The 114,368-nt window shown below is 47.1% G+C and overlaps 5 protein-coding genes and 1 long non-coding RNA gene across 12 annotated transcripts; 2 read left to right on the forward strand and 4 right to left on the reverse strand.

The window, feature by feature from the left end:
• Positions 1-4,735: 4,735 nt before the first annotated feature.
• Positions 4,736-48,743, reverse strand: SGSM2 (small G protein signaling modulator 2). Of its 6 annotated transcripts, none has more exons than XM_061469892.1 (24): positions 48,608-48,743; positions 40,898-40,973; positions 28,289-28,451; positions 27,102-27,263; positions 25,342-25,409; positions 24,713-24,858; positions 24,157-24,291; positions 23,769-23,893; positions 22,718-22,785; positions 21,387-21,547; positions 20,927-21,056; positions 19,413-19,547; positions 16,076-16,226; positions 15,493-15,557; positions 14,897-15,042; positions 14,319-14,447; positions 11,655-11,837; positions 10,484-10,870; positions 9,736-9,860; positions 8,821-8,903; positions 8,280-8,389; positions 7,553-7,649; positions 6,281-6,448; positions 4,736-5,377 (listed from the first exon to the last, which is right to left on the reverse strand). In XM_061469892.1, the coding sequence occupies exons 1-24, from the start codon at positions 48,662-48,664 to the stop codon at positions 5,289-5,291; spliced, it is 3,159 nt and encodes a 1,052-aa protein (XP_061325876.1). In that variant the 5' UTR covers positions 48,665-48,743; the 3' UTR covers positions 4,736-5,288. The 6 variants fall into 6 exon arrangements, with proteins under 6 accessions (XP_061325876.1, XP_061325877.1, XP_061325878.1 ...); XM_061469893.1 differs by having other exon boundaries at positions 19,413-19,523; positions 21,387-21,550; XM_061469894.1 differs by having other exon boundaries at positions 6,281-6,355; positions 21,387-21,550.
• Positions 48,744-49,096: 353 nt separating this feature from the next.
• Positions 49,097-63,348, forward strand: LOC133277796 (uncharacterized). Its single transcript, XR_009746334.1, has 3 exons — positions 49,097-49,237; positions 50,182-50,294; positions 63,168-63,348. It is a non-coding gene; the product is annotated as an uncharacterized LOC133277796 (long non-coding RNA).
• On the reverse strand, positions 53,456-63,872 carry TNFAIP1 (TNF alpha induced protein 1). The gene is made up of 7 exons (XM_061469923.1): positions 63,744-63,872; positions 61,140-61,480; positions 59,466-59,635; positions 58,268-58,357; positions 58,111-58,163; positions 55,993-56,188; positions 53,456-55,772 (listed from the first exon to the last, which is right to left on the reverse strand). Exons 2-7 carry the CDS (start codon positions 61,354-61,356, stop codon positions 55,554-55,556), a joined length of 945 nt encoding a protein of 314 aa, XP_061325907.1. The 5' UTR covers positions 61,357-61,480; positions 63,744-63,872; the 3' UTR covers positions 53,456-55,553.
• Positions 63,873-63,941: 69 nt separating this feature from the next.
• IFT20 (intraflagellar transport 20) lies at positions 63,942-65,504 on the forward strand. The gene is made up of 4 exons (XM_061469898.1): positions 63,942-64,088; positions 64,299-64,384; positions 64,656-64,759; positions 65,170-65,504. The coding sequence occupies exons 1-4, from the start codon at positions 63,962-63,964 to the stop codon at positions 65,249-65,251; spliced, it is 399 nt and encodes a 132-aa protein (XP_061325882.1). The 5' UTR covers positions 63,942-63,961; the 3' UTR covers positions 65,252-65,504.
• A 633-nt stretch (positions 65,505-66,137) lies between these two features.
• TMEM97 (transmembrane protein 97) lies at positions 66,138-68,610 on the reverse strand. The gene is made up of 3 exons (XM_061469899.1): positions 68,455-68,610; positions 67,565-67,709; positions 66,138-67,046 (listed from the first exon to the last, which is right to left on the reverse strand). The coding sequence occupies exons 1-3, from the start codon at positions 68,575-68,577 to the stop codon at positions 66,796-66,798; spliced, it is 519 nt and encodes a 172-aa protein (XP_061325883.1). The 5' UTR covers positions 68,578-68,610; the 3' UTR covers positions 66,138-66,795.
• Positions 68,611-69,236: 626 nt separating this feature from the next.
• Positions 69,237-113,182, reverse strand: NLK (nemo like kinase). Of its 2 annotated transcripts, XM_061469920.1 has the most exons (13): positions 113,043-113,182; positions 112,142-112,527; positions 111,573-112,008; positions 87,438-87,567; positions 85,971-86,026; positions 79,042-79,148; positions 78,672-78,757; positions 77,813-78,022; positions 76,937-77,038; positions 73,999-74,085; positions 72,249-72,447; positions 71,398-71,491; positions 69,237-70,939 (listed from the first exon to the last, which is right to left on the reverse strand). In XM_061469920.1, exons 3-13 carry the CDS (start codon positions 111,995-111,997, stop codon positions 70,885-70,887), a joined length of 1,551 nt encoding a protein of 516 aa, XP_061325904.1. In that variant the 5' UTR covers positions 111,998-112,008; positions 112,142-112,527; positions 113,043-113,182; the 3' UTR covers positions 69,237-70,884. The 2 variants fall into 2 exon arrangements, with proteins under 2 accessions (XP_061325904.1, XP_061325902.1); XM_061469918.1 differs by having other exon boundaries at positions 111,573-112,527.
• Between the last annotated feature and the right edge of the window lie 1,186 nt (positions 113,183-114,368).

Below are 114,368 nucleotides of genomic sequence, written 5' to 3' on the forward strand. Positions count from 1 at the left end.
CCTTTGACATGTTTTCCCTATGGAGAAAGCTATATATAAAAATACATATATATGTACACTTTGGGATTCACAAGATCTAATTTGTCCCAAAAAATCAATAAATACAAAGTTTACAAGAAATCTTTCCTGTTGAACAGTGTCAGCTGTCGGTAACCACGCCACAGAGCTGGTAGATGGGTTTCTATGGAGCAGGTTCAGGAAGATGCTCCTGTCCCATCAGGGCTGTCTCCGTGGCTGCAGTTAGTGGAGATGCTCCCCCTGGGTCCTTCTCTCCGTGCTTCCTGACCTCGCAGCCTCCGTGCTCCTGAGCTTTGTGTTGCGCTGCCGACAGCTCCATCAGCTCCATCAGCTTGAACCTTCCTCCAGCAGCACCGTGTGCGCGTGGAACGGACCCGGCACATCCCTGGGAGTGGTCCCCGCGCAGCGACGGGTGCAGGGGACGATGCCCTCATGCTTCCAGAGCCAGGTTTTGACCAAACCCCCTTCTCGTGTGGTGGTGTTTGATGGAGAGGCCCCCGTGGGAAGGACTCGTGGCTTTGTCTGAAGGGCGTTCAGCAGTGAGGGGAGGGGATGAGAGCGCGGGGAGGAGCGGGGCTGCGCTTGGCTGGACCAGGTGGAGGAAGGAGCCCCATTGCTCAGCCTGGGCTTCCGGGTCACTGTGGGCTCAGACAGGAGAAGGTCGGTGGCCAAGGGGAGGTTCTGATGCCCGTGGTGCTGCCGGGGTTCCCACTGTCCCCAGTGGGTCCCAGGGTCCCTGCACAGCCCCGTGGTGAGTGGGTCCCTGCTCTGCCCACCCGGGGGCTGTGTGCGGGGTGGGGGACACCGGGAGAGTGGGGCTGGAGCCAAACCGGTGCCATGGGGGCTCTGCACGTGTGTGCGTGGTGGTGCTGGGGTTAGATGGTGGGTATCAGGCAAGGAGGGCTCAGGTCTGAGCTGGGTTTGTGCTGGGGCACAGAGCTGGATGGGGCGATGCCCTCCTGCTCTTCTAGAGCTGTGCAGAGTCAGTTCATGCGGGTGGGGATTCCCTGCATCCCACTGGAGCTGTGTGGGTCCAGGCTGCTGCTGGGGGTAAGTTTGTCTCTTTTTTTTTTTCTTTGTTTTAATTAAAAGTGGCCTTCTCTGACAAAAGAACAAACAAAATCTTGTACAATGCCTTTGGTGGTTTAGGTGCAGCTCAGGCTCTTGCTGCTCATGGTGGTCCCTGTGCATGCCTCTTGATGCGCGTGTAGAAGTTCGCTGCAAGGCTGTCTCGTCTCTGGTGTCCGTGCGTTGCCTGTGTCCGCTCTGGACGCGTTTCACCCTGAGCGCTGATTGCATGAACCAGAAATCCCAGTGTGGCCGTGGTGCGAGGGGCGCGGGTCGGATTCCTCACCCGCCCCGCAGGGGTCACGGCCTGCTTCTGCTGCAGGTGAGGATGAGACCCATCAGTTGGCACCCTCCTTGCGCGGTGGCAGGGACTTGAGTGTGCTGGGGCCCTCCCTGGCTGCTGGCGCCTCCTCTGCGCTCGTGTTCTCATGGTGGGCACCGGCTGCGGTGCTGCTCCGGGCTGGGCACTGGGACCCTATGGGCAGTGCCCGCGATGCCAACGGCAGCACAGCCCGGTGGTGCCCAGAGCCCAGTGCCCGGCCCTTGCCCACGCACCGGAACCGTGCGGTCCCGGGGGGGTGTCTGGGCTGTGCTCAGAGCGCTCTTTGCATCCACCCAGTGATTTGCCTGCATCTGGTCAAGCACCAGCCGAGGCATCGCTGGGTGAGGAGTGTGGTGGGAGCGGGTCCCCCCATGCCTCTCGCTGCCGGGAGCCCCCCATCCTGGCTAAAAGCGTTTGCAGTAGGGATGTTTGAAGATGCTGGTTGTAAGGTCACGGATTGCCTCAGTGGTGAGGATGTGGCACTGACTGAAACACTGAAACACCTCAGCCTACGCTGTAAAGATTTTGATGTGTTTGGGTACATCTGCTCTGTGAAAAAAAAAACCCACTAATTTTGTACATACTGTGTTTTTACTATTCAGCTGTACTGTACTGGCTCTTCATGCTCCAGAGTTTAGGTATCCAACATGAATAATACCCATGTAATAAGCACTTGCCTGAAGTAAACACAAAACTGAAATAAACATGCACTGAAAGCTGAACCAGGAGTCTGCATCTTCCTCCCTGTGCTCTGCATGCAGCTCCTTCGCTCTCACTGTGACTTCCTCCACTCTCCCTCCAGCCCTGTTACCGACCACCAGGTCGGGAGGACCCTAAGGACTGATGGGAACTCGGGTGTTGGATGCGGTGCTTGTGCCCTGCTCATGGTGCTCAGGTGAGGCTCCCCCCGCCCCAGGATGGCGCTGGTGTCACCCCTGCGGCACCAGCCCCTCTTGGGTCCTTCCTCCATGGTGGACGCGCTGGGCGGGGGGTCACAGGGCCCTCCCCTGTACGATGAGGAGCTGGACACGGAGCCTGGCCCAGCCTTCACCTAACTCGGTCTAAATGCTCTCTTCTGCAGGTGCTGGAGCTGAATCCCAGCGTCTCCCGGTGTCCGTGCCTCTGGAACGTGGCCGCAGAGCCCGGTAAGAGTTTGGGCAGCTCCAACCTCTGTGGTGGCAGCAGGGCTCCTGTGCAGGGTGGGGGGGCTGAGTACTGTGAGCATCCTCTGGGCACTGGTGAGGGCTTCAGAGCCACCACGGCTGCACCCGGGAAGGGTTTTGGGGTGTTGGGCTCCCCCCGTGTCCAGGTTAGTGCTGGAGCAGGGCGGTGGCTGCAGTTTTTACCAGTTCATCCTCAGCTTCCTCCCACAGGACCCCCCCCGGTCCCCCAGATCTCAGTTAAACCCATTTGAGTTGAAGCTCTGTGCCTGCTCCTTCCCCGGGGCTGAGGCAGCCACAGGCCAGGCCTCTGAGGATGCACAGCTTCAGCCTGCCCTTGAGTCCCCCAGGGGCCACGTGCAGGGCGCTGGTGATGACCCGCTTGGTAGAGCAGCCCCTGCCCTGGCTGCGTGTTGCAATCTCTTCCCAGCCAGCCCCAGCCTTGGGACTCCCTGTTCCGTCCCTGTTCCTGCCTTGGAGGGAGAGGAACCACTTCCACCGAGCACCATGGAATGCTGCGACCATAAAGGATTTATTCATCTGTTACATTAAACATAACTAAGGGAGCAGCGAAGAGCAGAGCCTGCCCCCAACAGAAATAAATAATACACACCAGTGAGAGGTACAGCTGGACAGAAAGTTGTAACAAATACAGTGCAGTTCACAGGGATCCCTTTGCTGTGGGGTAACCAGAGCTGGCTCGCACATTCCCACCGCAGGGAAGCAGGGCAGGGCTCTCTGTCACATCCCCTCCTGGGGCTCTGGCGGTTGGAGGGTGCCTCACTTGTGTCATTTAACAAACCCCATCTCACTTTCCAGACAGACACAACTCGAAGCGCGTTGGAGCCCTCGCAGCAGCCAGGATCCGGCCCCCTGCACAGGCTGACCCTGTCAGAGCCAGGATGATCCCAGCCAGAGCATCCCTCGTTCTCAACACAGGCACTGGAGCTTATCCTGACTCTTTACCTCCTGCAGCTCCCACTGTTGGGATTTCAGCACTGCTGGGAAGGGGATTCCCTTCCCAAAGCCACCTGCGCAGCACCACAGGGGCTCATCCTTCCCGCTCCTGTTCCCTGATCCCGGAGAACTCCAGGCTCAGCCTGGAGGCTGCTCCAGCCACGGGGAGCATCAGGTTTGATGTTTGGTTTTCTCCCTCAGGGCTTTGAGCCTGGGCTCAGGGGGTTTGGCATGGGTTGGCCGTTCTGGCCCTTTCAAGATGCCTTCAAGCCAAACCATTGTGTGAGCAGGACAAGCCCAGCGCTGCGTTCTCTGTGGGGCTCAGTGGCAGGCACCTGTGTCCCGTCTGCTCCCCAGGAGAAAAGAAAACACATGAAAAACCCCAGAAGAGCAGAAACACAAAGAGTCAAATTCCCCCCCCCCTAAATCACTGAGGTTCCAAGGGCAGGGCTGGGGACTTTGGGATACTTGAAGTGCTTCCCCTGGTTTCCTGGGAGCACAGGGTGCGAGCCCCGTGAGCTCCGCAGCTGACCTGGAAACTCCACGCACCCGGGGACAGCAAACAGCAGATTTGTGATGACTGATGCGGGGTGAGGGGGTGCTGGGACAGCACCAGGCCTGCAGGTACCTGACGGGCACCTCTGCTCTCTCTGCAGGACACGGCCGCTGCTGCGGGCTGCGTGTGGCCAGGCAGGGGATGGAGCAGCACAGAAGGTCCATGGGGCGTGGGGATGCTCTGCAGACCAGCACCTGCTGCAGCAGCAGGGCCGGATCCTGTGCAACGCTTCCACGCTTCATCAGCAGGAGCAGGGAGCGCCCGGGTGGTGGTGGCAGAGCCCAAGGGAAGTTCCTCCAGGAAAGCTCTGCAGAGCAGGGGGAGGTGGAGAGCAGCACACAAGTTGTCCCCTGGAGGGGGCCAGCTCTGCTCTGGTCTAAGGTAGGGTCTGAGCTTCGTGTGCTCTGCACAGACACCAGGGGTGTGGGAGCTGCTGCCACGAGCAGGGATGCAGCCGTTCTGGGTGCTGAGCTGGGCAGGTACCGTCCTCTGGGGACAGGCACAGAGGGAGTTTGCAAAGCAAAATGAAGGCGAGTGTAGGCCATGGAGAGTCAACAGCGTGACTGAGGCAGCAGAGGCTGGGTGATGATTTTAGCTTATGGTGCCACATCTGCACTGCTTGTGTTAACCATGTTATGTAGTTAAGGCCATTCTCCAGCTGGTACCCTTACTTTAATCGCTGCTAAATACTCTGCTAAATACAAAGCCAACTGTTTTAGCAGCAGGAGCTCATACACATTCTCTTCCCTGTTCAAGACACAGACAACGAGTCCACCAAGCACTCCTCCAAGGACCCAAGTGCAACACTTGAGTGATGCTGGATCCAGCCATACCCCCCAGAAGGTTCTGGCACAGCACCCAACGTGCATCCAGGCTTTAAAGGTGCAGTAAGTCAAAATACAAATGTTGTAGTATGTCAGATCCCCCCTTTTCGTATCCCAAATGTGGACAGGCGGTCTTACAGAGGGGAGCAAGAGAATGCAAAAAGATCTTGTCTAGAAATACAAAGTGAGTGTAACGGGGAGCTATCAAACACGAACCTTGTCTGGTGGAGGAAAGTTCTGGCTTTACAAGTCCGTTACAAAGCTCTTTGATATCTGTTACATTACATGGAAGATGCAGTTAAAACCCCATTTTGCAGTTGCAGTGCAAGAAGTGCTCTGTCCCACAGCTCCCAGTGAGGCCCACGGTGACAGCCTGCTCCTTGTCACTTGTTTTCTATCAGTGTCTGCACTTTGTAGACCAGGTCTCTGGCTATCCTCAGGATTTCCTCAGCATTGTGGTGCTCTGCCATTTCTGAAAGACACAGACAAACACTCTTAAATGCCAGCAGCACTGATACATGCCCTGGCATTGATGCTAAGGTACCATTAGCATGAATTCCTTACTTTGTGTGATGTTAGCAGCAGCCCAAAAGCAGTGCAGGGGGTTAGGTTTGGAGCATTAAAATATAGAGTAACGAATGAGTCTCCTGGTGCTGTAGGCCCTGACATCAAGATCTAACACTTCTGGTGTCAATTCTTGTGTTGCAGAGATTCCTGTGACCCTGGCATGTTGGGACTGCACCTCGTGTGCCTGTGAGCAGCCCTCTGGGGGTCTCAACCTGTGAAGCTGAACCCATCCGGATCCTGGTAGCTCTCCCAGCAGGAACTGCTGCTGGAGTGTCGGGGATGCAGGTGGTAAGTACTGTTGGAAGGGCTTTCTGTACATGGAGGGATGTGCCCACGTGGTTCCACATCTGCACTCTGCAGCTTGGTCAGATCAGAGAGCAGCTCTGGGCTGCCTCAGACCCTCAGTTCATTCAGTTTAGGCAGGGACTGGGTTTGTTGGTTGGGTTTTTTGAGGGAACGTTCATGTACAGCTTTGCAATAAGGGGCTGAGGCAAAACCAGAACCAAATCTGGGGCTTCTGCAGCACATGGCTGCAGCTGAAGGCCACAGCATTGGTCATGGGGGGAGTTACTGTCCTTACACACAATTGTTTCCAAACCTTTTAAATACCCAGTCGGATGTTTGGGAACCATGTGAAAGGCTGGGCCCTTCATGTACATGAAGGGGTGAGAGATTCAGAGCTTAAAATGACCAGGGGCTTGTCATGAGAGCAAGAACATGGCCCAAGTGCAGACAGTCCGAGTGAGGGAGAAGGAACAAACTCTCATCACTTGCTTTTTATCAAAATAGCTCTCTTAAAGCCTCTTACCATTAAAGAACTTGATGATATCGGTGAAGTCCATGTTGTTATCACGGATAATCTCTCGATAAACTTCCACAAGTGCTAAGGCAATGAAAAGGACAAAATGTTCTGAAGAGATGTGCTTTGCTGCCCAAATAACTTCCCACACTGTAAATACATCCTCGTACAACAATTCTGAATGGGAATAAACATTACAAGAGCAGCTGATTATTCACATTGACCATTTCCCCTTCTCTAACTAACGTCTTACAGGCCTTACAGACAGGCATGAATAGTACTTGATGATTCCTTTTCCTCTCCCCCAGCCAACTCCTGTCACTACTTGTGCAAGTCTGGCAACAGAATTGGGTTTCAAGGAAAACTGAGAAAGGATCCAGGTGTGATGGTGCAAACTCAACCCCAGGAAGATGCCTGAAGTGCAGTAAGACGTGAGAGCAGCACAGGTAGGCCCACTGGTTCTAGGGATAGCAGATGTGTGTAACTGGGCCTACACATGCCACAATTCAGATATGGCACATGGAAGCTTCATTTTCTTGAACAATACAGGCTCATCTTCTGCCCAGTCTGTGACAATGAGGCTTGGAGGTTGGGATGTAGGGAACAGGCCATGCCCCGTAAAGGAGAAGGGGGAGGGTTTACTATTCACTTAAGAGTGACAGTCACTCCCCTCCATCAGATAGTTGCTTATAATAAATATCTGATGGCTGTGTATCATCTCCCTCTCTCACCTTGTGCTTTAGGGTACTTGAGAGGGCTGTTGGGTTTGATTCTTGCAGGTGAGTCCCTAATTCCAAGGAGCTGCTGACTTTGCCTGGCAGCAAGATGGGTCCTCGATTACAAGGAACAGCTTCTGTTGGAGTGGGTGCAGGTGAGTGTGCTTGTGCAAGGCTCCTGAAATCCTGGAGTGCTCCCACAGTCCATAAAACACCTCACTCAGCAAAGTACAACAGGTCTTGAGCTACTGCTCCTTGTTATGAAATGGTGGCAAAGCTTACAAGGGAGCATGATCAACTTGGGATCACCTACTTGAGCAAACAGGCATTTGCACTGAGCAGAAACCTGGCTCCAACCCCGTTATTAGGAATTTACAACACCCTTTTCTAAGCTTTGACTTCATTCCAGTGCCAGTTTGTCTCTGAAAGTTCCCTTAACGTTCCTGTCTACAGTCTCTCCTCTGTCCCTAGCTGCTACTCACCAGCCAGACATTTAGACCAACCAACACACAGAACTGTTCACAGTTTTGCACAACCCTAAGCTACAGGCAGAGAACATTATTACCTCTTTTAAAGTCAAGCAGGAACCAGCGATAGCAGAAGTAAAAGTGAGTGTAATCTCCATTCTGGTGCATCAGCTCAAAAAGCTCCGAGTCTAGAATCTAAAATGCAAAACCATCACTGTCAGTACCTGGTCTGAGGTGGCAGCCAGGGTCAGAGGTGGTGGAGGCTGCTCTTTATCCCCATTCCTGTTAGTGCAGCTCTTGGCACAGATACATCCTTTTACATTGTGTTTGCAAAATGCCTGTGATGGGGGTGCCCTGACACAGGCTGATGGGTGAAGAGTTATGCTGTGCAGTTATGAGGTGACAACAGTCACTCCTGATGTGATTTTAAAGGTCCAAACAGTGAGTTACAAATCCTACTGACTTCTAACAAGTGGCAAATAGTTGAATTTGCTGGAAGAGAGACAGGAGCTGGACTGAGCCACACGCAGCAGTCACTGCACTGTGTAGCTGCTGTACTGGAGGCAGATGTTTGGGGTTGGTTTTGGTTGTCAGAGTAAGATGCACTGAGCTGCTGTAATACATGCTCTTCACTGTGACAGCAAATGCTGTTCCCTGAGTGACAGGAATCAGTTGGGGGTTGCATGAAACAATTCTTGTCCTGTCCAGCTCTCAGGCAGCAGATGACAAGGAGCCATTGGAGTTCCTGCCCTTCATGGTGGCATCAGGCTCATGCTGAGCCTCTGCCACAGCCCCATCTTCCACAGAAGATTTAAAAGGACTTGCCTGGATCAGGGACCGCATGTTGGCGAAGTGCGTGTCCATAGCACCTCCATTGGGGAAGTTCTGGCTCATCCTCTTCATCAGGTGGCTGAAACAGCTGTAAGCCAGCTGATCTGCAGGCACAACACAAAACACTCAGTGCTGCCAATTGTGAGACTTCCCTGAGCCAAACATCAACCTGCAGGGCCGGGAAAACCAGGGTTTTCCCCTTTGCTCTTCCCTAATCCCATCACCATGGATTCAGATGTAACAGAAGATGGTACCTGACTCGGGGCCATTTTTACTAGTGGTGTTTCAGAAGAACCCACCTTGCAGTTATTTTTCAGTGTCAGCAACTGCTGCTTTGAAAAATCTAATGGAATTTCATCTGGAGCCTGTGAGTGAGCAGGGAATGCCCAAGACACTGGTGTTAGCCCTTTCAGCAGGTTTGATTCTGCTGGGGAGCTGGCCCTGGTTAACTCCTATAGCTGCTTGTGACCCAGCATTTCTAAGGACAGACCTCCCTTAAGAGACAAATAATGTAACACAATAAACCCCTTCCTACCATTGTCAAGGATAACCATCAAAGGAGCCAGGAGGTCACACATGCCTTGGACATAACCGACTTCTAGGTGCTCCCAAACGTAACTGCACAAAGAAAACACAGGAGATAACAGGATTAAAAATCCTCTTGCTGCATGGTGGCCCCAAAAATGTGTCTTGCACCTAAAATACGACTCCTGTTGGAAGCTTTTAAGTGTCTTGTTCTGGATGCTAGAAAAGATAAAGCTAGAAGCCCACAGAGAGCTGCAACAATTCAAATCTTCCAACGTACCAGCATAAAATGACAAGTATTCCTGTTGCTTTATGCTTGTTTGGTTGGTTTGTTCCCCAGGAAGATTCCTAAAGGCTTTGTAACCAACCCATGATGAAGACAGAGCAGCATGTGAGACAGGAAGAGCTCCTGGAATATGACTCCTGCTGAAGGCTCTGCATGTGTTGTGAAGGAACAAAAGGCTGTGATCAGTTCTCTACTCCCAGGATGCATTCATCTGGACTTTTTCTCCCTCTGTTCCTCCACAGCTGAATAACAAAGTCTGATTTGATTGTGTGCGATCACATCTCAAGCAGCTGTTGAATGTGTGGCTCTGAGAACTTTCTGGCCCTTCCCATTCCAGGGTATTCCACAGCCTGCATTGGTTTCTGCTCGGATGCAGAGAACCAGGCCCTGCACGCAGGGCTCACTTAGCAGTAGTCTGGGAAAACCCAGCTGCAACAGCAGCCTATGGGGAAAAGCCCCGAGTTTTAGAGGGGTGGGGTTGGGGTTTCGTGGCTTTTGTTCCCCCCCCAGGCTCCTCCTTCCTGCAGAGTTCTTTAGTTCATTGCTGAGAACTCTTACACAGACTCTTCTTGCCTGTCGTTATAGTTTATGGACTGTGACAGGGCTGTGGAGAGCAGTTCCCTTCCCAAGCTGCCCTACCTGCACATGACATTTCGGAGTTTCTCCAGGTTATCAGCAGTAAAATACCAGTAATTCCGGTCACACCTCTGGACATCTTTGTCAATTCGGTGCAAATTTAAGGCAACAGTGTCCAATAGCTCTATCTGGAAGAGAAGGGTTTTAGTTAGATCTGCTGCCATTAGAGCATGCCAGGATTTGTGCAGATTCCTCTCAGAATCAACACAGAAATGGTACAATTAAACCCTGGGCACACAAGAACACTGAAATAGTTGATTACTGTCAAGAATCCCAAGTACAATGCACACTCCCTGGTAAATGCTCCAAGCCTGTCCTGTTTCCAAAGGGTTCTTTCCAGTTGAACGACTTCAGCAGAGAGAGGCCAAAACCTCAACTACAAATCTGTTGACAGCAACACTAATGGGTGGTGGAGCTCTGAACCTAGATTTAGATTGTGGCTCCATTTGATTCAATGTGGGGTTTAGCTTGAATTAAATGACACCGAAATCCTACATATGCTGTGTCACCCCCAGCCCATGCACAGCTTTAGCTGCTAGAACTGTACCTCCCACCAAGAAAAGACCCAAGTTTTTCTTGCTGTCCTACTTCCAATCTAGCTCTGAATCCAGATGAAGAAATTTGGATGCAAAACTCCTCAGCTCTGGTCCCACCACCTGCAGTTCTAGTTTGGGATTGTCTCATTCCATCCTATCTGAAAACGTACGAGTCCGTGCTGGAAAAGCAGTGCTTTACTGAGGTAGCGACCTACTGTGTAGGATGCAGCGCAGACAGAAGCCACGTCCATTAAATAGTCCCCGTGGGAACACAGCTGCTCTTCTGCTGCAGAGCCCTGTGGCTGCAGCACAACTGCCTTGGCCTTGTGCAGCCGCGGTGCCTCTGGGTCAGTCCTTTCCCCGTCAGAGCCCGCTTCTTCCTCAGCCCCCTCTTCAAAGGAGCCGCTCTGCCCGTCCTCGATGCTGGACAGGATGCCCGAGGCCACCGAGTAGTTCCTGGAGGACGGGAGCCCCGAGTCGGGGGAGTCGAACTCCACAGCCTGGGGCTCTGCAGCGGCTGCTGCTGCCGGGGTGAAGCGGGCGTCCTCCTGCCCCTTGCAGTCCCGCTCCATGGAGTCCGGTTCATCCACAGAGATAAAGACCTGGGGGTGGGCAGGGGAGAGGAGAGGAGAGGAGTGGGGATGGGGGAGAATGCATTCGTGTAGCAAACACCCCTCCAGCCATGGGAATCGGCAGTGAAGCAGATCACTGATGAGTAGAGCTTCCCTGCATGCAAACAGTTGAGAGCTCCTCACTCTGTCTTTACACTGGGGCTATCAGTCTAAAACTATTAAATACCAATTCATGATCTCATATCTGTTTCCTGTGATGATGTCTCCCCTTTCATAATCTTCAATTAGAAATGCCTTGGAATGCTGTGAAGCTTCCCTGCAAGCGACAGCAACACTAAAAGCACCTGGTCATTGCAATGACAATTCAGTCTGCCCTTCTGCTTAGCATCTTACCTTAGATTGACAAAGGTCCCCTCTCCCAAAAGAAAATCCCCCCCCCCCCCAAGCTGACAATCAGGAACATGACAGAATCAAAAGCATGCTTTAATAGTAGTGAGCTTTTGCTCTATGCTGGATTTGAATAAAGGACCTATAATAAGGAGATCTAGAAAACTATTTCTCTACTGACAGAGGGATCTTCTATAGTAAGTGATTCTTAAAGCCTCTTAGGAAGGTCCTGCTTAAAACCAGCTATAGACTACCCAAAATACAGAGCTCTGAGCTCTAGCGTAGGCACTACAGCTTCCCGTTCTGTACAGGACTCGAGTAGCTCCAGACTGATGGAGCTGTGCTAATGTCAGTGTCTGTGTCCCTGTGCAGATGCCAACCCTCCCGCCCTGCCCGCACCGTACGGGTGAGAGGAAGGAGTACCTACATCATTGCTGATGGTGGAGTCCCTGTGAATGAGCCTCTGGACGTGGCTGTCGATGCTGCTGCCTGAGGAAAACTTTGCCAGCGTGGCAGAATGGGATTCCTTCTCTCGCTGCTTCACAACGACCTCACAGGCTTTCCACTCTGCCATGACCTTCTGGTAGCGGAGAGCGATGTCTTCATCCACCTGCACACAGACAGCCACTGAAATGGGGGTCTCCTTGAAAACCAGCACGAACAACGAGTGGAAGGCAGGAGGGAGAGGAGTGAAGGAGGTGTAATGTTCAAAACTGAAAGCCTGAGGGATCCTGATGCCCTCTTGTGCAGCACTGACTGGAAGGCGCAGTGCCTGGAGCAGTAAGATGTTGTGTATTTAGTGCAGGGAATAAACTATCACTGCAGTTGCCAGTAAAGATTCATGTGTGCATGTGTAGATGGCATCAACAGCACTTTGCACAGGAAAGAACAGGAGGTGTCCCTGCCTTTCATGTGAAACCCCCTGTAAGAAGTCAGATGCAGTCTAATGGAGCCATTGCTGCTCTGACCACATTATTCCTAATTCCATTACACCTCTTTCCCTAATCCTTCTCTGTTCCAACCATACCATAGCCCTTGCAATGAACTGCAGGTCACAGCTTTACAGACATCAGCCTGTACAGAGTTAGCTGCTGGAAGAACCTCCTGAACAGTGGAATTCCCAGCTCACACAGCCCATGCCCATGCCCTGCGCATGCCAGATCCAACCACTCTGGTTCCCATAGTAATAGAACAGACTTTTGCCACTCCTGGCTTCCTTTGTTGAAAGACAGACACAGAACCCCCCCCTCCTTCAGCTATTAAGCAACATATAATAATGTTCCTACTCTGTTACTTGTCAAGAGTTGAAGAGAAACTGCAACTGTGAGCTGGCTTCAGGCTCTGGGCTTGCTGGCTGGAGCTGCTACCAGAGCATTCATGCTAGGAGCTGCAGGCTATTTGTCACTTGAGGTAGCTGTCGAGTCATAAATCATGAAATACAACAGTTAGTGGAAGGCTGGAGGACGGCCACGTTTGGGAATGATACTGATGGATGACTGCGAAAATACCATCAGAAGGCAAGGCTGATAAATCACCCGCGATGGCTGGAACTGAGGACACGGGAAGTCTCCTGTACGTGCAAGTGTTATGACTGGTTTCATGTCATTCATTTAATGGACTCTCACCTTCAGCAGAAAGCTTTAGACTCCAACAGCGCTTTTCTTTGAGCAGTCGGTTATTCCAGTTATTTACTACTGGTGTGCAGAAGGGGGTGAACAGGTATGGGGGCTCCTCTCCAGCTGTGTTCAGAACTGGCTAATAAAGATGAGTGTGAGGAAAACCAAGTCCAATTGCTGCAGCAGTGCTTAGTAACAAGAATGCTGCTTGTCAAGTGCTCCCTGTTGGCAAGGTAGCTCATTTTGCCATTGCAAGGCCCCAGCTCAGGCTGCCCTTCTGATCTGCAGGTGCTCACAGGGATATGAATTATCCCTTGGAATACAGAATAATTGGGAGCTAGCAAACACCAAGTGTTTTGATATCCTCATCCATTTAATCCCGAACAGGATCAGCTTCTGCATGAGCACTACCTCGCTGGTAATAACACTAACAGAGCAGCAGATTAATGTGTTAATTATATTTCAAGGCAAACCTCATTACTGCTGTAGACAGTTCAGCAAACATTTGGGTGATTCTTAATGTCATCGTGGAAAGCATCTAGGAGTAAGTTCTGCTGTATCCTCAGCACTCTGCTTAGGAGCACATCCAGTTTCTGCTGGTGAGCACAGCTCAGTGAAGGGATGGCTGGCTGCCACTTTCTGTTTGTTACCAGGCTGCTGTGTTATGGAGGCACTTGCCTGGTAATTATAACAGATGAAAGCACTCAGCAAAGTAAAAAGTTGATGCTGCTCTAAACAGATTAGCAAAGGGAGATGGTGTAACAAAGAGATGGGCAAATTGTGGTTTCATTAATGGGAACTATATCCGTAATGCTGGGTTTCTGACTGTGAAAGAAGGCTGTGACATAACCTAGGCAATTATTCACTGATCAATGTTAGCAGCAACATGGGAAATATTAAGAGCAGTAATGTCTCATCTGAAATTGCACCTTGTGTTTCACAGAGGCACATCTGATTGAAGTCTAGCAAAAGCATAATGAACTTACAAAGCAAAGCCCCCTCTGGGTACTTTTAGCCTCCAGACAGTAACTCCAAGGGCACTTCAGAAGGTACATCTGGGCTGTTCACAGCTCCAGCAGAAGTCTGCACTCACACACGCAGCATCTTACAGGCACATTAGTTATTTCAAAGAGCATTCCGAGGTACAGCTCAGCTGACACCATGTAACAGAGGGATGCCTCCAATTGCTATCCAAATGCCAGCACTTCCTGGTTTACGGGACAGATTTGTGGAAACAGGATCTGTTCAGGGCAAATGCATGGCACAGGCAGAGCCTGAATGCAGGTTCCTTGTCTTCAGTAAAGAACTCTCTTTCAGTGATTCCCAGCCATGATAACATGATATAATCCCTCTACTAACACGTCACTCGTGGTTTCAGTAGCATTTTTTCCCTTAGGAATATTAAACAGTAAGAGAGACTAACACTTGCTATTCAGAAAACAAACACGATTCAGCCCCCGGAGCGCTGTGCTTACCTGCTCCATTTCCTTTTTGGCCATGCCAAATTTATAGTGACCCAACAGGAATGGCCACACTTCCTTCCGAATCTCGTGCTGCACCCCGCCGTAGTAAACTCTCCTCAGTAATTCCAGTTCCTTGTAATTCTAGAGCATCACGAGAAAGAGGTATTGAAGGGAACACATCTTTGTCTTCCTCAGGCATGCTCATATGCACTTAATACCAGGTATAAAGACTGTGAAATGTATGCATGGCACTACATACATTTTGCCACTTGATTCAAGCCTTTAGGGCCCTCGCTCAAATCCAGTCTGATGTGAGTTGTCGTGCCATGAGAATAATCTAACTTTTAATACACCAGAGCCATCATGAGATTGGTTGCTTTGATGTTAATTGATATCTTTGCTATCATCAGAGAAGCAACAGATAAAAGAGCCTCTAAGAATCAGCTCTCACTAGAAAGAGAAGTGATCCTGTGAGGACAAGAAAACACCTCTAAAACTTCCTGAGGTCCCTTCTGAGGAACACAACGCTCACCACAGCAGTGGACAGGAACTAGCGCAAGGGTCATAAAGCTGTTCTGCTTCTTACTTACCTTCTTGTCCTTCTGATACTTGCTCCAGACCTCTTTCGTGAGGCCGCCGGCTGCACTGGAGGGTTTGTCAGGTGGGACAATGGTGTGGTTCACGAGGGCAGAGAGGTGCGTGCGCACCGTTGACAAGTGGCGGCAGTAGGCAAGCCCTGTGGTGGGCAGGAGGTCAGCTTTGATAAATGAGCAGTCTGGTATCAGCAGCTCCTTTCTGGAGATGAAGCTGTGACATTTTCAGCCTGCCACTAATGATCCTGTATGACTAAACTTGCTTTGTACCGCGTAAGAATGAAGAATTGAAACGGAGCCAAAGATGAAATGAATCTCACACACACTAGCAAAATGCAAGCAGAGTATTACACTGCAATGTAAAACTACCTGTGTCCTCACTAAGCATCAGTTCACCCATTGCTATGTGCAAAGCCCACAGATAATGGAACTCTGAAGCTCTGAAAATCGAGTCACATCCATCCCGCTGCCCCGAGGTGAGCTGACTCACAGCAATCCATCTGGGGCTGGACTGCTTTCTAAAGCAACCATCACATGGGTTTTAGGTAAGCATATGGATATCACAAGGATGGGACAGAAGAAGCTTCACTTACATCCATAAAAGGCTCTGGAAACTATTTGCCTCTTCATGCTGTCACACAGCATCTTTAATGGAGTTCTGTGGAGAGACGTTAACAGGAACACAATGGGTCACGAGGACAGAGACTGTGAATTTGATGTTGACCCCTGTGACCCACACATAGAAGTTCTTTCTCTGCCATGAGATTTAGTTAGCTGAAGGACAATAATAATGATAAATTACACTTCTTAAAGCATTCCCATCAGCATTCTGGTCCAAAAGAGATTCACCTGGCACATGTAGCTACAGTGCAGGTGCATGGTAAAGGTCCTTGTCAAATGAGATGAATTGTTGCCCTTCACTGTAATTATCAATGACTTGTTAACGAAAACACTTCCAGAGCTGAATTATATTAAAATGTACAAAAGAACTAGATGCAATTTTTCCACCAAAATGTGACTTAAAAGTGGTTTAATAGGTTTGTTTTAATAAACAAAATTTCTTGCTAACTTCACCTTTTTATGTTAGAAACTACTTGGAAATTGTTACTTTCTGGTGCTGCAACCAATGCAACCTTTTGTGGCATGCACAAGTAAGGCCTCTGCACAACTGCTTACCTGTCATGGATGCAGCTGCAGCAGCTGGGTATGTCATAGGGAGAGCTGCCCGTTGAGCAGGACACACAGGAGGAGCCCTGGCTGCAGTGCTCCAGCTGCCAGGAGAGCAGGTTTGCCCCGAAGCCTTGCATCTCCAGCATTTCACTGTTGTCTGGGGAAAACCAAACAGAACAGCAGCCCATCAACCTGCTTTCCTCTTTCCCCCTCTTCCTGCTGTGCATCCTGCTGGCTTCATGCTTTCCTTCCCAGCAGGCTCTGAACCTTGACTCCATAAAAGGGAGAGCATCCTAAGGAACACAGCCCTTGGCACATCTAAACCAGCTGCATGCTGTGCACAGTCCCACAAAGTCAAACCCTTCACCATTTCCCCCCTTCTTTCTTGCACATCCCAGTTGGTGCTTCAAGAGAACAGGAAAGGTGCTGCAGTAACTGGTTCCTGTGTAGTGCTATGGCAATGTTATTTATGGCCAGAAGAGATCATCTAACCCGACCTTGTATTTAATTCAGGTCTCAGAGTTCCTGGAATCAGCCACGTCACTGCTAGTCCAGCTGCAGTGAAACTTTGAGCACAGAAGAAATTAAGTCAGACTGGTTCAGTTCTTTTCAGAAGATGCTTCCTTCCCCCTCAGAACCAGATCCTAAAAGATTTAGCACACGAGGATAGTTCAAGTCCTACTAATGTCAAGGCTATGTTTATAGAAGTAGGATTCTCTGCAGGAAAACGTGATCCAACAGTACAGCACACCTTCTTGGTTATCCCTGCTCCACCAAACCTACTTCCCTTTTCAACCAGCTTCAGAAAGGCAACCCCAAAAAATCAGCTTGGCTTCAGCTCTCCAACGTCCCCAGCTGGCACTTGAGCTCTTGGGTTTTTGTTTCACAATAAATAACTGGCCTTTCAGCTCACCCATGATTAAAATTAAGGCAAATGCCATAATACTGCATGTCACTAACTTCACATTTGTAAGTAAAATCCAGTCCCCTGGGCCGTGCTTTGAAAACATACATTTGTTGGGCGGTGGTAGGGGCAATTCCAAACCATCTCATGCATTTTTAATCAAGGTAGCACAAAGCATCTTAGTAGTGCCTATTAGAGAGTGGGCATAGGTGAGGAAGGAGTGGGATAAAATCATCTGGTAACAGAAAAAGCACAGGCTCATGCGGAAGCAGTCATGTGTGTTTCATTCCACAAAACAAAGTGTGATGCAAAAATGCTCTTCACCTTAATTCTTCAGGAAGGAGCTGAATGACCCAGTATTTATTGCAGCTTCTTATTGGGTTCAAATAAAAACCACTGGACAAGCATTTTTAGATCATTATTTTTGGCCTCCTCTCTACAGACAAGAAAAGTGGGTTTTTCAGTTTTAATTTTGTATTGGTTTTTAGAGCACCAAGGTATGAACCCCACAGAACCTAAGGATTCAGATGAAAGGTACCTGAATTAGTGAAGAATTAGAGTGAACAGCATCTTTTATTCAACTGTAGTGGTGTTATCTGGAACTTCAGCGACATGCAGAAGTCGAGCATGTTGCAAGATGTGAAAGCAAATGGCTGGCAAACCTGCCACAACAGTGTTGTCATTATGCAGAAGGGATGCTGCTGGAGAGACAACCGCCAGTCCAGTCTGCTCAGCAGGAATCACTACTCAAACAGCAGGCATACTCTAGCTCTTTAAGGTTAAACAGGCAAAAGCAGGTATCTGACAACCGTTCTAATGGCATAACTCCAAATTTCCATCATCTGACTAAAGACTAAATTGGGTTTCTTATGCTTCAGATCACAGCGTTAGCCCTTTAACACGTGTACGTGGCAGTGTCAGACCTTCCTCCTTTCCATTATCACCCATATCCAGACATCCATTGTCACTTAAGACACACGAACTTCCTGGTACAGGATCTTTTTATAAGGGAAGTACTGTGGTTTGGGATTTTCTTTCCATCCATACCTTCCAAGAGCTCTTTAACTTGGGCTGGGCTTCATCAGTTCCTAGGGACTACTGCCTTGGAATCAGCATGTGGGCAGCCTACAAGAAGTGAGGAGTACCTCCTTGAACACATGGTCTACAGAGAACTTAAGCACTACACAGAAATGCATGGCAATGACTGTCTCCTAGAGTCAGTTCCACCAGACCAAACTAACATCCATTTAGAACCAGAATCACTGCTCTGCTATTTAGAGGTATGAGTTTCTCATCTGGAGTCCAGATATGTTGTGTTTTCCTTAGGAAACAGAAATACCAGAGAAAGCATGCTCATGCTAACATAATTAATGAAAAAAACAAGACGAGCCAAACTTGGAAGCAGCTTCTCTCCTTCCTACTTCTGCAGATACCAAACTTTTGACAGCTACTTTACAGCCATCTGAACACAGGGAAGATGCTGTTCTTGGTGATACCCTCCTGTTATTAGGAGGAGGCGGAGGCTGCTCTTTGCATTGTAACAGGAGCATGCCAGGTTTGGCACATGTGCTTGAGAGCTATCAAGGCCAGAAGTCTGGTGATACTGTGCAGTAACTGGTAAGTGTAGAGGGGGAGGGACTTCACAGCAGCTAACGGAGGGGCTTCGACCTGTCTTCTGCACACCTGCAGTCCAGGCTATGCAGGAGGGGTTTGGCCTGGGGAACAGACTGTTCTGTACACCATTCAGCTTCCTCCTGGAGAGCACAAGGATTTCTCAGTCTCCAGAACTACATGACTAGATCCTGACTACCTGCTAATACACACGCTTCCTGGGAATACCAACTTAATACATCTGTTGTCAATTGCTTTAGGAAAAGAATTAGATGATGGATTTTTGGAGGGTGGAGAGTCTGATCACCCGAAACCCATCTAGCCTAGGGATGCAAGCAGAGTGAAACCACCTGACCACAGAAAGGTATTGCATCTCCATACAACCCCTCCACACTTCTGCCCTATTTTGTCCTCAGACACACTCCATTTGTGACTTTGCCCAGCACATCACAACTGCTGCTGCAATGGTTCACCTCTGATCCTTCCTATACAAGGCAGCTCTCCCCAGCCACTTAAACTGAACACAAAGACCTGTTATACTCCCTCCTCCTCCTCTTGTGAAAACATGCTCTAGTAGCCAGCTTTTGTGAAAGACAGGTGGTTTGTCTGTTCAGCAGCACACATGCTTAGAGGAGAGGGGAGATGCTGTTGTTTCCACTTCCCATAGGCTGGGAGTGCACTCCCAGCCTCTAGGTACTGCCAGCTTCACCTCCAGATCTCACCGTGTGAGTGAAATGTTCTTCCTTGTAATAATGCCAACACTGTTGTGTGCATCAGTGGAACGAGCTGCAATAGAGCTCTGGGACACAGAGGGAGGAGGATAAAAACCTTTCATCCTATTAGGAGCTGTGAGGTTCCGAGAGCAGATCATTGATAGCATTGCGTGTAGCTTATCTTCCTCCTCCTCATCATCGTCAACAGAGGTAGAGCGGCTGGCAGCTAAGTGGTGGTAGTTAATAGTTACTGCTCAAAGAAAATAGTGAAAGAGGAGCATAAGAAGAGAGAACTCGATGCTGTGGGAAAGCTCAAAGGAACATGTTCAGCAAAGACAAATCCTGCCCTTTTCCTGAGGCTCCTGTAAACGGGTATGAAAAACGAGCTTCGTAACAAAGAAAAGCATGCTCCACCAAACACAGGCCAGCTTGTGACTGTGCACAGGCTGCGTCACACATGCCACCTCATGGCAGCAGACAAAGGTCCCGGTGCCAGCCTGCAGTAGGTGAGGACGCTTTTTAGCGACACTCCATGGGAATTCTGGGCTCACCTAGCTTCTCTCCTTCACCATGCCCTATAATGCTGCGGCCTCTTTGCCACTCTGCAGCCTGTGCCAGACGCATCTGGGCAGCAAACGTTCTGTTCCCCCAGCTCTGTCTGCCACTGCAAACATGCAAGGTGCAGGCCTCCTCCTCTGCAAGGCCGAGGCAGGAGCAGCTCGCGCTCTCTGCACTGCACAGGCAGGTCTGGGCTGAATGTGCCCATGGAATCTGCAGTCCCCTTGATTCAGGCAAAGGCAGAACATGCTTTTCCTGGTGTGTGCATGAGCTCACCTGTGCAAACCCAGAAGCCCTAATAAAGCGTGGCCACCACTGCGGATCAGTCCCCTGGGTAAGGAGGGTTCGGTTGAGATTTCTGCTTTTTCAGTAAGTCCCAATAGGAGCAGCACATCCAATTGCCCTGTAAACTTTAGGATCTGATCTCCTGGGTAATTCTTGCTTCTTTGCCAGGGGACTAAAACTCAAAGAGGCTCAAATGCCTCTTGCATGTAAGGAATTTGTATTCACTGATGACATGAGGTGGTTTGGTGCTTGGGAATCCATTTAGTTTCCTTGGAAGGCCTTTATTTATTCATTGTTAAGTTTTTGCTTCCAAAGCCAGGAAAACTTAGCCCAGGGAATTCTTGGGGTACTTTAAGAGATGAGTTTATGTTTTTTTTTTTAATAACAACATTATGAGCAAGCAGTGTGGCCAATAAAAATATCCTCCTTGGGAGCAAAGCTGCTCTTGGCTAGCCAAGCAATCCTTTTGCTTTTAGTCTCAGTTTGCAAGCCCAGGGGAGTATTTTGAAACCTTCCTCTACAAAACACAGAGTAAATATCCTCTAAGATAACGAGTTTCACTGCATTAAGGAAACCTACAATAAGCTGTACCTGCTCATCACAATTATCACCCAGTGAAATTTTGCAATAGGGTTTTGTTTTCCCCATAACCTGACTTGTCTGTTCCCTTCTGTTACTTCCGAGAAGTAACAAGGTGGTCTTGGTGGTCTTAGGGCTTTGATTTGGTTTGGGGTTTTTGTTTGGTGGGTTGGTTGGTTTTTAACAAAGCAGAACAAAGGCACTTACTGTTATCATGCTTGTGCCCTGGATAGATAATTCTGAACACGTAGTCTGTACAAGTGTCTTCAGCTGGGGTCTCCTCCAGGTCCACTGATTTGCTGCTGTTCCGTTTTCGAAGCTTTGGAAATACCTTACCCTAGAGAGAATAACAGTTCCATACATTCAGCTCTGAATGACTACAGAGCACAACAAACTAAGTACTTCAGACCTTTGGCATTCTAAGACTGAACTTCCAATGTTGGGAGGAGATGAGGGAGAAAACAACAGTAGAATCATATATAGCAGGTGGCTTAGGGGTACCTATCACTAAATAAAATTGACTAAATAGGGTTATTTTGCCTCCCACTTTACTATAAAGCAGCTGGAAATGAATGCCCAGACTCTGTGGAGCAGGATGGTGCTGTTTGAACAGAGACATTGAGATCAGCCCTACACACTACAAGCAGCTCATCAGAGAAGACGGTACCTTGCCCTGTTGGGACCACAGGGGTGGCTCCAGCTGGCCACGAGGCAGGAGACCATTCTCCAGACAGGAAAGGAATGCGAGGAGGTGACCTCCTTGGGGGAAGTGCAGCGGAGGTCTCTGGGTTCCATCCTGGCTCACCAAGACTAACGTCCATCTGCTTTCTGCTGCAAAGGAGGACAAGGGGAGTCCACACTGTTACATCGGAACCTTGATTTTTTGCTCTGACCTTCTAAGTAAATTTCATCTGTGATCATCTCTAAGCAGACAAATAAACCCCTGTGAGCCCCAGAAAGCTAGGGAAGTCTCAGTCCTTGAGTCCTAAAGAAGCTCCAGATACAAGCAAACTATGACCCAGGACACAGGCCTCATGCAGAAACATTTAGAGTGATTCTGAACACTGATACAATAAATAATAAAGGAACAACTAAACTAAGCCTCTGGTGCATGACATAACTTGACAAAGGACACACAATTCAGAATGAAAACCAACCTAATGGATGTAACCAGAGGCTGCCAGCTTTACTCTTATGAGAACTGGTAAGTCACAGTCCCTGCTGTCACTAGAAACTGAGAAGAAACAAGGAAAACCACCCTGTGCTCTGGATACTCCTTTAAGCACAATGATCTGCATCTCGTACAACTGGCAAAAGAATGCAAGTGAGTTAGGTTCTTCATTTCCTTTTCCAAAACTGAATGAATGAGGCATCTGGAGCCACCTGGGTAAAGGGGGAATCTCCAAGAGCAGGATGTACTCTGCTGTGCAAGTTCCAGCCTGGTAGCTAGGTGCTGGGCAGGACCGCCAAGTGTCTGTCATCTTGTGCAAGCAGCAAGATTCATGTTGTGCATATGCCTGGCACCCCATACTGAAACAGCTTTCTCAGTGAAGAACAGCACATGCTGTCATGTTTCATGTCGGTTGTTTAATCCCCTTCCCTAAGGAACTGCCACAGAGCAGAGTGGTGATGCCTCTGACCGTCAGTGGAACACGGGACAAGCACAGTGTCCTGGGGGAGCTGAACAAAGTGAGGCAAATGGACCTGAATTAACATTGCCATTGTCATCCAGTGCCAGGTAGGAGTCCAGATATTAACCCTCATCCCATACATCCATAATGAGTTAGAAGTGTTAATGACAATGAGGGAGGAAAAGCAGTCACTCAAGTGGCAATTCTCTGCTTATGTATTTTAAAACAACACACAAACTGTCTTCTAAAACAGCCTCCTTTTGCAGTAAAACCCTAAAAGGCACCACATAAAAAGGCAGCAGCATTAACATTCACCTGGCAGAAAGGGGCTTTGGGAGCGCCCCATGAGAAGAAGGTTTATGCTTACGTTGCTGATGGCAGTGAATGCAGACAATCTGGCTGAGTGGCACTATTAGTGCGTAGTCCCAGTAAACACTAGGAGGGAAGGAAAAAGTGCAGGACACATTATTTTCCATATTCAAAAGTGTTTGTGGTTCCAAGCACCCAATAAAACACTCTGCTAAGTTAATAACTCCTCATTAAAGTTGGCAAATTAGCAGTCAAATAAAAGGCCAAGGAACGAGTTCCCCACAGTGGAAGGAAGGCACCAGCCTTCCCATAACCTCCCTTTCCCCTTTCACTTCCCTGTCCCCGCCACTGCCCCACACCAGATACTGCAGTGCTCTGGCTAAGGTTAAAGTGCCTGGGGCACAGGCTGGGCAATGGTCTTGTGGCTGGGTCTCAGGACAGACGGGTTCAATTCTGTCTTGCACACATGATTTATGGGCAGCAGCTTGTAAACGCACTGGGCCTCAAGCTTTCAGATTAAACAGTGGGAGCAGCTCCGAACCCTTCCGAGAACAACCCGATCAGAGTTTAGCACAGGGTAAGGGTAGAGGGCTTTTAGACAAAGAATGGTGTGGAAGAAGCATTTGAAAGCAGTGCTCTGGGGGTGAAGCAGCATTCCCTGAGGAGACATACCTGCCTGGTTCAAGACTACCTGTCTTTCTACTGAAGCAGAATACCAAATTCGATGAATAACTGGTCTAATGAAAGACAAGGACACTGCAGGTTTCTCTTTTGAGGCTGAAATCAGCCATGCTTGCCAAGTGATTTGTGACCCTTTGAAGGGAGGTACTAGGGTTGTAATGATGGGAGGTAGTGTTGAGCCTCTTCTCTTGAACACCTGGAAAAGCGGACTTTTGTTTTCCTTTTGAAAAGCCCTTATATCCAAGTGCATTACAGGACCTTTGGAAAGCGGCAAAACAGGAACAGAACCCAAGCTGTGTGGCACCTTAACTTACGCACTATTCAGAAGTGCTTCAGTCCAATCAGCCTCGTTACACTTACGTCATATTGCCAAGTATACAAGAAATAAACACCACGAATGCTTCCAATCCTCTGAATGCAGTGACTACCTTTTCTCCAGCTCTGAATCGCCAAGGGTTCCATTCATCAGCTGATTTGGGGTCCATTTTAACGTCAAACTATCTGCTGACTGATGAAGGGAGAGATAGCCAGGAATTGCCTCCAAGTCATCTTTCTGTTCACAGAAGCAACAAACAGGCAATTCAGGTGACTGAAGTGCACAACTGTAATTGTCATGTTCCAGTCTTCCTATGAACCACCAGTTCCACAGCAGTGAATTATCTAGGAACTGCTGAGGGAAACCTTAACATCAAATGTACTGGTATTTAATACTGGGGGAAAAAACACAAGCCTCTTACACCCTTATCCACACTGCTGACCTCTTGAGTCACAGCCAGGCAGCAGCTGTGTCTGTTGGCCCAAACTCAGTGTACTCACCGGCTGGACTAAGACGTTGTTCTTCCCATACAAAAGGTGAGTTCGGGAATTCTGGTGCAAGGACTCCACATACTCCCGTGCCGAAGCAGCGAAGCGATCCTCTGACATGCTCCCACTTGAGTGTCGTTTCCGGATCTAGCACACACAGACACAGGCAAGGCAGATCAGGTAGGGCAGGAATGATCACACCAGCAGGCCAACGAAACAGGAACAGTTCCATTTAGACCAGTCTCTGTAGAGGGGAACATAGTCTGGAGCCTGGCAGAGAAATGACCTGGAGTCTTACACAGTCCTGAGCAAGGACACCCATAATCCTTTGTGAAGGACCTGGTCAGATCACAAGTGTCACAAGCCACAGAATTCAGTCCTGGATCTCAACCTTTTCTATATGCAGATAAAGAGGACATTTGGGCCCAAATGGACTTCTAACCTGCGATATAGGCTCCATGACAGAAGAGACAAGAAAGCTTGCTCTAGGTTCAGAGCTTTCCCCTGGGGCTGTTTTTATTATCAACCTGTGCCTTAACTCAGAAATAGCTGCACAGTAAATACCTACTCCCAGGGCTGGGCGCTTGGAAGGAGAGTCCTGGCGGCCATGTACTCCATGGATGCGGTGTCGCTGAACGAGCTCATCTGCTGACGGGTCTGTCCAGTAGTGATCTGCTGTCTTCAGCTTGGTGTACTCCAGAGCACATGGTCCAACTAAGGAAACAGCCCCAGAGAGAAACCTCCTGGGTCTCTTCAGAAACACACTTAAGTCTTATCCTGCTAGCCAAGTACGGAACGTGAGATTTCCTTCTCAAGCCAAGTGACTATTATCGATCACTTAACGACCCTACAGGATCAGCCCATAATACAGACAATACATATAACAACATACCAGGTCCTATTCTCTGGGGCTGTATAAAACCATTCCTGTAGTGCCCTGCAATAGCAGCATTAGTAGTAATGATCTGCCAGCAAGCGTTCAGTCAAAAGCCATTCCCGTTGTGTTCTCTGATACTTATTACTAAAACCAGACAATTGGTCTCCACTGGTCTCATAAGCAACAAAACATCACCTTCTATGTTGTTCTGAATAGTTAACTACATGCTCGGGATAAAAACCACTATTTGTCATAATACAGAATGTTCTGAGAAACAATTCATTTTCTTTAGCATAAGAAGTAACTTTGCAAGAACTCACCTAGAAGAGAAGCCAGTATTGGGCCACAGACAGGATCTGCCAGTAAAGCTTCTTTTTCATAGTATTTACTAGGAACAGAATATCAGAACTGAGTTAAAAACACTGGTGGTTATTTTTAAAAGCTCTTATGCCTCCTAGCAGCATGAGTCCATTGACTTTAAAAATACCATGTGCTACTGGGAGGGTGCCAAAGGAAGCACTGAGATAAGGGCAGGAAGCCAGCCACGCTGCTGTCAACCTGACAAGTGCTTCAGCATTGGCTGTGGCCCCCAGCAGTCAGTGCTGTGTGCAGGGGAAGCATGGCTACTAAACTCACATCCCAGGTCACACGTAACAAAAACTGAGACCAAACACCCATCTCGAGCAAACTCAAATAATAAATTACCTGTATGAAAGGGAAGATTTCAGAGTTCTAAGAGTGAAAATGGGATCTGGGCTGTACAACTAATAGGTCTGAATAGTCAGACACAGTATTTCCTGAACTGGATGGGTAGAGAAAAAGCAGTTGCTAGGATTACCTATTAGTTACTGATGCAATGCACCTCCTCTGAAAGCTCTAATGGCTTAACTGGCCCATACAGTAACTTCATAAAGAAGAAACACTGTGTTGGGTTTGCAGATAAAGAAGGTTCTTACAACACGGTGCATTCTGAACTATTCTGCAAGTTCATTAAATGCATCATAAAATGCTGTGGAGAAATTTAGCCCATTTTAGACATCTGCTTTAGAACATTTCCTAAATTATATCAGTAACACAGACTAGATATCCGTGGAGCACAAAAGGAGCCTAGAACAGTCAGTTCAGTAAACCTACACTCCAGGCTTCTATATTTAACAAGATGACCACCACCCTACTCTGGATCCATGCTCTGCCCTTCATCAGTTGTGTAACCTCAGGCAAGCCACTTCCTCTCACAGTGCTCATCCTACCTCATCTATTTTGGCACAGAGCTCTTGAGAGGCAGGAGCTTGCCTTTTGCTAAATGTGTTTACCCACTATATTTGATTTGGGGCTTTGGGCACTAATGCAATATGAAGACAAACAATAACTCTCTGCAAGCAATTTTGTCAGTTTTCCACAGAGACCAAGAGATGCACACATTCTTAAGCATCTATCTGTGAGGAATAATCTTGAAACACTGTCAAGAACAATGCACTACTCAAATAGTAGCTCTTGCAATGACCCCTGACTTCCCATCACAGCAGGCAATGCTGACTTATAAAACCACAGAGCCAAAACATCAAACCACCCAGATTTCTTGAACTGTCCTTATCCTCTGGTGTCTCTTCCACTAGATGGGGCTCAAACTCTAAACCACCTTCTCTTCCTCAAGTGCAGAACTTGAACATGGAGCACTTGAGCAGGAATGTCACCAAACAGCATGAGAACAAACCTAAGGTTTCATTCAGTAACTCCTCCTGCTCTAAATTCATTTTCCCTTCTTTCATCTACTACTGTATTAACCACTCCTGACCTATTAGAAGACATTTCTATCCCACTAAGGTTAGGTCCCATTAGAATTTGGGCACCTAATATACTTCAAGTTAGTTTTTTAGCTGATTTCTGGGAAGCCGTGTGGCTGTTTAAGTTTCTGTAAGTCAGAAACACTATCAATGTCTCAAACCATTTTTTCTAAAGGCCTCTGCAGTTAATTTTTTCTCTCCAAGAATTCTGCAGAAGACCTTCAATGCAACCCCTTGTTGCAGATACCTGAACGCATCAGCCAGACAAAGCCCTGTGCTTCTGATCCGGTCCTTACCTGCAGTTATCAACAATATACTGCACAATCTTGTCTAGCACTTTCTCAATCAGTGCTGTCCGAACCCATATGTGTTTGATGGCCTGAGGTGTCAGGACAGGAGTTTTGCTTGTGGTTGAGCCCTGCCTCTTGAGGGGCTCCTGCCCATTTGGCTGATTTTTCCTGCGAAAGGAGACAAAGTGAAGTTGTCACAATTCAGACTCTTCTGCTCACAGGAAGCTCCCCAGTGAAGGGCTGCATGGAGAGGTGTTGGAATACACAGGCTGAAATTAATAGGCTGTAAATGCACTGCAGACCATACACCCCAAAAGAATGAAAAACCAGCAAAATGCAAAGTGTAGCAGAACAGTGGCATGTGATGAACAGAAGCTCGCTTCTTATCAGAAAAAGCTTCACACTCAGTTGGGAAAGCCACAGGGAGAATGGTAAAAAGAAGATTCTTGTCTCCCAGCTTTGTCTGGTAAACTCAGGCTGAAGCTAGCCACAACCCCAAGAAGGCACACAGCTGTTTTAGCATGAGATAATCCACTGAGGTGAGAAGCATGGAGCAGGATTTGAGCTAACAGAGGCAGAGTTTTTCCAGGGACCTCCTGCCATACCATCTCCAGGCACTCCTTGGGCACAGACCCATCTTTTTTCTCCCTCTGTTAAGCACCATATATAGCTGTAGCACAGTCTGTGCTAGTGTCTTGGCAGTGAGAGCCTATCTCCTACCACCTACAGAACAACAACAAGACAACTAAAAGATAAGCAACATCAAACTGAGAAACTAGAAGTATAGCAAATGAGCATCCAAAGCCAGCTGGGAGCTTGCTTACAGCCAAGACCCCCTGCTTGTTCCTACAGCATAAGCCAGCACAGCAACAGGTCCACCTCAGAAATGAAGAGCTTAACGCTGCCTTTCAGAGGCAGGGTGGCAAGCTGGCTGTACAGAGCAGAATCACTCTGTAAGCAGGAACAAGGGGGCTGCTCAGCACGGGGCTCTCTGAACCACAGGGGAATGGTCCTTCCTCACTGTGCAATTATCCACTGCCCAGAAAATCTGCTTTTAGTGAGTCCCTAAAGAGACAAACCTTCAACAAAGTGGCCAAGAAAGGTCCCTTTGCACCTACCAGGCAGTGTCTGCACCCTCGCCATGCTGCTCGCACACTGTGTCAATTTTGGTGACAGCCAGAGCTCAGCCTCACCTGCTCTCCACTTGCTGCTGCAGGTCCTGCACCTTCTTGCAGATGTCCCCAGCTATCGCATAGGTCTTGCCAACCTTGGTGAAGAGAGCAGCTACCTTGTCAGTGCGCAGGAAGCCGGCAGCCCTGCGCTTCAGCATGTGCAGGAGACACGCTTCCACCACACCTACGAGAAAGGGAAGGAGATGAAGTGATGGGCACTGCTGTCCTTTGGTCTTCCCTTCGGTGACTGTCATCTGCTGACACCCACTGGTCAGATGTGAAGAGAACAGAGCTGCAGCAGGGGCAGACAGAAAGACCAGATCTCAAAACTGGATGAAGCAAGCGTGTGTCTAACCTCAACACCAAACACCTTGTAAGTTACAGATAATGTCAGTGCACAAATGAACCACAGGACTGAACATCTCCCTCTGTTTTCATCCCATTTTACACATCTCTGTGAAAGAGTTCCCAATTCTACTGAAAATGAACTAAAAGCAAACTCTCTACTCAACTTCTTGTGGCAGAACCAGCTCCCCCACCTCAAGACAGAATGAGGTAGAAATCTGCTTTTACTGATGATCTGTTTTGAACACAGGCTCCTAGTTATCCTTGTGAGTTGCTGCATCCATTTCCTCCACTTGTGGTCTGATGTTTGCAACGAAAACTGAGGAACTGAGAAGGAAATGTAGTACTCCTACAGCCTAGGAGGGAACAGAGAAGCAGCCAGACCTATAACTACAAGAGATATGCCTGTGAGGTTCATTTTGCAAACCTTACTGTAACACGCTCTGATGGTCACCAGGAAAAGACTGCATTGCACTACTTCAGCCTGGCAGGACTGTGCATCAGAGATCTGAACAGCTCTCATCTAAACTGCTGCAGGGAAAAGAGAAATACAAATAACAGAACAAAACAAAACCCAAGCTTTCCTTGTCTACCAGCTTTTAAATGGAGACTGCAGATGACTCATCCAGTCAGCACTGTCCACGAGAAGGTATGAAGGAAACAGAGCAATTCATTCACAGGGAGGGGAGCAGAACAACTGCATTGGCAAGGTATGCTCACAAAACCCACGCAGGCACAGCAGCCCTCGCAGAGGGCTTGAGCTCAGCAGCAGCGATGCTCTCCTGCTTTCAATGGCAGCAGGCAGTCCTGCACCCAACTGCAGTTACAATTGCCACCTTAAGTGTCACAAATGGCCCTCCATCTGCTCTGACACACACTGCACCTCTCCCAAGCTTCGGCACTGAGCTTTAATAGAAGGCAGTGTTTTGTTGTCCTTTAAGCCCAACGCTGTCAGGTGCTGAGCAATCCCTGAAGACTCCCCCTCCTCGCTGTACTTAATGGCCTCCAAACCCCATAATACCTGAAAGCCCGGCCTGAGAAAGACCCACCCTCACTGCTCAGTCCCTGAGGATTAACCTGAGTCACAGGGAATGGCACTGCTTGTGTTCATCCAGCTGGGAAGCTACGGAGTCAGAGGATCACAGGATGCGTCTGCACTGAACAGCGTCAGTATAAACATCCCCTTCATCTCCACTGCTACCCTTGCTTTGTGAGACTGAATTAACGCAAACATTAGGAGAAGCATTTATGAGGTATTAATAACTTCACGTTTTGTGTCTTATCGCACTGGAAAAGAGAAAGCTGTAATTGGCTTCCTGCTATCACTCACTACACAAATTACCCTAATGCGTGTTCAGAAAGCACAACCGCTTGCTCCTGGAGTGCAGAAAACAGCACTAGAAAAGCAAATTGGAAATGTGCTGTGGGATAACAGTGCCGCTGTCTTGCTTTCAACTGTGAAGGCAGATATGTTTTTAAGCTAAGTAATACTGGATAAAATCTGACAGAACATAAAATTTCCACGGGCAGCCCTAATTTCCTTATGAGACCATCACTGGAATGCAATACTGACAGCTTGGGGATTTGGGATTGTTAATTTTTAACCATTTTTTCTGCAATACAACTAACCCAAGTTAGCAAAGCCAAGTCTTCTAATCGTATACCCTGACTTCATTCTCTGTAAAACAGAGAAGTCAACGTTCTCTCCTCTTCTCCTTCCTAGTACTAAGTTTGCTCAGACAGCAAATTCTTCACAATAAATGCTATATATTCCCTTATCGTACAACCTAGATGAGAACTCTGCAACTCCCAACTTCATCTTACAATGAAACAGGAAACATGTATTAGCTTCACAGTCTCTCCTCAAGCTGCTGAATGGGAAATGTCACATAAAGCTGCTGGCAAGCCAGAAGCCAGGATCGTGATGCACCATGCTGTGACCAGCTTCTTCCAACACTCCAACAACAGCTACAACTCAAAGCAAGCCAGGGAAACCGTGTTCTTCCTGCCCACCATGTCTCCAAGAGGAGAGCCCCGATAACCCCTTGGTGACCAGGGCTGTGTGCAGCTGGCCTAGGGCTATAACGGAATGACTGTCCTGGCATTTCTTACTGCTGTTTGCAAAGAGGGTTCAAGCCCACGAGAAGCAAAAATCAGACCGAGATGTTGTATGGCAACAATGGAGCAATGGCCTCAGCTTTTGCAGGCTCCTGATCTCAGGACATGAGCTTGGCTGCACCAAGGCTACCGAGCAGTCTGACGCCGCTTCCCACGCTGCTGTGCTTCCCAACCAGCACTACTGACTCAGAAGACAGCCACCCCCTGCTTTTTCATCCCTATTATGCACAGAAGCCCGAGCATGGCACTGTTCCCTGAAAGGAGGACCAGGACACACAGGCACATCCCTGCTTGACCCCCCTCAGCAATCAGCTTATTCCAGGAAACATCCGCCGCAATCAGAGGACATCTGTAGGTGGCAAAGGCAGTGCCTGTGCTCTCACACGAGCGGGAGCCCGGTGCTGATGACATCTCTGTGAGCGAGGCTGGTTCTGCTCAGAGGAAGAGGGAGCATCTGCGTATCTAACACAGAAGCAGCAGCGGGGGTGAGCGCTGCTCGGCTGCCCACAGGGTTTTGCAAGGCCAGGTAGAGCAGCACGGGAAGAACAAAGAGTGAAGACAGCCCAGGGATGTTCTTCACATCGCAGCCACAGATCCTGTCTAGCAACCATCACAACAACTCCCAACCCAGCTGCTGTTCTGCTCTGTCTTTCAATTAGAAATAAAGAAAATGAAGCAAGCAAGGCAGCTTCCCGGATGCCTGCAGCCATGCAGCAATAATTGCTTCCAAATCTTAAATGAAGCAACCTGCCTTCAAAAATAACTGCAAAGAAGTGCACTGCGGTTGCTCAGGAAACAGGCTCTTTTCCCACCTTCCCTGGTGTGGGGTTTTTTCTTTCTTTGAAACAATAAAATATTAATGAAACAAATGTAGTGGAAAGCACAGCAGGCACAGCTCCATCAGTAACACACGCTGCAGCTGCTATGGAGGGCCATCTCCACAGCGACCGGCCCCAAGATTTAATTATTCCATCGTGACATTTCTCATCACAAGGACTTGGCATAATATCAGTCCCCAGATGACTGCTATGTATGTCTGCAAGGGGAGAGACACTGGAATTAGCTGCTGGATTGCCTCAAAATGTATGTTCCACAGGATGAGAGATGAATGCGCCATGTCCAGGTCTATGTGTCCAGCACCCTCAGGTCTGGGTCCAGGTTACAGTCCCACTTCATTCCCCTCTACATCACCCACAAAGTGAGGCTAACACTACTGTCTGACTCCAACTTTTCTCCTCGGGCTCCTTTACACAAGGGAATTACCCCAAAACAGCTCACTGACTTTACATTCACATCCAACCTAATCCATGTCAGCTTTCAAATACACAGTGCTTTGTATCCAGTTGAAGTGGGAAACACTGGAGGAGAACAGTGCATCTGGCACACAGATGCCCTGCTATTCCATCCCAGAGGGACAGTACAGATATCACCTCCGAGCATGCAACAGCAGGGAGGCAGCCTCCAGCACAGCAAGGGGCACAAGAGCTTCACAGCACATTAGCTAAAGAGGTCACCTGGCTGGAAGAGCCAACAGGAGGTTTGCTGTGTGTCCAAAGGCAGACACCAAGCTCCCAGCACAGCCACATTCTCCTGCACACACAGAGCCAAGCTCAGTCAACAAGGAAACTTGAACTTGGACATCCTGAGCAACCTGCAGAAGTATCACCCTCAAGCTGCAGAATCCTTCCAAAGACATGAGAGGAGCTGGCGAGTGGTGCTCAAATGGCTTTACAGGGAGGAAGTAACAGTATTTGAGGACATCTCCTTACCTCCACTTACCTTTTCCCTCTGTCTCTTCCACAACACTCCGATGCCTACTTTCTAAGCACTGGATTGAAACAGCAAAAGCAATCATTTTGCAGTGAAAATAAACCAGCACTTACAAACTCTTCTTCCTGAAAACCTCCCCATCTTTGCAGTTAGGCTGCTCATGCTTCTTGCATTTGGTAATCTGCAAGGGAATAAGTGTTGTTTCTTGGCCAGCCCTTGGATTTAAATCAGTTCCCCATGGCAGGCTCTTGGCATTCATCTGGTAGGCTTGGGGGGTGTTATAGATAGAGGAACCTTTGGGACAGGAAAATGAAGTTATTTACCTACTTTAAAGAAAATTAACAATTTTCCCTTTTCTGGAACCTGACACTAAAAAGTGATGAAGATTTAGCTGTTTCTGGAGGATGTGAACATCAGGAAGACATCAAGAGGTACTTTGGTGTACAACCAGGTAATTTATACACACGTACACATGCTTTTATTTATTTACATGGGTAAAAAAACTACTATAAGCTCTCTGGGCACAGCACAATGTGAGTGTGACCCGAGCCTGCTTCCTGTCACTATACTTAACAACAGTAAGTACATACAAACACTGAGTACAGAAAACTGCCCACATGCAGTACGTATACGTGGGCAGAGCAGCACTGCAACGTGGAACAGATCAGCAGAGCCCAGGTAATTCCCTTGTATGGTTCATCTGAGAGCAGCCATCCAAAATTCATTAACTGCAGCCAGTTTTGAGGAACATCCCCTGCAGTATCCACTGTGAATTTAATTAAGTGCAGGTATGTTATTGATTTACAGCTCAAATAACCACAGTCCCCAACACGCTTTGGCAGTGTCACTGGTTCATGCCTCCAACAAGGCTACTTCCTGCAGGCTCAGGTGAACAAGTTCAGTTTTCATCTTTTTTGCCTTTATGAAAATCTTGACGTGACTTAATGGAATGTGAAACAAGAGAGCTCTAGGGATGGGGCTAGAAGGGTGGGAAGCAGCAAAAAGCAGGATTATTTATGGGGTTTATTTAGCAGATGAGGTTTTCCTTAGACAGGAAGAAATACCGCAGCTAAATACCTTGTTTTCATGGAAACTGCACGGGGAATTGAATTCATGAGGCTGAAGGGAATAAGAACAAGTGAAAAGAGGAGGATGGTAGAGAAGCAGTTAGCTGCTCAGCATCTCCAGCTGCTGTTGCTTTACCTCCCTGCCGCAGAGCTGCCCAGTTTGAAACCAACTTTATTACCAAGTTATAGCATTCTATGGCATTGAGAAATGTGCACTGAGTAGATGAGATACCCAGCTGTACCTGCACACCAGCTAAGAAGCAAATGACTGTAGAGGAGATACCCAAATCTGCTCCTTTGTCCAAAGGGTTCTGCTTTGGGTATTTTATGTAAGACAGAAAAAAGATGAACATCAAGCATGTTTTTAAGTCTCAATCCACATTTGACATTCTGCCTTCAAATGCCAAGGACTGTAAACTCTCCAGATATAACTGCACTGCAAATAAGGGGCTTCATGTCACAAATCCAAGTACCCTCATGGGACACCAGGCAAGGATAACGAGAGAGCTGTGCTACAGCCAAGCTCACTCCCACCCACCTCACCTGATCTTCAGTACACCATTCATCAAACCAAGCATGCAACAACCAGTGCAACTGAGACGGGAGGATTCCCTCACCTATCAGCACTAAAAGCACTAGAGAATGCTTCATTTTGAACTAATGTTCCTCCCACCTCTGGTGCTGTGATTTAAACACCACAGTACAAGAAGTAAAGTCCAATTAAGTATTTTCTTTATAATCACAACCTCAAGCTAATGCCTCAGTGGTTAAGTACAACTCATGCTTTATAACAGGGCATCCCTTAATAGCCATATGCATCAAAGTTATCTATGCTGATGTGTTTCTTCCCTTGATGATGTACAACTTCTGTACTTTCTTTTAGCATATACCCATTTTTCATCTCCCCACAAGGCTGTGGAAATCTGAAGCTTGCAGCCTCACTGCAAGGCTGGTATATTTATTACAGGGTTATTTACAACAGCCCTACCGTGGTTGTATTGGACAACGGCAGCACTGCTAAGAGATGGTATCTTAGGGAGGTAAAAGGCACCATATTTCTGCTGCAGCTCTTATTCTGACTGGTGAGCTGAGAAGTCAAGATGCCCGATGTTAGATCAATTGGGAGGGCAAACTGTTTTCATCCCAAGCTGCAAAATGAAGGCCGTTAAAGTATCTATCACTTTTATTAGTGTTTGTTAAAGCACTAATGTAGCAAATCACTTGGAATCCACACAAAGGAAAATAGCAAGGTGATAGGTGCTAGGAGAACACCGAGTATTTCTATTTTACAACAGCACAAAGAGACATTATGTGTGCTTAGGCCTGCACAGAACCAGGTCCTGTGTAACTCTGCAGGGAGAGGCAGTCTTTGCCTTTAAAGAGTCCATCAGTAAAATTGCACTTGATGACTACCAGAAAAAAACCCTTTTGGAGATTACATGTGAGAGCAGATTCACTGTTACAGAAATGTTGAAAACACACTGTAAAAGAATGGTTTAATTTGAAAACTCTACTTGTAAACTGGATGGTTTGAGTCCCTATCAGCAGAAAGCACCTTTCCCATGGATGCAAGGTAAAACCAGCAGTTACTGGAACCTCAACCAACACTGTGTGGTTTAATGGTTAAGTTCACCCGGACCTCAAGCTACCTGTGCTTTGCTCTGCTGCACAGACTCCTATCTTCAATAAACCCCTGGGGGGTAAATATCTAAATGGGCAATCCCAGCTTTGAAGACAGCTCTGGCTGGGAAACATCAGGGCTGGGAGGTAGTGATTGCTCCTCTTTAAATCTTCACCATTAAGCTCCAAGGATCTCAATAACCCTCAGAAAATAGAAGTGTTTCCATTAAACACTATTAAGGGTAAATCACAGTTCCTGATGTTTCTAAATAACTGAATATGATCCAATTCAACAGCCCAGGACTAAAGTGAAATGTTCAGCTGAGCCCTCTAAAAGGGAAGAGAGAGAATATTTCACTTCTCAAACAGAAACACGTGCGATTCAAAACCTGTCTCATTTCACATCAGAGCTAATAGTCACCCTCTGCTTTTCCCTCTCCGCTACAGCACACCACTCATTACTTTAAAGCTCCTCTTTGGAGCACAATCAAAAACCTTTTCAATTTCTGTGAAGAAATATTTGCCTCCCCCCAGTGATGCTCATCTCTGGTGCTCTCTTCGGGCTAATGTGTTTATGAAGTGAGGCAGAATCTCTGCAAACTATTTTATCAGCATTATTCATCGCTGAAACTGTTCCATTTGTTTTCCAAACAGATGCAGTAAGAGGGAGGCTCGCTCCTATTCTGAGACCTGCATTTCCACAGCAGATTAAGTGCATTTCTTAATGTATCAGTGCCAGGGGTAGAAAGCCAAAGAAGTTCAAATAATAAATTGTCTGCTTGGGCAGGGGTTATTTACATCCATTTCGACATAAGTTACGTTTTTGTGAACTAAGGAGAAAACAAAGAGAGCAAAGTGAATTCTTATTTTCCTGTCAAACCCAGGAGAACTGTGCTATTCAGAAGCCTCAAGAGAATCACCTAAAAACCCCACAGCAAATGCCATCTCTTCCTAATGGGGCTGATTTGCAGAGGACTGGAAGGCTGTAACTCAACTGAAAGTGGTGAGAACAGTTTGTTGTGTGGACACTCCAAAACTGAGGCCCAAAATAGCTCCAAATCGATCTCCTGTTCCTTTCCTCTCTAAACACTTTGTTGCCACACTTGAAATAGGAGGCAGAGTAAGGGCTTCTATCAGGAGCTTATTTCTCCTTAAAAACAAAGGTTCCCAAATTGCTGCCTTCCATGATTTTAGTGCAAGTCTGTGAGTATCAGATATTCTTCTGAAAGCTTCACCACCTTGAAGCATGCCAATGGGCATGAACCTCTGGATAGGAAACGTGCTTAAGGAATACATTTCTATTCCTCTGTTTTCTTCATGAACTTTAATCCAGTCTTGTCATTTAGGGCCACAAAGGAAAAGATTTCTGACTCATGGTTTTTCATTGCTTATGGCTGGCAATCGTGACGTTTGGTGACTCTGATAATTGCTTGGATTTCAAGTCCTGAACGAGAGAAAACAGAGCCCAAGCTCCAGCATCATGCAGTCACTGGTTCCTAATTAGATCTGCTCTTTCAAACGCAATTAGCTTGGTGCAAAATGGGATAACAAGTCATCATAAAACCAACGAAGAAACACTCACAACTAACCACATCTTTGTGGTTAACCCTTGGGTATGTTAGCAGCTTGGATTCCTAACCAGCACCACCGGGCACTCCTGCACACATTGTCAAGATTTCCTGGTTTTCCACTGCCAGCTTTGACAGAGACATCCATGATTTCAGCTGAAGCTATCTGACTGGATTCCTGATTTACAGACTCTGACACAGGATCTTTTCTGATCTCAGAATAAGCGTGTGGCTCCAGAAAATCCAGTCACATCATTGCTTTCCCGTTGTCTATGACCTCCAAAATGAATGGAGCCCTCATCTGCTTCCAGATGGTGGGATGACACCAAATTAGAGGTGGGAAGTAACTGTTAAATTGTTTGGTCCATTCTTGGTGGTTTTGCACATTAACTGCAGTCAGGTTATACAAGGTTCTAAAATGTTAACAGGACCCAGAATCATTCTGTTTCACAGAATTTGCCAGTCCTTCTCTGTGAACAGATACTGACCTATACAGAGCTATTCCAGCTAACATACCCTTCTCATTATCCTCCAAGAAAGGAACACCTCCTGTTATCCAAGCCCAGGTGCCCAAGGGCTACATGAAAGGAAACTGCAATGGATGGATATGAGGTCTCCACATTAGGAGTGCTTCCAGAGAAGACTGGACTCATTGTCAGGCAAGTCAGCACCAAACTCGTGTTCAGACAAGTCTGCTCACTTTGGAATGGCAGATGTCAGCTGAAAGGCCTTAGGCCATCTCTCTCCTGTGTATAATTCACACAAAGGACACTGCTCTAAGGACTGCTTCCTATGTGGATCCCTTACTTCACAAGCTGCAGTGGTCACATCCTTCTCCTGTTTCAAGGGCTGCATACACGACTAAACAGTCACAGAGAAGGCATAAACACTCCTTTAATACTGAGATCCAGCCCTGCAGCCAAACCATATTACCTTTCCCAGTGCATTACTGGACAGATCATGACATTGATTTTGTTTTTCTGTTAGATCTGTGATATTTAAACACAGCATTACTCAGAAAAAACCAGTAACTTTCATCAGCTAATAAGAGAAGAAAAGCAATATGCACAATGGAAATGGAAACCACAAAACCTGAGGTTAATGCAGCTCAGTGAAGGGGACTGGCTTGTCTTCCAGGGCTAAGCAAGCCAAGCTCTCAAGCCTTCTCTCACCGGAGAGGGTCTCTTCCTCTTCTCTGCACATCCCATCTGTACTGGACCAGCACATGGATCTGCAGGTCCTGCAGTGAGTATTCCCAACAAATCTACCAAGATAGAGCAGGAACTTCACATTCAAAAATAGCAAATTTTCTGCTTTGGTTTCGAAGGGGAAAACGTTTCTGTACTGCAAGTCTGGTCCAGATAAAACACTGCTTTGGAACTGATGTAGAGTGCAAAGATAATGAAACAACACTGAGGTAGGGAGAGATGTGGGAGTGACAGCGGTCTCCCTGCCCCGCAGAGACAGCACGGAGCAGAACAGCACAGTGCGGGCCATGCGTCACGGATGTCAGCTACTGTTACTAAGGGAACGGCACCACATAACCCGGCTGAAGCATCCACATCCAGAAAAGCCTGTCCACAAAGATGCCCCAGCAGCCACAGAGCTGCGTCATTTCATTGTGCTGTGACTGACAGCACAGAACTGGTGAAATCCACTCACCAGCAACCTGGAGCCCAAAGGAATTCGGACTTTCTGTCCCAACGTGACACACATGAGCCACACTACGCAGTCCAAACTGAACTGCTACAGCTCTGAATCACAGAGCGAGAGCTTGCACAAATCAGACAGGATGAAAGAGCAACTGGGATGTAACTGGGTTATTAACTGGGTTGAGAACAAATACAAAAACATCATTGCTTCCCCACAAGGATGAAAATGTCAGCACTGTTTTCCTTCTCTCAGATCAAGCAGGTAAAGACCACAGGCTGTAAGCAGAGTCATTGTGGTTACAACAGATCTCTCTCACTGGGTGAGTAGAACTCACCTGCAGAGAGCCATTATTCCTCCAGGAGCCAACAACAGTGGCACAGAGCTGCCCTGGGTCTGGAGAATGGCATTTCCTTCAGGAGCTTGCAAAGGTGAGCTCACTGCTTCAATGCCCAGTGCTCAGGGTGAGACACAGGTAGTGCTGATACCATGTCCCCCACCTTAATACACATTTTCTGTGGTCTCAGAGGGGCAGGAAAGGGGCCCTTAACCTCTGGATGCCAACTTATCTCCATAGAGTCAAATCTCATATAAGCTCCTCTAGATTCACAAATGAATTCTACACAACATGAGCTGCTCTTCTGTCCAACTGCATCGTATGGATGGAATCCAGGACCATGAAGACACATTTCAAGGGACAGAGAGACTCTGAGGACGCCCATTCAGGCCCAATGCCCTGCAGTGATCTTACAGGAAAAACTTCCTTCTGCTTAACAGATGATGCACCTAAGCTCTGCTCAGAGATGCCCTAGGATGCACATCTCAGCTTTGGAGCTTCTCATGCTTACCCCGTGTACCATAACAAAGCAACACTGAGAAAGGGTGTGGGAAAAGTGGCACCTGCTATTTCATTGGCACCTTCAGCCATTCAGGACCTGGGAGAGCCAGGGAATTTTCAGTTACTGCTGCAGACAGGCCCCGAAAATCAATTACCATGTATTGAAGAGTCTCTTGCTAAACTCAGCCTTGCAGGAGAGTAAAATGATTCACAAGAATTCTATATTTATAACTAAGATTCACTGAAAATGACTCATGCACTGAGCCAATCTAATTTTAAAGGGAAGGGAAAAACCTCTTGAAGAGGCACATGAAACCGGAGTGGGGGAAGGAAGAGAACTGCACAGGGAGGAGAGCCCCAGCCAGGAGCCATTAGACACATCTGATGGCAATGGTTTCTCCATTCACTCAGCTGAAGCAATAGCAGAACATTCAGCTTCTGGTCCAGAGTTAATGAAGTCTTACATTCAAAGCAGCTGCAGGCTGGAAACCTTCCTTAGGACAGGTAGGATTGCTGAGCAGTAATGAGGCCACTCATGGAGAGTTATTAGCTCTTTAGACCCTACCCAATTCAGAACACAAACCCAACTGGAATCACAGTGAAAGGCAGGGAGAAACATGAAGATTTTAGAGTATTCCTAATTTTGGCCGAGCAGACTCTAACAGAAATAGCTGTCTCCCCACCAGCCTTACATCAACACTGCAGCACATCCTGCAGAATGCAACTTCAACAGGAGAACACACACACACCCCACCAGGAGCTCTCCAGAGCAATCAGGCAGCCTGCAACAGGGCACGGGCTCAGGCTTCCCTCCCCTGCTCTCAGCTCGGACCATTTGCCTCAGTTACTTTTTCCCCCTCTGTATAGCACAGATATACTGTAGCTAAAACAGGAATGTTTAATATAACCACAAGCTAAACGGAGGAAACGGCTACAGTCTGTATTAATAGCAATAAAATGTTAACCAGAAAACGTGGCCAAATCTTACACTCCTGAATATGTAGGGATGAACAAATTCTCCTAAGCTGTAAGCAAAGGATGACTTGGAAACAGCAAGCAAGCTAGTGAAAGATTAGCCTTACATGGATAACAACCACACAGCAGGGCAAGTTGGAATTTCAGCACTGTAACAGGAAAAGGCAACTATGCTCAGTAACACGTGTCAATGCTGCTCTGCCTAAACAGCCCACTTATCTCCAAAGCCAATCTAACTTCCACTCTTCTTAACCTCTTTACTGTCATCAACACAAAACTGGGTATGTTTGGCTGCAAATCTCTGCTCTGTGAAATCCAGACGTGTTTAATGATGGCTGTTCTCCAGCCACTCTCAGCATCACTCCCAGTTAAGGCTTCAATGTGAAGCATGAAGTGAAAGCAGCCAAGGACTCGCAGGCCAACACACATATTGACTATAGTACATAGCTTGAATTCTCAGCACTGTCTTACTGTGTCAAATATTTTGGATACTGACATTTCGGTAAGAGTTTCTTGTTTGCAACGTGCACACAAAAGTGGCAAAGGAAAACAAAAGGTGACATGGGCCTGAACTCCAGGATTTCTAGTATTTAAATCCCTGCATTTACCTCTGACAGCAAATACATTTCTATAAGAGAAGTAAGATTATGGAGTGTTAGCTCTTGTGTGTGTCATTTACCACATAAGGCGATGATGTGACTGCTGTCTTCATGTACAAATTTCCGGGTGACAGCTTCTTCCATGATCTGCTTCACCTAAAGCAAACAGAAAAAAGTGGTTTTAAGACCCAACACAAACCAGCAGAGTTATTACAGATGACGCTCTCAAAGCTCTGATGCACCAGAGGCTATACAGAAATAATACAGTACATATAGAGAAGAGAGGAGCTTCAGGTTTTGCTTTGAGACACAGTTTAACAATTACAGCAAATAAAATCATTCTATTTATCACACTTCTTACTGCTTTAAACAAAGTTCCTCCCCAGTTTCAAGGCTGATGAGTCAAGCTCTAGTGGGAATTCATTGCAGATTAATGACTCTCAAAAATTAAGGGGGAAAACAGACAAACTCCATTCATCTGCAAGCTTACTCTTTCTCCATGGCTTCCTCAGCCTAACACCAGAGGAAACCTATTTGCCCCAGCCAGCTCATTTATCAGACACTCATTCCTTCCTGGCCACGGAGCACGCACTTTTCCACATGCAAATCCACAGTCATTTTTGGCTTCTCTCATTTGTGAGCTATAATTACAGGGACAGGGACACTCTGCCTAAATAAATGCCCCATCGCTTTCAGTATATGAAAGTAAGTGCTGCTGTGGCAGGACATGTCACAAGATACTCTTCTTGTTAAGTTGGAAATACACTGTTTGCAGCAGTCCTGGAATCCAATACACTATCTGGCACTAATCACTGTGTGCTGCTCTTTACCATCAAGCTCAGCAGCATGGGCTAGTACCAGCCTGATCTGGACTGAGTATCAGTGCAAGCTGTACAGCAATGGTCACCCTCCTGCTGTAGGGGCTCTGTGTACTGAGGAGACCTCAGCCTACGCTCCTAAGTAGGGTGGCAAGTGAGCACCCAGCTCTCATTACGCTGCATCTGGTACCCAAGATAACCAGTTTAAAGCTAGCTGGGTTACCATTTGCAGTGCTGACAGGTCCAAAGGTTTCAAGCCTTCCCACTCCGCACTGGAACCAGGAGAAGCCGCAGGTGCAGTGCTTGATGAACTCATGCTGCTGTGACGATGGGGTGGCAGCTGCTCTGAAGGTGCCTTCTCCAGTTTGGAGGGCTTCCTCCTCCCGCAGGACCAAGTGTGAGGCCAATTCTGGATGCTGTCACCAAGCAAGCCTTCCCCTGGCACTCATCCCGAGGCCTCCACTCCTGCACCCCCAGGCTGGCTGGCAGCAGTCTGCAGCTCCAGCTCTTGCGCACAAGCCTTTCAATACATGGAGTTCTCCTCACCTCAAATTCTGGATCAAGTGGATCCTACAGAATTTGGGCTTCTTACCAAACACGAGCCCTCTGGGCTGCAAAGAAAACATTGGCGAGGAGGGAGGAAGCAAAAACGTAAGAGGCTTTGAAAGCAGAACGTGTTTTATATCTGAGGACTTCCAAGCAAGTCTTCTGCACTTTATAAAACCTGGCTCACTGTTCACATACTCAAGCTGAACAACATGAACTACCAAGGCAATTTGTTTCTTTCCTATGCCATTCCTGACATGGCTATTAGAACTTTGGACCTTACAATAAAGCAGTGAGAGGTGGAGGCGCAAAAGGTTATCAGGAAAGAAGCAAAGGTGTGAGAAGGTCTCATGGATGGGAGCTCACCCAGGAAGCATCCGATTACCCTGTCTATCCAGCCATCCCCTCCTCACGTTTTTATTCACATCGTTGTTGATCTACAAGCTTGATGCCTGTTTGCCTTGTCAGGAACTCAACAAAACTAGTTCCAGACCTCACCTAGAGGTTTGCAATCATCTAGGTAACAGCACATAGGCAGCAAAGGGCAGGGGACAGGACAGCTGCACAGCTCCAGCTCAGATCCTGACCCACGTTTCCACAAGTGGGAGGCAGCGTGTTCCAGGAAACCAGCTTGTGGGGAAGCACAGGGACAGTGCAGGGCCATCCCCTGCCTCCAAGCCAGCTCATCCTGCCTCAGCCAGCCCATCTGTGAGAGGAGAACAGCGACCCAACCTTTGCAAGCTGTCCTCATCCACCGGATGAGGACTGTATTTAACATACCAAGTGAAGGGCCTGATGTACTGAAGGAATGAAGTACTTCTGGGTGGCCCCAGCACTGAGGCGGACAGAAGAGGAAGCACAAGATTGCTGCACCGGGGTAAGTCATGCACTTGTGACTCAAGATCTCAGGGCATTAATTCAGGCACCATTCATACTGGAGGCTGATCTCAGTCTCAGGTCCCCAGGGAGAAGTAACTGGAATTCAATTCAGGGAGGAAGAAATCATTTACTAGGAACAAGAGCTCTGGAGCTCAGAGGCCAATTCCCTGCTATCACACATTCCCAAGCATAGCCCAATCATTACTCTTTATTAGCTCAGTGTGTTAATTAAAGTGTATCAAAAATAATAAGTAAAAGGTTACACATGCAGCGAGGACCCCCACTTCCATACAGCAGCACAGACCACTGACCGCACGGTCAGACCATAAGCAGACTCTGAATCCAGGACCTCTGGAAGCAGGCACCCAGCATCTTCCTGACTGCCACCAAGTACAGGCAACCTCTGCCTGTTTTCAGAAGTTAGGGAACGTTATCAGAACACATTTTCAGGGCACAGACAGTAGATGTGAAGATTCAAAAGACAGAATGCGGCGTTCTTCAAGCCCACATCATTCCTCACTGCCACGAAACTCAGGGGTGCTCCAAGCAAGGAGCTAAATCAAATGTTTCAAAGTTAAAAAGGGGTAGGAGGACAAACAGGGGGGAATACAAGGAGACTGGAGCACCTCCCATCTGAAGACAGGCTGAGAACCTTGGGGCTGTTCAGCCTAGAGAAGAGAAGCTGTGTGGAGACCTCAGAGCAGGTTCCAGTGTCTCAAGTGGGCTACAAGGATGCTGGAGAGGGACTCTTCATCAGGGACTGGAACTATAGGAAAAGGGGTGATGGGTTCAAGCTGAGAAGTTCAGGTTGGATGTAAGGCAGAAGCTCTTCCCTATGAGGGTGCTGAGGCACTGGCACAGGGTGCCCAGAGAAGCTGTGGCTGCCCCATCCCTGGCAGTGCTCAAGGCCAGGCTGGACACAGGGGCTTGGAGCAAGCTGCTCCAGTGGAAGGTGTCCCTGCCCGTGGCAAGGTGGGAGCTGGCTGATCCTTTCCAACCCAAAGCAGTCTGGGATTTTATGATCCTATGAAATGGCACACAAGCTTGTTACTTATTTTCCTTGTAATTCTGTGCAGCTCTTCGTGGGGAATGCTACTGTTGTGTCGCTGTGCTCTGCAGAGGCGCTTGTCAATGAAGCTTTCCGAGCACAAGCCCACACACACCCACTTGCAGATACCAGCAGACCTGACCAAACTGCAAATTGATCTCATTAAAAGAGACAGCAACAGCCCATGCTCCGTGTTCCCCTCCACCTGCACAGGTAAGGAAATCCCTCCAGCCTCCCACCTCCTGCCTCTGCAAGGGATGGAGCTGCCCACAGGACCGAGGTGCCTCAAGAGAAACCTGCTCAGGTGGAAGGAGACGGGATGGGAAAGCTCTGCCACCCAAGTGAAGATCCTGGCATTTGAGGAGTGATGAATTCCCTGCAGTAGCATTACTCAGGTAGAGCAGAGCAACCTCCTGCAACAGAAGCTGAGCTTGTGCACAGTGCCATAATGGATCACTGCTCTGACTTCCTCCCACATCAGCCAAACTTTCAGCAGCAGGCAGACACAGGGCAGAACATATGAATTATTTAATCAGTTTCATCAAAGAAAACCCCAAGATAAATGCCTTTATTTTTTTTTTAATTGTTGTTATAAAGAAGCTTCCAAAATGGAAAAAATATCCCAATTCCGTAGCAGCCTTCAATTCAAGGAAATGAAGACAACCAAGACGCAACACGCACTGACCATATACTAATGTATTCACAAGCGCAGCACTGGAACAGACCTTGCCTTTTCCATCCCCTGCAACCATCAGGCTTAGGAAAGACCTTTTGAGCCAGCACCCCTTGTTCAGACACAGGCTGCAGCACCTTCCCCAGCCATGCAGCAGGATGGACACTGAGGAAGCACCATGGGGATAATGCAGCAAAGAGCGGTGCTCATAAAATACTGCCATAACCAGAACCACAGCTAAACCCCACAGCATTTCCTCCTCAAAGGAGGAAACACTATGTCTGTGCCTTCTTTAGCTTGTGCAGTTACTGTTCATCTCATCTATTGATAGCTCCTGCTGCACTCTTTGTTACTCCTGATGAAAGCTTGGGTGCTGTGCATACAAGGTGTTAAATAAGTACCCTATTTCTCCTCAGAAGTGGTTGCATTTCAGTTTTAAGTTGAGCAGGTGTGTTTCTGAAGTGCTCTGAAAGTTTTCAGGGTGAACCTGCTCTCGTTATTGTTATCCTGCTTGTTTCACAGCTAGAAAGGGTGCTGTGTTTAAACCCAGAAATGGCAAACCCCCTCCATTTCAGCTGGTAGAAGGGCCAGAGCAAAGCCTGGTTTATGAGTCTGTTTGTCACAACAGCTTTTCCTGCAGAGAGACATAAATGTTTGAAATGTGAACTTACAACAGCCTCAGCACGAACGCTACTAGAGTGAAATTTTCAAGACACATTACATGTCCTCCTTTCTATTACAGCCAGCAAAATACGGTCTCTACCGGTGGGAATGGAAAGTCCATCTGAGAAAAAGCAAACAACATTAAATTTTCCCAAAGGAAAAAAGCAAAAGCTTTTGCTGAGAGGGAAAACCAAAATGAAATAAAATAGAAAACCACTTAGCACCAAGTGACTTTGGAGACAAGCATTTTGCAAAGACAACTAGATTTTAATCGGCTTGGTGTAAACAACACACACAATATGCTTACTCTGAGCTCCATTAGATACTGAGGTTACATGGAAATAATCCAATGGGCAGAAGAGCCTGGGTTTAAAGGACAAGGGAAGGGAATGATCACTTCCAGAAGGGACATGAGACTGGCCCAGCTTTCAAAACAAGCCCAGGTGTAAATGGCTGTGTGAAAATCACACAGAATAAAGCCATGAGGTTGAAAATTCTATGGGAACAAATCAATTACTGCCATTAAGGGCAGCACAATCTGAGGTAGGTCTATGAGTGGTTTACATCCATTCCCTGGCTCCACTGATGGATCATCATCGAAAGGTAAAATCTCCCTCCCAGTGTCTCTGCCTCCTGATGCTATTTGTCCCCATGCGAGCAGGGCAGGCAAGGACTCCCACACATCTGTGCAGTGCTCAGGGAAGAGGTGCTGCCTTACGGGGCACACAGTCAGAGAGCTCCCGTAAGTATTTTAGGATGGAAACCTCAGGGCAATTCCCCAGAAGCCAAGAAATATAAGCCCTGCAAAAGAGCATTTCTGAGGGTTTGTAGAAGAGAAAAAACCAAATCAAAACAGAACTGCAGATGACACAGGAGGTACAAATAACACTTTCAAGCATTATCCAAGTAATGTAAAAGCTCGAGTCCAATTAAAAACATTTTAGAGACTACAAACAAATTAGCTTCATATTTTTTAATTACATGCCACTTGTTCTCCTTGGCTCGAGCTGGCTCAGATCACAAAAATCCATTTCACTTTCAATCTTGTACATTAGCACAAGACTGCAGCGCTGGAAAACATCTCTCCCATTTATTTATATATTTAAACATTAACCCAGGAGAGCAAGTGCTCACGCTCCTGAATCAAACCTTATAACAGCTTGGCTCAAAGGTCCTCCCCTTTAAGCTAAGACTTCTAAATGAAGAAGCAGGCTCGTGGCTGCATTAAGCTGCAGCATTTAGCGTGAGAGCAGACAACAGGTAACACACGATGGGTGCCCTGCAGCCCGCTGCTGCTGGGTCACTCTGGGATCAGGCCCTGCTGCTCTGCAGATGGTTCTTCACATGTTGACCCCATTCTACCTCTTCCAGTCAACCTACACTGACCAAAATCGCTGGTATTTTGTGGTTTCAACACTAAGAAGCACCAGATCCCTTGGCTGTAGCAAGTACTTTTCACATGAGCTTTAATGAGTCCTGCTCTCTGGCTACTTCTCATTTGCCCAGCTGTGACTTGGGGGAGCAGAAGGAGCAGGAGGATAGTTAGCTTTTTAAAATACATCTCATTGCAGTGATGGATAAACATTACATCTTCACTGAGCTCCTGTGTAAGAACAGGCAGCTACATTCCCAATGCCACAGAACCACAAAATGTGGGACTCGAGTGCAGGGGTCACTCACTCAGCCAGCAGCTCCACCTGGAACACGTTCACAGACCAAGGTGTGCTCACAGCACCCACACCTCTCCCCATAGCACCCCGAACAGCATCCTGACAGTGTTCCCTGCACAAACCTTGCTCCGCAGCAAGAGCCACTCCATCCAAACACAAAATGCAGCAAGAGCTCTGTCCTGCGGAGTGCATCCTCCCAGGGAAGGGACGTTGTTCTTTGCAGACTGAAGAGCTACTACAGACTACTAGAGAGTAATGGAATGGGCTGGCTTGGAAGGGACCTTACAATCACCCAGTTCCAATGTGGGCAGGGACACCTTCCACTAGAGCAGCTTGCTCCAAGCCCCTGTGTCCAACCTGGCCTTGAGCACTGCCAGGGATGGGGCAGCCACAGCTTCCCTGGGCACCCTGTGCCAGCGCCTCAGCACCCTCACAGGGAAGAGCTCCTGCCTAAGAGCTCATCTCAGTCTCCCCTCTGGCAGGTTCAAGCCATTCCCCTTGGCCTGTCCCTACATCCCTTGTCCAAAGCCCCTCTCCAGGTTTCCTGCAGCCCCTTTAGGCACTAGAGCTGCTCTAAGGTCTCCCCTTCAGGAGCCTTCTCCAGGCTGACCCAGCCCAGCTCTCCCAGCCTGGCTCCAGAGCAGAGCTGCTCTGGCCCTTACAGCACCTTCATGGCCTCGCCCAAGTAAGACCATGTCCTTGTGTACGAGCCCAAACACAAGTGTGGCAGATTTGCCATCATCCCCCTTCACCCACCAGGTGTTTGGCAGCTGATCTGAAATCGATCTCAGATTGCCCCAATGTCACACAGCTGTGAAAGAACCACCCGAACCCACGCAGCCTCCTCCGCTCAGCACAGCCCTAGCACCGCAGGGGCACACGCTGCTGCCAGGGCTCACCCAAGGGTCCCTCGGGACGATGCCTTACCACCCACCTGCCCCTCTCTCCTCTGAGCTCGCAGCTACGAGGAAGTTTGTAAGACACGAGCGGTACGGGACACAGGCCCGCGGGGGGAGCCGGGCCTTCGCCCGCTGCAGACCCGCCTCAGCAAACGGGTGCTGAGGGAGCCGGGGGCCGCAGGGAGCACCCCGCAGACAAACAGCGCTCCCCGCGGGTCACCCCGGCAGAGCCCAGCGCTCCCGGAGCACGGCAGAGCTGGGCAGAGCGGAGCCGTTCTTCACCCACCCAGCCGCGGAGGGGCCGCCCACTGCACCGGACCCGAGGGTCCAACACCTGCAGCCCAACCACTCCGGTTCCATTGACCGCCCCCCGCCGGTTCACACCGATTCGCCCCAAGCGTTATCCCATGGACCCCGGGCGAGCTCCCGACCGCCGCCGCTGCCGCCGCTGCAGGGGACACGGAGCCACTACCGCGCCGCCGGCTCGACCCTCCGGTGCCGCCTCAGCCCGGCGGGAGGGCGCGCAGGCGGCCCCGAGCCCGCCCGTGCATGGAGCCCCGCCGCCCCACAGAGGGGGTCTCCCGCTCCCCTCACCTCCTTCTTCACGTTCCACAGCAGCTTCTCCTTCACGGCGTCCGCCGAGCAGCTCATGGCGGAGCGGGAGCGGGGCCGCGCTCAGCGCTGCCCGCGGGATGAAGGCTCCGCCGCTCCCGGCCGCGGCTGCTCCGCGCCGCGCGGACCCTCCGCCATCTTCCGCCACTGCCGTGACGTCAGGCGGAGGGCGGAGCCAACGGGCGGGAACGCACCTGCCGCCCCCGCCCCGCCTGGGGGTTGCCGTGGCAACGGCGCGGGGGCGGGACCAGGCCCGGCGGGAGCTCGCTGAGGTGAGGAGAGGAGAGGCGCGGCCATGAGGCGGCCCCGGCCCCCTCCGGTACCAGCCCTGAGGCAGCCCCGGCCCCTCCGGTACCCACCCGGCCATGAGGCGGCCCCGGCCCCTCCGGTACCAGCCCTGAGGCAGCCCCGGCCCCTCCGGTACCCACCCGGCCATGAGGCGGCCCCGACCGCCTCCGGTACCAGCCCGGCCATGAGGCGGCCCCGGCCCCCTCCGGTACCAACCCGGCTATGAAAGAGCCTCGATCCAGGGAGCCCATTGGATCAGTACCGGAGCACGGCTGCGGCACACCGGCCTCGCTACAGAAGGGAAGGAGGGGGTTGAAGCATGAGGTTAGTGACACGCTAAACGTGCTTTCCCTAGAGCATCTTCCCGTGTTTTCCACTCAAAGAGTAAGCAGCAGACTCATGTGGTTCACTTTCGATCCTGGCAAAAGGACAGCACTTGGCAGAGCCACAGGGCGTGCTCAGAAAGCGCTCAAGCTCTTCCTCCCAAAGCAAATAAGGACGTAGGCAAAAGCCATTCCCTCAGCCCCGGTATTCAGGATACTCACTAAACCAGAGAGCCCTCCAGCTGCTGCTGCAAACCCTACGTGAGCTGTGCCTGCAAAGGGAAAGATGCCATTGGAATGCCCAGGCAAAGGGAGAGTTCCCAAGGGAACGGTGCAGAAAGGAGCTGGCAGGAGGAGCTGGGCAGCACCAAGGCCAAGGCAGACCTCTGTTAGTGCAGGCACAAGAGGGGAACGAGGAGAAAAGCTGTTCCATTTCTTAGAGAGGCGGCAGAGAGGCTGAATCCTATCACCCAGTCACAAGAACCCAAAGTCCCGACACAGTGGCTGCTTCCACCAGCTCTCACCCAGCACAAAGTCAGGGTAGGAGCACCCACCTTGCAGGTAAACCAATTCCCAACAGCACAAGTGAGAGCACAGCCAGCATGCGCTGGAAACCACAGTGACACAGGAGGTTTCTTCTTCCAAAGACACTCAACACTCTTCAGAACAGTTTTTGCAGGTGTTGCTCACAATAAAACCCCCTGTGGCTTAGTTCAAAAGGCAGGGTGACAGGAGCAAAGGGAACAGCTACATAGGACAGACAGGTTATCTTGGGTACCTCAATGGCACACCTACTGCAGAACACACACCAAACCTCTGGATCCAATTCCCTCCAGGCCTCCTCTGTCACTCAATGTTAAAGATTTCAAAAGACGAGTTACTTCTGTGATAATATAAAGTGTGTAGGCTTAATGCAACATCAAAGTGTTCTGTGATTCTTACTAGGAAATGAAGTTATCTCCATGAACAGGAAAAGCCACTGCAGCCACTGAAATGTTCTACAATTAAAGGAAAGCCCAGAGAAAAATCAAAGCCAGTTGCCTGCAGAGCACCTGTAAGTACACTGACACTTCCTACACACAGCCAGCACTTGCAAGGCATGGGTGAAACACAGCAACAGCTCCGTCTAACACAAAACCCATTTGCTGATCCAGGAATTCCATGGTTCAGGAATCCTAAATTCATGGTGAGGATCATAACTCAAATGCAGAACAACAGTGCAGAGACCAACAAGACAAAAAGTTTTGATGCTGGAAAAAAAATTACAGAAGACAAAATATAACACTTTATTAAAAATTAGTGTTCCATTTAATGCACTGATAAAAGAAAAAACATTTTAATCAAGAGCTAATATGGTTACTGCATTAACTAATTATTTTATCCATAAGGGTGACCCTTAAAAGTTAGACATACAAATAAAACCAAGCCTGATGCTATAAGAAAACTGCTTGATCCCAGAATGTCAGTTTAAACAAGATCAGAAATCATATTTACTATCCTCTGGATCTATTATAGAAATCCAAAGACCTGCACTATTATTAAACAAATGAAGCTTCAATGTCCCTCTGAGGTAGGGGAGGGTCTTACCACCATTTTATTACAGATGAGGAAAAAATATGCACCTACAGAAAACCTGGCTTGCTGTACGTCACTGTGTTAGTGGCAAAGCTGGAAACAGGACTCATGCCCACTCACGGCTTAATAAAACCTCAGCTCTCCTAGCAGAATGGATGGTGTGAAATCTGGCTGTAAAGGTTCAATGCCAAGGATTGTCAGAGGATATAATCTAATTGCATAAGATAGGGACTGCTGGGCCAGACACATTCAGTTAAGGAATACTTCATCACTATTTCCTAGAATGAATTATGTCTGAAAATCAAAAAATCTTGAGAAAAAGAAACTCTGAGCAAAACCCCAATAAGCTTTGTGCCAAGCAGAGTGCAGCTTTTCAATAGCTCCATAGTACCAGTCCCCCCTATGCCCTCCCAGTCTCCGTCACTTATTTTATATTTTAACCAAGAAGTGTAAGAGATAAAAAGCCAGTGGAATGGAACATTACCATAGGATAAACGTCTCCTGCTCCAAAATCTAAATGTCAAGGTGAAGGTTAAACATTTAGCTTTGTCTTGTCATTTACGGAGCAGTTGGAGGCTGCTCCCCTGCAGAGCTCTCTCTTCTGACATTATTGCCTAATTAACACTGGTACTGAGAAGCTGTTTAACATCACACACTCACTCAAGGCACCACGTCTCCTTCTCCCGTGAAGGACTCAGGCTGCTTTGCAGTATGTGAGGACCCCATTACAGAAACATGCAACCCCTCATTACAGTACTGGTGTACAGATGGCAGTTAATGGCGTCCATTCCTCCTCTCAATCTAACATCTGACTGTGCAAAAGTTCACTTAAATTTGGGAGTGAAAAGGACAGTAAGGTTTCAGAAAGAGCTCCAGCAGCTAACGAATGCAAGCTGATGTGGTTAGAATTCATCCATTACAAATGAAGCAAAAAGGCATTTGTTCCTCCTAAAGGAGGCTACAAATTCACAGACACATCAGTAAACACACCCAGCGTGATGGTCTATGGAGGAATCCATTACAATTCTCTTACCTTGTAGACAAATGCCTATAATTAGAACTCTGTTGTCCTAATAGGGATCATAATTTGAGATATATAAAGCCAGCAGAGAATACTCCTAGGAAGCACAGCTGGCTGCCCTCTCCAAAGGTGGACAGCTTACTACAAATGAGTGAATGCTGCATTTCAAAACTGCACCATCCTTTTCAGTGCCGCTTTTTCTCTGTTATACCAGGTTGTACAATTATGTTCTAGAATGTTCTTGCCAAAACAATTTATAGTCTTCAATTAAGGAAAGCACAATTAGGATTAGAATACACAGCATGTGTTACCTCAAAACTAAGGTATTTGAAATTATCAGAACCTGGTAGCACAGAGACTGTAAAAATCTTCATGCCATGATTTTGGTGGAAAGGACATTCAGTTAACACCCTGTACTGGAGCAGGACTCCAGAAAAAATAGTGCCCTATCACCTGTACTAGAGAAGTGTTCAACCCATGAATTGTGTGACAGCTGCAGCTACATCTGCATTTCATTTACTGAGATTTCATGTAAATGATCCAATTCTGTAAGCATTTAGGTAAGAAAAAACTCCAGGAATTCCAAATTTTACCAAAAAACAGCAGCCCACCAAGGGAGGGGATCTCTCTAACACTACATCATTTCAGCCTGGTGCACGTCTGAATAGCACACCTCCACAGAGGATTTCCTGCTGTCCTGTTCCTGTCTGTCCACCAGTGGAGGGAACCACAGCACTGCCAGTCAAACCCAGCCACAGGTATTTAACTGGGATCTCTGCCACATCCTGAAAATCTTACCAGGACAAAGAACATCAAGACCATGGTTTTGAAATGTCTTTTGAATAGATGCTTATGCAATTAGATTTCTACTCTGGGTAAAGCTGACAGACTGACAGCGTTCTGTCCACACTGGCCAAGCACTCTTTAATATAATTCCAGTTCTAGTTGTATCTTAATCTAAAAGCAGATGCTTTGTGGTCAGTACTAACTGGGGGTAGAGAAGGGAGAATGAATGGGGATGAGAGAAGAAGGTGAAATGAAGAGACAACCTGTACATATTTAAAGAACATTCCTAACCGCTTACAGTTCTGATATTCCACAAATACCAAGAAGTTATTTTGCGCTTTTCAGAAGATTCTCACAATCCAGATGGTTCTCAAAACAGCTTGTTTCCAAGATTAATTTCATCTAAATTCAAATCTGAAATTAATACTACTTGTTGGCTATGGGAGACAGGGAAAAAAAAACCTAAATAAACCAAAACACATGCTTTTCTCTGCTTCTTAGAGAGTAATAATTCACAATTTGAATCCATTTCATGAATGAAACCTGGGAGCACAGAATCTGACCACAGAATGAAACCCTCTGGACTAGCATGTGGGTCAGATACTCAATTCTCTTTCATATGCTCCTTCCCATACCTGTACTACCCACAGAAAATAAAGGCAAAGATGCCATTTTTCTGTTGATGGCTTCTTTTAAACACAGTTTTGCTAGGCTAGCATCATCACTCACTCTGGTAACACTCACTATGATAGTAACAACAAAAAATAGTCTGAATCATTTGCCAAGACACAGAAGTGCCACACATGGAGGCACTTACCTGCTAGAAGATGCAAAAAAGTACAATAGACCAAATGGATGCTATTAAGTGCAGACAAAGACCCCACCACTACAGGCTCTGCTGGGAGCTTCAAAGCACCCACCACAGCGTAATTTAAATAGTATCAGTGGAGGGAAAAAAATTAAACTATCCACATCACACTCTAACAGAATTAAAGGAAAAAAAACCCACCAAGATCTTTGTCACAACTCATCTCAGCAGCTGTATTTTCAGGGGCACAATAGAAAAAACATCTGGAAAACAGCTTACAGAAGAAATATAAAAAGAAAAGAGGTTATTAAAGAGGCCTTTCACAAAAAGGCAGGTGCAACACCGGGGCCATGCTGCCTTCTGAATGTGGGGAGAATTAAGGGAATTCCTGACACAAGCAGAGGCCTGGCTGGGTAGTGAAATCCTGACAGCTTGCAGCCATTAGTGTTTTCTTATCAAGCCTCAACAGTTTCAGTTTCAAAAACCTAAATGAGTGGAAAGCATTTTTATGTTCCTTCCACTGCTTCTATTACAACCAAACCATCTACCATCTTAATTCTACTTGTGACTTCACTGTATTCATTTGGGATTATTTTCTTGTCAGGCTTTTGCACTAATTTGCTTTAAAACTTATACATAAATTTGGCACTGGCCAAAACAGTTCCAGACCAATCATCATGGAATCTGAAGCTTCCATGTTCATGTACAACATGAGAACAGCAAAGCAGTTGTGGAGCATGATCCACTGCTGCCACAGGCGCAGAGCTGCCAGTGAGCAGCCATCAAGTGATCACTGTTTAGAGCAGTGGTAATGCTGGAATCTGCAATGTAGAAAACACAAACATTTAAAAATACAGTAAGGACCTTTCACACTAAACTCGAAACTGTTTCCAGAGAGCCAGTGTGCAGAGCTGCCTTGACTCCAACCTTCTGAAAGGCCCTTTACAATAAGCACCCAGCCAAGCACTCAGAAGTGATTATTTCAGTTTAAAATTCAGTATAAGCTACCCCTCTCCTGTGCCCAAAGCCTCTTGCAGTTTCATGATAGAACAAGATCTTTATGACTGTTCTTCTCTTTCCATTTCAACTTCTATGCTCGAGAAGGGATTCAGAGCACAAAACAATTCACTCTTCCCTATGTGAACATCATCTAGCCTTACAGAACACTGGGTAGTCTGTACTTCCCCAGTCACTGCAATTTTTCCCCTGCTGCTTGAGAAATTTCACATCAAATAGCACTTCTGAGCCACAGGAAGAAACTAATGTAAAAAAAACTAATTCCCAGACTGCCATTGTTTATATGAACAGGATTACACTATCACAGGCCTCAAGAACAGCAACCCTGCCATGATTTCTTCCTAATGTTTTCTTACTTGAAAAGGTTTCTTCCTTCCCCAAACCCCTTTCTCCATCTCCCAGGACAACTCATTACAGATCTTCCACTAGGGGAGGTTTTCTCATGACTTGAGTCTTACCTCGTTGGAAGAGCTTGCCTCAGAATTAATGACTTTTAGAGATAAGCTTTGTTGCAACACAAACCTTTGAATGTGTACTGGGGCAGGAGGTGGAAGAATCACAAGTGCAGTGCACCTGAATACAGGGTAGCTAACCATTTCTTCTGGGGGTTATCAGACAGTGTTTACTAAGAGTAGCCACGTTCAAGTTCTCTCTGCCACCTCTTCAGTATTTCAACTTAAAAACTTCAAAGTTCCATTATACAAAGCCCTAAAAAGGGCAGGTATCTGGGAAAAGCTTTTCAAATCCCACCACCTCATTCGGGAAGAGCAGGACTTCTCAAGGAAGTAAGAAACCTGGCAAAGTCTTTAGACATCAAAGAGCAACCACAAACTGTCAGAATCAGCATCCTGAATTCCATTCCTCGTGTGGCATGAAAAGGGACCAGTCTGCATTTAAAGCACATGGTGCAAAACGAACATCGTCTCTGAAAGCCCTTTGGCTTTTAGTGTTGCTTTGTGTGCACAAATGCCCATTTGCTTCTCTATGGAGCCAAGAAGCCAAATGAAGATGAATCCACAGAATCCAACCAATCCCTCCCTACTTCCTGATCTCCCTCAAAGAATATCAACATGAGCCTTGACACCAACCCCCTTCTCCTTGAAGGACGTGCTAGTGGCCAAGCTGACGGTCATCGTAGGTGCTGTATCTCTTCACGTGGATTCGGCGCACTCGGTCACGAAGTTCAAACCCCTCATCATCCTCACTGTGAGATGCCTGGCTGCGGCTCCTGCTGGTTGCTTCCAGCAGGGAGTTGTCAGGAACGCGTGGGGTTTCATACAGTAAGACATTTAGTGTTTCCTCATAAATTCTTGCCTCGGGGAACTCAACCTACAGAAAAGAACGCACATCCTTTTCCTGATATATGCAGGATTACATGGCTGAAAAACAGCAAACATGCAGGAGAGGGAGTATCAAAGCTTTTCTACTGAGTGATATTGCTTGCCTCTAGCAATTTGGCTTTAGTTATACAAAACCTACATATTTCTGTGATGTATCATCAACCTGATTTTCTTTAAACCATAAGGGGCAGGTGGGAAAACTCCATTACCTTGGTTTGCTTCTTCTCTGTAGCATACACTATAGAGGTACAACAGACTTCAGCAAGTTTCCGACCCTGCCCATAGAAAGACCAGCAGCAGATTTCATCCCCTATAACATCCTTAATGAAAAGCACTCGGCCGTTGAATCGGAGCGAGAGTTTGTCAAACAGTTCTATGTTCTTCAGCAAGTTGTCATCTGAGTTACTGAAACACAACAACAGAAGGAACATGGGGGTTTTTCAGTTGGCCATCTCTACAGAATTTATATGCCAGTTCCACTACAGCTTTAAGCATTGATCTAACTGAAGACTACAAATAAGTAGTGACTCATTGCCATATGCTGCCAAGAAAAGAGAGGGTAATAGCCAATTTCAGATACAAATAAGATGCTCTGATGCCCATGAGCAAACACACCAGCCTTTAGAGGTCAAGTTATGTAATTAACAACGACAGCACGATCTCCCAAATCATTACATCAGCGCGCTATAACTGTCTCTCGACTGATGCTCAAAACCACTAAATGACATGTTCACTTCAGTTCCCTTTAGCTTCATAACAGGAAAAATCTAAAGAGCTAACACGTGTTAGAAGGCCAGCTGAAAGCACGGTCTTTGGACCCAGAAGCTCCAGGTTCACACCGTGCTGCCAAAAATTCACCCAGAGACACAAGATCTTACTTCATGAGTATCTTGACATTTGCAAGTAGCCCAGGCAGGCAATGAAATACTTGTGCATCAAGACACTGCTAATGAGATTATCCAACTGGGCCATAAAATATTTAGTCTGAGAAGTATTTCTGTTCAGAGCTAAATCCAAAAAGAATGATGTGCAACCAAAGCCTTCAGCTCCCAAGAATCATTTGATAAAGCAATCTGGGATTCAGCCAATGCGAAGTTCCAATCTCTATAAAGAGGCAGAGCTGGGAAAAGAATGTGGAAAACTTTATCCATTTATCTTATTAGACCACACTGACAACACAACTGAGAAAGCTCCTGTTATACTGTTAATTAGGAAGAACAGAAGGAAAAAATCTTTGCTTGCTAGCAGCCAGCGTGGAATTTTAAGTAAGGATGCCTCATTCAAACACCAGCAAGGCATGCAGATTCATGTGCAAGGTATAGTTAGAACCCTCCAGCTAGCTGAGATACCAGCACCTCCTGGTACCTAGGATTCTGTTTTTCTCCTTACTGGTACGTTTTCATTTCCAGACCAGGGTGAATAATGTGCTCTTCTGTGCTGCTTTAGCATCACAGCTGTAAGCTAAAGGGTAACACAGGGAGGAATCCGATAAGGCAGATACAGAATGCAGTCTGCTGAAACCAGGCTGCTGCTCTTCAGCACTCCCGCAGGTAGCATTTCCCCACTACCTGAAATACCATGATTGTTAGAATCCATCTCTCTTGACAGCCAGACACTGTTTGTCTAGAGAAAAAAACTTTCAAGATTGCATCTCGGATGGAAAAGGCTGAAAATGAGGACTGTGCACAGCATAAAGGATTACTCACATCTCCTCAATGACTGGCTAGGGAAAACCCAAAGCCATTCTGGTAGCATCTTAACAAAGGGATCATGATATTTACAGCATAAAACTAAACATATAATGTTTCTTTATATAGAAGGAAAGCCAGTAAATTCTTGCCCTGGCCCTATCTGGGTTGCTCCTGAGCAGAACAGGTACTTCCCTTTGTAAACAAAAAATTAATTCATATAGAGGCACTGGAGCACTAAAAACGTCTGTAGGTCAAAGACTGCTGGCAGAGGTACCTGCAGACTCAAAAAATCAAGCTAAGCTGATGCGGTAGGGATGCTCTGGTTACTGGTTTGTTTTGCATTACCGAAGTTATACCTAGTTTCAGCCAACATTAATAACCGTTGTTCTTATCTCTTGTCCCTTGTCTCTGTTCATGTTTCTTACACAACTGAACTGTACACTAAACTTCAATGGATACTGCCTGCTGTGTTCACACGCCATTCAGATACACATCACTCTGAACTAACTGCACTCAAATCCATAGAAGAGCAATGTTGTAAGCAAAAAACCCCAAGTTAGGTCATCCCACATCCTCCTCCACTCCCATAGTCAAAGGGAAACTTCCCCATTCCAGCGGGAAAAAAGCCTGACATACCTGGTGTAGGAGTATTTATTGTTGCTTCTATTATAAAGCAGCTTAACAACAGGCTGTGGGGAAAGAAAGGGAAAAGGCAGAAAAGGTTAAGGTCTGTGTCTGAAGACATTTAGCAAAAAATCAGTTTCTCACTGGGTAGTTGTGGAAAAGCAGTTACTTTCATTGATGATTCTATCAGTCTCTCTTCTTCCTTTGGAGATGTGATAATGGGGATGCTACAGACAGGTTCATACAAGTCTTTCTTGTCCTGTTTTAAAGAAAGAAAAGAGAGAGTAAACAAACTCAAGGGAGATAAATGCTAAAGCCAAGCACTGCTCCTGTCTCCTCCAACCCCTCCAGCCACTTTCCAAACCGTGTGATGCAAAGGACAAGCTCCATGTTGCTACAGCAACCACACAGATCTGCACCCATGAATACTGCAGGGGGGTTGCTCAGCCCCAGAAGGCAGCCGGAATGGAACTATTGGGATGCAGGTGGATGTCCTTAGCTACAGCAAAGGACTCTGAGCTCAAGTTGTATTTGGTTTCAGTGGTTTTATTATTCCACCCTTTTTGAAAGCAAGGATAGAAAGGGTTTGCACTAGTTTCTATCAACTCTAAGCACTGCTGCATGTAACAGCATCAGCCACTATGAACTGAGCATTTGGCAAGAACAGCATGTCACCAAATGGACTTCAGCTCCTTCTGATATAAAAGCAACAATCGAGAGCATGTGGCAGTCTGTGACTCCAGATTCCTCATGTAGCAAATTAAGGACAGCTCGATAGCTAATTGGAAGGCCTTAGAACATTCTGTTTTTAGAAGAAAGGTTTTCAATTCCAATCCAGAAGGAGAATTTTCAGTGTGGCTTTGTGTTTTTTTCAGTGGATACAAGTATGTTGAACCCAGTATGTGAGGCATTTATTAATTACTAAGTTTTGTCCTGCAAGAAGCATCCCTTTCACAATCTTAATAAGTTCTACATATTGCATCTGGGCTAACCTTATTCAAAAGTTGGCAGAACAAGCAGATTTCAATCAGCTGAATGCAAAGACTTCTAAAATGAATAAAGCTACTACGGGATTACTATTCACAAAACTGACACAAGGAAATGTCCTTAAAGCACTCAGTGTCTCTTACTCAAAGCATCTCCAAACCCCAGGCGTGCACCCAGAGCAAGGACAACCCTGGCTTTGCTAAACATCCTGGATTCGCTCTCACAACTCACCTGACTGCCGTCTCATTTTCCTCCAGGCTGTTCTATACCTCTTAGACTTGATGCTATCTCTAAGACCATGAAATGCTCTCTCGAGTTGTCTTATGTCAATTTTACATGCAAAACATCCATGAAAAACTTTGCAGGCTACTTCTACTTACCTGCAGGGCTGCTTGGCACATGTCCACTAAGCCCTGAATGAGATAATATTTGGCTTCTGCCATCAGCTCTTTGATCTCCTGCCTGTGTTTTGGAAGTGCAATCGTGTCATCCCGGAGATAGTTTAAAATTGTTCCAAAGTGCTTCCCGCAACGGTCTATAAGGATCCAGCCTGAAAAATAACCATCACATCATTTCAACAGCCTCAACTCTAGGGCGCAAGGAAAAGCTGCTGGGAGAGGTTAAATAAGCCTGATGCTTCCTTAAACACCACATGGTACTCTTCCCATTTCCTTCAGGGAAATCTGGTGACTGCGAGCAAACTGAAGTTGGTTATAGAACAGAAAGTGTTCCAAAGATGCTAAAAGGCAGACTGGCCCAGAAAACCCAGTACGGGGAGAAAGCTGTTCTGGTCTCCAAACAGGAGCCAAGAACAGGACAGAGGCAGATCAGGAGGGAGCAGAGAAGGGATGCAGGCAGGAAACAGGAGGCAGACAGCTCTCACAATTGTAAAACACCCCTGAAGTCATGTTCACTAGGAAACAGGATGTCTGACTCGACAGCAAACAATGGCCATGTAGGATGCGCATCAGCAGAAGGCTTAATACAGTGCCAAGTGTTCTTCCATAATGCAGGAGGCAGCAGCAGAGTGTTATTTTAGGACCTAGGAACAGAAAATGACGTAGAAAAGTATGCCAACGACTGCTGGGTCTGCAGCTGTAGCTGTCAGACTGTTTTCCATTGTCAGTTGTTTTCCATTCAGGCTGGGGCTCCTACACAGAGCTGCTGGGCTAAATGCGGTTAGCTGTACTAACACTGAACAAGACCCAGTCAAGGGGAACTGGGTTTGTGTGATATGCAAAACCACAAGGAGTTGTTTCAGCCTGAGTAAACACACTGCTGTGCATCAAGTTTAAACTGATGTCATCTGGGCAGGCAAAAGAGCTTTTGCATGTGAGTTTTCAGGAACACCAAGAGGTTAAATAATTGCCAGCCCCTCCCAGCCTCCCCTCCACAGTGACACAAACCCCATTCCTAAGGTGTCATTTTGCCCTGGACTATGAAAGAAAGGAAAATGAAAGCACTTGTAGCCATTGCTGATATTTATCATCCTTCTTGTTCTACTCTCTGTAGTGTAAAGTGGATTTTTATAAAGCCAATCAATATCGAGTGCCCTGCAGGAGGTGACGTACTGCTTGAGTGACAGCGAAACACCGTCACAGCATCACCGCAAGTGGAACATGCCCCTGGGAGGAGGGAAAAAAAAGTTTTCAACATCGCAAGCACGGTTATGCCAAGATTGGAAGATGAAAACTGAGCATCTCTCCCCACACGCACATTTCCAATGATGCCACTACATGACACGACAGAAATGACAACCTACAGACTGTCTGTTCAGAACAACACGAAGGATCTGCACACCAGCTGTGAGCACAGGAAAGAACCAGTCCTTCTGCTAGTTAATTTTAGTAACAAAAGAGCACATTTCTATAAAGCACAGAGGATTGACAGCACCAATGGGAACTGGCTGCCTAATGTTCCAAGTTATTTTTGGAATATCTCTTCTCCTACATCCTTAACCGAGCGTAGTCTTGAGGTATTTTAAAGACCACCAGCAAACCCCAGTTACAAAACTGTTGTTACAAAATTCTCAACAACAAAAGACATTTCCTCACCTTCCTTGTCCGTGAGCACTTCCATTCTGCCGCTGAACATGGCCTTCAGCATCGTGTCGTGCCTGGTCAGGACTTGCACCGTGGTGTAATACAAAGAGCCCCCAACATTGAGGCGCACGTACTTGTTGCCAAGGCTGCCCCCTTTGAAGCTGCAGGTTTTGGGCTTGGGCCCCGCGGCCGGGCAGAGGGTGGTGGTCAGACACGTGTCCCCCGACATCTCCTTCTGGAGGTAGATGACGACCCTGCAGAGCGTGGGCTTGATAGACTCCGCCGTGATTGGTGACGGGTCACGAGTCACCAGACGAGGACAGCAAGGGAAAAGCTGTCACAACCATGGGGCCCTTGAAACAGGAAGGCATGAGGTCAGGACAGGAGCCTGGAATGTCTGTTTACAACAAACCCACGAAGAGACACTTTCAGCAGATTCCCAAGGACACATCTGCGCACACTGACAAACCAGGATTTAGCTCTGTCAGCTCACACAGCAATGAATGCAGTCACGTTACAGTTGCCTTCCTGCTTTGAGGCACACTCAACTTTTCCAGGCTTCCTGTTATTTCCCCTTCAAACCCCACACAACACTACGGTCTGAGCTCAAAGACGGGCTGGAACCTGTCTCCCTCTCAGCTTCCCAGAACACAACCCTTTGTGCAGAGCTGGAACACCAGGGGAGAGCTCTCTGCCCTCCCTTCAGCAGGGTGGGTGTTTGCACCTGTGGGGCTTGGGGGTTTGCTCTTCAACTGGAGGCACTGACAAGTGTCTTTTCAGATGCCTCCACACTGCAGTGCTGGACCATAACATCCTACTTCCTGGCAACTCCTTTCATTCAAAACTTTTCTTCCTTCATCCTAGAATGCCAAGAGTCAATTATTAAAAAAAATAACCAAAAATTAACACACTCCCCCTGCCAAGAACATCCACTCAAGTGGAACGTTTGTCTCCATTAAAAACCCATCGAGCCACTCACTGCTGCCTCCTCTCCCCAGTCTCACTGTGCTTTATCTTCCCATTGGCAATAAGCTCAAAATAGAAACAGACAAAGAAAGAAACTCTAACAGGCCAGATCCAAAGTTCTGTAACTGGAGAAGTACAAACACAAGCTTCTCACCCATCTTTCTTCTAACAATTATGCTCTCAAAAGCATTTAGCTCTTGGGGTTTTGTTGTCGTTGTTTTAAAACTTTCAGACTACAAATACCTCCTCCCCTCTCCATCCTGTGCCTATGGCTCATGAGTAACCTTTATAAATAAATAACCTGCTAATTATACTGCTATTCATCCCACAGCCTCTTCCTTCTCACCCCACCTCAGCTTTCAACAGAGAAAAAGCCCACATCCATCCGTCTGCACAGCAAATTACGTGGCAACTACAGATGGTATCTTAAAATTGCCAGAGATCTGAATAACTACTGAACTTGGAACAACACCTAAAACACAACGTTATTCTGCTATTCTTAACTCATTCTAATTAAGCAAATGCTACAACAGCTATTAAATAACAAGCAACATAGACACTGTGCAGATCATCAGTCACAAACCAATTCTAAGAATTCTAGTGCCAAAGAGCTCCATTTGTCCACAAACGCTTTAACTGGGGCTCCCACACTTGCTTTCCACCATGGCAAGCTCCAGCTTGAGGCCACAACCAGGCAGGACCAAGCTTCTCCCACCACCATGCCCACGCTGAGCAGCCCCTAAGCAAACCGAAGTGCTGGGGCACTGCACATGGGACCAACCAGGGAAGCCCCAAGAACGTGAGGGTCACAGTGAAGTTCATTCCTCAGATAAAGCAGCTGAGGGGGGTACAGCGAAATCCCTCAGAATGGCCCACATTCTGCAAGTGACACAGTTCCTTCCAACCACTCATAGGTGCTTACTACGACCTGTTATGGCTAAATCAATGCCAGAAACAACTACATCTTGTCTTGTAGTTAAGAACCGTGGTAAAAATAGGGCTCTTAACCTCACGTTTGCCATCAGTGTCCTGCCCTGCTTTAACCCTCAGTCATCCCTGTTTCAGAAAGAAGAGTGTTTGCGAGGACGGCCAGACTGATTCTGCAATGAGACAGGACCACGCACAGAGCTCTCCTACTTCAACAGCGACCCGTCTGCTCGTACTCACTACAGCCAGGCCTTCAGCCCGTTCTGCCGCTTCAGGATTCACCTGCTCCTCCAGCCCAGCCGAACGGGCGCAGAACTCCCCGCACCGCCCGTCCAGGTAGGGCTCGGTGCTGTCCCTCTCACGCGCTCGTTACCCAGCAGGCCTTCCCTGCAAACAACAGCCTGGTGGAGCCTTTACCCACCCCATCCATCAGCACTCGAGGGGGTCTCCACGCTCCTTCCTGCCCGCTGTGGGAGCGGGAGGGGGCCTCGGAGACAGCTCAGGCACCGGGCCCTGCCGAGAGCTCCCCGCGCAAGGGACGGTCCTACCGGGGGGACCAGCGCCCCGCTCCCCGCGCCGGCCTCCTACCCCGGCCCCGCCGAGCCGAGCCGGGCCGGGCCTGCGCGGGCCTCACCCACCGGCGGACGGCAGCGCACAACAGGGAGGGCTCCGGCTCCCCCGGGGCCCGCTCCCCGGCCCTGCCCGCAGCGCGCCCCCTCTCACCCGCCCGCGGCCGCCCGCAGCCCCGCGGCCGCCGCCTGAGCTCATTTCCTCCCCGCCCCGCTGGGAACCGGCGACCCGGAAGCGCTCCGCGGCCCCCGCGGCTCCCGGCCTGCCCCGCGCCGCCGGCGCCACCGGACTACGGCTCCCAGCGCGCCCCGCGGCCGTGGCCGTGGCAGCGGGCGGTGTCCGGGCCGGGCCGGGCCGGGCCGGGCCGGGCCATGGCGCAGGCGGCGCTGGGCGCGGCGGGGCTGCACTTCGATGAGCTGAACAAGCTGCGGGTCCTGGAGCCCGAGGCGGCGCAGCAGACGGCGCAGCTCCGCGAGGAGTGCGGGGCCTTCCTGGACAGTGAGTGCCAGCGGGGCCGGGCACCGGGCCGGGCGCCGGCGCTTTGCTCCGCTCTTCCCGTTTGGCAGCCACTGCCACAAACCCGAACACGTACCCGTGTGCGGGAGCGCCAGGAATAGAGCTGAGCTAAGGACTGCAGCGGGTGGTGAATGCGTTCGCCTGCCGCGGCGGTGTTGTGGATGGTGCTTCACCGTGCTCTCTTCTTTGCAGAAATAGCTGAATTCCAGAAGATAGTGGGGAGCTTGATTGAGCTTGTGGATCAGCTGGCAAAAGCTGCAGAAAGCGAGAAGATGAAGGTATGTGCAGGTGATCACACTTCACAGCATCATCAGCGTCCAGCAGGCCTTTCTGTGATACTGAAGTCTGGAGGGCTTGTACACGTACACCCAGACTCCTGTGTTTAACAGTCCCACTGCTCCTGTTTCTGTCTGTACATCAGTGTTGTGGTGTCACCCTCCTTTACTATTGGTGTGGCTGAAACACTTGAATCCCAACCTGTCAGCAGTGAGAGGGGTTAAACACATTAACAGATCCCGCTGCAGCTACAGCACTGTCCTCTCCTGACAGGCCATCGGTGCGCGGAACCTGCTGAAGTCTATGGCAAAGCAGAGGGAAGCTCAGGAGCAGCAACTTCAGGCTTTAATAGCTGAGAAGAAGATGCAGCTGCAGAGGTGAGTTACTTGTTGGGTACTCTGGGGCACTGCAGAGTTTGGGAAGTCAATCTCCCCTCTGTGCGTGGCTGCTGGGCACTGCCTCAGCTCGTCCACACAGCCCATCTGCTCAGCAAAGGTGTGCCCTCCTGCACTGAGCACGTGTGGACAACGTGGAGCCACCGGCAAAGGGCTCACTTAAGGCCCGTCTCTGATGACTGGCTAAACCGAGGGGCAGCAGCAGACGGGGCAGCTGGGGAAGCCAGTGAGCTCTGACTTGTCCAGCACACGGAGGCACTGCAGAACCGTGGGTCCATCTCACGCAGCTGCTGCTCTGCGGAGGACTCTGGAGCCCAAGTCCCTTCCCTGCAGCCCAGGAGCAGTGTCCTGACCCAGCACGGGAGCTGCTGACCACCTGCTTTATCTTTCAGGTACCAGGTAGAGTACGAGACTCTGTGTAAAATTGAAGCTGACCAGAACGAATTCATTGACCAATTCATTTTCCAGAAATAGAGGATTTTAAGATAAAACCAAACTTGACCATTCCAGAATCTTGAGAACTTCAAACTTCAAAATATGCAATTTTTCACTGTGTATGACTGAAGAGCTTGTTCATACCAATGGAAGTGTTTGAATTCAGAGTGACTTACACTACGAGTGGCAATAAGGAGGGCTTTCTAACAGGGTGAAGACTGTTGTGTCCTTTGATTTTATAAGTTTTGTACAGTCTACTTCTAATCCAAATTACAGTTGAATTGATACTGCTGTTGCTATGTCACGTCTCTGCCTTCTGGGACTATGCAGCTCTTTGAAAGAAATTGGGGAAATAAATGATTGTTTTCAGACTTTCTGGAGACCCCAGAATTAGGGCCTTCTGCAGAAGGTTAGCCTTGAGCTTCAGGGTTTACAGCTCCCTGGACAGTCACAGTGGTTGTCACATGTAGTATTTGTCTTGTCTGTTAAGACACAGCAGGCAAGCAGCAGGAACTTCTGCAGGAACACGTATTGGCCAGATTATTTTTTCATGGAGTTAGGAAAACCCAGGAAGTTTGCAGTTACCGGAATGGATCGATTACACACACACACACAAACAGCAGGAAATCAGCTGAATTAAGAACTTTAAGCTATGCCCAAGGTACATCCATACCGGTAGTACCACTAGAGTTGAATTCTGTGGGTGGTGGAAGTGATGGAGCCCCAGACTGATGAAACTCCTCAAGTTTGATTCTTGCAGCTCAAATTGAGAACTTAAAAACCCCACAACCAAGCCCACCACCCCTGGGTTTCTGTCAGTGGTAGGTTCTCTTCACTGTACCTTATGCACACATTTACTGTGGGAACTCTCTACACTGCCTCATGGTCATTAAGTTCCTTTTAGTCATTCCCTGAAGAAAACTAAATGCAGTTTAATGCGTTTATTTATTTCCACATGAGAAGTGATTTTATGGAGAGAGAAATTGCCAACCCTTGTTCACAATCCCTGACGTACTTGAGAATCCCCCAGGAATTATGCCTCAGTGTCCAACAAAGGTCACTTCAGGCATTAGTAAATCCAAGTTTGGGCACATTGTATTATCACTGAGCAAATTAACTGACAATCAAAACTGAAGCAGAGCAGAGGAAGGCGGGATTTTAAAGGAAGGGGTGAGGAAGCTCAGAGCGACTGTAGGATGTGGAATGTGTTGGGAGCGTCGCTCTGGGGATCTGTGTATAACCAGCTCTTGGAAGACACGTTTCTGACTGAAGTGGTTTCCTGGCAGTCCTCTTGGGAACAGGGATCAGCGGCAGCATCCCCCCACCACGCAGTTACACATCAGGTGATTGAAGTCCGGTTTCCCGTTGCAGAGGGCACAATGGGACAGGGAGAGGTGGGAATCGCCTTCCCCTGCATGCGCCGCAGCCGCGGGGCTCAGCTCACACCAAGCCCGTTCTTCCCTGTGGGAGCTGGTGCGCTGGGAACGGCTGCTGCAGCCACCCCCATGGCACAGCGTTTGTCCCAGAGGACCACGTCAGCACAGGCTCTGCGTCAGCGTTGGACGTACGACCCGCAGAGCGGGCTACTTCCGTTTCCGCTTCTCCACGTGGTTGTAGTGGGGGTTGTAGAGCATGGTGTAAAGAAGCAGCAGCGGTATCAGCAAGTAGGGCACGTACACGGAGAGCAGCACGAGGCGCTCACGCTGCGTCCGAGGTCCCAGCTGCTCCGGCCCCGAGAAGTCGTGGAACAGGATGTGCGCGAGGATGGCCACCAGAGTGGTAGCCACATGTGTGGAGTAGATAATGGCCGGAGTCCTTATCCACCTGCAGCTCCCTGCAGGGCAGCAAAAAGGAAGCGTATTTAAGTGCTCTGAAGCGAGGAGGATTCAGCAGCTTGTAAACTACCTGAACATTAACTGCTCTAGCTCTGACATGATAAGGCACAAGATACAGTAAATAGGTAACAGAAAAATTGTTAAGTACCAGTACCAACATGGTTTACATGGTCACCAGTAACAGCATGACATACAGAGCAGTGGTGTGATCGCAAACGTTTCAAGTAGCACAATGAGTACCTGGAACGTATCTCCTTTGGGAGCACACCAGGTGTCAAAACATGGTGCTGGTCCCATGTAAATGACTGCAGCTGACCAGGCCTGTAGTGATGGCCTCTGTTTGCAACAGCCCTTGTTCTTTTCTGCTGTCTCAGATGGAACTTGCCTTGAGAACACGGCAGCGCTCCACTGGCACACCCCTGCCATTGCTTACCCACACCTCCACCCCTGCCGCACAGAATGCAGGCTGCGTGGCAGCACCCCTCAGGACGTGCTTGTACGCTTGCTTGACACCAACCTTTTAGGAAGGCGTAGGCTGCGATGGGGAAGAAGGGCAGCTGCAGGAAAGCTTCACAACAGATAAATGCCTTGAACCACTCCGGGGGCTGGAGCATCAGGGGGTCCCTGAAGGTGGTTGCGTACCACTGCAGCAGCTCCGTCAGCTTCAGAGAGAGAACAGAGCAACACGTTAGCGCACGGAACATCAGCGGCAGCAGAACAGTGACCCTGGTCTGCTGGAGCATCACTGGGGGTAAATGCAGGGACAGCTCAAGGCAAGCACCTGGCTGAGTGTTTCCATGAGAGAAAGGTAAATTCCAGCAGGGTTTTACACTGGACTTTGCACACAGAGATACGTATTGAGATCTGCTGGTTAACTATTAATGACAAACGGGTGCTGTAAGTGGAGGAATTCCACAGGCAATTCTAATGGCACGCCCCGAATTCCCTCCTTGCAAAGCTCGCAGAGGTTCTGGCCGCGCTCCCCCTGATGCCAAGCGCCGTTTTCCACCCACCTCCGTTCTGACTGACGCTCTGGTGTTCATGGCCACCCTGTTCCGACCCCCGCAAACCGCCGGTATCCACCCCCCGCTGCGGTCCCAGCCCCCGCGCACGTTTCGGTGGGAGCACGAGCGGGGCTGAGGCCTGGGCGGGAGCAGGACCAAACCCAAGGCCCGGGGAGCGCTTCCCGACCTGCGGGCCGGGCCGGGCCGGGCCGGGGTGGGGGGGGGATCAAGCAGAACACACACACCCCCCCCCCCCGGAGACCGCACGGACCCAGTGCGTTAAATGCGGCTCCGTTCACAGCGTTTCCTCCCCCCGCGGTGCCCGCACACACCGGATGCTGCGGAGCCGCCGCCGGAGCCACGGCCCCCCCCCCCCCCCTCCACCCGCCCCGTCCCCACTCACGGCCTGCGGGAGCAGCCCCGCGGGCAGCAGCGGCTGCGCATCGATGAGCGCGGTCAGCGGCACGTGCGACAGGAAGAACAGCGCGAACAGCCGCTCCCGCCAGCGCGGCGCCGCCGCCGCCATCGCCGCCGCACCGGGCACGCCCCCTGCCGCCGGGGCCACGCCCCCCTGCCGCCGGGGCTGCCCCGTTAACGGCGGCGGAAGCCCCGCATGAGGAGGGCCCGGCGCGGGTCCGCCCGGCTTTGCCCGCCCTGCAGCCACCGCCTTAACGGGGCCCCCTCCGGTACCGGCCCCAGCGCGCGCACGCGGTGCTGGAGGGGGACCGGGACCTTCGCGCCCTCCCCGATGAACCCGGTTGTGTCCGGCGGTGACACCGGGAACACCCGGACACGGGGTTCATTCAGCAGCTTCTGCTCCACAGCGGATCCGGTTCGGCTCCCGCAGGACGGGCACACACAGGGGTGAGGGTGCGGCTGAGGCCGGAGACGGCTCCACAACCGGGGCCTGTGTCTGTGTGCAAACAACTTCAGGCACGCAGTGCCATGTGCCTGTATGCGTGTGGATGGATACAGACCTGTGTGTATGTATGTGTATAGATTGTGTGTGTGTGTGTGTGTGTGTGTGTGTGTGTGTGTGTGTGTGTGTGTAAAAACCAAAACCATGCCCAAAGCAGCAGTTACAAAGGCTTTTTACTTGCATCCTCTCAGCCAGAACTCGATCCAGATCAGAACAATTCACTGTTAAATGCGGGGGGCTCGGGCAGGAAATGAAGATACCACCACTCCGGTTTCAAATGTCACATTTAATGTTTTCACCACTGTACTTCAAATCTACACTTTACAAAGTGACCAGCAAGTGTGCCACATTAACTGACCAACCTCTGAGATTTTACCTGTCACACCAGTGTCGCCCTGGGCTCTGGAATTACACACGGTTCTCATTCAAGTGAACTGAAATGCTTCAGTTGGTTTTATTCTCAGGAGCCTCGTACAGAAACAAAGACATCGCCCCATCTTTGTTCCGTTATCCCACCTTATTCCTCTCTTTCACAGCAAATAATTACTTCATTGAAGTTAAAACTTCCAAACATAACTTACTGACAGTCTCCAGTTGCAGCTCAGATCACTCGTGTTGAAAATACTCTGCTAAATACAGATAACTTACAATAACTTTAACAGTTAATTGTCCGTAACAAACACACGCGTTCCCTCCAGACCGCTGCTCCCAGGCTCAGACCACCCTTGCGGATCCCTTGGTACGGGTGAAAAACAGGCGCGGGTTTTTCCTGTCTCGGTTTAAATACAAAAGTTGGGACATTCAAGTTTCGAGTCTCCACGCTGAACTTAAAAAAACAAAACTCATGTGGAGGTAAACAAAGCAAGTTGTACACTCCAGGAGGTAGAGGCCTTCAGTTGTGTTCACATATATACATATGCACAGAATTCAGTGTTCCAACAGAAAAACAATGAGCCAAACGGTAACCAAAGTCAGGTCCTACGGTGACATCTCAAGACTTGCACAGCTCTGCCTAAAGCCACGAACACCAAGTCACAGAATTCCCCATGGGCTTTTTTTTTTTTTTTTTCCCCATTTTTTTCCTTTTTTTTTTTTCCTTTTTTTTTTTTCCTCAACTCTCCAGTGCAGGAAAAGGTTCTCACAAAGTTTCACAGACCTAAAATGTGCAAGCTAGTTCCTCTCTATACAGCAACGATGCCGGGGAGCGCCCAAATCAGCCCATCAATGGCATTATTTACACACAGAGATGCATGCTGGGGGGTTTCATGTAAGAAAGAGCAGAAAACCTTCTAATAAAAATAGATTAAATATATATATATATTTATACTGGGTGAGGAAACAGAAGTTTAGTCTCTCCTAGTCACAAACTCATTCTCTCTACTCACAACATCTGGTTTTAGAACAGCACACATCACCATCACAGCTCTAGTGAGAAGCTATTTATAGGGCTCGGTCGGGGACGTGCCATCGCCCGACGTGACTTCATGATTGGTCGCAGTCAAGTTTTCTGTATTCCTTAGTTTTAGAAAACCCAAAATCCTCAGGAATGGCTCAATATCAAAAGGTGTTTGTACAGACTCACTGCAATAGAAAACAGAAAGGAAAAGAAAAGACAAACCCTCCCCAAATTTGGTTCGATTCCGTTTGTTCCGAGCTGAGCCACCGCAGCTGCACCACAATTCATCAAACACGTGCAGCTCTGGGGGAAATATTCTCTTCTAAAAGCACAACCACTTTACAAGATTAAAAGTCTAGTACGGCTCTAAATATCATTCATATTGTACAAGTAGTGGTTGTTAATTTAAAACTTCATTAGTAAAATTACAGTACAAGCATGATTAACCTCCAGAATTGCAAATCCCAGGCTCCAGTGGAAAGCTACATTACATCTTCAGTAGTTTATTCTCTTCCACTTCACTCCCAGACCAATGGAGATGGCGGCATCTCGGATGGCTGAGCAACCGTGGAACTGCAACGCAGCGACACAGACAGTCAGTGCTCACTTGCCAGAGCTCAAGGACACCACAGTTAATGCTGCAGCCCCAAACCCAACCCAAACACCCCAAACAACCAGTCCTGCCCCACATCTACTGACGGGCTTGGGGGTTCTCCACCCATCGGGCCTGCCCCTTACTGGTTTTACAGTGCAGTTCTGCAATCAACCCCCCCAGTTCTCACTTTCAGCCTGAATTTTGTGCTTTACACAAAAATATTACCTGAAACCTTGGCACATTTCACTTTAATTCTAGAAGAATTCATCGAGATATCCTAAAACGTAATCACACAAAGGTGGTTTTTCCCCCCAAAAAAGTTATCTCTGGGCCTTTCCTTACTCTTAGAAACTTAAAACATACAGCATACGGGCTGTGTGAATTCTGTACTACTAATAAATGTGAATTAATATCAGATGTGAGTACATACAGTTACCTAATAAAGCTCTTAAAAGCAGCAGACTGAGGGTTGATGCAGAGAGGCACTCTGTTTCCTTTCTGCTGTTCCAGAATGAACTGATGAATTATTTCTGTACGTAGGGGAAGAGCACAAAACACCACAGAATTAACACTTTGCTCCAGTGAAATGCAGTGTAGGCTGGAGGGAAACGCAGCTTCCTCCACTGCAAGTACACTTCCAGAAGGAGCAGGGAATTCTAGCTTCCCGGCATCGAATCCAATGCCAGACCTCACCACACAGATTCACACAGAACTCTTCTGTGCACACTGGAATGAAGTTATATACGAAATAAAACCCCAGTCAGTACTCTAACACTGAACTGGTGATAACCACTTATGGGATAAATCCCAGTTTTAGGGTGTAACTAAAAGCAGGTTTGGCAAGGGGCTGCTCCTCCATGTGATGGGTGCCAGGACTGAGCTCCATGCGATGGAACTGGTTGTCAGGAACTGCTGAGGGAACACATTTCTTGTCCCTCTCTTCCTCTGGAGTCATTTGAGCTGCCACCAGAGCCCAAATCCCTACCGCTGCTTCTCGGATCGCATTGCTCTTGTTAAAGCTCTGCTTTCCTCACTGGATCTGGTTTCAGAAGCCCCAAATCTGGTTTATGGCCTGTTTGCTGGGATGGAATCAGACTTCAAGTCTCCAGTGCCACAGAGCAACTGCTGGCATTTAGTGACCATCTGTGGCAGCAGGTTCCTCTTCCAGGGACCAGGACTGATCCTCCTCATTTCACCTGACTGGCAGCAGGCTGCACATCCTGCCCACACAGGACTAGGGGATGGAGCAGGAGGATAAATGCAGATGCAAAGATAACTGCTACTCACCTTTCACCTGCCGAACAGAACTGAGGTTCTTCTCAAAAGTGTCATCAAACTTGGGGTTAGTGATGGGTTCAAAGTCACTCGTATAAACTCTTCCAGTGGAGGTGGAGAAGCAACATTTACACATACAAGTGTGGTATCGCAACCGCCCTTCGTCGAGGTATGGGTGGGCTAAGGCATCCTTAGCAGATATCCTTTTGGACTGAAACATGGCATTTGAGGGAAACAGAAGAAACCAGTCAGAATGTTTGCAGAGGTGCTGGAGCAGCCTAAAGAACATTCACTCTAAACTAATCCTGACTTGTTTTATAACCCTCTATCATGTTAAAGGATTGGCTCGTTAGGAAATGTTCTGGATCTCCAAACCCTGCCACTAGAGGGGAGGCTCTGCTTAGAAACCAGCAGCACCAGCACGGGGCTGACTCTGACCCTCCTGCGCCAGAGCTGCTGACAAAGATGAGGCTGATGGGGTTTTCAGAAATGTGCTTTTCAACAGTTCCTTCCCCAAATACCTTCACATTGTGACTCTATAAAGCAAAACGAGCCCAAAGAATTTAATGTTGGCAATATTTGTGGGTCTGCAAAACACTGCAGTGTGTCCAAAGTGAAACACAAATGTGAGCATCACCGGTAACAGTTCAGGATACGGCATCTGGAGCTCTCAAAGCCACTTTGCACATCGAGTTTCTGAAGACAAGCAGTGAAGGAAGTGCAAGGGAGAGGGGGCAGAGCAGGGGCTGGAATTACAAAAGCTGCTTCCACATTACCAAGGGGTTTTGTGCATAAACTGAGCAAAGCATCAGTCAAAGGAGAACACTGCGAGGACTGGGGCAGAGCTGCTGCTGAGAGCCTGTAACCAAATCCGTTGTTATAGAAGGTTACAGAGCAAAAGCAGTGGCAAAGCTGGAAGGAAAACCCACGTGTCCCAATTCCCAGGGTATGTTTGAGAATCAGCGCTGCTAAAGGATCATCCTGAGCCCTTAGAACACAAACCCACAGGTATTTAAATGTGACGTGGGAACACCGAATCACAGCATTGTAAGAAAGGAAACCGCTGAGGTCTGTTGACGTGGAAGTTATGATTTAACATCTGGTTTGTGCAGTAAAACAATCTGAAGGTTTAAAATAACGCAAGGGGCAGCCTTCTGAGTGCTCCATCAGGCACAGGCTTCCCCTGTGCAGCGTGGCCAACGTCTGATTTCATTTGAAATGCAGGGGGGGTCTGCAGGAATGCAATAATCATTGATTCCGGTACCAGTTTTGTACCATGAGCCCGAGAGATGAAACCCACAGCCCACAGCAGCTCATGTTCATCAGCAAAACAGATGCTGGGTGGAAAGCGAGATCCTGTTATGTGACTGTGCGGATGCAGAAGGAATCTTGTGTGTGTTGCAAGACCACGAACACCCACGTGTCTCTAATTAGAACAGCAGCAAAGGATCTGATGTTCTGCTACCTACACCTCGCTGGGAAAAGCGAGCGTGAGTCACCAACACCCTCATCTTTCACACCCTGTCGCAGCTTCCTTCAGAAGACCAATAGGTTTTCAATGCAAACCCCCATTCCAGTGGGGAATTAACTGACCCATTCCAGGATGATACTTTTTTATGTCTTTTACAGACCAAAAGCACCAGAAAATGCACGTGGAAGAAGCCAGTTAAAGCAGTTCTTCACTTAAAATACTCATTTAAGTAGCAGGCAATAAAAAGTGTTGAAACAAACAGTATTAGAAGTAATTTTAAATCATACTTACTGGATCAAAGACCAACATTCTGCAAAGGAGATGAACTGCTTCGTGTGTAGCTTGACTGGAGAGTGTATATAGGACAGGAAGAGATGGCTGTAGGGGAAATGGGAGACAGAAAATACAAAGAGTTGTCCTGTCAGATCCATCAGCAGCAGAACGCTGTTACCACCCGTGCTATTTTACAGTTACCAAGGACAAACTTGCTGTTGAAAAGGACATTCGCTGCCTAACGCTTCCCAAAGAGACAAAAACCACTATTACAGAACTCAGCAATTCTACTATGGATCCAATTGATTTCTTTTTGCCTTCGTTCAGATGCAATGCCTGAACAAACCTGTATTTCGCTCAGGGCTTCATTAACCCCATCCTTTCCAGTATTCCACGTTCTTGGCCACTGCCAAATTAGGGATTGCTTTGCTTTTCCTTAGCCCCGCAATCCATATCTGACAGTGACATCCAGCACAATTACAGTGACCTTCAGGCATCAGCATCCTGCATAAACAGGCCAGGAGCAAGGCTGGAGGGGCCGGGGGAGCAGGAAGGGGTTCACTGGCCTCCCCCTGGTTTATGAACCATGTGGTTCACCCAGGCTGGAACAGGCCAGAAGCTGGGGGCAGCAGCAGCGTGGCTCCTGCTCTGGTCACAAACACAGCTCTGCAGCTCGTTGCCCGCCTGTGTTTCCTTGATTTGCTCACACTCAGGGCAGCCTGAAGAGCTGAGAGCTTCCAGTGCTAGCTGAGGGTGAAAAGGCCTTGTGGTTTCATCCATACACTGGGGCATGGACAGGGCAGCACTCCTTACTTACAGAAGCTCTTGCACTCAACACAAACGAAGGATGCACTTTTGCTACTCTGAATGCCCCTTGTCTGCCATTCCAAGAGCACGCGGTTGTGCAGAGCTTTTGGAACAGCCTGCTCTTGACAAACTGCAGCCAGGTCCAAAGCCAGAGATCAGAAACAGCCCTGACAGGAGCTCGAGCAAGGGCAGAAGGAACTGGTGAAAACTGAATTGCTCTAAGATTGGATTGTCATGGAATCAATGGTTGGGTCTGGTAGCAAGTCGGGTGCGTCCCAGGGGATCTCTCTCTTCCATAGAGAATCCAAGGACCACATCAGGAAGGGAATGAACTCCAACACGTTCTACTTTTAGAAGTGGGTCAGCCCCTGACTGCCAGGGAACTCCAAACCACTCCTTACAGCACATGGGCACGTGGGAGGAGACGCTCCTCCTCCTGCTCCAGTCGCTAGCGGTCCACTCACACGGAGTTTGAAGTGAATGCTTTAAACCCAAAAGTGACAGAGAAGCCTGCTCAGTTTGTGAACCTCCCTGCTGGCAGCGCACACGGGGCGTGGGGCTGCGCCCAGGAACGTCAGGCATTCATCTATTTTTACACGAAGCAGCAAAATGCTTCACCCCCCAACTCCCACTGGGCTCACCTACATCGCGTAAAAATAGCTTGTGCGGCAGAGGGATCGCCGGTTCCAGCTTGGTTTTCTCTCCCTATTAATCTAATAAAGAAGCTGGTAACATTTAGCTATTTATAACCACCAAAGCCTCCATTTCAAAAGATGAAAAGCCATGAATTTGCATTCAGACATGAAGAGTGCTTGGGGCTGAAACCAGAGAAACGCCATTCAAGAGATCACTTCCCCCGATTTCCGAGCTGCAAACGAGCTCCAGAGACTGCTCAGCTCCTGTGGCATTCCACGGAAAATGAACGGTGTTTTCCTCAGCAAACACAGAACTAATGCTTATAGTTTATTTCCTATGACTTGGTGCCTATGGAGCGTTAAATCTCTATTGGGAATGTTTTAATCCATTTCACCTCACTTGCTTTTTAGTATTCCCATCATTTGGTGGGTCAAGAGACAAAGGATTTCAGAGGCTTGTGCAAGAACAGCCTTAGCATGGGGATGAGAAACTCAGAAGACATTCAGGTACCCACTTCAGTTCTCGATAGAACATCCTGGTGAAACAAATGGAACGAAGCTAACAAATACCAGAGTTCCTGCTTACTACCACAAAGAGTACAACTGCTGCACTTTGGAAATGTCAAGCTATCTTCCCATTATCAGAATTTAAATCCATATATTCTATAAAGCACGTGGATCTGGTTTATGCTGCTGCATATCTGTATATATAGGTACAGTGGATGTATCTCTCCCAGTTTCCACCACTATAAAACTTCTTTTCTTCTAAACACCTCAAGCCTCATAAGTGCAGCACCCCAGCACATTACAGAGCAGAGCTTCAGTTACAACTCCTCTAGCAAGTGATAGCAAAAAAATACACTTGATTTGTTTTAAAACTGCTAGAGAAAGACTTCAGGAAACCCTCCTATTATTAATGTTAGCAGAAAAAAACCTGTCATAAAATGGAATAGAGACAACTTGATGTAGTGGATCCAAAGTGCCAAGGCAGCAGAACTCCCACAAGTTAATAATAGAGCAGAATATACATTCAGTGCTCATCTCTATGGTAACTACTATTGTGGTGAGTAGACATCTGAGAACTTACTTCAGCATAAAGAGCCAAACTTAACTGCTGGAAAGATCCGATGTCTTCCCATGGACAGGTTATTAATTTGGTTAATTTTTACTATCTAACAGTCATAAAAATGACCAGACTGGATGGACACACTGCTTTATTACTGCCCTATGATTCCATGCACTCCCGCACAAGCATTTCTCCGTATCTATTAATGGTACATTAACTCCTGCCACTGCCACACCACAGCCACCTCTGGTGAACTGAACCTCGTTTACAGGCAGAGACAGCGCTGAGACTAAATACCCAAAGCATTTATGAACAAGAGAACTTGAGCAAGAGGTGGCACAGTGAGATGATGTCCCAACAGTGCCCTGCACAGAGGAGATCCAGACTGTTGGGGGCTGATGGAAGGACTGCCTTGACCAAGGTGAAGGTCAGGCACCCCCAGCTATACCTGTTTATGAGGACCCCTGAGTATGTGTGCCTTGGCGCCTTCACAAGCCGTCCTCATCGCTTCCAGTGACGGCGTTCCCAGCAGGTCTGTGATCAAATCCAGCTGCAGGTACAGAACACACACATCTGAGACCTCAGGCATACATTATACACATCACCATGATGGCAGGTTCTTCAGTTACCTTGAGTTACATTTAAGGCATGAAAAATGGGCACAAGAAAAAACACCAGAAAGGATTTTCTCAACGAGTTCCTGGAAGTTCCTGTTTCACCTCCCAAGGTAGAAATTGTCCTGGCTCAGCCCCTGCATTTCCCATGTGCTCAGGAAGAGTTTCACCAAGAGGCCTGACTTCACGTCTCTGGGTGCACGTCAGCAGCCATCAAACGTGGGGGTTATAAAGCATTAAAAAACAGATTTTGAATTTCCGGTGTTAGAAAATTATTACAAACCACTCATTCTGCATTCGACTGGCCTCTGCTGGGCACACGCCATGGACCTAGTTCGGGTCAGAAGGAATCTCTGCGTCTCCAGTTGTATCTGGACAGAAAACTTGCTACTTTCTCATAAGAGCTGTTACAGAAAGCTTGATCCTGGTTCTATCACCTCTACCTTATCTCACTGAAATGCTACAGCAGCTTTGGAACTGCAGCAGATTACAGGGGATTACAAAAAATTACACATTTCAGGAGCTAATGTGAATAACCACTGCTTTCAGCACTGCCTGAAGCCATCACTTCAGATTTCAGAGCAGCTTGGGGTTTCTCCTGTGTGCAAACCAAGCAACACAAAAGCAAGTTGGAGGTTCAAAGGGCACCAGTGTATCTGATTTCATGAAATGATGCAGTAGAACAACGTTAAAGGGGAATGTGCTTATACCTGCTGGATGGGACTCTGTGCCTGAAACAAGATTCTTCGCCCAAGTAACTCTGCAAAGATGCAGCCTACAGACCAGATGTCAATAGCATTGCTGTAGTGGCGGCTGCCCATCAGGATCTCTGGAGCTCGGTAATACTGGGTGACAACTTCCTGAGTCATGTGTCGAGATTCATCTAACTCTTCCACCCTGGCCAATCCAAAATCACAAATCTAAATTGAGAAGGTAAATAAGAAAATTGAAATAACCAAAACATTTAATGCACTTCAAGTAGGCAACCTTCTGGTAGCGCAGCAGGGAATTCCAAACCAGCATTTAAATAAACCAGTTATCTGCTGCAGCTGCGCAAGCAAAGGCAAAGGGGAATGGCAGGAATTAAGCTACTTTATGCCACATCCACTTAAGCTTTCTACAATTTAAGTTACAGCACGTTTTAGCTGGCATTACAGTATTTATTATCTCGGAGATGAAAAACCTCTGCACTAACATAAACACCCAGACCTTGCCAACCTCTGGGTACAGAGAATTTCATCCCAAACCAGATTTCATTTGCTCACGAGATGCTTCAAATGTTACAGAAAGCTTCAGCCCCTGCTCACTTGGGCTTTGAGAGCTTTTAAGACTTGAACCAGCAGCCTTAAGGGAACAGACCCAAACTATCACAATCAGATGCTGAGCAAAGCATTGCAAACAAAACTGACTATTTTATATATATTCGGCATTCATTTATAGCTTCTAAAGAATATAGGGGATTTTTGTCTTTAAAATGACTTTCAGTGTTCACATTAAATGCTTTTGCTTAAAAATTCACATGGGGTTTCTACTGAGCATATGGACATTTTCAATGAAGTTAAGTAGCACCTTCAGAACACAGTTGCTGTTCACGAGTAGGTTCCCTGGTTTAATGTCTCGATGTAGAATGCCAGCAGAATGGAGATATTTCAGACCTGAAAGAGCACAGGAAATGAAAATAAATACTTTTTTTTCCTTTCAAATGAAGCAGCAGCCTCTTGCTGCTCTGTAAGTTACCCATGGCTATGACAGGAGGCAGCAGTGCTGCAATGTTCTTGTAACTGTTGTAATTAATGCTTGCTACTCATTCATAATGTGAAATAAAAAGAACAGGAAACTTGTTCAAGATGAGGATGTCTTGAGAATTAACATTAAGAAACAGGAAAACCCCCACCCCAAACTACATCATTTTCATTGAATTGAAAAGAAGAAAAATTACCTCTTAAAATCTGGTAAAGAAAAACTTTGACATGATCCGAGCTGAGTGGCTGAGGAGAGACGATAATCTTATGGAGGTCACTCTGCATCAACTCAGTGACAACGTATCTTCAATTCATTAGTTAAGGCAAAAGCAGGAAGTTCAGCACATAATCCACTGAAACATTCACTCCTACCTCCCAGGGATCTGAGCTCTCTCAGGCCAGAGCTATCGAGTGAACAAGAATAAAGCTTCCTCAGAGGTCAACTCTCAGACTCTTACAAGAATGAAAATGAAAAATGGGTTGGGAAAGCAGAGCTTACTCAGTGAAGCAGCATTTGCATTAAGGTGGTTGCTACAGCGTCATTCCAAAGGCAAATTACAACTCAAAACATTAACTAATAGAATCAATGACATCTTGGATCCTTTAGGGTTTTTTCCTTCAGATCAGTAAGCCATAAATTACAAACAACTGAAGCAGCATCTTCACAGTGGACATCCATCAACATGGCTTAACCCTCCTCAAGCATGATATCCACCACATGCATACAAACCCCAGTGATAAACCCTCTTCTGAGTTATAACAGGAAACTAAAAAACCCCAAACTTCTACCTGGAGGAAAAGCTAAGCCCCATAACCCACTGTTTGATGTACTCATGGATGTGCAGAGCACAGCGATGGTCACAACTACGGGCCGGGACACAGAGTTGTACATGCTGTGGCTGATGCTAAGGTGAGGGTTAAGCAGGGCACTGGAGTCACACCAAGCTCTGCCACGTTCAAACAGACCAAATACAGCAGGGAGGTGGTGCACGCTGCCAAGGTTATGGGAAAGAGCAAGGAGGGAGTGAGAAATAAACCTGCATCTCCAGAGCCCCAGCCTGCTGTCTCCCCTGGTGCTCCAGGTTCATTCTCAGTTCAAGGAGCTGGGTTTGCTTTCACTTTACATCTCCCCATTATCCTGCAGGAGCCTATCAGTTGGTTCAGTGCTCTTTATAACCCCCTACACATCAAGCCTGAAATGCAACAGCAAACCCTGACTTCAGTCGAGATCCTTATCTTGTATAAGATGGCGAGTCAGCTTCGGCTCAAACTTGAACCAGTTCTCACCTTTATCACCAATTGACAACCTAGAGAAAACTCCCATTTTCCTGCATCTCTACCTAAGCAAGGTTCTACTTCCATCTGTTGCTCTGCAAACCCTCTCTGGCCAAATCCCCATCAGCCAAAGTGCTCACCTGCCCCCAGCACACCACACAGAACTTCATTTTGGAAGTTAAATATTGCCAACTTTTTGACCAAACCCAAAGCAAATTAACACTGCAGTCATGAAGAATTCATGAGACAAGAGCCAACCCCGCAGCACCGTAATTTCGAGTCCTCTCATTTTTCTCTTCCTCGTGCAAAGGCCCTCTTAAATATTTATACCAGCCTTTTACGTTCTGGATTTTACCTTGTGGCTGCAACAGATCTTTGTGTTTCACTGTTAATGTCAAATATTAAAAGTAATCCCGAGGCATTACTCTGCACTTTATTCTGATCAGATTTTTGCTGCGCTGTGCCACAAATCCCCCTAAATCTCAATCCCGACATAACGTCTCCCAGATGTCTCAACTAGTTGCCATGCCAACTAAAGCAGCTTAAATTAAATGAGGGCCTGAAATGGCACCTGCACCACTCCAGGTCTGCTGCGCATTAAATAAAGCTCTCTTGACAGGGGCTCCGAGGTGCCATTAACTTGAGCAGCAGCTATCTGATTGTTGTCTCCAGATAATTTAATGAGGGTCTCGAAACAAGAGCAGCAGCAGCACTTGCTTCACGTTCCTGCCTGTTACAAACACGGCAGCTCCTCAAACAGCCCGTCCCGAGCAGGTCAATGACTTTGCTCCGGCCAGGATGAATGTTGAGCAAAACCAAACCCCCCTGGGATTTCAAGCATTCAAACAGGTACCTGCAGTTTTCTTTCTCAAGCAGAGCCATAAAACGTGCTGGCACTGAGGTGGTCACTGGAGCTGGAACACGCAGCTAAGCTGAGCGCTGCGACCAGAGAGAAATTGCTCCTGACAGCAGTAATTAGGTAACTAGCTGTATAAAATTAGAACTACAAATGTTCCAATTTGCTTTGCAATAGTTACCAAGGCAAATGCTGGGCACAAAAGAACTTCCCTTGCTCTGTTCACTGGGAGAGCTGCTGAGCTGGGAAATCTTGCACAGTGGCACACATGTGTGAAAAAGGAATGGAGAACCCTCTGTGATGGGTGTCCCTGTACCCACTTGGGTCCTGCTTCGCTGGCCCTCTGCACACCACAGAACTCATCTCTGTTTTTCTGGGAAGAGGCTGGTGTCCCGTGAACGAGTCCTGGGGCTGGTGGAATGGCTGGATGCTAACGGTGGGGAGGTGTCCTCATGCATGACCCTGCAGGAAACAGGCTTTTTAAAAGCAAAACAAACCTCGTATTTCAGTATTTCTATAAAACAAAGGTGTTTCTCTTATTCTAGTGTACTTTAGTTATACTTGGGGTTACGTTAGGATCACACCAAGCTAAATTTGTGATGCCACCTCTAACTCTCTGCAGACTTCATAGCTTCCTAGTAGAACTATTTCTACAATATCCTTATTTTATATCAATACTGAAAACATGGGAGAAAAAGGACCCGGTGCAACAATTATTAAACAATTAATCAACCTAACGCCTGTCTAAATTATTCCTTACGTTATGTTTATCTGATGTTTAAAATTTGCTGACTTTTCTGTTATAGGCAAAACTACTGATATATTTGCCACCAAGTCACCTCTACTTGTGCTATGCACAAATGGCAATCCATGGCACGTCTCCCAGAGCACAGACAAGCACTGGCAGAAGCTTTTGGAGGGACTTCCAATGCATGGTGGGGAAAACATTCACAGTTCCAGCATTATCCAACCAGCTTCTGCAGAAACTGGACTCAAAGCACCACAACCTTACTGCTGAGTAAAGCAGAACTTTAACCCAAGGCAAAGGAGCCTCGTGTTGCAGGGAACAGCTACTCTGGCACAGTTCATCCGAGCAGACACCAAGGATGCTCGCTCAGACTGTCTGACAATGGCAGCACACACTTGCATTACCTGCACAAAGTACATCAAGCCACTCTGCTCTCATGAGAATCTAGTGAGAATCTAAGTCACAACCCTGCCTGACCCAGCACTACAAACTGTTGTGTTACCAGCTGCAAATCAGCAACCTGCAGCTTTCCACAGAGGGCACTAATCCTCTTAATCCTTGAGGTCCCTGTTTGTGTGCTGGCCCAGAGGAACCTGCTGCAATGACATTTCAGATGAGCACTTAAACAAGGGAACTCTTTCTAAGGGTACTGTGACAGGACAGGAAGCCTGACCCTACCCTCCTGGTGCCCCAACAGTGTGGGCATTGTCCCTTTTACAAGCTGCTGGAACCAAATCTTACCTTGTCCCTGTCTACCCTCCTGCAGCCTACATATATGAGGGATTTACTCCATAATCTGTCAGAAAACAGTTCTTTCACCTCTTAATAAGATCAGTGGGAAGGAATTACTGCACACCTTTGCTTCTACGGGTATTTAAATCTTTCCAAGTCAGTATAATGAGGCTGACAAAAGTGATTTCTTCCTGGCTGCTTCTAACAGTCACTTTCATGGGAAGAGTTTTCAAAAAGTTACTATAGAAACTTAGGAGAGTTCTTAAAAGAAAATGTCTGCATATCCAGGTGCAGAATTCAGCATTAACATCAACTGCGGGAGATTCTGTAATGGGAAAAGAGAGAGCTATAAACCAGAGAATCACAGAATCATCGAGGCTGGAAAAGACTTTTTAGATCAGAGTGCAACTGTAAACCTATCACTGAAAACCAGTCAGAATTAACAGATAAGGCAGCTGCAATGAAATACTTCTTAGATGCTCTAGCAAAATCGGTGAGTCACTCCACTCTTGACCTCTAGAAGTGATGTGCTTTGAAGCTAGGCCAGTCCACCCAGGGAAGCAGGCACACAACAGAACCAGACATCATCCAACCCAGTGTATGCTTCTCTTCCACCAAGGTAAACTGATGATGATTACTGGGATAAGCCTTGAACTTCACCTTAATAATGAACTTAATGATGAATATAAAAGCCTAAAGTTCACCAACAATCTCTTTTTCAACAACACCCAGAATAATATATGCTCCATTATCTACTCCTTTTTGCACTAGGTGATATTGGCAAAATATCAATACCTGTATAATACGCTGAGTGCTCACAAAGATTTTCAATCTAAAATGCCATTATACATTCAAATTATATCCCAATCTAAGCGTTTGCAAAGAATTTTCACTCTAAAACAGAAATCTCACTGGATTTTAATTCCTTTATTCTAATGAACTTAAGGGTCCTAAGTGCATTTACTGCAATTATTTCAGAAGAAAGGAGAGAGAAGGTTACACAAAGCAAATGGTCTCTGTCACCAATCTGAGAGTCAGGAAATTCAAACAACCTGAAAAATACATCTCTATAAAGCTCAAGTCAGAATGGCTTCAAATCAGTTAACCATGAAGGAAACTAAGCTTTTGGGTTTGTATTCAGAACTTGGCAGTAGCCAAGCTCATAAAAACAAGCTTATCCCATTTAAATATTCTTGATTGTACATTACACAGAAGGAGTAATCCTTAACCTAGATCTGATTTATAACTCATATGACTTGGTATAAAATGAGGCCATTGAACTAGTGTTAATAATCAAAATCCAGTTTTTGAGGACTACTTATATGCTGTTCATAGGCAAGGAAATTCAAAGCAGAATTTAAGAGCTTCATCTCACATTCATACAAAAAAGCTGTGGTTGAGCAATATTTTCAACCAAAGAATGTGGTGATCAATCACGCTGTACTTCAGTTAAACTCCCCAAGTTTAAAATGCACCTACTTTCTTCTCCAGTCCACTCAAGATATTATAAATAAATCAAACCATATTTCACAAAGATCAGCTTAGCTAAAAATAAAGAATGACAATTTCCTCCCCATTAATTGTCTTCTGCAGTGGGTCACACAAAACAGCACAAAGACCCATCAGCAGTCAAAACCAACCTGCCAAAGTCAGTTACGCCGATGCACCCAAAGCTCCACTGGAGACTGACACCAACCTAACGGAGTTACCTGTAGGAGCCTGCAGACACCTGTGGGACAGTGCATTCCATTTTAATAAACCTAACTGTTACCATGCACTCAGGTAACAGCAAAAGCTCTCAGGTCCCAATTACAATTACATTAAACCCACATAATCTTAGAAAACAACCCCAAATCCTCCATCAGAACACTTTATGTGTACCCCTGTATATACATGCATACTTTTTCGGATGACCATTGACTGGCAGGTATCTCACTTCAGCTTATGGCAGCCATGTCATAATGCCCTGCCTCATTCACAGACATTCTGGTAACAATTTGGGGTTTGGGAAGTTTTTATTTGCACCATTTGGTTGTGAATTCTCACCTGGAGAGGCTGCGGCTGAAGCTGTGAAAGGAGCAGTGCCCACGACAACACATAACTGAACATGCTTCAAGTGAGCATGAGTCAAGTGTTCACATCCAACAATTCAGCACTGAGGTTAACTTTCAGTGTTTGCTTGTGGGGTTCTCCACAGAAAGCACAGCAGTCTATTAGCTGCCCTCAGCTGCACGGCAGATCCCTGGACTGAAATGCTAATTTGGTAATGGAAATGTCAATGTGTTGGGATATTTGATTACCTGCTCTCTAAAATACCACTTTTACTGAGGTCTCCAAAGGATATTTTGTTACTAACAGCATGTTTTAAAAATATCTGAGCAGCTTATAAAGCTCTGCAAATAATCTTAACACTGTTTTGGGCAGGAGTCTGGCGAAGAGATTTTTTCCTATGCACATAAGAAACAAAATATAAACAAATAATCTCATTCAGTGCAAATGATGAAGTTAATTCAGATTTTATTAGCTAAAAAAGGTCTCAGAAACGGCTCTTAGCAGGTTGAATTTTTAAAACAGCATAAAGAGGAGAGCAGGCAGTGACATTAATCCAGGCAGGCAACCTTTATTAGGATTCCTGGTGTGTGGCTAGTAAAGTCTCTGCAGAGAACAGAACTACCCCTATTTAAAATACCTTTTTGTTCTAAATCTCATGCTAGTTCTAGATGCTTTCTGCACCATATAAGCCTGTACTTAACTCACTGCAGTAAAGTTCTTGCAATTTAAAAACCAGAACAACCTGCTTTGAGCCACAGAACTTCTCTTCCAGCTGCAGTCAATAAGAACCCACCCTGAATTTTCAGTATTAAAAACTGCTGAAATTCCCAACTACAACCCCCAAAATAACCCCAAGTTTAAGAACAGGGATGAAAGAAAGCATGACACTCGCATGTCAAGTTATGTACTAAAATGCAGTCTGGTGATAGAGTCACCCACGGACAGCGTGTACCTTTGCATCACTGACACGTTACACAGCACGTTTATCGGCGTGAAAGCTGTCTTCTTGAGCAAGACAGAGGCTGAACGAGGAAAGCCACAACCCAGCCTCTCTGCAGAAACATCCTGGGGGAGCCGTGGTTTCAGAGCATGTGCCAGTAGCACTCCGAAAACACCAGGAAGTATCTTAAGGTACTAACAACCAAGGAGAAGTTAATGACTGTTTTGGGGGAATCACCATTAGCAGCAGCAGTATCTGTTGGTACGTACCACGGTGTCCTGCCTTTGCTGGCTCTGACATCTTCAAAGCTTCACGTTCAATCCTGCACCATTTCACCTCCAACTTTAGTATCAATTAAGAGCTCTTGATGGTGTAGATTCACTTCTTTAAATAAAACTGTTCAGGTACAGGCTCAGGGGGGTTGTAGTTCTATTTCATAGATTCCACCCACTAGTTGCAGTTCCTAAGCTAATGAAAATTACACCTACCTCAATTAAGATGCTCTATTTTATATTTAGGATACATTTCTTCAAAATAGTCAATGTGTGGAGGCTGGAGTATGTCGAGGGCAGAGAGTACCTAGGAAACACCACACAAGTCAGGACCCATCCCAGTCAAACAAAACCAAATCCTTTCAAAGAGACAGTCAGACTGTACCTTCCTTACAGAGCTTTATTCTATCCCACACAGACAGACCAATATTCTATGTGCCAGAGAGGTGAATTTAATAGCCCAGCAAGTCAGATGTTCTGTACATCCAGGGTATCTCTCCCTCTTTTTTTTAATTCAAGGAACTTTTCCCAGCTGTCCCAGTACTACCTTAAAGCATTCATTTGTCTACCCAATACAAACCGGTTTACTTCAAAGTATACACAACTATAAAATATTTGAAAGAAGTAATTCTAGCAAAAAAATGCAAAAGCAAAAGACATCACACTTCGTGCCTTTCATCTTACTTAAGAGTCCTGCTTCCACATGGGAATTACAGAACCAAAGTTGTTCACGTTCTGAATGAGAAGCTCAGCTCTTTGTGCAAAGCAGAAAGGTAGAAAAGCAGCAGCTCAGAATTTACATCCTCTCACAGGAAAAAATACTACCTTGGTGTTGTCTTTTAGATCCTGTCCTAGGAAGACCTATGACATTCAAGTGAAGTACACACACGTCAGTGGTTATCAGGCTCAACCTCTGACTGCTTACAGAGATGCTTTTATTTGATTTTATATCCCTCAGTAAAACCCTCTCCAGAACGAAAACCCTGGTGAGGAGCAGTTTAAGGTACCAGTTCAAGAGAAATCTTGTCCCAGCATCCAAGGACTGGTGACAGTGGTGGTGGTGGGACTCTGCAGCCTGGTACAAGCTGGCAAGGCAGTCCAGCTCTTTTGCACCCACTGACACCAGCACTGAACCCAGTGCTAAACCACAAATAAAATCTTTCTTGGAATACAATACCCTCAAGATAAAACAAGGTAAAATTTAAAACAGGAGAAATAACAGATCTGTGCCTCCTGACCCCATTCTGCTGGGAGCAGATAGCACTCCCAACACACTCATTAATGCTCATCAATGTGGGGGTTACCACATCCATAGCTGCATTCTTCCCACTCCGCTAGAATGAAGAAAGCGGATAGAAAAGCCAGGGAGAGGAAGATGGAGCAAGAAATAGCTTGGAAACGAAAGCATCTCCAGCTGGCACAGCTTTGTGCAGACTGACATTTATCTAAAGCCTAAAATAAGATTAGGTAGAAGTGTCTTGTCTATTTGCAAACATTTTGGAAGGGTAATTATGAATATCCCTACATTCTTCATAATTCCATTTTTGATAGTGTTTGCAGTGATAACACCTGAGTTCCAAGAAGTCTGATAACCGTAAAATTAGAGAGCTTTTAAAGCATTTTACATGTCCTATAACTTAAGAGACTTCTGTTACAGATGGCTCCATTCTACAATCAGGCTTTATCAAAGACTTCAGAATTACTTTGATTTTACTTACATTGTCATGCTTAAAAAAACACAACATCTTCAACTCCCGGAAGACCCTTTTACAGGAGACCAAATTTTGGAAGACGTTGGGCATCTTTTTGAGTGCAACTCTCTTTCCATCGCGTGGATCTGTTACTGACCTAAAGAACAGAAGATTCAGAACATCACACACTGCTGTCAGACAATTCTTCCAAATCAGAAAAGACTATTTTAGAGTTCTTATCATTCTCAGTTGGACGGTGAGTCAAAACAATGCGAAGACACTTCTAGGGACAAAAGCAAAGAGCAAAGGGCATTATGCACACCCTGCAGAGCCCGTGTTGAACGCAGTGTGATCCTTCTTCATTAGGAGCATGTACACACAAACCCAGTCAAGTCTGCTGGCTGTGAAGTGGCTGGCGATGTCCATCAGTGCACAGACTGCCTGCCACGCTGCAGCTCCGAGTCAGATTAGCACCTTGAGACAAGGAGCGATCTCCTTCACCTCCCAAAACCACCTTATTAAGAGTAAACCATTTGCTCAGTTACAGAGATTTGATTTGTCAGACCTACTGCTGCCTTCTTCCTCTCCTAAGAGGGCAAAAACTGTACTAATCCCATCCTGACAGAACACTGGCAATGTATGACTATTACTTGATCTACCACTAAATCACTTCACATCTGGACAAGCAACAGCACACAGCAGCTAAGTTTCCTCAAATGTAATCCAGGCATGATACCTGTAGTTCTCTCACAGAGCTTATGGGCTACAAGTACAGTAGTTCAGAAACTATCAGGTGCTTTGCACATGGCAAGTATTTTAATTTAAAGTAATTAGATTCTGAAAATAGAATTTTATAATGAGAACCATAAAAGTAGAGCAAGGAGATTACGGTGCCTCAATTCCCAATCACAGTTTTTAGGGTGAGGCTTCTAAGACCTCACCACAGAGCAGGGTTTCTAGCTCTCCACTTGTCAGGAAGCCATTTTTTCCTGCATGTTTTTATCGGGATGATCAAAATAACTTTCTTTGCAGTGCAATGCCATAGCCAGGTAAGAATCCACATCCAGCTATGTAGCCTGAGGACTACATCTGTCCTTAAAAAGCTGCTGGCTCTTCTATCGTGCAACTCCCCTGCAAATCACATGGAAGGTTCTTCTTCTGTCTGAACACAACCTGAACAGGTCTTCTAATTCACAACACGCTTCCTACTTTCGCCAGGAACTCTGCCTCTTGCCTTTAGCCTGAATTGGAAAAAAATGGAATGAAAACTGGAAGCACTGCAGCAAATCCCCTGCTAGTGCAACTCAGCACTCACCACGGGCCAGGCTGAAGCATCCTCTCTCACCCTACAGGAACTCCGTTCAGAGATGAGGGTCACCTCAATGCATATGCCTGCAGAACAAGGTACTACTCCTCAGGAGCAGGCACGCTTCAGGCTGGCCCGTGGCTGGGGGATTACAGCAGGGACAGGTTCTGGATGGCACACAGCAGGGCCCGTACCGGGCGGTGCTCAGTCACAGGATTTGATCCCGGCATGAGCTGAGCTCCCGTTGCTCACAAGGTCAAGCACCACTGATCGGCTAATTAGAGGTGTTCTTGCTTTGTGAGACAGCAGCTCTGGCCCCTGCCCAGCCTGGGAAAGGAAGCCACAAACCTCCAACCTGTAAAAGCAAGCCTAAAAACTGCCGCTTCCTGGGAATCACACAGCTATGTTCCCGCTACTAAAACAAAGTTGTGACGCTTTAGTCATTAAACCCTCAGCAGTTACACTGCAGATGCTACTGGATCACTTGTTTTCCCCTTTGGAATTGACACTATCGCAGGTTAAGAGGCACACAACATCCCAGATTCAGCTTTGAGCTTTTAGGTGGTTTTGACAGGAAAATTCCATCAACAGGTCAGATGTGCAGTACAAGTCACAAACCTGCATGGAACATACAGGGAACTGAAAAAGCACAGGAACAGCATGCAGTAATCAGTAAGGCCAAGTTTCCACTCAGCAGTTTCATTTCTGATCCAGCCTGGCGAATCCTCTGTTCGGTACCCAAGGATTTGGACACCAGCTCTCCTCCCCACACCAAACATCTCAGAGGCTGCGTGCTTCAGTAGCTGCAGCACAGCCTTGGGAATCTGCACTTGAAACATTTTGGAGCTATTTTTAATAACCACCTTTTAAGCATATTTTCATTTAGAAACGTCCTGCCTATTTCCAGGTCTCGTAAGTATAAATATTACTGCAGTAACTGTCAAGGAAAACACTCTAATACCTGTTATTAGCTGCAACCACAACACACAGGGTTTCAAAGTTTGCAGGGTGTCTTGGTAATGTTTTGGGGTAAAGCTCACATTTCTTGTTATTATTCATGCCAGGCACAGCCCTGCCTGTAGCTGGTAACAATATAACCCTAATGACTGCGAGTGCAAGGGCACTAATTTCACGCCAGGGTGAGTTTGCTCTCTCCTAACTCAGGGTAGCAGCTGCTGGGGCTCAGCACAAGCAGTGCCACAGAGCAGATTCAGCCCTTTGCTGCTGAGAGGCTTCCTGGGTTGAGCATCCCAGGATCTGCAGCACAGGGGCTGTCCCATCCCTATGGGCTAATGAGCAGCTCTGAGGGCAGCTTCCCATCCCCACTGCAAACCGCCCTGTTCAAAGGTCCACCTTCATGACTGTTACCTGTCAAACTAAACCTCACGTCAATTATTCAGGTACAGCACCCTTTTAATGCATGTACTGAGCAAACATCTGGGTTTTACAGTTACGTATCTGTTCACATAGTTCTAATAAAATGAAATTTAAAGTAAATACAGCACACATTTTCAACCTTAGTCTAAAACTCAAACTTTTAAAAGCTCTAACCTACACTCACGTATACTCTTAGGTAGTGCCATTATCTCCATATCGTTACCATTAGACTTCAAAAGGTGTCTTTTTTACTGACTTGTGGATTAAAATGCTCACTTCCAATTCTTCCTACAAGCTGTGCTACCAGCACCAATGGAGAGGATACAGGTCAAGACTGTGAAGGTAACATAAAATGTGAACCCAAGACACAAGTTCAGAGGAAGTCACCTGTGAAGCTGGAACAGACAAATGAAAACAGGAATGTCGGGAGTTCACTGTAAAAACACATCTAAAATAGGATTTTGGATGGATTTGAAACACTTGCTTTCATACCCAGGAATACTATGCTAAGTCAGAACCCAATCAGGCAACTGATACAGGCCAACACCAGAGCCCTGTTAATTCCATTAATTCCTACACTTCTCCCGTGGATGGAGCTGTCCCACAGCCTCAGTAGCGAGAGGGAAAGATTTGATAAAAGGGTTGGTCTTTAATCAACCACCACAGAACTCTGATTTATTCTGACAGCTACCACAGATTTATTGATGCTCATTTTTACTCGTTGTGGGACTCATTTTAAAAAAGAGCTAAATCAGAGCTGTCCAGGCTCATCTCAGCTGTGTAAGCAAGGCTGGTGTGTCAGCTCTCTGCGTTCTCAAATGCTTCCATGCATTAAGAACTGATTCAGGTGAACGGTCTTTTCCTAGTGCTCCTGCTGATGTCCCTGGTCAAGGAATGAGTTAAGTGAGGTTGCTGTGGCATTTAATATGCATTTAAGGCCAGTTCCTTTTTTCTTTTAAATAACTCACTTCTACAAACAAGTAATGATCACCTGCAGTATCCAGCTTGAAAGCAATTCCTCTGCTCTTCCCCCATAGCTGCAATGATTTCACACTGCTCCTCATCTCCTCGCCTGGGCTTGTGAGCTTTATGCCACTCACCAGCAATTTCACTTCAAGGGGCAGCACAAAACTAACAATCAAAGTTATGAAGATCAGAAGTGTCAGGAGTGTATTCCAAGGAAGAGGGAAAAGAAAAAGAGAAAAAAAAGAAAGAAAAAAGCCTGTCTGTACAAAATGGTACTTACACCATCCAATAAAGATGTGGCTCTGTGTTTGTGTGCAGCTCCTACTTTGATACTAGTAAAATAATTATTTATAGCAATATGCTATCAGGTCACATATCCCCAAGAGAAACTAGAAAAGCACAAAAATCTCCTAGGAGCTAATTGAGAGAACAACTAGAAAGGCAGCTTTACTTACTGCTGTTCTCAGAAGAACACATTTCAATTCCCTCCTCTGCTTTGCTAGGCTATTACACCCTAGGTGAATCTAGCAGTGAAGTGAGCAGCAGGCAGGGAATCTGTCCATCACTCGGCCCGGAGTCAATAGGGAGCTCTTTTCAAGCTACTACTGAAGTCTGCAAAGGTTTCACTTATTAACCATCAACTGCAGATGGGATAAAGGGATAAGAAACCAGGATTTAAGCCAAAAATAACTTGGCAAAAATATATCTATAGGTATGGGGCAAAAAATAAGTTATATTTATTAACTTGGGGGGATATCAAGGAAGATACTTTAGCTTTAATTATGCTGCATGATAAATATTATATGATGGCAACACCAAGACTACTATGGCCAAAATATGAGAGGTTATTTCTCTGTTCTTGATTTGTGAATGGATTTGATATCGTGCTGCTATTTCGTACTGTTCATTTCCTACGTAACAGCACTTTGGGCAGTTTCACTGTTTTTATAAACATGACAAAAATTTTCCCTCAAAAAGAGGGAAAAGCTTTACAAACATGAGAGAGAAGAGATGAAGATTCAGGGAAGCAAGAAAATTTGTGTTAGTTCAGACTCTTGCTTTTGTTAAAAAATCAAATCCCTGTATATGTGAACGCTTAACACGAGACTGAACCGCTCCTCTTGAAACAGTGCCTGGTTTTCTGCAGACACCGAGATTTTGCAAACCCTCAAATGGAACTGAAGGTTAAACTTCCTGTACCCAGCCAGGATGTGTTATGTGTGTTCTGGACTAACGCTGCAAGGCACTTACAGCCCATCTTGTTTAATCCTCCCAGATCCAGTTCTGCATTCACTAATAAATCTAAACCTGGCTCTGAAATGAGCCAGGAATGGGGACTGCATGCACAGAACCACAGCCGAGTGCCCTGTTGTAGAAGGGCCACTTCTACCCATCAGAAAACTTGCTTTTTTGCTGATTACACATAATGTAAATATGTCTTCTTATATTTAAGGACTACAGAAGATGTTTAAACAAGAGTCTGACACGAAACATTTCGAGAAGGAAGATACATTACAAATCCCATCGCTTCTACTCACACTGCAGGCTAATCACTCCAGAACGAGTAAAATGTTAAAGAGCACTAGGGCCACAGGCAGGATTAACGATACAATCCAGACCTCCAGTTAAAAGGCTTTCAATGACAACTCTTATCTCAAAGAATCCTTGCAGGCATTTGGCCTTCTCAGTTACGCACTGTAAAGTCTTCAGCAACTTTCTACCACGTCAATGGCAAGTTCTCGAGGTGGAGCCTGCGCCCGCAGTGCCTTTTTCTCCCTCTGAATCCAGGTCAATGCATGCACATTGTTCTACAGCTGCAACTGGCAGAAAAACAAGTTTGTGACTACCCCATGGCAAATATTACACAGAAACAAGATAATGAAAGAACGCTCTCAGGGGCGGTGTGGGAAACTGCTGGTGGAGTTTGTTCTAAGGGGAAGTGAGCCTTCCCTTACGTTTACAGAGAGCACCTATAAACGTACACCAGGATTTATCAGAGGGGAGGCTCACAGGATTACTTTCCCAGTTTTTCTTACTAGCCATGAACTTTGGTCCCCAGTTGCGTGACTCTCAATCCTGCAGAGCTCCTCCAGACAGCCTTACTCTAGAACACAGAGCAAAGCTGGCCCCACAAGCATTTCAGCTGCTCAGCCAAGCTTATCTGATAGGCCACTTTTAAACAAAATAATGCAGCTCATATGGAAGGGCACGTGGTGCTTTCTCAGTACAGGGCACTGCTGTCAAGCGCACCGGGGAACGTCCCAAACCACATTTGAGCATGGGATGAAACAAAATAAAATCCTCTAGAGAAGCTCACAAACCCAGAGGATTCCCAAGAGTGAAGGGAAAGGGCAGGGAGAGGGTGTGCAGTTACCAAACTGCTTATCTGGGAAATGCTTCCTCTCCAAACATGGACTGCAGTAAGTGTTCCTCTTCCAAACGGCTCCTGAGCACCAGTGCTGGTGTTCACCAATGCACGGAAAACACATCTTGAAGCTCTGGGACAGTTCTTAATGGAAGTTATTCAAATGCTGAAGCATTTTGTCTAACTTTAGCAGCCTAAAAGTCACTTTTCGAGCCGAGGCTCAAAGCATGGCATGCTGAACCCGGTGTGAGGCTCCCATGTGGCCCTGCAGACCACAGCACTGGCACCGTGCAGGAGAAGCAGCAGCTCAGGAAAGGGGCAGACAGACAGACTGCTCTGTCAGGAACAGTGACAGCTTCAGCACATGTCAAATACGATCTGAGCCCCAGTGGCTCTGCCTAGTCCGTAAGGAGATGGAGAGGTGGGAGTGCTCTCTTTCAGAGGGCGCTTGGATAACACACAAACTCTTCCTCTAGGAACACCTCACCCCACCAGCTAACTGCAGGGAACCAGCTGCAAACAAAGCCTCCCTTGTAGCTAACTGGAGCTTGCTGGTTTGAGGACGCATTTCCTACACGAGCCTTTGCTCCCTGTCTGCCAAGCCTGAGCTGGGATCAGTGCAAGGCAGGAACACAGCAGACCCTGTCCTGTTAGCTGAGTGACTCCAGCCTCAGCTGCCCTGGGGTGGGAACTGATTGGTCCCATCAGAAGGGAGGGAGATTTTGCTTCTGTTGGATTCTTCACAACAGGACAGGTTTAGCATACACACCCAATTAGCATGGTATTATACCCTGTTCTACCCTCTGGCTGTACATGCATTGTTGAAGAGATGCAGAAGCTGATACAATCTTGTTTAAAGGAGATATTCCTAATCATTTTAGCTTGAAGTTTTAAAGGAAAAGCCACACACAGATAAGTTATAAGGAGAAAACCATTACAGCAGAGCAAACACTTTTCAAAAACCTGCTTCCAATTGCCTTTTGAGTGAAGAAGCAAGTCCTGAATGTCTTAATATATACCAGCATTCCTCCTCTTCCTCAGCTCTCTGGGAGGAAGCACTACTAAACTCCTTCAGCAGCTCTGGGGACGGAAGGGGAGGCACTGAGAGTTTTCCATCCAGATGTTGTTTCGTGCTTCCTCACCTGCCTTAAGTGTCCCACCAGCTGCGGGAGGACTAAAGAGCAGTGCTTCACCCAGAACTGGAAGCCTGTTCACAAGCCCTTCTCCCCTGACTCACCCATCCCAGCTTCAGCACCCACTCACACAAAAGATCCGCCTGATACTGAACAGACAGGAGTCATTTGCAGACTGATACGGGTTGATAAAGTTGGGTGAAGGTGCTCACAGGCAAAGAGGAAACGCTCCTTCAGCTTTTAGACATCTGGAACCTGCCATAATCTATCCTACCAGCTAAACAGTCTCCCAAAATTTAGGCAAGTCAAGTAGGCTTCACATCCAGGAATTTGCATTGCCCATGTCTGTGAGTGCTACAGACAACAAACAGAAACTAAGTTCCTTAAGGGGATTATCAAGGAAAACAATTTAATTACCTCACAACCAATGTGGATTCTCAGCATTTCACTAAGTTTCCTCAACATACTCTATGAAATACTTAAAATAGTCAAAGAAATACTCAAAGGCACTAAAACAAAAACCTGTACTGTAAGTTACTCCAAATAGCCACTTCTTCCCAATACATACTCTTGGTCTTTTACAGGCTCATCTGGGGAAAGGAACGACTGAATGCAAGCTCACAGATGGAAGGGATAACTTTCAGCTGAAGAAGACACCAAGATTCGCCTTCCCCTAAAAGGTATTTGATGTGAAAGGGTTAAGCGACTTGTTCCTCGTACAGCACTTCAAAGGTATGCTTCATTCCCTGTGCTCAGCTGCCAAATGCAGACCTCTCCAGAGCTCCTTTTTCAACCAGAGATGTCCTAAAAAGCCTTTTAATGTTGCGTTCTAATCACGCCCTCAAGCATGTGCACCATTATCACGTATTCTTCAAAAATCAGAGCTAAAAGCAAAACTGATTACTGCAAGAAATCTGTCTCCTTGAACAAAAATTGAGTCAGAGTGTCTTACTTAAAAGAAAGGAGAGAAAATTAAAGGGATACTGTTACGGTTAATATCTTTAAAAATGTTTCATTTGTCTTCCCTTCATGGAAGCTTAAAATTGAAACTGCTTTCCAAATCAGATTTATTTTCCCATTTACACAAAATTTTCTGGTTATGCTTGAGACCTTTTTATTTACTTCTCAACTGCCTATATGAACCACAGCAAGAGTCAGTTCTAACACTACACAGGACATTTATTCCTATAGATTTCTTAATTCCATAAAAGATTTCTTATTTTCAGTCAATGGCACAGCTCTCTAAGGTCTGCGCTGTTCATAAATAAATAATATGCAACAAACATACAAATCTCCATTGTATTTTTGTACTTTCTTTATTTTGAAAGCATATACCACAATTACACGAACTACTACACTCCTGGCCCCCTTCACTGACCTCTATTCCCATCCCCACTGGCCAACCAAGGAAAACCCAAATGAGAAACCTTCTTCTCCATGTCCAACAAGCCTCCAGGCTTTGGCACAGTTCCTAGGATATTTCTGCACCTCTGTAGCAAAGTAGGTTAATAAAGCCTCTGGTCACATCCTCTAGACAGACAGCCAGTTTCCAGCAGTAACCATCCCCAACCCCTTCAGCATCACTGCCAGCTCTCCCCTGGCCCCTCATCCTCCTGACCACCCTTTTCCCACAGGGGGACAGGGACAAAACAGTACAAGGAATAGTGACCAAACTCCTTTTCGCCTCCTGACTCCAATGCAGCTGCCCAATAACCCCTGTGAAGCAGCTCCATGCCTCATCTCAATTAGTATCTCAACACTTCATCCTCCAGGTGAATCTATCCTGTTGCAGTCACTCAGTTTTTCACCACCATCGTGTTTGGCTGTTGGCCACCATATGAAACACCCCAGAGCATTCAAACCAAAGTCTGCAAGCAACATTTCAAACATAGTACTTCAAAGCAATTACATTCCAGTGCTCTCTGCTACCACCATAGGAAATGGTTGTATCTGCTGGGGCAGAGTTCAGCCCATGTCACTGCATACAAGGTAACCAGACACCAGTTTTTCTGAGGCTTCCTCTCTACATTTCACTCATGTAAATCATTGTAAACTGCTGCTATTTTATTTCCTGTGTAAATATTTCTATGTTATCGAGCCTGCACAGTCATTCCTTCTTTGAATTACTGTAGGAACAGCAGGGACATGTCAAAACACAAGTGTGAAATAAACTCATAACCTGTATGATCCAAAAAGCCTAGAAGATGCTTTTAGGGCTGTGGGATATTTTTGGAATGTGAAAGAAGTGCTTTTATTTCTAGTGTATGTTAATGAAGGTTTAAGAAAGATCCACAACTTACAAAGAAGGGGAAAACAGATAATCAGGCTCATATTTATTAACAGGGAGTTTAAAGAGACATCATTCTCCCATTACTATGAACCAGTGAAGTGAATGATCCTCTGTCACATACCATCAAGCTTCACAATGCTGTAAAAGTTCCACCTATTTCCTTGGCAGTTTCAATTACATCGGAGCCATACCCACTCCTTTCATTAGATTCAAAAGGCAATTTCAGAAATATTAAGATATTAGAGTGACAGACTAAACCAGACAGGTAAATAGCACCTTTGCATTAACAGCCTGCTGAGAGCAATGCAAGATGTTCTGCCAGGGCTGCGACAGGCAGGATGTGTAACCACTGCCACTTCTCAGCCTGTGGATAATTCTATGAAGCTGTTTGACTTACCAATCCAATGACTGAAGTACTGTAAGATCAGCAAAATCTGCATTTTCAGGTAAAAGCAAGTCCTTGTCTATAGAGATATATGCATATACTTAATAACTGCTTGGAATTGGGCATTTGGCAGTCAGAATTGTTCTTGCTAAAGCTCCTTTAAGAGCAAAGGTTCTACTGTTGTAACACCTCCCAAGACTTAACATGACTCCTTCCCACCTGTGATGAAATGTATGGCCAGCACTCAGACAAATAATTAGGGTGTTTGCAAGCAGAATAGCCTTGCTATGCAATGTTAAACCTATCACCTGAAGCAGAGCATCCCTTTTTAGGCGACTTGTTGAAGCCAATGAATGAACACGAGCCATTTTTCCATTGCAAGTCTATCCAAGTGCTTTATAACTGCAAAATAATACAGGAAGAACATAAACTATCAATGTAAAAAGAGTGATGGCTGATTCTTGCTGGTCTTCCATTCCTTTATTTTTGTTTCCTTTCCTGGGACAGTATTTTCTGATTGAGGTGGAACTGAGCAATAAATTCATTATAATGACCAAGAACCAACCACTGATCAGTGGTATCATCAGCAATACCAAACCCTCAGAGATGGAAATACAAACGTATCTCGGGTATGAGGGATCTGTTCCTGCAGCTCTGCTGGCTGCTGTGCAGGGTAACACACTCTAATCTGCATCCTACACAGCAGCTGGTTTGGTTTCACAACGGCAGCCGAAGACACACGGAAGCCAGAGCTGGGGGCTCTTCTCTACCTCTTGATCATAGAATGGTTTGGGTTGGAAAAGACCTTAAGATCATCCGGTTCCAACCCCCGCTCCACGGGCAGGGACAGCAGTGTTACCGCACGGCTCGGCTCGGCTCGGCACGGGGGAGAACCGAGGACCCGGGGCACCGAGGGGGTCTGGGGCAGCCCGGCAGCGGGCGGGGGGAGCGGCGGCGCGGCGGGGCTGCTGTCCCCCTTCCCATGCAGCGGGGACCGTGCCCCCCTTCCCATCCCTCCCGCCGTCACTCGCGTTCCCCGCGGCCGCTCCGTGTCCCGGTCCCCAAGGGCAAGAGGAGCCCATGCTCTGCTCCTGTGTGCCAGCACCCAGCAGAGCCGGGCGCTCCTCTTAGCGAGTCCCGGACCCACCGCAGCAGCATCCCTGGGAGAGGGTTTTGTATTCAGTGGAATTCAGGTCTGGAGGATGGGGGGCTCTTTCGTCTTGGAACTGCTGAACAAGGGAATTCTGTTCTGGCAAATCTGAGCTCCAAAGAATATTCTCCTGCCACACGGGAAAACCCAGCTTATCCCAGCCAAGCACAGCACCATTTAGCCCAGTTCAGACCAGTTTAGCCTACTCCAAACCAGTTTAGCCCAGTTTGGACAAGTTTAGCCCAGTTCAGACAAGTTTACATTTAGTTTTAATGATATCCATGAATTGACCTGAAAATTCTAATCATAGAATCATAGAATAGTTAGGGTTGGAAAGGACCTTAAGATCATCAAGTTCCAGCCCCCCTTGCCATGGGCAGGGACACCTCACACTAAACCATCTCACCCAAGGCTCTGTCCAACCTGGTCTTGAACACTGCCAGGGTTGGAGCATTCACAACCTCCCTGGGCAACCCATTCCAGTGCCTCACCACCCTAACAGGAAAGAACTCCCTTACATCCAATCTAGACTTCCCCTGTTTAAGTTTGAACCCGTTACCCCTTGTCCTGTTACTACAATCTGTGTTTCTGTGTTCTGAATCAGACAAAACCCCTGTGATAACATAAATCAGCACATGGGTGTGATTCCAGTCCTGGGGCATTCTGAAGTAATGTACAGATTCTTGGAAGAAAATGCAGGATTTCAAAGGGGACCAAATGAATGGCTCTGAAACACTTTAAACCCCAAGATTAAACAATAGTTCAGTATGAAATGAATACAGAAGGATTCCCTTTACTGGGTCATACGATGGGTGACAAAATCTTCTTGGGAAGAACCGGGGGAGTGATGAGACTATGGATGCAATACGCAAATTACCAAACGCGTGCCTGTTCTCCATGCTTTAGATGGATAAACAGGGGCACAAACCCCACAAGGTGACATCCCCACGACAGAGATCAGAGAAAAAGGTACAAGTAGGTCAAGGCCGGTCCCAATTCTGTCAACATTCACCTACTTGTCTTCAACTGCTTCAGGAAACAATAAACAATCCAAACCTGAAGAACAGAAATGCTTTTCCCCTTCAGCAGGTGCCCAAGGAAAGCTGCACTTCGGATTACGGGCTCAGGTAAGTACATCAGTTCCCTGCTGTCACAAGCACAGAAGAAGGAAGACCCTAATCCTGACTTTTCATATACAACCAACGAGCAAATATGCTCAGAAAAGCACTTTGATACCTTGAGCTCTCTCTAATACCTTATGAACAAATAAAAGGTGCCTTCCACTTCATAACTAAAACCTGCTTTTAGCCAGGCTGTAGGTACAACTCTTTACTTGAACTAACCCAGGTGACCGATGGTAAAACAGACTGAAAACCAAGCATTTTTGCCTCTCAGCACTGCTGGTGTTTTGCACTGATACAGTCCTCGCCTGTGTTTGGGTTTGCTTTGGTCTTTTTCACTTACATTTGCGGAAGCACAAGAAAACAGGAACCATCCGGCCCCGTTGTGCTTTACCCATACATCACGTTAACAAGATCAGTTTCCTGAAGGATGACTTGGAGGACACGTGCCCTTCACAAAACTATTGGCAGATCTTCATTTGCCAAGGCGTCGCTCTTATCCTCCGTCTATTCTTGTTTGCTCTGGATTCATCCTTGCCAGTGAAATAGGAATGATGACTCAGAAAATGCAACTCAGTGGAAGACTCCTCACTCTCATTAAAAAAGAGCCCCCCACAAAACAGCATTTCAATTTCTTTTGCATTGTTTTCACTGTCTTTTTTTAATAGACATGAAGAGTTAAGAGCTGGTTTACAATGCATCTTGCTGAGCCCTCAGCCACAGCTCAAACCGGATGCAGAAAGTGCTGAAGTTAAGGCATGCCAGTGTCAGTCTGCATTTATAACCTTGCTGGTGTTTTGTTCTGCATATTAATTTTATGAATATCCTGTCTCTCTGTGACCTATTTGATCCATGTCCCTTCAGTCTGTCAGAACATTAACAAGAAGAGTAATTCTGCTTCATCCACATACCCAGAAGCCACAAATCAACATCAAGGAGGTCTGGTCTAGAGGGTTTCAAAAGCACTTGAAGAGAACACAGGAGGCTCAGAAAGCACCAAGAGATTCAGGAAATTCTCTTCTTCATTTTACCTAAACCCGCCAGCCTCGGAGTTGATACAATTAAGAAAGATCGATTACAAGCAGTCTGGGAATAGCTGATATATTCTCTTCGTTCTCCTGTAAAGCTTACCTGCGAGATATCCTCCCTCCAAGCAAGAGATGTGAAGTAAATGAGCCAACCAGAATTTACAGAAACATCCACACAAGTTACATTGCTGTACGAGAACAGCCTCTTTAACGACGCTTTTGTTCTGCTTACTGTGTACTCTCTGGGGGGAAAAAGCTCTTAGTTAGGGCTTTCAAATGGTTTCGTATCAGTTGTCAAGGGCCTTTAAAAATGAAGGCAGAAGGAAGCCAAAAAGGTACTCTGATAAAAGACAGAGACACATACACTTCTGTTCAGAAGTCAGCACACTGTGAGCTCCCGCTCCAGACAGAAGTGCCACACACAGGTGAAAGGGATTCAAAACAGACTGTGACTTTCCCTGTATTTGCTGCAATAATCCTTATCCCATTCATTAGGACCCGAACCACTTAATGGAAAATGGTTCTCAAGGAAACAAGGTCCGGTGACCCAGAGCACATGGCAGACTCCCTCCTTCCTCATCTGCAACTCGCTTGGCTTCCAAGTGTCCTTCACAGAGCTCAGCAAGGCCAGCACAGATCTCAGCAGTTCCCTCACACGAAGCAGATTGCTCAGTTCTGAAAATTGCTGCTATCTTTATGCCATAAGTTTTGCTATTCACAGACAAATAGTCTTCAGCAGTTACAAGAATCTGTATTAAATAATACAACTCATTATCTTGAAATTAAACCCCTATGCACACTTTAAAGAGAGACGGAAAGTCAGTGGCTTTCCAGAAAAGAGCTAATCATGTAGGTCAAAGCCAGAATAACTACTTGGCCATCAGTTCACCACCATCTCAGCCTTATTGCTCCCACGAAGCAAAGGCTCTGTTCTGACAATACATTTAGCTTAGGAAAGGAAGAAAACTCAAAGAGCACCGCCTGGTGGTGCCAGAATAATGAAGAATTGCCCTGAAAGCAGGAATAAAATCTGGAATACCACAGTTCCCACATGACAAGGAAGCTAAAACACCAGTTTCTTCAGTGAGCAATTTTTTTTTTTTGCACCTATTAAAATGAATTTGCATATGGAAAAGAATGGGGGACAGAAAATCCTTCTCTGGAGCCCTGGGATTCCTACATTTCCCAGTGAATTTCACTTTTCCACAAAATACCCTGCAGAAGTTCTTGAATAGAAAGCTCCAAATTGGCTGTTTTCAAATTACACACAAATACCATCTTACCTTCTTCTAAGAAAATAAAAGAATTCACAGAAGATAATTTATCAAAGTCCATATTCTACAGAACGATCCTGCCATTACCATTCTGGTGTTATAGCCAACATCATCAAGAGCATAAAAATTCCACTCACATGCATATGTTTCCAAGCCTTTATAGAAAAATACCACAACAGGAAATTAAAGAATGATACTACCAGGACACAACGGATTCATGATTAAAGCTCAAATTCTTACTAAGCACTTTTAAACACTGTACGCGGCCACGTTTCAAAGTCAACCATAGCCATGAAGTTATCCAATACCGAGGCTGATACAGTTCTGCTGTCATTGACCCATCACTCCCGCACAACAAAAGAAGACAGAGCTTTAAATATTAAATGAAGCCCAGGTTGTTTGGGTGTTCTGGTGCACTAAACAGTTCCCTCTTCCGTGAGGCTGCCTGCAGGCGGGTGCCCAGCGCTGTGCTCGTGCCCTGTGTGTGTATATGTATGTATTATGTACGTGTGTGTATGTGCACAGCGCTGGTGTGTGCACCCACACCTCACACGTCATGTTCACTGGGCACAACCGGCCTTTTCCCATGATTACTGGAACTCCCAGCAGGCAAATTCCTCTAATTCGCAGCAAAATGAAGGTACTCTAAACCACAGAAGAATGTGCTGATGATTTCACTGATCAAGGCTCCCAGTGCACTCTACAAGGTATAAAACATACTAAAAACATCAGTATTTTAACAATTTAACTTTGTCCAAGTTAGGGCACTCCTGGCCGTAGGCACATCAGGGATTTCCCTAGAAGACGCCCAGTTCTGTGACTGACAGGCTTCACTCAGTATCTGCTCATTTGGCATCGCAGGCCGGGGTGCAGCCCGTTCATATGGCACACTCAGGAATGCCACATGTTTCTGCAGAGCAGACGACTCTGCTCTTCCCCAGGTTACTCCTACAGTGCACTATGGATGAAGCTCCAGTGGTTTCTCAGAGAAGCAGGAGTTGTTTTCCACTATTTAGCCCTCGTACCTAAACACTATTGTCTTCATTTGAACATGCTATTGATAAGCTGCACTTCATGCAAAGCACCACAAACAATACTGGAAAACAGGAAAAAAGGGTGGAAATTATGAAAGGACAGTCAGGACACAGTGAGGGGGAAAGAAAGAAAGAAAACATGTTACCTATGCTATTCTTTCAAAAGAACTGGCTTACTGCTACAACAGCATTAGTGTTTGCAACCTCTCTGTATTTAGATAGAAGATAATTGCTATGGTTGGCACCACCTTTAGCTACCACCCCATTCAGTGCCCATCCCATCCACTACCACTCACATTCACTTCTTCCTTGTAACTGCTTATTATGGTCAAACACTGTTATCAATAAATAAATGCATTAACCACAGAAGCCTCTACCCTTCACATACATATTTGTACTGCCTGTCATAAGCCACTTTCATTTAAGCATCTACTACCTCACGCAGGGGTCTACTTTTACAGAATTGGAGGTAATGGTTAGTTTGAGCCACAATAAAGGAAAACCTACAGCATCTACCACGTGATGTAGTTCCAAAGTGTAATACTGGGATTTGCCCATTCTAACAGCACTGAACTGTCTGGAACAGCTGAACCCATCCACATGGGAGAACCTGGAGAGCTGTAAAGCATCTTCCTGTGTTTGAAAACAAACACAGGAATGAACACTGAACCTGCCTTACCTAAAAACATTACTTATTCCTTCCAGAATTTCCCAACTTCACAGGTAGTTTAGAACAGACTCAAACTGGTGTAAACCTGAGCTACAGTTGGAAACTGAGACCATATTTCCTTTACAGAAAGCAATTGTATCACTGTAAATCCCTGGTAAAAGCAATCGAGAACAGCCATTGATCACCACCATTAAATAATCCACCACAGAGATTCCACGTGGCCACCAGCTATTCAGGAAGTACCAGGCATTCTACAGACTTGAATTTCGGAACAAAATCCAAATGTTTCCAGATAAATTACACTTGTAATATTTATAACTTAATCTTTAATCAAGTGCTTACTCTCCGCTTCTAAAGGTTACAGAGGAAATTGCAGGAACTGAGACAAGCCTCTTTTATTGAATTCTTTTGACTAGAAACAAATGGGGTTTCAGTAAACACTAGGACCAGTTCCCAGTAGAGACCCTACTTCTTACGTAACTTCTCACATTCCAGAAGGATTTTAAAGTCTGAATTACCTCTGTATCATCTTATTCTCTGCTCAAGGACTTTCATTTTTCAATGAATTCAACAAAGAAGCCAGTTCTAATCTCAGGAAATCTCCAGAGTTCAGAAAGAAGCATGGAAACTGGACTAACAGAAACCCAACACAGCAAAGGTGTAACCCACAAAAGTGGGGGGAATTACTCATTCTGTGTGCCAGCTGAAATTCTGTTTGGAAGAGTCAGAACAGTCCCGTAACATCCTCTGGCTACAAGCGGGTAGCTGACAGTGCCCCAGCGCACCTTCGACAAGCCCCTCATGAGAATATGAGTGCAAAGGCTGCAGGGGTGGCCACCACCTTCGTTAGACCAAGCAGGACATGGATGTGAACTGACTGAATATCACAGCCCAGCTGCACACTCGTTCCAGCCGTGATCCTGATCACACAAGGAGATCACAGCATTCCCCATGCGCCATTTCAATCCTTCAGAAATACAGAGGGGGAAAGCTTGGAAGCTTCTCACATTGTGTGGAAGGAGAGGACTCACCTGCTCCACTGCAGCTTTTCTTCTTAAGAAACCAAAGCCCCAAGGCACTCAAGTAACCAAAGCTTCCACATAAAAGAACCTGGGAGCTAGATCCCATTGGTACACAAAACCTGGTAGTAAAACTACTGTTCAGTATTTGCTTGCAAACAACTCAGACAAGCAGGACTTCAAAAGCTAACCCTCAAATACAGAACAGATGGGTCTACTTACATACAGGAGCCTACAGGAACAGTTTAACCTAATACTTTATTTTAGCCTAGAACACAGTCTTATTCCCCCAACACCTCCCTCCATCATGAGACTCACTCATCTGTGCTGTGTTGCAGTCTAAGCCAGCTTCTCATTTTTTCTCTTATTTCCCAACACTTAAATTACAGTTCTTTCTGGATTTTCTTTAATATGCCATGGTAAAAAACATTTCCAATTATATTAACAAATTACTGTTCATTTAAATAAACACAAATTCAGTTGAAGTAAGCGCAACCCAACTCTGAGCTAGCTTTTCTCACATGAAAAGCTGAACGCTTGGTATTCCAGACTAGAAGGCAGAACTTTCCAGAGGATTAAAGATACATGAGACCCAGATGCAACCATTACAAGTCATCAAAAAAACACTTCAAACATATCCCAAAGGCTTCCTTCTACTTTACCTGCCCAAAGCTATTTTCACTCTCAATCCCACTGCTCCCCCAAGAAATCAAGCAGCCTGGCGACATCAAGCAGCCTCACACAACACACACACTTGTTACTCACCTTTATTTACTACTCCATTTGATCATCTACACCAGGTAGGAATGCTTACGCTTTCGCCCATTTATAAACACTAAAGGCACTTGTGCTTTGGGATTAATGAAATGGGCAATTTAAACACTCTTAAGGAAGATGGAAGAGTGCATGGGGGGAGAGGGGAAACATCTGAAATACCTCTTCTGAAAAATCAATATCAGACTGTGGACCCAGTCACAAGCTGTTCTACGGCAACACTTGCAGAATTCCAAGGGCAGCAAGTGCTCCCAGGATCTAACTGTATTATCAGCATGTGGATACAGGATCTGCAGGTGCCGCAAAGCAACATGCATTTCGAGTGACCTGAAATGCTGCTGACCTTGGTGTAATTTACAGTGAACTGATTTATCCAAAGTGGTCCTCACCCAACTTTGACAAAAACCAAATGCTATCCACATTCCTTCCTTCTTGCACCATCTTGCATGGCAATAATGAGCAATCTAGCATATTGCTTAGCTTGAATTTCACCTAATTCCCAACATCTAATTTAAAAGCAAGGAGTTATTATATCCATTTCATTTAATGCAGCACATTCAGGGAACAGACATTTAACTGTTAAGAGAATTTTTCTTTTCATGAAATTTGAAAAGAAAAAATAAACAACCCAACTTAAACCTAGAAGCTTTGCAGAATTCCCCATATAAACCCCTAAGTAAGTCCTTGTTCTGCTATATTTCTTCACTAATAGAGTCAGAATCCAATTTAGACACAGCAATCCTTTAAAAAATACTGACATAGAGATTAAAGATAATCACCTGCAGATCCTTAAATTGTGCTGGTAAGTGTGAAACACAATGCACACTGCTCCGTAATGTGCCCATTGCCAGCATTGCTTCTTTTGCCTCAGGCATCCTCATGGTTTCCTCCAAGAAATAACTGGATAAAACCGACTTAGTCTCTTGCTTAGGAAATCACTGCCTATCTGCATCAGAGCCCAGACAACAGGAAAACTCACTCAAGTAGAACACAGAAAAAGTGGAAAACTGCCGCAGTTTAACCCCAGCTGGCAACAGAGCCCCACAGAGCCACTGGCTCCTCCCCAGTAGGATGAGGAGGGAACTGGGAAAGTGAGAAAGCCTGTGGGTTAAGGCAAAGACAGTTTAATAGGTAACACAAGGAATTCCTTCCCACTTCCCATGCAGGCAGGTGCTCAGCCATCCCCAGCACAGCTGGGCTCCATCACACCTAACAGTGACTCGGGAAGGCAAACACCATCACTCTGAGTGCCCCTCCTCACACAGCAGCTGACACAGACAGCCAAGGTCTCCAAAAACCCTGGATTTTTCTTTTTTAACTATTTTGACCTATTATTTAATACTCAGTGTTTATTATTTTTAAGCATTTTTGTTGCCCACTACTAAAGCAAATTTCACCACTCCAAAAATCAACATCTCACACTGCAGATGCTTCCCGCTCTTAGGAGTTACATTCTTGATTAGTACTGTTGTTGCATCTTAGCCAGCTGTAAAATCAGTACTTTAAAAGGCTCTTTGGATTTGTCTTGGATTTGCTCACTTTGAATGTTTTGCAGGCATCTTCTCTCTGAGTAACATTATTGGTGTGGATTACTCCTTCCAGAGCCTCTTGATCCAATTCTGGTGGATATTCTGTTCCATCTCCCAGAGCTATCGCTTCTTGCTCACAGCTTTCCACTTAGTGCTGGGTCTCACTCACAGGGAGAGCTCCAGGATAAACTTGAGACTCATTTTGTATTTTGTTGATCAATAACAAAAAAGTCGTTTCAGCCTAACACAAAATGTCAGATGGAACAGGCTAAAGCAAAGCAAACAACTGCCCATCTAAATGCTAATCTACATGGGACATTTCCCAGCCCTTTGAGTACTGTGTTCCGCTAACAGGTCAGGTTTGAGGGACTGGAAAAAGGTCATGAGATAAACAGCTTTAGCTGAGGGGAAAAAAAATCTCTCACTCCACAAGTTTTAAAGGGTTTGATAAAATAAATGCTCTTTCTAAACTTTCCATGCTCACCAGGCAGGACTTTTGCATTAACTATGCAAAACATCCTTGTGGTTCGCACGTCTGAAGGGGCTCTCATCTGCCATTATTCATCCTTTTGAAGCTGTAACATCTTTTTTTTCTGCCTAATATACATTCTAGCAATTTTGTCCGAAACAAATTATCTCGATTGCACACTGGCTCAGCATGACACGTTCCTTTAAAGTAACAAGAGATTATCAGTTTATCCTGGGGAACGCCTTTCCTGCCCCCGTGCTTAGTATCAGCGTAGTGATAAAACCCTCTTAAAATAGTTCTAGGACCCAGGCAACAATCAATTGTGTGCAATATTCTTTCAATTTTTATTTAGCAAGGACTTTAGTGCTTCCAGGGCTCTGAAGGCCAGGAATGAATGGTAGATTTAGGCTGAATTATTCCTGCCTTTGAAAGTTACAGCAGCCTGTACATAATGTCCTATCTTGACATCAACAGCCAAACTATTTGGAACGTTAAACTGCTGTTTGACTTCCTGAATAAAAAGTATTAGAAGAAAATACATTTAAAACCCCCACACAGTGCAATTTAAAACTGTGTAAACAAGGACTTCAAAACAACAAAACAAGAAACCAGTATCTATTGTCTCTGTAACACATTTCCCACAGAGATGGGGAACTTTTTGCTAATACTAAAGCAGTTGCTGGATTTCACAATCTTTGATGAATGACAATAACTGCTCAGAATTAGAGACAAACACGCCTTGCAGAGCCACAGTTTCTTACCTCCCTAAAGCAGAACTACCCCAACCAACAAGACATTTTCACAACATTTCAGCAGCAGCGTTTTAACAACAGCAGCAGAAGTAATTTGTTCCCTGCCTACCTCCTCAGAAGCTGCAGTTCCTCTTCAGCGGTGTAGGAACCCTACATACAACAGCATGAGCACCTCTAGCACGGCTAAGAAGGCTTCACCCCTCGTTCCAAACCCTTCAAGCCTTGGCAGGTTCAATGGGTAATTTTTTAATCACGGTTATTATTATTACTTGCAGGAATCCCACCAGATGGCAGCAGCATGTCTCCCCAGCAAAACAGGAGCACTTCTGCAAAGGACAGCTCCTTATTCTCAGAATACACACACGAGACTTCAAAAAAATCAGCTGTAAAGTCTGAAACGTGGGGCACAGAGTTTATGGCTGGAACTCAAATCTGGGTCTTTTTCAGCACTTTTAGAACACACTCATTAACGTGAAGCAGAGAATGCCTGAAGAGCAAATCGCTGTTTTCAGCCAATGAGGGACCCAACGTGGTTCATGGTGAGGTGCCAAACCAGGGTGCAGTTAAGCAAATCTGCAGGACCTGGGGAAGGCACCGAGACACCTTGTCCTGCTTCAGCAACTGCCCCCAACTGTCCCAGCTGAGAAGCACCAAGATCTGATGTTAACATGCACACCTCTATGTTAACGCAAATGAAAACGGGTAAATACAGCAATTTAATGCTGATTGATCAAGAGAGTCTTTCCTGCTTTGCCAGCTTGGGTTAAGTTCACTTTAAGAGCTACATGGATTCAAAGGAGTTAATGTGCCAATGGGAGCTGATTTCAAATGTTAACGGTGATGAGATGAGCAAGGGCACAGTCTGTGTGTACAAACACCAGCAGTACAAGCCTGCATGAGTTAATAATGAAAATGCTGAAGCACGATGCTTTGGCTCTTCACGAGTGAGAAACTCCAGCAGCACATTAGCTGCCCCAAAACATCATAAAGTACCGGACAAACGAACTAATGACAAATGCTAATTCAACTGCCAAGTCACAGTCTCAGTAAGCGAACGGGAAACTCAATACCACACGCCTCTGATTACTTCTTTGACGAGCTAAACTTCACTGCAGGGTGAGTTGTGTCTTTCTAGACAATGCAGTGACACATCCGAGCAGCGAGATGAAAGACTGCTTCTTCAAATACTCAAACTGTCTGCAGAATAACATCCATCTCCCTCAGAAGCACAGATAGGAACTTCTCAGTTATCTATTAGCACAAATACATGCTCAGGAAGAGACAGACAAGCAACAGAATCCTTATTCACAATCAGCTTAGGCCTTATGCTTCTCAAAATTCTATGTTACACTTGTACCAAAGCATACATTTTTCATGTCTAAGTCAATTTAAACTATAAATACCCAAATCGATGTTTCTGTTCGGTTGCATTATCTCATGTAGCTACAATTAAATTACACAGGCATTCTTTCATGTTTTGAATTACATCAAAAATTCAGTTTAATTATTGCTTACAGACTCCTGCACGCAGCCTGCATTCACCCACAGAAGTTAATATGAAATGCCAGAGCCTAGCAGTGACCACTGAGTTCAAACATAGGTGAGCAAAGAGAAACTCATCTCAACCGGTTACCTTCTCAGCCTGCAGCCTCGCAACCGTGCCGAAGGGGAGCCACCTCCAAGCTTCTGCTTTTATTTCACTTAACACCCTCCCCTTTCTTCCCCCCTCAAGCTGCAGTACAAGCCGCAGTCACAACTTTGCAAGCACGGTCCCACCAGTGGCAATCCCTGCTGGAGTGGAGGCAGGGCACGGGCACGGGGCTCGGATGGGTGAACACTTTTGGTACCCGGTGTCAGTCAGGAGCAAACCCTTCTTTCCACACTTTTTTTTTCCCCTCGGCATTCTTAATGACATTATATTTAAATATAAATATATATAAATATTTAAATAGGCATCTAAATCACCTTTTATTCTACTGAATGTTATGAAAGCAGATCTTGCTCTGTACCTTATTTTTTGGCAAACAGAACTGACAAAATAAAGACCTAGGAAATCCATACTGGTAAACCACACGACAGCAAGGGCTGATCTTACATAACAAGCTAAATTTAAGCAAGCCTGCAACAATTAAGTTAAAAAAACTCCACACTTTATCCAAAAAATATCTGAACAGATGGAAATTTCTTCAGATAATTTCTTACAGCAGATTCCTTGTCAGGTTTCATTCTTTTCTATCAACTTCTTAATACCGCACCGTAGCACGAACACGGCGGAAGTACCTGTGCAACAGCACCCCTGCGACCCTGGAAGCTTTGCATTTAAATTAACCCCCAGGGCCTTCTACATTAAGGAACAGAAGATCAACCACAACATTAACCTACCCCTGCTCTGTGCGGCTTGTTCAGCCTTCTTAGGGAACACGAGTTTATTACAGCACGATCTGGTTACGAGTGAGCAGCATTAAGTGCTGGGATGGAGGAATATCGTGTCCTGCTCTTCCGAGGCCTGTCCTGCAAAGCACTCTGCCACCATATGCTGGCACAGGCTGCAAGCCCCGTCACTTAACACCTCTCCCTCAGTAGGATTACAGCTCGGGCTGTACCTAAAGCAAAGCTCCTCGAGCACCACAGAACGTCGCAGGGACCGAGCGCTGTGGAAAGTTCTGCAGGGACACAACAGACAGTGGAACAGTTCAAACTTTGTGTTTGCGGTACAGGAAGTGTGCTGCAACACGCCTGCTCTCAACACCAGCACCGAGGCAGCTTCCATGCTCCTAATGAACGTGTCGGAACACCGTAAACTGACAGCCATTTATAAAGAATGGAGAGAGAGAGAAATAAATCACATCTGTTTTGCTTCAGCGATCGGGAAGGGCAATAATTACATACACTGCATCAAAGTGGTCACAGAATACAGTACAAAAGAGTATGCTCCACTGAGAGAACCCTCTGAAGCAGGAAGGGGAACACAAGGACTGCAGGCAGTGCTACCGTGAGACGGAAAAAGCCCATTTACATTTATGAGAAGAGAGCAAAGTTCAGACATTCTGATTCAGGTAGCACACAGCACGCTACCGCAGGTCAAACAGTCTCCTAGACAAAGATCTTGACAGGTGACTGAAGAAGGAAGACATTTTCATACGCTTCCACTTCCTAACTCTTAAGTCAGGTCACATCATATATTCTAATGCTCATTTGTTAACCTGAAATTTTAGGAAGCACAGCTTAGCTACGCAGAATGCATATTCTAATGAAACGTATAAGAAGTGCACGTTGCATTTGTCTTAGAGGAGAATGGTGGCGTGGCCTGTTAGTCAGAGGTTGCTCTTCACCACTCTAAACCTCCTTCTGCCTACAAAACCAAGTGAAGCCAACTTTCTAAGAACAGGAAAAACCCAGTGAAAACTGTAGTAAGCAGCTTTCTGGTATTCTGATTCAAATGACAAAGCCAAGGATGAATTATGATCTGGTAAAAAATGAAAAGGAACAAATCGGTTTGGTTTTTGTTTTCTTTACTCACCAGACAACCCCAAAGGCTCCATATCCAATAGGTCTGTCCGGCTCAATGTCCAGTTGCTGCTGTGGATGTTGTGAGTGCTGATGATGGTGCGCTTTAACTGCAGCGGCTGCTGCAGCTTGTACCTGAGCTGGGGCTGCTGCAGCTGGTCCAGGGGCCTGGCCCGGTGCCGGGGATGGGAAATACGGCTGCTGCTGCCCCGGGTTTAACATCGCCGCCGCTGCAGCCGCAGCCGCCGCGGCTGCAGCCGCCGAAGAGGCATGCTGCTGCACGGGATGGACCGCAGCTGCAGAGCCGGGGTGCAAGTGATGCTGAGGGTGGTGGTGGTGATGGAGGTGAGGAGGAGGGAGGTGAGGAAGGTGGTGGTGATGGTGGTGGTGGTGACCTGCTGCCGCCGCAGACGTACCGCCATTGTAAGCCGCCATCATTTTTGCGTTGGCTGTTGTGCCACAAAGAGACATTCAAAAAAATGCCCTTTGATTGGATAACAACTGGGTCAAGCTGTCATTTGGCCATAAAAATGAAATCTGCTACACTTTAAAAGACGTTGGGTTTCATCATACACGGCCCACCTTTAAAAACATTGAGCTCGACCGGCCTTATCTCTTCGTGAAGCCAAACAACTTGGAGACTCTCTTCATGTGTGCGTGAGCCAGCGTGCACGAACCCTCTTCCCCCAAGAGTCCAGCTGTGGTTGGCTACTGAAACTCCATCCTCGGGCCACTGGGTTGGGTTGGGTTTGGTTCTGTCCTTCACTTTGTTGTTAGTTTGTTAATGAAATAGAACTGGGGTGCTCAATCCCCCTTCCCCGCAGGAGGAGGGTGCCGAGTCTCTCCCCTGGAACACCCTGAGAGCACTGGCGACTTTACCCCTTCCATTCCCACATCCTCTCCACTTATCGCCTCGGAACCTCCCTGAGCGCCCAGGCACCTCCTACATAGCTCCCTCCTTCAGACACCTGCTCCCTCGAACAGAGAGAAAGAATAAAATAAATCAAACAACTCCGGACTCTGCAACTTTTCCTGGAAGGCCCGAAACAAGCACGGGCGCCCAGGAGAAGTGGTGAGGGGCGAGGAGGGGAGGGCGCGGGGGAGGGCGGGAGGGCAGCGGGCTGGGAAGCAGATAAAAATAGAGGGTGAGGAGAAGGGCCGGGGCAGGGCGGGGAGGGGGCGGGTGACAAATGGATGACAGGGGAGGGCCGGGGGGCGATGGGGGCGGCGGCGGAGCCCTGACAGCCCGACCCGGGGCCGGCGGCGGGCAGCGCCTCAGCGGGGAGCGCGGGCGGCTGCGGGCCCCCCCCCTCGGCGGGGAGGGCGCGGGGCAGCGGGCGAGGGGAGGAAGAGGAGGAAAGGGGGGGGGGTGTCTCCGGTGCGTGCGTGCGGCAGCAGCGGTGGGGGGCGGCGGGCGCGCTGCCGGGCTCTCCTCAGGCCGCTCCGCCCCCCCGCCGCCGCCTCGCCCGCCGCCGGCACTCACCTCCTCACGGAGCCCCAGCGCGGAGCGCACAGCGGGCACGCGCACCCGGCCCGGCCACCCCCCACCCCCCCCCCCCCCGCCCCCATGCGGGGCGCGCGCCCGACACCCGCCCGCAGCCAATCGGACCCGGCCCACCAGGCTCCGCGAGAGCCGCCCCCACCCAATCACCGAGCGGGACCCAGCGCCGCCGGCCCATAGGACTCGGCCGCTGCAGAGACTCCCTGACTCAGTCCCGCCCCCTTGACCCCCACCGCCCAATCACCGCGCGCCTCCGCGCCCAGAGCTAGCGAGACCCCGCGAGATTCCCTCACCTCACACAACCCTCACCTCGGGCGGCCCCGCCTTCTTCACCTCTTCGGCCAATCACATGGTGCCGCTCCGGCCTGCCGGCCAATTAACTCTCCCTCCGAGCCGAGTTCCGCCCCCGAGACCTGCTTTTTGCCCAATCGCAGCTCCCTATCCGACGCGATTAGCCAATGAAGAGAAACGAAAGCCCGAAAAGGGGTTACTGGGCCAATGGTACTCGGAGGCGAGGCGGCGGCGTGACTGGCGGCTCTCCTGGCGAGTGATTGGCGGCGATGGGCGGTAGAGGAGCCGCCGCTCTTCCAATCGCAGCGCGAGGCGCCGCGGGACGGACGAGGAAGTTGCTCGTGCGCCCGTCTGCTGGCGGGCATCTGGCCAATGGGAGGCGGGGAGCCGGCTGATGGGTGGGCATCTGGCCAATGGGAGGCGGGGAGCCGGTTGATGGGCGGCGGGAACAGCCAATAGCGTTGCCGGGGCGGGGTGAGGTAAGGACGCGGCGGGGCAGGGAGGTCACTGTGGGTGCTGAGGGGAGGCGCGGGAAGCGGAGCGGGAGCCGGGCGGGTCCCTGTGCCCGTCCGCCGGCGTGGCGAACCCACTGCCCTGAGCCCGCCCGGGGCCGAGCGCGGGAGGAGGGGCTCGGCTTCCTGAGGTGGAGGTTTCCCTCTCAGCCCCGCTCTGCAGAGGAAGGTGATTGCTGAAGCTGCCCTCGCCACAGGAGCATGCCTAGCTCGGCTAAAGGAAGGCGAATGTGCTTGGAGGCGGGGGGTGGCCTCCAAGTGTTTGGGGGGGGGATGTTGGTTGCGGTTTTGGGGGATTTTCCCTTCAATGTGAAGAGAGAAAGGTAAACCTCGAAGTGTTTACCTTGAAGCACCTTGGGTCTGGAGGAAGCTGAGGGCCTGAGCCGTGTCCGTGGGCTCTAGCAGCAGCAAAAAGAGGTTTAAACCTTTGTAGCATGTAGCCAGCAGTAGGTTCTACGGCCAGGTCTCCTCTAAAGCTGCTTCTCGAAGGCTGTTTATTGTGGCA

The sequence above is a fragment of the Pezoporus flaviventris genome, unplaced genomic scaffold (assembly GCF_033815535.1).
Source record: "Pezoporus flaviventris isolate CSIRO_AGI_PZ_B2104156 unplaced genomic scaffold, CSIRO_AGI_Pfla_v1 ptg000063l, whole genome shotgun sequence".
NCBI lineage: Eukaryota > Metazoa > Chordata > Aves > Psittaciformes > Psittacidae > Pezoporus > Pezoporus flaviventris.

Bases quoted from the DNA above. Each gene is read 5' to 3' on its own strand.
- NLK (XM_061469918.1), bottom strand. From the start codon at position 112,030: ATGTCTCTTTGTGGCACAACAGCCAACGCAAAAATGATGGCGGCTTAC. The intron at 79,149-85,970 runs GTATCCTAAATA...AATGAATTGAAG, and splicing joins ATTGACTATTTTGAAGAAAT to ATACGTTGTCACTGAGTTGA. The intron at 72,448-73,998 runs GTAAGTATGATT...GCCATGTTTCAG, and splicing joins GAATGTTGGTCTTTGATCCA to TCCAAAAGGATATCTGCTAA.
- IFT20 (XM_061469898.1), top strand. From the start codon at position 63,962: ATGGCGCAGGCGGCGCTGGGCGCGGCGGGGCTGCACTTCGATGAGCTG. The intron at 64,089-64,298 runs GTGAGTGCCAGC...TCTTCTTTGCAG, and splicing joins GTGCGGGGCCTTCCTGGACA to AAATAGCTGAATTCCAGAAG. The intron at 64,760-65,169 runs GTGAGTTACTTG...TTTATCTTTCAG, and splicing joins AAGAAGATGCAGCTGCAGAG to GTACCAGGTAGAGTACGAGA.
- TMEM97 (XM_061469899.1), bottom strand. From the start codon at position 68,577: ATGGCGGCGGCGGCGCCGCGCTGGCGGGAGCGGCTGTTCGCGCTGTTC. The intron at 67,710-68,454 runs GTGAGTGGGGAC...CTCTCTCTGAAG, and splicing joins CGGGGCTGCTCCCGCAGGCC to CTGACGGAGCTGCTGCAGTG. The intron at 67,047-67,564 runs GTTGGTGTCAAG...GCTGCCCTGCAG, and splicing joins AGCCTACGCCTTCCTAAAAG to GGAGCTGCAGGTGGATAAGG.
- TNFAIP1 (XM_061469923.1), bottom strand. From the start codon at position 61,356: ATGTCGGGGGACACGTGTCTGACCACCACCCTCTGCCCGGCCGCGGGG. The intron at 59,636-61,139 runs GTGAGGAAATGT...GTTATTTTTCAG, and splicing joins AGTGCTCACGGACAAGGAAG to GCTGGATCCTTATAGACCGT. The intron at 58,164-58,267 runs GTAACTGCTTTT...CTTTCCCCACAG, and splicing joins TGATAGAATCATCAATGAAA to CCTGTTGTTAAGCTGCTTTA.
- SGSM2 (XM_061469891.1), bottom strand. From the start codon at position 48,664: ATGAGCTGCTCGGCGGACGCCGTGAAGGAGAAGCTGCTGTGGAACGTG. The intron at 25,410-27,101 runs GTAAGGACCGGA...TTCTGTTCCTAG, and splicing joins TATATTGTTGATAACTGCAG to TAAATACTATGAAAAAGAAG. The intron at 15,558-16,075 runs GTAAGCAGTTGT...GTCTCTCCACAG, and splicing joins TGCAGCTGCATCCATGACAG to AACTCCATTAAAGATGCTGT.